General features: G+C 43.3%; 3 protein-coding genes across 6 annotated transcripts; 2 read left to right on the top strand and 1 right to left on the bottom strand.

Annotated features, from left to right (window-relative positions):
* Window positions 1–17,435: 17,435 nt before the first annotated feature.
* On the bottom strand, window positions 17,436–34,638 carry slc35a5 (solute carrier family 35 member A5). Of its 3 annotated transcripts, XM_033033047.1 has the most exons (8): window positions 34,366–34,638; window positions 31,445–31,551; window positions 30,048–30,194; window positions 27,320–27,418; window positions 25,642–25,775; window positions 24,624–24,691; window positions 22,466–23,240; window positions 17,436–20,511 (listed from the first exon to the last, which is right to left on the bottom strand). In XM_033033047.1, exons 3-8 carry the CDS (start codon window positions 30,169–30,171, stop codon window positions 20,443–20,445), a joined length of 1,269 nt encoding a protein of 422 aa, XP_032888938.1. In that variant the 5' UTR covers window positions 30,172–30,194; window positions 31,445–31,551; window positions 34,366–34,638; the 3' UTR covers window positions 17,436–20,442. The 3 variants fall into 3 exon arrangements, with proteins under 3 accessions (XP_032888938.1, XP_032888939.1, XP_032888940.1); XM_033033048.1 differs by lacking the exon at window positions 31,445–31,551 and having other exon boundaries at window positions 34,366–34,615; XM_033033049.1 differs by lacking the exons at window positions 30,048–30,194; window positions 31,445–31,551; window positions 34,366–34,638 and adding an exon at window positions 29,322–29,423.
* Window positions 34,639–34,999: 361 nt separating this feature from the next.
* On the top strand, window positions 35,000–60,683 carry atg3 (autophagy related 3). The gene is made up of 11 exons (XM_033033050.1): window positions 35,000–35,218; window positions 39,052–39,093; window positions 41,238–41,287; window positions 44,833–44,903; window positions 45,344–45,451; window positions 47,933–48,070; window positions 48,575–48,612; window positions 54,698–54,853; window positions 55,135–55,262; window positions 55,586–55,654; window positions 60,232–60,683. The coding sequence occupies exons 1-11, from the start codon at window positions 35,147–35,149 to the stop codon at window positions 60,311–60,313; spliced, it is 954 nt and encodes a 317-aa protein (XP_032888941.1). The 5' UTR covers window positions 35,000–35,146; the 3' UTR covers window positions 60,314–60,683.
* Window positions 60,684–63,243: 2,560 nt separating this feature from the next.
* Window positions 63,244–122,233, top strand: f5 (coagulation factor V). Of its 2 annotated transcripts, none has more exons than XM_033033046.1 (25): window positions 63,244–63,627; window positions 64,211–64,305; window positions 66,053–66,175; window positions 75,246–75,455; window positions 76,661–76,816; window positions 79,980–80,201; window positions 82,574–82,733; window positions 83,494–83,677; window positions 84,974–85,076; window positions 89,104–89,306; window positions 90,597–90,744; window positions 91,436–91,648; window positions 93,142–95,173; window positions 98,751–98,919; window positions 100,761–100,997; window positions 101,440–101,668; window positions 104,736–104,921; window positions 106,251–106,367; window positions 107,663–107,734; window positions 108,178–108,272; window positions 111,710–111,865; window positions 113,331–113,475; window positions 115,869–116,017; window positions 118,775–118,957; window positions 121,447–122,233. In XM_033033046.1, the coding sequence occupies exons 1-25, from the start codon at window positions 63,497–63,499 to the stop codon at window positions 121,591–121,593; spliced, it is 5,865 nt and encodes a 1,954-aa protein (XP_032888937.1). In that variant the 5' UTR covers window positions 63,244–63,496; the 3' UTR covers window positions 121,594–122,233. The 2 variants fall into 2 exon arrangements, with proteins under 2 accessions (XP_032888937.1, XP_032888935.1); XM_033033044.1 differs by having other exon boundaries at window positions 63,245–63,627; window positions 83,485–83,677.
* The last annotated feature ends 1,798 nt before the right edge of the window (window positions 122,234–124,031 follow it).

The following is a 124,031-nucleotide window of genomic DNA, read 5'->3' as shown; positions in this document are numbered from 1 at the left end:
ACCGTAGCGCTAACGGCAGGTCATCGTGTAACTTGGTCACTCGGGAGAAAATTCAAGAAAATTGGAATTTCTCCAAGAGTGACTTGTACACTTGTGGTTGAGTATTGCAACATTATATGAACGTAGTGGCCAGTGCGATATCCGTGCGATATCCGTAATAACTCTTGCGGGTACCGTGGGAACTCCTGCGAACGGTGAACCCGGAAGCTGGACAGAGGGGACAGAAGGTGATTAAAAAAGGTGGTCTCAAAAGGACACATGGGAACATGTGTCCTTCGAGGACGTCCCACCTAATTGTCATTGTTGGATAATCTTTTTAACAGGAACACTTGCAGAGATGGCTCCCAGAAAATCTCAAAGGAAGGGGGAAAAGCGGGTCAGAGATGTTTTTGCCATGCAGGAGAATGAGGAGGAGACGCAGCAAGAGAGACAGGTGGAGAGGCAACAGGAGATGCCACAGATAACACTGCCTGTGGGCTCCTTGGAGCAGGGAGAGGGTGAGCAAGGTGCAATTCAGATTGCCTCCCCAGTAGCCGTTGTAGGAATAGCCTCTACAGACGCTTATGTAAAGGGAAGATGGCAGAAGGTAAAGCCATATAACTTCACCAGGGAACAAGAGGGGGAACTTGTAGAATGGTTCCAATTTAACGAGATTCTGTACGATAAATCCAGAGAGGATTATAGAAACAGGGAGAGGAAAAGGAACCTGCTGGAGACGAAGGCTGCCGAGTTTCCCGAGTGCTCATGTGAGTTTATATAACGATATATAAGTTCATCAAGAGGAGAACCATTTAATGTTATCCAAGATTTTAAAACATACATTGCTATTGATGTAAAAGTTCTGTGTTTGCAGTAAACTTAAACTTCTCTTATAAGTCTGTCTGTCTGCCCTGCAGCTGCAAAGTAAAAAAGTCGCAGACAGCTTTTACACCCTCTGTGTTTGAAGTTTAAAGAGCCATAAAAAGAATTATGCATGAGGGCAGGAATGAGCCGATTCAACCAAGGGAGGATATATATAGTGTGTGAAAAAAAAAGTTACATCATTTGTGTCACGTGTAGTTCACGATGTTCATTCAAGATTTAACGCGACTGCTCGGGAAACGGCCAAGTAACTCGCACGAATAACATAAATGCCGAGTACCGTGGGAACTCTTTATCTACTGCCGTTATATCGTGCGAGACTCGTGCTGGACCACGACCTCTCCACTCTGGTGACATCTTGCGTCAACTCGCCCCGTGAAAAGGGGGTTTAAGTTAGTTAGTTTCGCTTATTGTCATATGTGCCGAGGTACAATGAAAAGCTTTTCTTGGGAGCTAACCAGTCAGCGGAAAGACTATACATGATTACAATTGAGCCATATATAAATGCAAGTCTTTTTAGTTGTCCGAATCATTCCCAGGTTGAGGAGATAAGAAGTACTAACATTTATACAATATCCACCTGGGATATTGTAAATTAAAATACATCCACCTGGGATAGCAACATTTGCAACAATTATACTTTTCCTTTTAAGTGACCAACAAAATTTAATCATATTAACTTGGGGAAGCAATTGTAACATGAGGAATTTTCTGACCAGGTGGTTTAATTGATAGGGCGGCACAGTAGAGGTGTAAGAACTTTCTTAATATTTAAATAAGCAGATTATTTCATAAAAAAGGGAAAATGTTTGAATTGACGGGAAGTCATTTGGATGAAAGAATGTTCATTTGATGGTGATGATGAAGTGTGGTTATTCAAGGCGGTAACCTCTCATTTCCATTCCAACGCTGCACATTTCTCCTACTGTAGAGATACAGCATGGAAATAGGCCCTTCGGCCCACCGACTCGAAGCCGACCAGCGATCACCCTGTACACTAGCACTATCTTACACACTAGCAACAGTTTACAATGATCCAAAGCCAATTCACCTAGAAACCTGTGCGTATTCTAATGTTACTATATGCAACTTCCGTCCCATCTAATCCTCAAAATCAGAATATTGTGTTCTCAGCTTCTCTTTCAGAGCATGCCACAGTTTCTACTGGCAACCTTCATATTATTTATGATTATAAGCACTGATCTTTGCACCTTTTGTCATTTAACTTATTAAAAGTATTCCAAGGGAAACACTAAAAAAATGTTGGTCAGAGTATAATCCCAAGCTTATTGGGGCAGCACAGCTGCTGCCTTACAGCGCAAGAGACCCAGGTTCAATCCTGACCTTGGGTGCTGTCTGTGCAGAGTTTGTATGTTTTCCCTGTGTTCCATGTTGTCCATCAGTTTTCTCCGGGTGCTCCGGTTTCCTCCCACACTCCAATACGTACAGGTTTGTAGGTTAATTCGCTTCGGTAAAATTGAAAATTGTCCCTAGTGTGTACGATAGTGCTAGTGTACGGGATGATCGCTGGTCGGCACGGACTCAGTTGGCCAAAGGGCCTATTTCCATGGTATATCTCTAAAGTCTAAAATCTAAAGGAAAGCTACCCTTTCAGATTATACCACAGATTCTATTAGCAACTATTATACTATTTCTGTATATAAGCGCTTTATCTCCTAGGCACTTTACATCATTTAACATGTTAAAAGTATGCCCAGGAACACACTAAAAAAATGTTGGACTAACTATAAACCCAAGATATTTTTGGAATTTATGTTGTTATACTGTACCACCTTTCTCGTGGTATAAAATTGTTCCACTGCTGGTGAACCAGTCCAAGAGCATCCAAACACAAAGTCATGGTGCAGCTTGGAAGACCTTGGCTAGGGTCCATTTGGAGTATTGTGTTCTGGTCACCCCATTGCAGGAAGGATGTGGAGGCTTTGGAGGATGCAGAAGACGTTTACCAGAATGATGCCTGGATTAGAGAGTATTAGGTGCAGCGAAAGGTTGAACAAACTTGTATTGGTTTCTCTCGAACACATGAGACTGAGAGGAGATCTAATAGTGGTATATAAAATTATGGGAGGCATAGAGAAAGTAGAGTCAGAACCTTTATCCCAGGTTGTAAATGTCATAAACTAGAGGGTTTAGCTTTGGGGTAAGAGAGGCAAAGTTTAAAAGAGATGTGCGGGGCAAGTTTTTTTACATGGAGAGTGGTGGGTGCCTGGAACAGGTGGAGGCAGATACAATAGTGGAGTTTAAGATGGGCACATGGATATGCATGGAATGGAAGGATATGTATTCCATGCAGACAGAAGAGATTAGTTTGTCTTAGCATCATGTTTGGCTTGGATATTGTGGGTTGAAGGGCCTGTTCCTGTGCTGAGTCTGAGGAAGGGTCTCGACCCAAAACATCACCTATTCTTTTTCTCCAGAGAAGCTGCCTGACCCGCTGAGTTACTCCAGCTTTTTGTGTCCATCTGTGTTTCACTAAGTTCAATGTGCTATGTTCAGTCTGATCACTGGTCTGATTTGGCTGTAGTCAGAGCATGAGATGGAGCCCAGACTGCAGCAATAAGCAATAGCAAGATTAATCTCCAACCAGAAATCCTTCCCCCCCCCCCCCCCCCCCCCCTTCCCCTCCCCGTGGCCACCGCATGTGCCATGTATGTAATCATGTCTGGGCCTGGAATAAGCCATCTCTTGCAGCAAACTGGCTCCTGCCCCTCAGTCCCAACGACACTCATGAATTAAAATCACTTGGGCAACTTGCACAGTGGAGCTTTACAACAACGCCATAAACAAGTGGGCACATTTGTTACTAAGAGAGGAAGGGAAAATAACATTGGGAGCAAACGTCTGCACTGAAATTCAATCTTTCAACTGTGCCACTCTGCAGCAATAACATAAAAACATAAAAATGCTGAATTTTCAATGGCATTCTTTACATTTTGCGGAGTATCTTCAGCGGGAGATTCACCGAGGCACAGGTTTGACGCATGAATTTTGCTAATCCTTCAAAGGCTCCTTTATTATTGTCTGTCTCCCAAAACCCTGCCACTCTTACTTTAATGAAGAGCACTAATGTATTAATACCTTCTGAAACCTTTGAGGGATGTGTTCCATTGTTATGGCATTCTATTATGTGATTGTGGAGTGGCACAGTGGCACAGCGGTAGAGTTGCTCCCATACAGCGGCAGAGACCCGGGTTCGATCCTGACTATGGGTGCTGTTTGTACGGAGTTTGTACTTGATTGACCGAGTTTCCCCAGGGTGCTCCAGTTTCCTCCCAGAGTCCAAAGACGTACAGATTTGTAGGTTAATTGGCTTCAGTAAAAAATAAATTGTAAATTCTCATTGTCCCTCGTGTGTAGGATAGTGCTCGTGTAAGGGAATCGCTGGTTGGCGCGGATTGGGTGGGCCGCAGGGCCATTTCTGCGCCGTATCTCTAAACTAAACTAATTAATTTCAATTCTCAAAAAGATGACACGTACAATTTTCAACCCAACCTTCACTTGCGTTTCAATTAACTGAATCTCCCAGTGATACTCTGCTCATGGTCTAAGCAACAAAACTGGAAAGAAAATGGTATTCAGTGAAATCCATCCGATAATGCAGATGTTAAAATATATACGCTTCGTTATCCTTATTGCTGAAATCCTGGGAAACAATGAAATTCTATTTTCTTAAACATTAGGTAAAATTTTATTTGTGGTAACATAGAAACATAGAAAATAGGTACAGATTAGGCCATTCGGCCCTTTGTGCCAGCATCGCCAGTCAATATGATCATGGCTGCTCATCCAAAATCAGTACCCCATTCCTGCTTTCTCCCCATATCCCTTGATTCGATTAGCCCTAAGAGCTAGATCTAACTCTCTCTTGAAAACATCCAGTGAATTGGCCTCCACTACCTTCTGTGGCAGAGAATTCCACAGATTCACAACTCTGGGTGAAAAAGGTTTTCCTCATCTCGGTCCTAAATGGCCTACCCCTTATTCTTAAACTGTGACCCCTGCTTGTGGTTACTTGAGTATCCTGTTGTAGAAACTTCAACTTTATCATCATTGAAATCCAAGAGTATGATAATCACAAGGCTGCTGAATTGGGCAAATCTAGACACCAAATTAAAAACCTGTCTCATTGCATGCTACTGTAATTGGATATTCAAAATGAAACATGGTATCAAATGCAGTAGAAATTCTCAACAATTTTTCTCAAATATTATTTTGTGTTTTGCAGATTTAATGCTCATTTATTTTAAAGTTTTCTCAAATTAGATTTTCTGCTGCAAATGAGACTAACCTGAAAATCCTCAGAGTGACTAAAGTACATTTCAGACCATCAGTCTGAAGAAGGGTTCCAACCCAAAACATCACCTAGCCATGTTCGCCAGGGAAGCTGCCTGGCCTGCTGACTTACTCTAACATTTTGTGTCTTTTTTTGTAAACCAGTACCTGCAGTTCCTTGTTTCTACATTTCAAATATAGCTTTGGTGATGTCAAGAAAATCAAGATGTATTTTGACAATGGGTTGATGAAACATAAAATCACAGGTGTATGGATAGGAAAGGTTTAGAGGGATTTAGGCCAAATGTGGGCGGGTGGGACGGGTTAATGGGGCATCTTGGTCAGCATGGGCAAGTTGGGCTGAAGGGCCTGTTTCCGTGCTCTGTCACTATAGACTCTATAGGTCATTCAATATTTACCTTTCAATCGCACTTTTATACAATTTGAAAAAGAAATGTGAAAGCATTAAGAAAGTCACAGTGGAATCAATTCAGCATAGCTCACCATTACATCATGTTAAATTATCTGGAAACAAGATGTTGTACAGGCTCCTGCCAAACAGGAACTCTGCCAAGGCATAATCACCTTACTTACTGGAAAATTACAGTACCTTCATAAACAGTCCACTCCGAGTACAAGGTGATTTAAGATTTCCTTTCAAGTTTTGTAATTCACATAGGAGCTGATCGAGTCACTTGCCTAAAATTCTGCAGAACCACACAGATACAATAGCTTTGACAGTAGAGGGTCATGGAGAGAGTCATAGAGTCATAAAGCGTGGAAACAGGCCCTTCGGCCCAACTTGCCCACACCAGTCAACATGCCACATTTACAGTAGTCCCACCTGCCCATGTTCGGCCCATATCCCTGTAAACCTACAATAAACACAGAGAGCTGGAGTAACTCAGCAGGTCAGGCAACATCTCTGAAGATAAAGGACGGGTGACATTTCGGGTCGGAACACTTGTTCAGAAACTTTGCCCATTCTTTTTCTCCAGAGATGCTGCCTGATCCGGTGAGTTACTCCAGTGTGTCTATCTTTGGTATAAACCAGCATTTGCAGTTCCTTTCTACACAATCCCTCTAAAACTATCATGTCCATATACATAGAAACATAGAAAATAGGTGCAGGAGGAGGCCATCCGGCCCTTCGAGCCAGCACCGCCATTCATTGTGATCATGGCTGATCGTACCTGTCTAAATATTTTAGGATACACTCAGGATACAAATCAAATGACCTTCCTTTAACGTCGGATTTCTGAAATACAAAAGCAGAATGTTTACATGTTGTGAGAGAGAATGGATGGGACAGACCGCTCGATCCTTTTTATGGAAATATTAAAGATAAGATGGCATAGCTTTAATGCGCGAGGGACAAAGTTTAAAGGTGATGTGTAGGGCACTTTTATTTTAAACACAGAGTGGAGCATGCCTGGGTCGCGCTGCCAGGATGGTGGTGGAGGCAGATACAATAGTGGCATTTAAAATACATTTGTAGAGCCACATGAATGTGCAGGGAATGGAGGAATAGGGATCATGTGCAGGCTGAGATTAGTTTGACATGGCATTATGTTCGGCATGGACATTGGGCGCAGAGGGCCCTGTCCTGTACTGTTCTATATAACATACTAGACCAAGTGCAGAACCCGTTGGGTCTGTTCCCCCAACGTGCGGTTGTGGGGGGAGGGGGGGGGGGGGGGAGGTGGCATGCAGCGTCACACACACTAACTATCCCCCCCCCTCCTCGCACACACGCCAATTACTCCCCTTGATATTATATTAATATTATTAATTTGATCCTTTTACCCCATAACCACCCTATCTACTGACGCATAGCCCCCAACTTGCAGTCACATCTAGAGAGGGGGGCGGGGGTAGAGAGTGAGGGCAGAGAGAGAAGGGGCAGAGACAGAGAGAGAGGCAGAGACAGAGAGAGAGGGGTAACAGGGAGAGGGGGTGGAGAGAGGGGAGGAGAAGAGGGAGGGCGGGTGAGGGGGGAAAGGTGGGGGAGGAGGGGAGAGGGGGAGGGGAGGAGAGAGATAGGGGAAGGGAGGAGAGAGGGGGTGAGAGTGAGGGGGAGAGAGAGGGGGTGCTGGGAGGGGAGGTGGGGAGCAGGGAGGGGGAGGGAGGGTGGAGGGAAAAGGGTAGGGGGTGTGGAGGGGAGGGGGGTTTAGGGGAGGGAGGGGATGGAGGGGGAGAGAAAGATGGGAGATAGAGAGAGAGGGGTGGGGAGAGGGGGGGGAGAGTAGGGAATTGGGGGAGACAGGGGAGAGAGGGGGGGGAGGAGAGGGGGAGGAGCGAGGGGGGGAGAAGGGGGGAGGGGGAGGGGGGTGCTGTGAGTGGGAAGGAGAGGGGGGTGCTGAGAGGGGGGTGAGGTGAGGGGAGGGAGGAGAGGTGGGGAGCAGGGAGGGCGGTGGAGGGAAGGGGGTAGGGGGGTGTGGAGGGGAGGGGGGTTTAGGGGAGGGAGGGTGGGGGGATGGAGGGGGAGAAAAAGAGGGGAGAGAGAGGGGGGGAGAGGAGGGGGAGGAGGAGGGGAGGGAGAGAGTGGAAGAGAGGGGGACAGAGGGAGGAGAGAGAGAGGAGGGGAGAGAGGGAGAGTGCCTTTTTACTTCAAACCAACCATATTTTCATTTTCAAACCACATTAAGGGCACTCACAGTTGAGTAGACATGTGTTCAGTGTTATTCAGAGCTCAGAGAGACCTGACCTCCATCTTGCAGAGACTGAGTGAGGTACACCACTTCCTGGTTTTATAGTCCCCCCCCCTCTCTCCAGCAGGGGCAGCAGAGAGTGTGGTGAAATTTTTAAAAACATTAATATCTCTCTGATTTTTCATCAATGGGAAAAATCCTCTGGTCCAGGAAGGCAGACGTGGGCTCTGAGCGAGGTGGCCAAAAATGATGGGTGTAGGTGGCGGCGTTCTCTCGGAAATCGCAGCACAGTGGGCCAAAAGCGGTCACGATCAGACTTTTAGTAATATAGATGGGAGGGAGGCTGCTATCAAAACAGAAAAAATTGAAAATATTGGGCATGCCATCCAGAATCTGTGGAGAGAGGAAAGTAGATTTATTCTTTCAGGTTGCTGACCTGTGCTGACGTAAAGTCAGCAACCTGAAATGTTAGCTTTACTCTCTCTATACATGTGTCCTTACATGTTGAGTATTTCCCACAATTACTGTAATTATTTGATTCTACTAGTATTATAGTTGAACAATAATTTTTAATTATCAGTCCAGATTGGGTCTGGTTTATTTCTGAGGGATCATGAAGCACTTTGAAATTATTTCTGTTTTTTATATCTATATAGAAATTAATTGTGGATACTATCCATGGACTGGAGATTTAGCAGCTGAGGTAATCTTAAATCTTTTGCTGTCATGTTTCTGGCATACAGACCAAAGGTTCTATTTTTGAGTTTCTATTTACGCTAAATTTTTCGGATAATGTATAATTTAAACCACTTCATATTGATGCAAATGTAACATATCTATACAACCATCTGCAGTGAATGCCGGTCATTTTACGGGTAATTAAAATCTTTCCAAACAGTGCATCAAATGTAGGCAAAAAATATATAGTTGTTCCTACAACTTAAGTGGAGGAAGGAACTGCAGATGCTGGTTTATACAAAACAATCTCCTGGTTGCCAAACATTCCAACTCCCGTTCCCATTCCCATACTGACCTTTCTGTCCTAGGCCTCCTCCACTGTCAAAGTGAGGCCACAGCATCTCATATTTCGCTTGGGCAGTTTTGAAACCCAGCAGTATGAACGTTGATTTCTCTACTTTCAAGTAACCCTTGCATTCCCTCTCTCCTCCCTTCCCCACCCTAGTCATCCTACTAGTTCCACTGTTCACATCCTTGTATCCCTTCGTTATCACCTCTTCGCCAGCCAACAATGGGCCATTATATGCTCGACCCTTCCTTGGTCATCTGTTGCCGGCCTTGATTTATTCTGGTCTTTTCCTACCTCCAGTCCCCCTACCACCCCCCCCCCCCACCCCCCCAAACTTTACTTTCAGTCTGAAGAAGTGTTCCGACCCAAAAGCATCACTCATCCTTTTTCTCCAGGGATGTTGCCTGAACCGCTGAGTTACTCCAGCACTTGTGTCTACCTTCCCTAGAATTTAAGTGTTGTGAGGTGATTTAGTGTTTCATATTAGCTGAAAATGCTGGAAACAATTAGCAGGTCAGGTAGCCTTTGTAAAAAAAAAATATATTTCTATGTGTGTATCAATGTATAAACTGTTTATTCTAGCTTTCCGGCATCTGCGACTTGCTGATTTTCATGTGGGCAACTGTTGCTCTCTGCATATGTGTCCATGTGGAATGAAAACACTAATTCAACCACTTCTCCATTATGATGTGGAATCTGGCTATGTGGGGTCTAAGGGGACTATATTTATCAAGTCACAGTCAAAATTCAACATGATATCAGCAGTGACACTAGAATCTAATTAGATCTCAAATGATGGGTCAAGTATAACAAATTAAATTGTTTGTAGAAGGGTCCCGACCCAAAACATCACCTGTCCATATTCTTCAGAGATGTTTCCTGACCCGCTGACTTACTCCAGAACTTTGTGTCTTTAAAAAAAATTAAATTGTTTCATTGTTTAAGACATTCTGTATGAATGAATCTCTTCTATCAGGTAGAGACAATTTCAAAGGTGAAATGTCACCTATCCATGTTCTCCGGTGATGCTGCCTGACCCTATGAGTTACTCTAGCACTTTGTATCTTTGCTTTGTACTTTAAAAGAAAATTGTCTCATTGTTTATTACATTCTGAGTGAGTGAGGCATTGAATCCTTTTTTATCAGGACAGCCCATTTCAAAAGAAAAACGTCGCCTATACCTGTTCTCCAGATATTGCCTGAACTGCTGGGTGAAAACAACACTTTGTGTCCTTAAAAAACCCCGTTTTTTAACACATTCTGAGTGAATGAGGCATTGAATCTTTTATCAGGAAGAGAACATTTCAAAAGAAGAAACATAAAAATAACTTTAAAGATGATAAATCTACGCATTCTTTGACTTTTTGGATTCATTCATTATATCAGCAAAGCCACTTCAGAAATGCAGCAATATGCCATCTACTGGATTTTTGTAGTCTTACAACATATTAAATGAACACATCCTCCGTTCTGTTCCCCAGTGATCCCAAACGTCCTGTAACCTGTCACATTGATTCTCCATCCATCTCTCCGTCATCAGCTACCCATATTGTTCCAATGATGCCCAACATAAGCTTAGAGAACAGCACTTCATCTTCTGAGTAGGAAGGGATTGCATACCTTGAGGGGATTTCGGTCTGCAGAAGGGTCTTGACACAAAACGTCACACATTCCTTTTCTCCAGAGATGCTGCCTGACCCGCTGAGTTACTCCAGCATTTTATGTCTAACCTCATCTTCTGACTTGACACATTATATTTGAATTGTACAATTTCGGGTGAACCTTGATTTTTCACAGATTTGTTTCAATTTTGTATGATTGAAAGATGCAGGCCCTTCAACCCATTGAATCCACACTAACCATCGTTTACCCATTTGCACTGGTTCTATGTTATCCCACTTTCACATCCGCTCCCCACACACTAATAGTTTACAGAGGCCAATTCACTTACAAACCTGCTCGCCTTTGGGATGTGGGAATAAACCCACGTGGTCACAGGGGGAACATGGAATCTATCAGCTGTGCCACGATTTGTTCCATTTCAATTTGTCTGTATCATTTTGATCCACCCATCTGCTAATCATTCCCACCTCCCCCCACCTAACACTTGCCAGTCTTTGTCCCAACCCCACCCCTCTTTTCCAGCTCTCTCCCCCTTGCTCCAATCAGTCTGAAGGGTCCTGACCCTTTAGGGCAGCACAGTTGCACAGCGGTAGAGTTGCTGCCTTACAGCGCCAGAGACCGGGGTTCAATTGGCTTCCGTAAATTGTCCCTAGTGTGTAGGATAGTGCTACAGGGTGTACAGGGTGATCGCTTGTCAGCGTGGACTTAGTAGGCCGAAGAGCCCGTTTCCACACTGTATCTCTAAAATCTAAAGTAGACCTGAAACATCATACAATACAATACAATACAATTCAATTTATTGTCATTTGGACCCCTTGAGTAGGTATGTTGCAAAGCCTACCTGAAGCGTCGTTGAATATCTGCCGCTGAGGTTGTGCGCGATTTTGGCGCCGTTTAGAGGGGGCGGGTTTAAAACGCGATTTTCTCTAGGCTGTTCAAATCGAAGATGTTCAGCCTAGTTAATTATTAACGAAAAATCGCTGAAAGACCCCGTCGCAAAAGCTATTATTAGTTTTAAAGGCCTCGTAAAATAGTTATAGTAGTTTAAAAATCAATCTCTGAACCCGCGACCGCCAGCAACCGCAGGGTCTCATAAAGCAGACAGCTGAAGGTATGCTGTATATTTTTACATTAAAAAGGGCTTCTAAAGATCCCTTTATACAAAGTTTAATATTGCGAGTAGCTCAATTTGGCCCCATTATATCCCGCAGTATTTTTCTGGACATTTGGGGCACAAAACTACCGCAATGTGAACGTTCTAAACCAGCGCGTTCCACGGGGACCCACTGGAAAGCTGATTTAAAATGGACTTTAATTTACAGCAATTGAACACTAAATTCCTTCCATTTGGTCTATAAATTAATGTAAATGAGATTTAAAAATCATGTTTTATTGTGAATTATTTGTGAATATTATTTGGACATTTAGGCTATTTAAAAATGTTAATCATTTATTAAGAAATGGATAGATGTTTAGATCTAGTAATTGAAGTCTGAAATTAGCTACAATTAGGTAACTAACTAATTATATGCTTTAATTTCAGGTCATCCAAGTAAGATTATTTTATATTTGTTTCAGAATGCTTCAATCTATGATAACTGAAAATTTCATTCAGTTCTCTTAATTTTTAAGAAAGTTATGGGCTTTTGACTGTTCACATCACAGCTTTTTTGTTATGTCCATAGAAAATCAATAGGGAACAAGATGCTCATTTCCCAGTATGAAAATGGCCATAACTTTTTTAATACTTGAGATATGAAAGTGAATTAGGTGTCAAATTAAACTTATTTTTATGCTTTATCTGATGGGATAAATTGCAGACTTGATTTTTAAAATCTCAAAATTTTGTAACATTGCTACCTTGAGGTCCAAACGAAATGCCGTTTCTGCAGCCATACATTACAAACAAATAGACCCAAGACACAACATAATTTACATAAACATCCATCACATTGCTGTGATGGAAGGCCAAAAAAACTTATCTCTCCACTGCACTCTCCCCCCGATGTCAGAGTCAAAGTCAAAGCCCCCGGCGGGCGATGGCGATTGTCCCGTGGCCATTAAAGCCACACCGGGTGATGCAAGGTCGCACACCGGGTCTTGGTGTTAGAGCCCCCGGCGTGCGCTCGCAGAGACCCGCCGCCATTCCAAGCCGCGCGGGGCGGTGCTGTAAGGCCCCGCTCAGGTGCTCTTCAACCCCGCAACTCGGGCGGGAGAAGTCGCCGTTGCGGGAGCCCTGAAAAGCGGTCTCCCTCCAGGGACCCGCGGGCTCCCGGTGCCGCCGCCCGCCAGACCCGCAGTTGCAGCCTCCGGATCTCCAGAGGTCGGGCCGCAGCAGCGTCCACCACAGCTCCACCCGCTCTGGACTCGGCCAGCTCCGCGACGGTGAGGTGAGTAGTCGGCACCACAGCTCCCGGTCTTCCTGTTGGAGGCCGCTCCTCGTTGCAGCCCCAACGACAACGGAGACCCGACAAAGAAAAGGTCGGGTCTCCCGTGCAGGGAGAGATTTAAAAGTTACCCCCAACCCCCCCCCCCCCCCCCACACATACCCCAACAAAATTAACAAAAACTACATAAAAACATAGACATAAAATAATAAAAACGCAGACGGACTGCAGAGGCCGCTACTGACGAGAGTCGCGCCGCCTACCATCTGGGTCTCCACTGATGCTGCCTGACCTGCTGAGCTCCTACAGCACTTAATTTTTGCACTTGATTCCAGCATCTAGTTTCTCCCTCTTAACTTAAAACATTTTTTTTTCACTTTTCCAATGGATCTGAAATGTAGACTGATTTTCTCCCCGCTGTTGTTGCCAGGCCTGTTCAGATTTCCAGTTTTAGCATTTTATATTCTGAAATGTGGTGTTTTGCGGAACTGCCTTCGATCTGGAGATTATTTACAAAGTTTCTTGATGTTCCTGGGTTTCCAAGAACTCATGATTAGAAGGAACTTACTAAAACCTAATATTTTATTCCTTGCCAATCTTACATATGGTTTAGTTGACAATTAAGAAAACAAAGTTCCCTCCCCCCCCCCCCCCCCCAACAGGAAGGAACCGCAGATGCAGCCGTCCCCGCAAAACAGCAAATGATTCCGGGAATGCCAAGGCAAGAGGGTGAGAGAGAGTGAGAAAGCGAGAGAGATCCAAAGGACGGATTCGGATCCCAACTATGCCCCGTTGAGACTGCACCAGAAGTTTCAAACCTATGGCCCCCCTCCAGTTTGTGCTACGTGGACCAAGACACCACGTTGTAAACAACCACATTCGCTACTTTTTCTGGGAGTTCGTGTTCTGCCACAGTCCCGCCAGCGGTTTACAGCTGTTTAATAACCGCTTCAGGAAGGAGCGGGTGGCCTACGAGTTGAGCGTCCAGGAGGTGAACTCCGTTTACGGTGGAGGGACGCCAGGTATGATGAGGGCCAAGTTTTTAGACAGTCATTATGGAATTGGGAAAAGTTCCAATGAGCTGGTGAAAGACGTGGACTGCCCTTACAGCGCCACTTTCCTCCAAACTCTCCATCTCATGGAGACTGGAATCTGAAAAGTAGGGAACCCCGTCCCCCTCCATTTCCATCGCTGCTTCCATCACAATAAGGAATGTGGGGAATCTGCTGTGGAGGATGGTTATGTCAACTTTTATGTAGTTGTGTGTCTTAGTGCTTTTTTTAGTAAGGCTGTATGGTAAATCGAATATCACTGTACCTTAATTGGTACACGTGACAATAAGACAATAAATTGAACCTTGAACATGGCTTAGTAGTAAAATATTTGTGTGCGTTCAAAATAATAATATCAAGTTCAAGTTCACATTTATTGTCACATGCACCAATTAAGGTACAGTGATATTTGAGTTACCATATAGGGAAGCGCCGATTCGGGACTTACCGTCCCAACAAGAGGGCCTGCACATCTGGCCACCTGCAGCGGCGACTACGGAGGCTTATGGCCCTGAGGACTGATTGTACTCTGTGCCTTCCACCACAATGAAGAATGCTGTGGTGGATGTTTGTGTTAAATTTTATTGTGTATTGTGTGTTCTTTTTTGATTGTACCGCTGTTGGCAAATTCATTTCACTGCACTTTATTGTGTTTGTGATGAATAAAACTGGTTGATTGATTGATACAAGTAAAAAAGAACACAATAAATTTAACATAAACATCCACCACAATGGAATCAACATTCCTCACTGTGATAGAAGGTAATAAAATGTAGTCATCTTCCTCCTTTGTTCACCCGCGGTGGTCGGGGCTTTTGAACCCTCAGTACTGCCTCTGCCGAAGGTCCGCTGTTCAAGCCCTCTCGTGGGGATGATGGAAACTCTGGCGTCGGGACGGATCGGAACCTTCCGCGGAATGGAGCTCCCGAGTCGACCCTTTCTTACCAGAGACCGCTGCTTTACGGTGTTAAAGCCCACAGGCCCCGCAGTTGGAGCACTTCCACAGCGATCCTCGGCAAAGGATCGCCCGCTCCGCGATGGTATGTCTTGCAGCTTGAAGCTCTGGTCCGGTCTCCAGGAAAGGCCGCACCATAAAAGTTGTTAAGCTGCAGGGGGTGAGGGGGGAGGGACGGAGAAAGATCACATCTCCGTCAAGGTAAGTGTCTGAAAAAGGTTTCCCCCCTATTCCCCCCTATTCCCCCCCACATAAAACATACCGAGAAACATTAAAACATACATTTTAGACACACTAAAAATAACAAAAAAAGTCAAAATGACACACAGGCCGCTGGCAAGGCTGCCATCACAATAAATATACCAAGACATGCAAGGAGTTTTAAGGGGTGTTGACCAAAGGATTAGTCGTAGCTCTCATGAATGGTTCAGGAGTAAGGAAGTAAGGCAATGGAAGTAGAAAGGTGTAACACCACACACACATTATTTTGAGAGAGGGAGTGAGAAAGAGGGCATGAGAGCAAAAGAGGGAGGTGGGAGAGGAGGGAAAGAGAGGGCTGGGGAAGAGTTTACAAATGGGGCAGGGAAGGGGGAAACCCCTCATCCTCCAGCACTCCAAGCAATAGAGTTCTAGCCTAGTCAACCTCTCATAGAAACATAGACATAGAAAATAGGTGCTGGAGTAGGCCATTCAATATGAACATGGCTGATCATCAGCCATGATCCCTATAGCTCAGGCCCTCGAGTCCAGGCAACGTCCTCAAAAATCTTCTCTGCACTCTTTCCAGCTTGGCAACATCTTTCCTATAACATGGTGACCAAAACTGAACACAATACTCTAAACGTGGCCTCACCAACATCTTATATAACTGCAACATAACTCATATAACTCCCAACTTCTATACTCACACTTCTATACTATACACACTACCAATGCAAGGGACTGCATTAGCTCTCTTGTACTCACACCAGGGGTTCTGACTGATCCTATGCCAAGTTAAGAGAAACTGTGAATCCATTCAGTGGAGTCGAGAGAGCCTGCCACAAAGAAGCAAGGCACATTAAATAATTTACATTCCATTGCATATAGATATGTTAAACGTCCAGTGTGCTCTTGGGTGGTTCAGCTTATTTGTTTAAAAGATTTTTGCTTGATTCATTATTAAAAGCTTGAATTCTTTGTTTCCGGGAGCCAAAATCAGAGACAATGTTTGGATAGGTTTGACAGCCGCCTACTGCAGAGAGCATGGCCTGGAATTGTCAACACCTTTTACCATGTGCTTCTCAGATATATCTCAATCCATACCATCCGCTGCATATTAAAGTATTTTAGGTCGTGCTATTGCATACTAGCTCAGATCGGCCTGGCACAGGGCAGCAAGTTGAAACAGAGGTCGTTGACCTTGTTGAAGCTTAGCATGAGTGCAGGCTGTTCACTGCCAGCAGAATCTGCGCCCATCTTTTTCTCTATCTAAGAAAGAGATTTGTATTAATACCATGTCGAGGGCAATACAGTGGCAGAGTTGCTGCCTTACAGCCCCAGAGACCCAGGTTCGATCCCAACTACGGGTGCTGTCTGTACGGAGTTTGTACGTTCTGTGACCACATGGGTTTTCTCCGGGTGCGCCAGTTTCCTCCCACACTACAAAGACGTGCGGGTTTGTAGGTTAATTGGCTTCAGTAAAAAAAATTGTAAATTGTCCCGAGTGTGCAGGATAGTGTTAGCGCACGGGTGATCGCTGGTCGGCGTGGACTTGGTGGGTCGAAGGGCCTGTTTCTGCGCTGTATCTCTAAAATATAAAGTCTAAACCATTTGTATTAATCTCTACATCTGGTATCAACCAGTCAGCAGCAATATAACCTCAGATGGTAATGGGATCAATGTATCAAGGCTGATAATGCACTATACCATGACAGGGTGACGATTTTCTGATGCCATTTCCCATGAACTATTATAAATCATTGACAGATATAGCATGGAAACAGACCCTTTGGTCCACCGAGACCATGCTGACCATTGATCACCAGTTCACAGTAGTTCTATGTTATCCCACTCACTGCACACCAGTAAAATAATTACAGAGGCCAATTAACCTACAAACCCACACACATTTGGGATGAGAGAGGAAACCGGAGCACCTGGAGGAAAACCTATGGTCATAGGGAGAAGACGCACACTCCAGTCAGAACCCAAGGTCAGGATTGAACCCGGGTCTCTGCCGTTTTTTTACAGCAGCCTCAGCAGCTGCGACACTGTCCAAATAGGGTAAGGAAGTTATTACCCTTGGCCTATTCAATGTTTGTGCCTCAGTGAATATCACAAAATTAGATACTTTGCTCATTCGAACATTGCAAGAGTAACTGAAATTGAAAAAAACGTAATTGGTTGTTAAATCTCTTGTGACATCCTGCAGTAGTGACGGGCAGTGTACAAGTTATTATACTGAAAGGACATGGGCTTATCAGGTTCCTATTCAGAAGCTCACATAACTGCTGTTTATATCACGATTTTGTTAGACTGAGGCTGGAAGTAAATGCCCATGTTTATTAAATATCCAATCTCCAATATGAAGTATTGACTAAGGCATACATATTAGCATTTAATTAAAATTGTGTTACTTAAAAGCTTCTACAGCAATATTCAAAGCACTGTATGTTTTCAAGCTCAATCATTTTAAATTATACACAACACATTTTGAATCTTATTTGCATGTATTTTTCAGTGCAAGTACTTTTACTTTTCCATGCTCAGTTTAATTCCCCGAAGTTAATTTTTAACACAAGGGCCAGAAAAGGTATTTATTTTCAGTACGTAGTTCAATTATTATTGCTCATGATTTGTTTGCAAATTAACGTTGCATTGCAATAACAATTTTCCTTTACAGGATGGTTCAATTATAGTGCAAAGGGGATATATGTTGAAGCCTGGATTTTGTATTAAAAATACAAGATGTTTCGATTAGACAGTATCATCTTGTAAGCCCATCTGTGCAGTATGTAATGGCAACAGCAAGTTTCTTTCCAAAATGACCTGATCCAGTACATTGTTAAGAAAAATAGCATCACTTTACATGAAGGATACAAAATCACAGCAGCATCTGCCAGAAAACAGATGTCGGGTTTATGGGGAGAAGGCAGGAGAATGCAGTTGAGAGAAAAAGATAGATCAGCCATGATTGAATGGCTGAAGAGACTTGATGGGCCAAATGGCCTAATTCTGTTCCTAGAACCTATGAAAACCATCAACTCAACATTTTCAATTACAGAAATGTATACCTGAAACGGTTAGGTGTGAGCTTGTGTGTGTGAATATTTAAGAGTAATGAATTGTAATTACCACAAGAACAATTTTTCAGCAATGGTTTTTTCTTCACATTTTATTTTTTATTGGAAATCATTTCAAAATTGACAATTAATTATTAGAAAATTTGATATTGAACATTCCAGCAATCCTACTTATTTACAATACTAGATAGTGCAATGGAGGTAGGAGATGGACCTACGGATTGGGGCTTCTGTGTGCTTTATGGTTCAGTCAGATTCATTACCAAATTCACTTAGTGATTAGCCTGGCTTCATGGAAAACAGGATGAAGCTTAATCCCAGAGTACAGCATGGGACTCTTTAGTCAGAAGGTGGTGAACTTTCTTTAGTCAGAAGATGGTGAATCTGTGAGATTCATTGCCACAGATGGCTGTGGAGGCCATGTCGATGGATATTTTTAAGGCAGAGATTGCAGGTTCTTGATTAGTATGAGTGTCAAGGGTTATTGGGGAGAAGGCAGGAGAATGGGGTTGAAAGGGAAACTAAGATTAGCCATGAATGAATGGCAGAGTAGACTTGAAGAGCCTAATGGCCTAATTCTGCTCCTATAACTTATGACTGGCAGACCAAGGCTCCTCTCTACCCGCAACTAATAGTGTCAAGGCACATATAGTCTCTGCAAAGATGCCCTTGCCATGCAAATCTGCCTTTCAAGTAAAACTTGAAAAGTAATTTAAAGGACACAACACACAAAGTGCTGGGGTAACTCAGCAGGTCATGCAGCATCCCTGGAGAACATGGAAAGTGACGTTGCGGGTCGAGACCCTTCTTCACACTGATTGTGGGGTGAGAATAAAGCTGGTAAAGGGGAGCGGCTAGACATGCGTGGCAGGTAATAGGTCGACAAGGGCAAGGGAGGGGGGAGGTTTGATAGGCAACTGCTTGGAATAAGGCCAAAGATAAGAAAGGAAGGGAGGAAAGAGTGAGACAGGTTTGAAGAGTTGCGGATTGTAAAGCCAGGAGGCAACTGGCAGGAGGGAGTATGGGTGAGTGGAGGGGAGAAATAGGTGGGAGTCCAGTTGGGGCAAAGGAGAGGGAAGGGGGCAGAGAGGGGGAAGGGGGCTGGGATGAGCGGAAAATATTTTTGATTGAATGAAGGATACAGAATGTAAACAGACCCTTCCGCCAACCGAGTTCACACTGATCATCGATCACCCATTCACACTATTTGTATGTTATCCCTCTTTCACATGCACTCCCTATCCACCAGGGGGAATTTAGAGGCGACAATTAATCTACAAACTTGCACATCTTAGGGATGTGGGAGGAAACTGGAGCACCTGGTGGAAACCCACACGGTCACAGGGAGAACGTGCAAACTCCACATACCGACAGCTCCTAAGATCAGGATCAAACTCAGGTTACTGGCGCTTCTGAGGCGGCAACTCTACCAGCTGCGCCACTGTGCTGTCCTTTCTTAACACATCATTAATTTCCCCAGCTTTTACTAACTCCCATTTGTCCACAAGTCCAATAATCAGTCTGAAGAAGGGCCTCGAGCTGAAAAGTGACCTATCATTTATCTCCAGAGATGCTGCCTGACCCGCTGAATTACTCCAGCACTTTGTGTCGATCAATAACCCCCACTGTGCATTGTGGCAAGGATTTTAATTCAGTTTAATTTAGTTTAGAAATACAGCATGGCCCATTGTGTCTGCGCCGACAGGAATCACCCCGTCCTACACTATTTACAATTTACAGAAGCCAATTAACCTACAAACCTGTACGTCTTTGGAGTGTGGGGGGGAAACCGGAACACCCGGAGAAAACCCACGAGTACAAACTGCACCTGTCGTCAGGATAGAACCCGAGTCTCTGGCGCTGTCAGGCAGTAACCCTCCGGCTGTGCCACCATGCCGCTGCCGGCTCAGATTCTTCAGTCTGATTTAATAAGGAGACACACACTTGCTTTTCCTGTCCTCACACGACACAGACTGCTGGTAGAGGATACTTTACACTAACCCAGAAAATCAAAGGACAGTTACAAGCATAATGAGCAGGGAGTATTTCCCTTTTACAAAATCCAGGTCAACATAAGTTCATCAGATAGTTTTACTTTAGTTCAACCAGCAAACTGGAAATTAGTCATTCCTACGTTATTTCATAACCAGGCTAGGAATGTTGATGTGAAATCCATCTGACTTGATGCGTTACAAAAATTCCAGTGTAAATGAGGTCTGTTCCATATTGATGTATCAAAGAAGTTTAGTACTTAGCTCACATCCTGTGAGGAACACTCCTTTATAAATACATTGTTTTAATTTACTATTCTAAAAGGAATCTTCTTCTGGATCAGAATCCATGTTTGGTTTGGTCAATCTCTCCAATTCTTCACCATCCTGAAAATTAAAACAAGAAGGGGGTAAGGAATTACAGACTACAGATGAGATAAGATCATTAATATTTTTGTAAAAATCTCACATGAACAAATTGTCACATTTACTTCATGCAACCCTTCTATTAAAAGTGCCAATGAGAACAGATCAACTGGCAAAGTCTAGCTGGGTGGGGAAAGCACACAATTTAGTTTAAATTGCAGTATTTACCATGGCACATGGAACCACTAACTGCACTGACAAAATGTTGTTGCACTGCATGTTCATGCTACCTCTGCTGGAACCTAGATGGATTATACTAAAAGTACAAATACAATGTGTATTCTCACCCACAGATAGCAGATCATGTACACCACTGCTCACTATTAAGCCATGGCACTTTCATTCTATATAGATAATTTCAGATCATTTTACCATGGTTTATGGGCAATCCTTGGCAGATCACCCAGTTACATGGGGCCATTCAATACAAATCCCAAGGCAGAAGGGCAGCACGGTGGTGCAGAGGTGGAGTTGATGACTTACAGCGCCAGTGACCGGGTTCGATCCTGACTATGGGTGCTTATCCCCGTGACCTGCGTGGGTTTTCTCCAGGATCTCCGGTTTCCTCCCACACTCCAAAGACGTACAGGTTTGTAGGTTAATTGGCTTGGTATAATTGTAAATGGTCACTAGTGTGTGTAGGATAGAATTAGTGTGCAGGGATCTCTGGTCGGTGGGCTCAAGGACGTGTGTCCGCGCTGTATCGCTAAACTAAACTCATTCGTTAAGTTTAGTTAATTTTATTATTGTCACATGTACCAAGGTACAGTGAAAAATCTTTTTGGTGTTAGAAAAGACTATACATGAATTACAATCAAGCCATCCGCAGTGTACACAGGATAAAGACACAAAATGTTGGAGTAACTTAGTGAGACAGGCTGCATCTCTGGAGAAAAGGAATAGGTGACACAAGTCTGAAGAAGGGTCTCGTCCAAAAACGTCACTTATTCCTTTTCTTCAGAGATACTGCCTGACACGTTGAGTTACTCCGGCACTTTGTGTCTATCTTCGGTGTAAACCAGCATCTGCAGTACCTCCCTACACAGTGTACAGATATAGGATTAAGGGTATAACGTTTAGTGGAAGGTTTAGTGTAAGAATTAACTTCTGATATGTTCAAGCATTAGTTCTGCTACAACTCTGCAGGATCCCCACCATGCTGTGAAGGTTCATGGTGACGTGTTGCAATCTCCCACCATGAGAATGCAGGCACCAACTCCCACATGCAGAAAAATAGGAACAGGAGGGACAGGATGATGGTGTTTTCACAGTGCTGAATCCTGCATTCCGATCCCTTTGTCTGCTTTTGGGTAGATCAAATTTAATAACCTTTGATTCTATAAACAGGGATTAACAGGCTGGTCTCCTTCCCAGAAAAAACCCAGTTATTTCAACTCTGACAGAGAACAGATATTTCTTTGTCTTGATAAATTATTTGCAAATTTTCCACGGAATTTCAAGTAGTAATAGCTCAAGTAGTAATAGCTCCTGAATGTCTTCCAAATACCACACACGACTATCATCTTAAAATCATTCTTTGTACATGGTAATCTTCAGTTAAGTCAAAATGGAAAATACACTTGCATAAACAATACTGTGACTACCATGTGTAATTATTTAGTCGACATTTATTAAATGCAATAATGAGTGAACTATTTCTGTACTCACAGGTGACGCTCAATTGCGTGTACAAGAAAAATTGAGGTAGAAACCCTTTAGTCCAAATGACTGCACGCATGTAAATATGTTACAATTTTAACTAGGCAATATGAATAATTAATTGTGAATATACTAAGTATTTACAAGTTGTTGTAAGCTACAAGTCTGTGCATGGAAACATTCTACACATGATGACTTCGCTAATTTTGGAGGTTGCATGAAAACTTTTTTTTTTTTGAACTCAGTAACTACCTACCCCACTGGAACGCTCTAGAAGTTCACCGTTTATAACCTTTAGCCTCTCTTGCTGGAGGATATGCATTGGATCCTTTATGCTGCTGGAATTGTAAATAAATATCGCCAGGAATACCACTGGAATTTCTAATAAAAAAGTCAGTGAAGGTTTAAAATCAAATTCAAAGACAGATACCGTGGTAATAATGACGGTTATTATTTGGGAAGTGAGAACATGAAACATATTGTCTCTGAACTTTAGGATAAAAGCCACAGACAGTCCAAAGGCAGCGGTAATAAAGATTAAAGCCACAGAAAATACATTGTGCCCATAGAAAAATCCACAGTTTTGGATGTGGGTGCGAGATTCAGATTGAAGTAGTAATATTAGTCCATTGAATATAACTCCAAAAATATACAGTTTACTGTTCTGAATGAAAATACTTTCGGTCAGTTGATCTCCTTCTTTCAGCATTTTTTCATTATAAATATTAGCCATGGAAGAGATAAAGCACTGTATAATTATAAAGAGGTGGCCAATGCCAAGGTTAAGCTTTTTGAACGTAGTATACCACTTTGATGCTGCCGATACGGGATTTATCTGCAGCGGATGGTGTGTGTTTTTATCCTGAGGGGTTACAAACGGAATGCAGCTGTTTGATGCATTGAAGTGCACGTGGTGAGTCGATATATGCCTGGATACAGTGTCTTGGGCTGGTCCAGTCCCCGATACAAGAGCCACAATGGATAGGAACAAAATCACAAGCGATGCCCATTGCACTGTGGACAGGCGCCGCCTGTTGGAAAGGAGTAACAGTGCATTATTTGTGTGCTTGCAGTTTCCAGTATGGACAAAAAAGTATTTTTCAGTATATCTTGAGTAACAAAATACACATAACACAAAAAAATCATCTTTTGACAACTTTTTTCTCATATCCAAGCTACGCATCTTTTAAAATCCACACACTGTAAGATTGGCATTTAATAAACATATTTTTCTAACAAATGGAGCCACTGCCTTTCAGAGCCAGAGATCCGGGTTCGATCATCCTGACTACGGGTATTGTCCGTCTGGAGTTTGCACGTTCTCCCTGTGATCACGTGGGTTTCCTCCGGGTGCTCCGGTTTTGTCCCACATTCCAAAGGCGTGTGGGTTTTTAGGTCAAGTGGCCTCTGTAAATTGCACTGAGTGTGTAGGACGTAAAAGTGGGAATAACATAAAACTACAAATACTAATAGTACACTACTACAACATAGTAGTACAGAACTGGTCAAGAACTAATAGTACACCAGGAGCGCAGGAGGATGAGGGAAGATCATATAGAGATGTATAAAATCATGAGCGGACTAGATCGGGTAGATGCCGAGGGTCTTGCCCAGAGTTGGTGAATCGAGGACTAGAGAACATGGGTTTAAGGTGAAGGGGAAAAGTTTTAATAAGAATCTGAGGGGTAACTTTTTCACACGAAGGGTGGTGGGTGTATGGAACAAGCTGCCAGAAGAGGTAGTTGAGGCTGGGACTATCCCAACGTTTAAGAAACAATTAGACAGGTAGGACAGGTTTGGAGGGATAGGGACCAAACGCAGGCAGGTGACACTAGCGTAATTGGGACATGTTGGAATCTCAGTGGGCCTGTTTCCAGGCTGTATCTCTAAACTAATCTTTGGAAATATTTCACAGCAATAAGAACAGTCTTACAACACTACGTATTCTTATGAAATTTCCTTTGAGAACAGAACAAAACAAGCATGCCTTAGATTCTGAGCTCATCTTCACAAGCATGTTGTAATCAGTAGGAACTGTAGCAGCAAGCCATCTGCACACTTCTTGTATGCACTTTATACTCTGTTATCAATTCATCTAAAAAAAGGTTATTGAAGATTATTGAACTAATCTTTCATTCAATGACTTTCATGTCAACTCCATCAATGGCTTTACAAGTTAATTACCCGTGCCAATCAATTCACTTAAGAATCAATTCTAATTAACATGAATAAATAATTCTGCCATTTAGTTACATTAATAATAGAATAAAAGCAGCTCTAATCGCGCCATATAGATGTGTGAACTGAATATTTGGTCAGAATTTTTGCTGTATAAACAGGATATTGAATGAGTTGGTTTCTTCAGCCTTATCTTTAATTATAGAATTACTACAGGAATTATTTAAGTAACTTACTTCAGAACAATCCTGAACAACACAGCCGTTGTGATAATAACAAAATTGGAGAACAAAACTGCCAATGCCTAAACAGGGAATACCAGAAAAAAAATTAATTAGCCTTAAAACCAAAAGTCATAGTGTCAACGTTATGAAAAGTGATTGTATTTTAGTCTGATCTGCTACTTGCAAGATGATGCCGGAGTGCGAGTACTCTGTGTGCACTGGTCACAGAAGAGGAGCTACAACCATCCAATACAATCATCCTCCTCTTTAACATCTCTTCCCAATTGTGAATCTAAGACCAATTCTAGCTGTAAACTATATTCTGCACTCTGATATCTTTCTCTTCGCTCAACGTTTGGCACTAGTATTTGGCTCAATTGTGCAAAAAGTGATTTTGATCATCCGGTTTCAACATTAGATCACTTTTAAGCTATAAATAACAAGACTGCATGGCCAAATCCTCTTCGCTCGGCCCCAACTTTATCCCCAAACTATTTTGCATTTCTTAACTAGCCAAGTTTTTGTTTCTGACCACTCTTTCGAATTTCACATTGAATCTTCAACAGATCAAGCATGGTTTACATTTTGAACAAGTTTAAACTTTGACATTTTTAACTTGACCAGACCAAAAGCATCTTTTGCAAATGAAGATGTTTCAAATCACTTCAAAAATTGTGCTAATGTTGTCAAATAGGCGAACAAGGTGCATATGGCTAGGTCCTACAAAACAGATAAAATAATGAATAGAAACAAGGAACTGTAGATGCTGGTTTACACAAAAGGACACAAAATGCTGGAGTCACTCACTGGCAGCATCTCTGAAATAACATGGATAGGAAACGTTTCGGGTCAGGATCCTTTTTCATAAAATAAGGATACTGTTTTATTGATAATTGAAGAGGAATGCACTTACCAGACATGAGAAAAGCATTCCCACCCGCCTTCACAAAATAACTTGGGTCTCCAATAAATGAACACAAATTCTTATAGGCTTCAATAATATGAAGCAAATATATATTTGTCAACTTACCGGTTGGAGGTAGACCAACACATAGAAAGCAATCAAGTTATCCACGAAGTAGAGAAGGGCTGGAACAGACCATTTCATAAATCGGAAAACACTGCGCCAAGAGGAACATTTTAAACTCTTGCACAATTGTCCCTCTGTAAAGAAAAAGCATATTATGTTATATTTTCATGAATTGTATAGCATTATTTCTTCAATATTAATCAAGATACAAAGTGACAAACATAATTTAACAGAAGTAGACTTTAATCTTTATTTAGAGTCACACAGCACAAAAACAGGCCCTTCGGTCCAACTTCCCCATGCCGACCAAGATGCCCCATTTATGCTAGATCCACCTGCCTATGTTTGACCCATATAATTCTAAACCTTTTCTATCCATGTACCTGTCTTTTAAACATTGTGATAGCAACTCCATATACTGTCATATAGCCACTGCTCTGTGTGTGTAAAAGTTACCCCTCAGGTTCCTATTAAATCTTTCTCATCCCTCGTTAGACCTATGTCCCCTGGTTCTTCATTCCCTTTCTCTGGGTATCATACTACATTTACCCAATCTATTCCCCGCATGATCACACCTCCATAAAATCACATCCCCCCCTCCCCCATTCCTGTTACGCTCCAAAGAATAAAGTCCTAGCCTGCCCAACCTTTCCTTATTGCTCAGACCCTCAAGTCCTGGCAACATCCTCAAAATTCTTATCTGCGCTCTTCACAATTAACAACATTTTTCTTATAACAGGGTGACCAAAACTAAACACAATACTACAAAAGCAACCTTGTACTGATCAGACTGACAGGAAAGTATTTTTGAGAATGAGTACGGGATGCATGCAAGATAGCTTCCTGGAATAACACAGCAATCATGATTTATTTGCACAAGAAACACAAGATATTAGCAAACAGGTACAGAAAGTAATTAAGTAGAGTGTTTCTGTGCTGCCGAATAAGGGATAAATATTTACCAGCTACCCAATACATCCTGTCTCCTCTAGAAAACAGTCTCCATAGGAATTTTCACCTTTCCCGTTCGATATCACATCAAGGTTCATTTTCACATCTAATCCAATGGACATCTCTTCTCTAACAATTATCAAATTTCAGTACAGTGTTTTAAAACGTCACAACATAATGAAGCAATCACAGTGACTGCTAGAGTAGATTTGCTCTGAAATTGTGGACCTCCAGATTAAAATATGAACACAGTGCTTTCAAATCAAGCAAAACCATTGGTCATAAAAATTCTAGAGCAATTCCAGGCTGATAGCTGATAGAGCTGCTGTCTCACAGCACCAGAGACCTGGGTTTGATCCTGAGCTTGGGTGCTGTTTGTGTGGAGTTTGCACGTTGTCCCTGTGATCACATGGGTTTCCTCTGGGTGCTCTGGTTTCCTCCCACATCCCAAAGACATGCTGGCTTGTAGTTTAATGGGCCTCTGTAAATTGCCCCTAGTGTGCAGGGAGTAGATGGGAAAGTAGAAAAACATTGAACTAGTGTGAACAGGTGAACAATGGTTGGCGTGGACTTAGCCTGTTCCCATTCTGTATCTCTAAACAAAACTAAACAGTCTACTCAATATACAAAGGTGTCAAACAAATAACATATTTAGTTAAGTAAATTCCCTGTACAAATCTTCTAATCATTCATAAATACTGGAAGAAAGATTGACATTTAAACGCACCTTGTATTAGAATCTTGAGTGCTAGAATGCCACAAAATACCAATTTCATAGCCTCTGCGCATACATTCACAGTGGCTGGTAAATAGTTGTATCTATTCTCTAAGAAATATGAAAAGGAATTTTGTTAGTTATCAATAATTATGCCATTGGTAAGAACTTTCAACAGCCTACTGAACAAGAATCCGCGATGTGCCTAGATCTGCTGTAGTACATCTTTCTCTAGTTACACCCCTGTTCTCTTCACGCAATGCAAATTCTGTTCGGATTATGGCACACAGGCTGTAGGTCTTGCAAAGTTTCGGTTTAACCTGCTTGTGAGCAAACAAACATACATTATCCATAATATTTCTAGAGACTGGGGTAATATATGAAACCTGCCCTCCCTCCTTCCCATGCCAAAAAGGTGTGTTTGGAAAGTTAAAATGCGAGTGGGGTGTGGTATGTGTTCAAATAAACAAAACCCCCTGAAAAAAACAGTTCATTTGCCTTAAAATTAGCAATTGTGCCAAAAATATTTTTAAAATGACCAAGTTAACTACTTGTTACACTACTCCATATAATAGCTTCACCACACACCATAGTAGGTTCATTCAATTGCTTACATCTGACAAAAACATTTTTCACTACTTAGAACATTTCAGTAAAGGCTCATATATGTTTGCAGGTGGCCCTAGAAATGGCTGCCTTGCCAACAGTCTGTTTGTCCTTTCCTTCTTTGTGTTTTAATAGAAAGCGTTAAAGTATGTTTTTAGTGTTCTTTAGCTTGTTTTATGTGGGGGGTTGGGGGGGGGGGAAGAGGGGAGCTTTTTCTAATCCCCTATCTCGACGGAGATGCGATTTTTTTCCATATCGTATCTCCGTCCGCACTGCAGCCTAACATCGAGGAGTTGGCGGCCTTTGTTGGAGACCGATTTCGAGAGCTCCACTGCGGGTGCCTACGGGACTTTAACATCGCGGAGCCTGCGATCCCTTTGCCAGGGATTGACCTCTGAGTTCCAACTTGTGGACTTTAACATCACGGAGCCCGCAGTCTCTAATCATGGACTGACATTGGGAACTCCATGCCGTGGGAGGTTCGACCCCCCCGATGCGAGAGCTTCGACCGCCGGTTGCGGGAGCTTTGATCGCCCCGACGGATGGTTCGACTGCCCCGACCGCGGGAGAATAAAGGAGAAGTTTGGACTTTTTTTCCTTCCATCACAGTGAGGAATGTGGGGAATCCACTGTCGTGGATGGTTATGTTGACTTTTATGTAGTTGTGTGTCTTGTTGCTTTTTTTTTCGTATGGCTGTATGGTAATTCGTATATCACTGCACCTTAATTGGTACATGTGACAATAAAAAACCCTTGAGACCTTTGAGGTATTACTGTCTCAGAAAACGCCGCAAAGTGCTAGGGTAACTAAGCGGATCAGGGAGCATCTATAGAGAACATGATAGGTGATGTTTTTGGTCGGGACCCTTCTTCAGACTGATGGTAGGAGGGGGAAGAGATAGCTGGAAGAGAGGAGGGGCAGGACAAAGCTCAGTGGGTAATATGTAATATCTACTCTTACTATCCAGGCACGTTGGTTTCACAAATTCAGGCATGAAGGGACATGTTTGTTGCTTGTTGGCCATTTCTGCTCACGAGACATCCTTAGAAATATGGTGCCAAGTTCAACTGGACCTTCAAAAATAAGTATGGTTCATAGAAAGTACAGATTCATGAAATGGCCCTTATTTCCTGTCTGATTTGTCAGGGCAATTCTAGATTTGAACAGTGGGTGGCAGCAATTGGATTTTTTGGAGATTTTTGTGAAACAATGCAACTTCAAATGTACTTTTGCAAAACAAAGTTTATCAGTTTAAACCTGCACATTGCTTCCAATCAGTCTTGATATCTCCCCCTCCCAATAATCCTCAACCCTATACCAAATCTGTTGCAACAAACAAATACCCCATGGCTCCCATTCCAGAGTTGTTGATCCAAAGCCATAATCTCTCCACATAAATCCTTTTACCTCAAGATAATTTGAACCTGTGACACAGGGTGCAGTAGGTAGTTCTGCTGCCTCACAGCACCGGAGACCTGGGTTTGATCCTGAACTCAGGTGCTGCCTGTGTGGAGTTTGCAATCTGTGACTGCGTAGGTTTCCTCTAGGTACTCCGATTTCCTTCCACATCCCAAAGACATGTGGGTTTGCAGGTTAATCAGTCTCTATAAAATTGCATAGTGTGCAGGCAGTGGGTGAGGAAGTGGGATAACAGAGCACTAATGTGAATGGGTGATCGATAGTCAGCACAGACCAAAAGTCCTGCTTTCATGCTTTATGTCTAAACCTAAACTAAACATATACTACACCACTCTTCCATGCACCCGCTATCCCTTCCTACCACCACCACCCCCCTCCAACCAAATTCCATCTCACTGTACACAGGTCTTTTCTTTCTTCCTTCCTACACCTAATTACATCTCAAACTTTCCTGATGTAGGGTTGTCTCAGGTCTTCAGCTGTGTACTTCCAGAGCAAGTTTTCTCACTGATTTGACGGATGGGTGGTAAAGAATTTTAAAAAATTCTGTAGACCCCTTGTTTCTCCTCCTGCACCGTGCAAATATGCAGCCCTAATCCTCCATTTGAAGTGGTAATCAAAAGAACAGGTTACAGGACTACAAATAAAACTTATAAGGTCAAATCTGACACTAAACTTTTAGGATTAAAACAAATATACAATAATTTCTGGCACCGTCGTTGGATGAAAACTTCATGAAGAGAATCCGACTGCAGCCGAGAACGACGTATACTGCACTCAGCATCACCGTATACACCAATGTGCGGGAGCAGAAGGAAGCACGAGATTTGATTACCATTTCCACCTGCAGCTTTTGGTTACCTGTAAAGGACAAAACACGAAAAGCACATAAGCAGCTGCGAATGAAAAGATTTCATAAAATGAACAGCAGATGTTGGTTTATACCAAAGATAGACACAAAATGCTGGAGTAATTCAGCCGGTCAGGCAGCATCATTGGAAAACATAGAGATATGGACCCTTCTTCAGTCGGAAAAAGGGTCCCGACGCAAAATCTCACCTATCCATGTTCTCCAGAGATATTGCCTGACTCGCTGACTTATTCCAGCACTTTGTGTTGATCTTTGACAATGAAAACCACAACTGTACAATTTAACCTAAAAGTTCAGAATATCACAACATACAAGCTGTTTGATATGTAGCAATTTATTAAGTAACTAAATTATACAAACCAAATAATGTTTTATCCTTATTCCTCAGCAAATACTGAACAAGATGTTAGCCTGACTGAACACAGGAACCTTACAATATATTGTTTTTCCTTAGTCATAGTTATACCACATGGAAACAGGTCATTTGGCCCAACTTGCCCTTGCCAACCAAAATGTCCCATCTAAACTAGCCCCACCTGCTCACGTTTGGCTCAAATCCATTTCCTATCCATGTACCTGTCCAAATGTCTTTTGAATGTTGTTATCGTACCTGCCTCAACTCCCCCCTCTAGCAGTTTGTTCAATATACCCACCACCCTGTGTGAAAGAGTTGCCACTCAGGTTCCTATTAAATCATTCCCCTCTCATCTTCAACCTATGTCCCCTACTCTGGGTAAAAGGCTCTGTGCATTCACCCTATCAAATCTCCTCATGATCTTATGTACCTCTCTAAGATCACTCCTCATCCTCCTGTGCTCCTAGGAATAAAGTCCTAGCCCGCCCAGCTTCTCCCTATAGCTCAGGAGCTCAAATCCTCACAACATGCTTGTAAATCTTCTCTGCACTCACAGCTTGACCACATCTTTCTTACAGCAGGATGGCAAGAAGTTCTTGCCAAAGAAATGGGTATTTTAAAAAGTCAGTTACTAATTCAGCCCTGCATTTTTATTGTTTTACGTATTATATATCTATAAAATTTATATATAATTTATGTTTTTGTGTATGGTCAAGCTATCAAATTCGTTATAACTATTGTAGAAAATCGATAGAACTGCAGATGCTGGTTTACCAAAAGCAACACTGGAAATATCCAGTTTCTTTGACCATGTCTTATTGACCAAGCAATCTCCCCTTAATTAAAGTTTCTTGCATTAAGAATTGAATATTTACACATACTTACTGTATAAGTAAGAAAATATTATATTAGATAATATTTCAGATAGCTGCCACTCTTCCACATATCAAACTTCACTCCTTAATTTTCTTGCTCAAAAAAACAGAAGTTCCCTGAGTAATCAAATCAAATAAACAGATTAGGTTTATTGGGCAATGCATTAATGATAATATCTTACATAATACCAAGATTTTACTAAAGTTCATGACAGAAACTGGAAAAGTGAAATGTATGTATACACATGGAACAGAAGAAGCTGGAATCTTGCATAAATCTTGCTGGAGTAACTCAGCAGGTCAGGCAGCATCTGTGGAAGGAATGGGCAAGCAATCTTTCAGGTCAGCACCCTTCCCAAAACGTTGCTTGTCCATTCCTTCCACCGATGTTGATTGACCCGCTGAGTTACTCCAGCACTTTGTGTTTTACATAGAAAAATAGTTGCAGGAGTAGTTCATTTGGCCCTTCGAGCCAGCACCGCCATTCAATATGATCATGGCTGATCATCTAAAATCAGTACCCCGTTCCTGCTATTTCCCCATATCCCTTGATTCCTTTAGTCCTAAGAGCTAAATCTAACTCTCTCTTGAAAACATGCAGTGAATTGGCCTCCACTGCCTTCTGAGGCAGAGAATTCCACAGTTTCACAACTTCCTGGGTGAAAACGTTTTTCCTCATCTCAGTCCTAAATGGCCTACCCCTTATTCATAAACTGCGACCCCTGGCTCTGGACTCCCACAACATCGTGAACATTTTTCCTGCAAAGAGCCTGTCCAATCCTTTAGAATTTTATATGTTTCTATATGATCCCCTCATCCTTCTAAATTCCAGTGAATACACGCCCTGTCGACCCATTCTTTCACATGTCAGTCCCGCCATCACTGGTGAACCGATGCCGCATTCCCTCGATAGCAATAATGTCCTTCCTCAAATTAGGAGACCAAAATTGCACACAATACTCCACGTGTGGTCTCACCAGGGCCCGGTGATGCTGCCTGTCCAGCTGAGTTGCTGCAGCACTTTGAGTGTATACCCGTTGATGGCTGGTGCTCAGCTATCGCCGGCGCGGGGGGGGGGGGGGGGGGGTGGTCGGCCGGCGATAGCTGAGCACCAGCCATCAACGGTATACACTCAAAGTGCTGCAGCAACTCAGCTGGACAGGCAGCATCCCCGGAGAAAAGGAATGGGTGACGTTTCGGGTCAAAACCCTTCTCCAGGGATGTTGCCTGATTCTGCGAGCCACTGCAGCACCACGTGTGCATCCCCGCTGGCGGGCGGGAACGGGACACTCCAGGGGTGGGGGGGTGAGGATTGGCAGTGGCAGTTCGGCAGCACTTGCGCCGCCGGGGACCTGGGTTTAATCCTGGCATGCTCTTCCTTCTCCCACTCGCATCTGCCCCCTCTCTCTCACTGCTACACCCTGCCCTCCCGCTACCTGGCACCCCCGTTCCATAGATTAAATATATTTTTACACATACATTATGAATAAAGTTAAGAATTTATAGAGTTTATGCTGCCAGCACTTTGTTCGCTTTTTCTTTATGGCGAATGACCTTTGACAAATCCCATGATTCCTTGCGTTTTTCTGAATAATCGAGTTCGGTATTCCGACTGCGCTTGCGCAGGTAAAGGTCACTATGCATAACCTTGCTGGAAAGCAGTGGAGCAGTGGACATTCATTTCATCCGTTTTTTCCAGCTTTGATTCTTCTTGGTAAGAAAATACTGCTTTCAAACTATGAAATAGTTGTATTTATTGTTCCTTTGTTAAAATCTAAGATTATTTTGTTATTTTTATAGTTTTATGCTTTGGTGAGTGAGCGAGATCGTGCTCTTGCGTGGCCAGTGTCGGGTCCAGGTCTGTTGAGTTGCTACTGGGCCGTCCCCTCCCGGATGTCTTGTCCTTGACTGGGGGCGGCTGGAGGTGTCGGGCCGGGCTTGCAGCCGGCGCAGGGAAGTGGCTGAGATGCTGCAGCACTTTGTGTGTATGGCTGGTGCTCGGCTTTCGCCGGCGCTTGGCCGCTGGCGGTCCCCGGCCCGTCGGGGAGTGGGGTTGGGCTGGAGTTGGCGCTTCTTCTCCACGCTGGCTGTGGGCCTGGGGCCACTGGTGTCGTTGGTCTGGGGTTGTCGGTTGGCCCGGCGGTAGTTGAGCTGGGGTTGGCGTTTCTTCTCGGCGCTGGCTGTGACCGACGAAACCTGCTGCCCCAGGGCCTTGGTGAGACCGCACTTGGAGTATTATGTACAATTTTGGTCTTCAAATTGGAGGAAGGACATTATTGCTATTGTGGGAGTGCAGCATAGGTTCATCGGGTTAATTCCCGGGATGGCGGGACTGACATATGATGAAAGAATGGGTCGACTGGGCTTGTATGAGTGATAAGTGATGCTCTACCTAGAGCTTTTCAGCGTACTACATCCAGATCCAGAGTATTCACTGGAATTTAGGATGAGAGGGCATCTTATAGAACCATATAAAATTCTTAAAGGGTTGGACAGGCTAGATGCAGGAAAAATGTTCCCGACGTTGGGGGAGTCCAGACCAGGGGGTCACAAATTAAGAATAAGGGGTAGGCCATTTAAGACCGAGATGAGGAAAAACTTCTTCACCCAGAGTTGCGAATCTGTGGAATTCTCTGCCACAGAAGGCAGTGGAGGCCAATTCACTGGATGTTTTCAAAGGACAGGTAGATTTAACTCTTAGGGCTAAAGGAAACAATGGATATGTGGAAAAAGCAGAAACGGGGTACTGATTTTAGATGATCAGCCATGATCATATTGAATGGCGGTGCTGGCTCTAAGGGCCGAATGGCCTACTCCTGCACCTATCATTCTGTTTCTAAGATCGAACCCGGGTGTCTGAGGCAGCGGCTCTACCAGCCTTCATCAGAGGGCCGAACACACAGTCACTCGTCTCCGGAAACGCAAGCCTACCTCTCTGTCATCCCACAGTTAAGTGCCCCTTGTTAACGGAATTTAAACACGGGTCACGCTGAGCGGAGCCGCTCCCGTCATCGGCAGACCGCCGCTCCCTTCCATGGCGACCACTCGCCTTCGACACCACGGCCAGCGTTGGCAGCACGCATGCGCCCACTCGATCTGACCCTCAACTCCAAAGACCTTTGATCCGCTCGATGATCTTCGCTCCACGCTCGGCTGGGATCACACGCACGCAGAGCCTGCGTCCCTCCCCGGCCACGCGCACGCAGAGTCTGCGTCCCGGCCACGCGCACGCAGCGCCTGCGTCCCTTCCCGGCCACGCGCACGCCGAGCCTACGTCCCTCCCCGCACGCGCACGCCGAGCCTGCGTCCCTCCCCGGCCACGCGCACGCAGAGCATGCGTCCCTCCCCGGCCTCGCGCACGCAGCGCCTGCGTCCCTCCCCGGACTCGCGCACGCAGCGCCTGCGTCCCTCCCCGGCCTCGCGCACGCTGCGCCTGCGTCCCTCCCCGGCCACGCGCACGCAGAGCCTGCGTCCCTCCCCGGCCACGCGCACGCCGAGCCTGCGTCCCTCCCCGGCCACGCGCGCCGGGCCGAGGAGAGGGTGCGCGCATGCGCGAGTGAGTGCGGTTGCGGAACTTGTTGGGGAGCGGGAGCGCGGCGGCGGGGATAGCAGTGAGTGAGGGAGTGAGTGAGGGAGGAGGAGGAGGAGGAGGGGACGGGGCGCACGGAACCGCGGGCAGGGCAGTGACCGCCGCACGCTCGGCCCCGGAGACATGCAGAACGTCATTAACACTGTCAAAGGCACTGCACTCGGCGTGGCAGAGTTCCTCACACCCGTCCTTAAGGTGAGTGAGAGAGAGAGAGAGCTGTGAGGGCCTGTAGTGCCAGTGACAGCACTGACCCTCCCCTCAGTCCGGCTAACCGAGCATTTACCCGCTGTCAACAAACAAGGACCCAGCAACCACTACAATTTCGAGGAGCAAAACACAATGAACAGCAGATGCTGGTTTACAAATAAATAACAGTGCTGAAGTAACTCAGCGACCAGGAATAAACCTAACTGCAATGTATTAGGAACAAGGCACTAGGAACTACAGATGCTAGTTTACAAATAAATAACTCACCAAAGTGCTGAAGTAACTCGGGCAGCGTGTCTGGAGCACATGGATCAGCAATTTATTAGCCGGTTCCTGACTTTCCTGGCAGTGTCAGGCCAGCAAACAGGAGCCAAAAGTGTTTAATTGTCATGTGTATCGACCCGGAACGATGACATTCTCAATAACAGCAGAATAAAAGGCCTGTAAACACAGTATTCATAGACAATTTATATTAGACAAAAAAATTATGAAGTAATAACTCCCAATACTAGTTCACAATGAAATCTGAAGATCTCGGTGTAACCAAAGAAAGTTCATAGTTGAGGTTTGTGTTATGCTAGTGCTCATGAGCCTAATGGTCTTTTCAATACTTAATTGTATTTTGAACACGATGGTGGGTGTCTGGAGCATGCTGGAGCATGGTGGTGGTGGAGGCAGATGTGACAGTGGCATTAATGAGGCTTTGGATGGGAATAAGGACATGCTGAGAATGGATCAAGTTAGGGAGGGGAGATTCGTTTATTTTAACATCGTGTTCACCATGGACATTGTGGACCAAAGGACCTGTTCCTTTGCTACACTGTTCTGTATTGCATTATAGAGACTAACAGAATGAATCTTGACTTATTTTGGCTGGGATTATGATTGCTTGGGTGCCGGGTGTTCAATAAATCACGACTCATGATTTTTGATTTGATAAACATTGCAGTTTGAAGCTCAATTATGATTTTTTCACTTTTAAGATTCTTACAAAATTCACAGCATTAGATGCACTGAGGGATGATCTTACAGAGGTGAATGCACAGTCTTTTATCCAGAGTAGGGAATCAAGAATGGGAGGACATAGGTTTAAGGTAAGAGGGGAAAGATGTAATAGGAATCTGAGGGGAAACATTTTCACACGCAGATTATGGGGATATGGAACGAGCTGCCAGAGGCGGTAGTTGAAGCAGGTACTATAACAACATTTTATCGATGGTGGAGAAATAACAATGGTGAAGCATTGGCAGAGGAGGTAAATGTTCACTTCGTTCGACAATGGACCACAACTTTACTGCACTCTGCAACGGACCCCAACTTTACTTAATTCTACGCCAGATTCACACCCTCAATAAATTGTTCCTCGACCGACTGGACTCTACCAAGGATCACAAGCTTGCCCGCCTCCAGACTGGTCCCTCCACATATACTCCTTGACTCGACCGCTCGCAGGCCTGGGGCTGCACTGTGAGACTGCGCCGCCTGCCCGATCACCACGGGGACAAGACCCGGGACACTCTCACGGCCACGAGACTAGCACCAACATCCATCGCCTCTCCGACCGTCACAGCCTTCCCGGCCGACCCTAGGCCCTGACCCCCACATCTGCTGCCTCCCCCGTCAGTCTGAAGAAGGATCTTGACCCGAAACGTCACCCATTCCTTCTCTCCAGAGATGTTGCCTGTTCTGCTGAGTTACTCCAGCATATTGTGTGTATTTTGCATGTTTAAATTGTTGGATGATTTGCAAGTCAGGCAGGATAAGGAGCTTAAGAGTTTTTTGAGTTCTCATCCAAATAAGGGGTGAGAATTCCATTGTTGCTCTTGACATGCCTCTTAGATGGTGGAAAGACCTTGGTGTATAAGGAGGTGAGTCACTCATTGTAGGATACACAGAACCCGACCTGATCTTGTAAGCATGAGATTTATGGCTGCTCCGGTTGATGTTTACAGGTATTACTGTCTCAGGAAACGATGCAAAGTGCTGTAGTAAATCAGCGGATCAGGCAACAGGTAATGTTTTCGGGTCGGGAACCCTTCTTCAGACGTTAGAGCTTGTATCATAAATACAGTTTCTAAAATTAGTGTCTGGAAAAGGATCTCAACCTGAAACATCACCTCAAAAGATGCTGCCTGTCCTACTGAGTTACTCCATCAATTTGTCTTTTTTTGTACACCAGCATCTGCAGTTCCTTGTAACCCAAGATAATGAACCTGGGTTGCTCAGTAGTGATAATAGTGCTCAAGTCTACATCAAGGCTTGGTGTTTGACTTTCTGTTGAATATGGTCATTACTTTGCACTGTGATGTAAATGCTAATCGTAAGTTATCTGGCCCAGCCTGAATGATGCCCATGTCTCCCCTCTCCCCTGCCGCTTGCTACTTTCTCTGGATTCATAATCTGCAACTATTCAATCCTGTCTCACACCTCTGTTTTTATCTCTGGTCTTTGTCCCAACCATCTTACTACCATCTCCCTCGCTTGTGTCCACCTATTCCCGCCACATTTAGTCCTGCCTCTCCCCTCTTCCAGCTTTCTTTCCCCCCCCATCCCCCACACAATCAATCTGAAGAAGGGCTCAACCTGAAACATCACCTGTCCATGTTCTCCAGAGATGCTGCCTGGGTCGCTGAGCTACTCGAGCACTTGGTCCTTTTACAGTTGTGTAATGGGCAATTAGATGCCAGTGTTGTAACTGTATTGAAACAGCTTGATTTAAAGCACAGCTTGGCAGCAGAGACTTCTTGCTCCAACTATAATAGGACCTTGATGAGACTACACCTGGAATAATATGTATTGATCTAGTTTCCTCCCCAAGAAGATTAGAGACAGTATCGCCAAAAAATAATCAGATTGTTTCCTTGGATGGTGACTTTGTTGTACGTGGAGAGATTAAGCAGAGTGGGCCTTCGCTGTCGTGAATTTGAAATAGGTAGTGATATTGAAATAAAGACTATTCTTGCAGGTTTTTAAAGAATTGATATTTACCTCAGCTGACCCAGAGGTTGTGGCCTTAAAGTAAGGATTGGCTATTCAGCTGAGTGATCATAGACTTCTGCATCAGAGGTTAATGTACCTTTGCCCAAGACTTTGGAGGCTCAAGTACTAGTAATATTCAAGATTGAAGTCAATAGGGTTTTGGATAAAAGGAGCATCCTTTAACCTCTCTGCGTGTAATTCTGACTCAAGCCATTATTCTATCTTTGTTTACACGACCAGTCAATCCTTGTGTTAGCCACCATGGCTAAAGGGGCTGTCCCACTTGGGCGACCTAATCTGCGAGTTCTGGCGAGTTTGCCCTCGACTCGTACTCGCAGCATGGTCGACACAAGGTCGTAGGAGGTCTTTGTAACTCTCCTTCATGCTCGAGAGTAGTCCCCGTGTACTCGAGACCTCAGCTAGGTCGCGGCGTATTTTTCAACATGTTGAAAAATGCCCGCGAGTAAAAAATGTTTGCCATGGAAAAAAATCTATACTTTTTTTACTCGTAGGTTTAGTCATAGTAGGTCGGCATGTTAGTCGTAGGTAGTCGAAGGTAGTCGTAGATAGTCTTCATCATAGTCAAAGGGAGGTCGAAGGAGATCGAAGGAGGTCGTCTTCACTCTCCACTATTCGGTACAATTTTCCCGAAGTTAGTCGTAGCTAGTTGAAGCTGGTCGTCAACATAGTCGAAGAGGGTCTTCTACATAGTCGTTTTTTCAAACTCTCCTAAACTCTTCTAAACTCGCCAATTAGGTCGCCCAAGTGGGACAGCCCTTTAAATTAATAATATCTTTCTTTTCTTGTCATTAATGTGCATTCTCATTCCTTTCTCAATGCAGGAGTCAAAATTTAAAGAAACTGGAGTAATTACCCCCGAAGAGGTGAGTTGTTTTGATGCTAATCCATGCATTTAAGTTTGCCCAAAATAGAAGTACAAATGCAGAATAATGTGTCTTGGGCGTCCTGTAAGAAGGTGCAGTGAATATAAATTGTTATTTGATGTAAATTCACCGCATAAATGTCATATTTGGTGTCCAAAATGTTGCAAAATTAGGAAAGATATTAAGACCACACGACATGGGAGCAGAATTAGACCATTGGAGTCTGCTTCGCCATTTGATTATGTCTGATCTATTCTTCCCCCCCAGCCCCATTCTCCTGCCTTCTTTGACACTCTTTTTAATCAAGAACCTAAAAATATCCTAAACCGTTAAAGGAACGTCTTTTTATTCTGAGACAGTGCCTCTGGCACAAGCCTCTGCCATTACTGGAAACATACCAGTCTGCTATGTTTTAAGCCATCTCAGTCCAAACCAATTTCAGGTATTCTCTGACCAAGTCTTGCATTTAAACTCTTTTTTAGATTGGTGTGATAAATATAATGAAAACATTAGAAAGGGGAATAAATCCAAAGAACAGCAATAGCCATAATTCCAGGCAACTTTCAACTAACTTCACATCAGTGGTAGAAAAGATGATAAACTTTATTCAGCAATGTAGTAGAGAGCTTATGTTGATATTTACAAGGGTAAGATGGATAACCACTTTAGTGAGAAATGATTAGAAGGGAATAAAGAGCTAGTTGACGGCAGGTGGAAGAAAACTCCAGAATATTTAATATGTGGGTAATTTACCAAAATATTACAATTATCTCCCTTTGTATGTAATATTTCCTCATGCTGTTAATAGGATGGTATGGTTTGATTAAATTAATCTTCCTTTAGTAATCTCCCTTTCATTTTAATGATCGTTGATTACGTTTAGTATATCAACACAATTTATTTAAAATAATTATAGTTCAAAAGCACCTGGGTTATATTTTGAATTATTCTTAAAGAAAATTGTCTATAAATTAGATTGAATATATTGTTGTTCTGCAAAAACATTGGTTGCACGCAGTGCTTACACCAATATTTGTCCTTTGTACAAGATTTCTCAAAAGAGCCTAAATCAAATGTGAACCAGCTTTAGGAAGGTTTATGCACAAAGGCGAGTACTAAAACGGGACATGTGCAGCTGTTAAAGGGGTCACTGTCGATTTAGCCCAGTTCCTAACACTTTTGTTAACAGCAATTAGAGAAGGCCTTAGAAGCATAATTCACACAGAAGCAACATGTGATATGGATGCCATGGGGGGTGAGGGGGGCGGAGGCAGGAAGAGAGAAACAAATCCCACATTTACTAAAGTAACGTGCAAGGTCTAGTCACTATAACAACTTACTCGAGAGAGAGAGAGAGAGAGAGGTCAGTGTGCTGTGGACCCTGAAGGTGCTCCTGGTATTGCTTAGTTTAGTTTAATGTCTGGTGCAATTTCATCCAGAAATTATTGTGAACAAAAGTAAATTAATTTTGATTGGGATCTTAGAAAATTGATCTTGGCAGTCTGGAATACTAGGGAAAATGACTTATTTGCTGAATGTTTTCATAGAGTCATACAGCATGGAAACAGGTCCAACCACCCACACCAATCAACATGTCCCATCTACTCTAGTCCCACCTGCCAGCATTAGGCCCATATCCCTCTAAACCTGTGCTATCCATTTTCTTTCTCACTCTTACATTTGTTTGCAGAAAATGTTTAAAGAAGTTTAATATGTACATAGCTCACACTGATGCAGGCAACAATTTACATATTTATAGTCAATACATTTGTATGTGACTGATCTCACTTTTGTTATGAAAACATCGCATAGGTTTGTGTGCTGTTGTACAGCATTCAAAAGTGGCTGTGTATGTAATACAGGCAGTTTTTGCCAATATGTCCTTGTGTATTTTTTTTATTAAAAGGGTGATGTATCCTATGCTAAATTCACATCTCTGAAGACCAATAATTCTGGTTTAAGATCACAAATTTCATATCGTTAAAACACATGTTCACATCATTCATAGAACTCTTGCAAATCAAAATATAACTTGTGGCAGTGAAGCAAACAAGATAAAGTTTGCTTTAGACGTCGCTACCATGTTTGCTGAGTATCTCCAGCATCAATTTACAATTTAGCAAGTATCCTCTTTGTTTTTGCAGTTTGTGGTGGCAGGAGATCATCTGGTCCATCACTGTCCCACTTGGCAATGGTAAGTGAATAATAGATTGTGAAAAATTACATTAATAATTGAGAACTGAAATCTAGATCGAAACATACAATTATTTTAGATTATCAGCATGACAGCACAGAAACCAGACAGACAGTGCAGCGCCCGACAGTTTCATTCCCGTGTTTGTGCTTAATCTCTTCCCCCCCCTCACCCAGTTAATCAACCCATCATCATTTCACCCTGCTTTTTAATCAAACTTCCTTTTAAATGCATTGGTACTTACCGACTCAATTATCCTTTGTAAATGAAAAACACACAATGCTGGAGTAAATTGGTGGGTCTTTCAGAATCCCTGGAGAACATGGATAGGTGACATTTTGGGTTGGGCCCCTTCCTCAGACCCTTCTTCTGAAGTAGGATCCCAACCCAAAACGTCACCTGTCCATATTCTCCAAGGATGCTGCTTGACCTTCTGAGTTACACCAGCACTTTGTGTCTTTCCTTGGTAAACCTGCATCTGCAGTTCCTTGTGTCTATCCTTTGTAGAGATTGTTCATAACTCTTAATTTAAATAAAATAAATCCTTTAAATTTATTGATTAGGGATCATTTATTTGATAGAAAGGAGCCCCAGACTGTTTAATCTTTTCCTATTGGATGTAGCTTCATTGTTCTCATCATTTTGCACCTCCATTGCTTCCACAGCCTTAATTTTCTATATTTTGTGTACCAATGTGCTCAGATTCCTTAATACCAATATTTATGGGTTTCTCATTATTGAGAGTCATTGAATCATATAGCACAGCAACAGGCCATTCAGCTAACTCATCCACGCCGACCAAGTTGCCCAACTGAGTTAGTCCTCCTTGCCTGCACCTGGCTCATATCCCTCAACTTTTCTGATCCATGTACCCATCTGTCCTCGAAATTTCATTATTTTGTACTCTATTGGGTATTTTAAGCTATTCCGTTTACCTATAAACCTCATAATTATATACTCAGTATAAGATCTCCTCTCAGCCTTCTCTTCAGGGAAAAATATATCAGCTTGTCCTTCTAACTTAAACTTTCCATACACGTTAACATCCTTAAATCATTTTTGCATCCTTTCCAGTTCAATTACATCCTCCCTATAGCAGGGCAAACATAATTCTACACAGTACTTCAGATGTGGCTTTACCAATGTCTTGCATAACTGTAACGTGACATTCTGACCCTTATACTCAATACCCTTATGAAGGCAAACATGCCAATTGCCGCCTTCGTCACCCTATCTACTTGTGTCGCCACGTTCGTGGAATCATATACCCGCAGGTGTCTTTGTTGTACAAGCACTCTTCCATTTACCTTCCTAGCTGGCTGTACTAAATTGCAACACCTATATATCTGAATTAAACGCCATCTGCCATTCTTTTGCCCATTGGCCAAGTTAATCAAGATCCATTTAAATTGTATATATCCTCCTTCACTCTCCACTATTCCACCAATTTTGGTGTTATCCCTAAACCTACTAATCGTAACATCTACATTCACGTCCAAATTGTTAATATAAATAATGAATAACGGTGGAACCAGCACCAATCCGTGTGGCACACCACTTATTACAGGACTCCCATCTGAAAAGCAGCCCAATAAAATAACAAATTTAGCTATTACTCGTACATATACTGAATGATTGAATGGTGGAGTAGACCTGATGGGCTGCTTGGCATAATTCTGTTCCAAGAACCTATATGGAATGGCTTCTTCATTTTCCCTTTATGCTCTATTGCCTATTTACTAAGCTGTCTATATCACTTTGCAGACTCTTTACATCCTCCTCACAGCTAACGTATCTACCTTACTTTGTATTGTCAGCAAAACTGGAAATTTTACATTCCTGATTTTTCATACATTAATATAGATTGCACTTAGCTAAGAGGTTAGATCAAATTCATGTGGAATCTCCTTTGTGACAACATGCCGATCTGCAAATGACTTTTTTCCGATCTGATTTTGTCCTTTATCCATTACTATATTTTCTCCAACTATGAGTTTGTAATGACCTATGTAATACATAGAGTAAGGTCATTGTGGCAGCTTTTCTGGATTTTCAAAAAGCAGCAGTACACAATTGCTCTTCAAACATTTCAAACAAATGGATTAATTTTTCATTTTTTAAAATCATAAATCTACACACAATATGCCATTATAAAAAAGTGAAAATCGGTGTTTGTCTTTGAATGTCCTTGAGTAGCCCAGCCAGAGCCCGTATTTGAACCCGATCGAACATCTCTGGATGGACCTGAAAATAGCTGTGCATCGACACTCCCCATCCAACCTGACAGCTTGAGAGGATCTGCAGAGAAGAATGGGAGACATTACCCAAATACAGGTGTGCCAAGCTTCTAGCATCATACCCAAGAAGACTTAAGACGCTGCCAAAGGTGCTTGGCCTCTCTACCATGAAGGCCTGATTGGTGGAGTGCTGCAGATATAGTTGTCCTTCTGGAAGGTTCTCCCATCTCCACAGAGGAACTCTGCAGCTCTGTCAGAATGACCATCGGGTTCTTGGTCACCTCCCTGACCAAGGCCCTTCTCCCCGATTGCTCAGATTGGCCAGGCGGCCAGCTCTATGAAGAGTTCTGGTGGTTCCAAAGTTCTTCCATTTAAGAATGACGGAGGCCACTGTGCTCTTCGGGACCTGCAACGCTGCAGAAATTGTTTTATACCCTTCCCCAGATCTGTATCTCGACACAATCCTGACTCGGAGGTCTACGGACAATTCCTTCGTCTTAATGGCTTGTTTTTTGCTCTAACTTGCACTGTCAACTGTGGGACCTTATATAGACAGGTATGTGCCTTTCCAAATCATGTCCAATCAATTTAATTTACCATTGATGGACTCCAATCAACTTGTAGAAACATCTCAAGGATAATCAATGGAAACAGAATGAACCTAAGCTCAATTTTGAGTGTCATGGTAAAGGGTCTGAATACTTATGTAAATGTGATATTTCAGTTATTTATTTTTTTAAATGACTTTGCAAAAATTTCTAAACACCCGTTTTCGCTTCATCATTCAGGGGTATTATGTGTTGATGAATGATTTAAAAAAAATGCATTTAATCAATTTAAAAATAAGGCTGTAACGCAACAAAATGTGGAAAAAGTGAAGGGGTCTGAATATTTCTGAATGCACTGTATTATTATTACTGCCAAAATGTAACGCGTTGCATTTCTCACTATTGTTTCATCTTCCACCACTTGTCCAAGGAAGGCAGAGATTATATATTAATTTTTCAGGTGTAGGAAGGTACTGCAGATGCTGGATTACACGAAGATAAAGTCAAAATGCTGGAGTAACTCAGCGGGTCAGGCAGCTAGAGGAAAGGAATAGGTGATGTTTCGGGTCGACACCCTTCTTCAGACTGAAAGATGCAAAGTGCTGGATTAAGAAATGTCATCTATCCGTGTCCTCAGAGATGCTGACTGACCGACCAACTGAGTTATTCCAGCACTTTGTGTCGTTTTTTTCTTATGCTGTTAATGTACACTGGCATTTTAAATGACAAAAGTACACATCAATTTATCTTGCATTTTTAGGGGAACAGGCGAGGACACCAAAGTCAAACCCTACTTGCCCAAGGAAAAGCAATTTCTGCTGACGAGAAATGGTAGGATCATTTCTAACTGAATTAGTTATGTTTTCTTTAGCCAAAATACATAATTTTGAATTATTGTTTCCATGTAATTTAAAATTTTGTGTGACATCATATTTGGTTTCTGTAAATCCAGATTTCAGTTGTACACTTATCAAACAATTTTCAAATACTGATATTGGTGAACAATTAACTTTTAAAAACAAGTGTCATTTTTACTAAATAATAATGCCTGCTGTCGTCACAAGAGACTGCAGATGCTGGAATCGTGAGCAAAAAAACAGTGCTGGAGGATCTCAGCAGGTCACTGAGTCTGAAGAAGGGTGCTGACACAAAACATCGTCTTTCCATTCCCTCCACAGATGCTGGGTGACCTGCTGAATTCTTCCAGCACTTTGAGTTATTTTCTGCATATTGTACTAATTTGGTAATAGTTTCTCTCTGATTTCCTTCAGTTCCCTGCTATAAGCGCTGCAAACAGATGGAATACTCCGATGAATTTGAGGCAGTCATTGAAGAAGATGATGGGGATGGCGGATGGGTAGACACATACCACAATTCAGGTATCGCGAGAGAGCATGACAACATAGGGAGGAATTACTATCATGCCACTATTTATTTGTGCACTTAAATCCTGACTCATTCACAGTTGGAATGATTTATTTTGGAACATAAAGATGATTGGAGGTACAGAAGTATGAAAGCGCATACCTCCAGATTCAGGGACAGTTTCTTCCCAGCTGTTATCAGAAACTGAGCCATCCCAATCGCAGTCCTGAGCTACCCTCTGACATTGGAGACCACGGACTATCTTTAATCGAACTTTACTGGACTTTCAAGATTCAGTATATTGTCATGTGTCCCAGATAGGACAATGAAATTCTTGCTTTGCTTCAGCACAACAGAATATAGTAGGCATGAATACAGAACAGATCAGTGTGTCCATAAACCATTATATAAATATATGCACACATGAATGAATAAACAGATAAGGTGCAAATAAACAGATAATGGTCTATTAATGTTCAGAGATTTGTTTGAGTTGAGTTTAATAGCCTGATGGCTGTGGGGAAGCAGCTATTTCTGAACCTGGATGTTGCAGTCTTCAGGCTCCTGTACCTTCTACCTGAAGGTAGCGGGGAGATGAGTGTGTGGCCAGGATGGTGTGGGTCCTTGATGATGCTGCCAGCCTTTTTGAGGCAACGACTCCCTCGATGGTAGGGAGGTCAGAACCGATGATGGACTGGGCAGTGTTTACTACTTTTTGTAGTGTATTCCGCTCCCGGGCTCTCAGGTTGTCGAACCAAGCCACGATGTAACCGTTCAGCATGCTCTCTACTGTGCATCTGTAGAAGTTAGAGTCCTCCTTGACATACCCACTCTCCGTAATCTTCTCAGGAAGTAGAGGCGCTGATATGCTTTCTTTATAATTGCATCAGTGTTCTCGGACCAGGAGAGATCTTCAGAGATGTGCACGCCCAGGAATTTGAAGCTCTTGACCCTTTCCACCATCGACCCGTTGATATAAACGGGTCTGAGGGTCCCCATCCTACCCCTTCCAAAGTCCACAATCAGTTCCTTGGTTTTGCTGGTGTTGAGGACCAGGTTATTATGCTGGTACCATTTGGTCAGTCGGTCGATCTCTCTTCTATACTCTGACTCGTCCCCATCAGTGATACGTCCCACAACAGTGGTGTCGTCAGCGAACTTGATGATGGAGTTCGCACTATGACCGGCTACGCAGTCATGAGTATAGAGTGAGTACAGCAGGGGGCTGAGCACGCAGCCTTGAGGTGCTCCCGTGCTGATTGTTATCGAGGCTGACACATTTCCACCAATACGAACAGTCTGTGGTCTGTGAATGAGGAAGTCGAGGATCCAATTGCAGAGGGATGCGCAGAGACCCAGTTCTGCGAGTTTGGCAACCAGCTTGGAGGGGATGATTGTATTAAATGCCGAGCTGTAATCAATGAAGTACTTAAAAGAGCAACCACAGTTCAGGAAAAAGGTCTTGTGGACAGATGAGACAAAGATTAACTTATATCAGAGTGATGGCAAGAACAAAGTATGGAGAAGAGAAGGAACTGCCCAAGATCAAAGCATACCACCTCATCTGTGAAACACGGTCATGGCCTGGGCATGTATGGCTGTCTGATCAATTTCAAACAAATGCCTCAAATTTCATTGGCTGTCGTTTATTCTACAGCAAGACAATGATCCCAAACATACTGCTAAAGCACCAAAGGAGTTTTTCATAGCTAAGAAATGGTAAATTCTTGAGTGGCCAAGTCAATCACCGATCTGAACCCAATTGAGCATGCCTTTTATATGCTGAAGAAAAAACTGAAGGGGACTAGCCCCCATAACAAGCATAAGCTAAAGATGGCTGCAATACAGGCCTGGCAGAGCATCACCAGAGAAGACACCCAGCAACTGGCGATGTCCATGAATCACAAATGTCAAGCAGTCATTGCATGCAAAGGATATGCAACAAAATACTAAACATGACTACTTTCATTTACATGACTTTGCTGTGACCCAAACATTATGGTGCCCTGAAATGGGGGGACTATGTATAAATACTGCTGTAATTTCCACATGGTGAAACCAAAATTTAAAAAAATGGCCTTTATTAAAATCTGCCAATATGCACTTTAACCACATGTGATTTTTTCTATTTCAAATCTCAAATTGTGGAGCACAGAGGCAAATAAATAAATGATGGGTCTTTGTCCCAAATATTATGGAGGGCACCGCATGTAGGAAGCATTATGGCAATCTCTTCTTCACCCTCTCCAATGCCTCACATATTCCCTTTTTCTAAATTAGTTGCATCCTCAAACAACGTAAATAAAATAGTCAAATTCTATATTTTGCTTTTATTAAATCATGGAAAAATGGAAATATTCTCCCTAGTGTGTAGCATATGGGGTGAGCGCTGGTCGGGATGGACCAAAGTGCCTGGTTCCGCGCTGTATCTCTAAAGCCTAAAGAGAACTACGATTGTCTGTCTTTCTTCACTACGTTTTCTTTCCATTTGGCAGGTGTAGCTGACGCGACAGAATCTGTAACAGAGATCACTTTAGAAAGCAAGGACAACTCCAAGTGTATAGGAAGCAGCGCTGCTTGTGCGGATGATAACGATGAAGATGAAGATGAAGGGGAAGCGGCTGACATGGAAGGTTGACCATTACTCCGCTCAAATTCCCGCCATATTTTTGCCCACTATCAGTTTTTTTTCCTTATTTATTGGCCACCAGTATTGGGTTCATTAGCTAAACGCAATTAGCTTAATTTCATGTTTGAATACACATTGATTTTATCCATCGATTGTGTGGGTGGTACTTGGTTGGACTACTTATTATCATCATTGAATTCTATTCTTGGTCCCTCTATGGCCACTTCTGCTTTGCTTCCTGTTGCTTTGGTTGACCTATGTGCAAAAAAAAAACAAAAAACACTGGCCTCCTGCAGTTGTGCAATGTCATTAAAGAGTCCATTTTATTCGGTACATAAAGTTTCCGATTTTAATGAATTCGGAATTGCAGCAGGTGGCTGAATAGTGAAAGTAGATCAAGATGTACTTCTCATTACTATATTAGAAAATCTAACAGCTTTTTATTCTGTGAACTCTGCTATACACAATGGCAATATATTGATATGATTATATATTTCCTTTCTTGCAGCCTATGAAGAGAGTGGGATGTTGGAAGATGCAGATGATGTAAGTTGCAAACTGCGGAAATATAGAAAAGATGTATTTTTAATTTGTTCTCATCGATAATTTTCCGCCTACTGTGTGATATTTGAGTTTACATTGAGTGTTTAAGGAAAAAAAGTCTTAAAACAGTTGTAAAAATCAGATCTTCTAAACAGTACCAGAATATGTGGTATCATAATCCATGGCATCAAAGAAAATGAGGCAGGGAAGAAGCAGATGACAGAGGAAGCAAATTGGATGTAGAAACAAGGAACTGCAGATGCTGGCTTGCAAAAAAAGTCAGTGCTGGTGTAACTCAGTGTGTCACGCAGCATCTCTAATAATAATAATAATAATAATAAATTTTATTTGCGGGCGCCTTTCAAAGTCTCAAGGACACCTTACAGAAATTAACAAGAGTAAAAAAAACATATAGTCGGAGTAAAATAAATAATAAAGACATCACCAATACACAAATTAAAGACAGAATTCGATCCAAAGACAAAAAATCAAAAACACAATGTGAAGAGAGAGCAGCGGCAGCTAAACCGCGCCAGCGTCCACTCTCCATTCCGACAGAAGAACACAGATAGATTACATGTTTTGGGTCCCGATCCCTCTTCACACAGGAGAGCAGCAGGAATCACAGAGGGGGAACAGTGAGAGAGGGTCTCACAAAACTCCCGTCAGAGAGTAGGCATAGCTTGAGGGCTATTTCACACTGGAGCAGTAAAATGTAGAAACAAAGAACTATAGATGCTGGTGTTCAAAAAAGACACCAGGTCCTGGAGTAACTCAGCGGTTCAGGCAGCAGATTAGATGGATTGACTTTGGAGTGTCCCTGCCTCCTGTCCACCTACAAGTTAGAATTTCATTGTTCTGTTTTGGGACATATGACAATAAAACACTCTTGACCATTACACAGTACCCAATACGGCAAGCACAAGGACAAATATGTTCTGCACTGTTACTTTATCCCCAATGTTACCTGAATTAAGCATCCACAGTATACCCTGTGTTAAATGAAAACCTTGGCTTTTTTTACCTTAAAGATGTGCACAAGTTAAATGTTTGTTCACAAATACTGATTATGGTATCGTTAATTATTCTGAATTATGCGTTTGCAGCTATATTTCATTGGTATTCTTTGATATTTTGTCGAGTATATATTTTTAAAGTTACTTGTTTAGTTTAGACAGCGTGGAAACTGGCCCTTCAGCCCACTGAGCCCACGCTGACCAACATTCACCCATACACTAGCTTTAACCTACACACTTGGGACAGTTTACAGAAGCCAATTAAACTACAAACCCGCACATCTTTGGAGTGTTGAAGGAAACCAGAGCACCTAGAGAAAACCACACGCGGTCACAGGGAGAACGTACAAACTCCATACACTCAACACCCGTAGTTGGGATCGAATTTGGGTCTCTGGTGCTGTAAGGTGGGCAAATCTGCCACTGTGCCGTTAATAATCACAATATTAACATTAGCAATAGTTAATAGTCAGCAACATCCAGAAAGTGTCAGCAAACAGACACTTTTCTCTTGCGGCCAGTGACTTTTTCTACATACAGAAAGGTGCACATCACATGGCCTGAAAGCACAATCATGATTTAATTTTTAGAGATGCCAGTACACCCAATCATCACGTACCATCACCAGGAAAGCACTGCTCACTGCAATTCACACTCAGCCAAATGAATGAGTTTGCTCTTCATCCACGTTGAGTATAAGCAATTGAATATTAAAAAAAAGTAAACGGCCAGCTCGGTCTGAAGAAGGGTTTCGGCTTGAAACGTTGCCTATTTCCTTCGCTCTATAGATGCTGCTGCACCCGCTGAGTTTCTCCAGCTTTTTGGTGTACCTTCGATTTTCCAGCATCTGCAGTTCCTTCTTAAACAGCTCGGTGGGTCAGCTGGTAGTGCTGCCGCCTCATGGCACCAGAGAGCCGGGTTCCATCTCACTTCCGAGTGGAGTTTGCACATTTCCTCTGACACCGTGGGTTTCCTCCGGGTGATCTGCTTTCCCCCAATGTCGCAAATAGGTTAATTGGCTTCTAAATTGCCCCCAATGTATAGGTGAGTGGTAGAATCTGTGAGGAATTAATGAATAGATTAGTGTAAAGCTGGACACAAAGTGCTGGAGTAACTCAGCGGGTCAGGCAGCATCTCTGGAGAAAAAGGACGGGTGACCTTTTGGGGTCGGGACCCTTCTTCAGATCCTGAGCTTTCAATTCCTGACCTGAAATGTCACCCATCCTTTTTCTCCTGACATGCTGCCTGTCCTGCTGAGTTACTCCAGCACTTTGTGTCTACCTTTGATATAAACCTGCATCTGCAGTTCTTTGTTTCTACAATAGATTAGTGTAAATCAGTGACCAAAGACATGTTTCCATGCTGTACTTCTCTTTAAAAAAAACTGATAGGCTTTGAGTTTGTGCTCTGTCTCTGGACTCGGTGATGAGTCCCAAACTACCTGATGTTAGTGGCCTGGAATTGTTGCTGTTTGCCACCATATTACAACCTAAAATACTTCTCTCCTTAAAATCATTGTGGATTACAACATGAAGATTTAGTTCAACTATTGCTCTTAACTTCCTCCTCTTGCTCAAGTATTGCATAATGAACGCAGCTGGCAGCACAGGAAAGATAGGTCAATGAGGCAATCATTTTACAGGAAAGCTGAGATTTTTATTTTCTCTCTGACCCACAAACTAAGGATTGTGAAGGCTATTACCTACCACGCTTTGGCCTGCCCTTCCTCTCATCCAGCTTTCTTTCCTCCTCGCTCCCCCCTCACCACAATCAGTCTGAAGAACTGAAGAATAGTCTCGACCCTAGGTAACCTATCGTGTTCTTCAGAGAAGTTGCCTGACCTGCTGAGTTACTCCAGCCCTTTTATTGATGGGCAACCTGAAACAACACCTACCCATGTTCTCCAGAAACGCTACCTGACCCACTGAGTTACTCCAGCACTTGTGTCCTTTTGTGGAGGTTCATATCACCAGTCTGTTAAATTTTCCTTCCTCTAATACCTATATCGGTAGCTTAAAATTGATAGACCACCAAATAAATCATAACTGTTTGCTTATCTCGGACAAACCTTACTGTCCCACTCTCTCTTGATATCAGTCTCATCCATACTTTTATTTATGGCTCTAATAAACAATCTGACAGGTTTTAACGCCTCTGTCATTTTAAAGATGACTTAAAGGTCAGGTTTGCTGGTGTTGGAAGAATGTTTCTTGCCATGTTATCGGCTCCTGATGACCAGTGCCCAGTAAGCTGAGATTGTCGGAGCATGCTTTCAGGAGTGTACTGTTTCTCAGCGTGCTTGCGATCATGTTTACGGCAAGGACGTGCTTGCTGATCACGTGGACGGCCTTTTCTGCTGTCAAGTCCCCGCCCGCGGGTTTGCTGCTGATGATGAGTCCTGGCTGTTCCGTTGGCACTGCGCCAACACTTCAACAATGCTGTTCCTTTTTGCCTTTTTCCACCTACACACGTGGGGTTGACTCCATGTACACTTTACTCTTCCTCTGAAAAGCAGCCAACTTAATCAAAGACCTGTCTCAGCCAGGCCATTCCTCCTTCTCCTCGCTCCCATCTGGCAGAAGGTACAGAAGCTTGAAAGAGCACACCAGCAGACTCAGGAACAGCTTCTTCCCTTCCGTTATCAGGCTTCTGAACGGTCCTTCCTTTAGCTAGAGTAGTAGCTCGGATTCACCTCTACCCCATTGCGGACAGTGGACTTCGGAACTGATGCGCCACAATGCCAAGAACTATATCTGCACTCTATATCTTCCCCTTTGCTCCACCTATTGTACTTGAAATTAACTTGATTGTATTTACAGTGCCCTCCATAATGTTTGGGACAAACACTATTTATTTGCCTCTGTACTCCACAATTTGAGATTTCTAATAGAAAAAAATCACATGAGGTTAAAGTACACATCGTCAGATTTTAACAAAGGCCATTTTTATACATTTTGGTTTCACCATGTAGAAATTACAACAGTATTTATACATAGTCCCCCCATTTCAGGGCACCATAATGTTTGGGACACAGCAATGTCATGTAAATGAAAGTAGTCATGTTTAGTATTTTGTTGCATATCCTTTGCATGCAATGACTGCTTGAAGTCTGCGATTCATGGACATCACCAGTTGCTGGGTGTCTTCTCTGGTGATGCTCTGCCAGGCCTATATTGCAGCCATCTTTAACTTATGCTTGTTTTAGGGGCTAGTTCCCTTCAGTTTTTTCTTCAGCATATAAAAGTCATGCTCAATTGAGTTCAGATTGGGTGATTGACTTGGCCACTCAAGAATTGACCATTTTTTAGCTTTGAAAAACTCCTTTGTTGCTTTATGTTTGGGATCATTGTCTTGCTGTTGAATGAACCGCCAGCCAATGAGTTTTGAGGCATTTGTTCGAACTTGAGCAGATAGGATGTGTCTATACACTTCAGAATTCATTATGCTACCACCATCAGCAGTTAATAGACAATAGGTGCAGGAGTAGGCCATTCGAGCCTGCACCGCCATTCAATGTGATCATCCCCAATCAGTACCCCGTTGTATCATCAATGAAGATAAGTGAGCCAGTACCTTCAGCAGCCATACATGCCCAGGCCATTACACCCCCACCACCGTGTTTCACAGATGAGGTGGTATGCTTTGGATCTTGGGCAGTTCCTTCTCTCCTCCATACTTCGCTCTTGCCATCACTGATATAAGTTAATCTTCGTCTCATCTGTCCACAAGACCTTTTTCCAGAACTGTGGTTGCTCTTTTAAGTACTTCTTCGCAAACTGTAACCTGGCCATCCTATTTTTTGCGGCTAACCAGTGGTTTGCATCTTGCAGTGTAGCCTCTGTAATTCTGTTCATGAAGTATTCTGAAGACAGTGGTCATTGACAAATCCACACCTGATTCCTGAAGAGTGTTTCTGATCTGTCGGACAGGTGTTTAGGGATTTTTCTTTATTATAGAGAGAATTCTTCTGTCATCAGCTGTTGAGGTCTTGGTGATTAGTAAGCTCACCGGTGCTCTCTTTCTCCTTATTGATTTTGGTAAGCATAACGTTTGGCTGATGCCTCTAACGGTTTTATTCTTGTTTCTCAGTCTCATAATGGCTTCTCTGACTTTCATTGGCACAACTTTGGCCCTCACGTTGATAAACAGCAATAAAAGTTTCCAAAGGTGATGGAAAGACTGGAGGAAAGACGAGGTGCTGAGAACTCTCTTATACCTGCATTAAGGGGGCATTTAAACACACCTGAGCAATTAAAAACACCTGTGAAGCCATGTGTCCAAAGCATTATGGTGCCCTGAAATTTGGGGACTATGTATAAACACAGCTGTAATTTCTTCATGGTGAAACCAAAATGTATAAAAATACCCTTTAATAAAATCTGACAATGTGCACTTTAACCACATGTGATTTTTACTGTTACAAATCTGAAATTGTGGAGTACAGAGGCAAATAAATAAATGATGGGTCAGAAGCTTGAAAGAGCCATCTTCACTCATCCCCCTGCCTGTGTTTCACCCATATCCCTCTAAACCTGTCTAAACCATGTATCTGTCTAAATATTCCTTAAACGCTACAATAGTACCTGCCTCAACTAACTCCTCTGGCAGCTCGTTCCATACACCCACCACTCTTTGTGTGAAAAGGTTCATTCATTCATGTTCATTAATTATGTTATTTAAAAACCTATTGTCATATTTGCCAAGCTGCATATTGAGGCATTGTATGCAGTTTAAATTGTCTGAAAAAAACAACAAGAAACCAACATTTTTAAAAACCTATCTGGAATGTAGAAACACAGGACATGTAGGTCAGTGTGGGCAAGTTGGGCCTGTTTCTACACTGTACAAATCTATGACTCTGAGTGGTCAGTTATCCATTATTTCTGTCAACTAGTTCCTTGAGTATCTTTAGATGAGCTTTTTATTTTATAGATTTCTGGTTGTGGAGGTTATTCATGATTGTAAAGATTAAGAAAATGGAAATTGGGCGAGAGAAAGCTAGATTTTACTTAAATGTTGCAGTTGAGCTTATTATGATGAATGATTGAAACGTCATTTATTTTTTACACCAGGCAACCCTGGATACCAGTAAGATTGTAGAGGTGACCAAGCCGAAAGCAGATTCTGCTGGCGAAGATGGAATTCTTCAAACTAGAACATATGATTTATACATAACATACGACAAGTATTACCAGACACCAAGACTTTGGTTATTCGGCTATGATGAGGTAAATAAATTAGTACGAATTGATTTTGCTTTCTGTAAAAGATGTGCGTGGCAAGATTTTTTACAGAGGGACGTATGCCTGGAACATGCTGCCAGGGTTGGTGGTGAAGGCACATTCAACAGTGTTTAGTTTAGAGATACATTGCAGAAATAGGCCCTTCTGCCCACTGAGTCCGCACTGTTGTTGTTTTCAATATCATCCTCTATAAAGAAAGATTATGCATTTAAAGCTACATATGATAATGTTAGTACTTCCTTTACTTGGGCATCTTTTACTTCCAGCAACGACTCCCACTGACAGTTGAAGCAATGTATGAGGACATTAGTCAGGACCATGTCAAAAAGACAGTGACAATTGAAAATCATCCCCACTTACCTCCACCTTCAATGTGCTCTGTTCATCCCTGCAGGTACGTGCTTTGTTTTCAAATTAAGGATTAATTGTTCAGATTAAGTACAAATGGACAATTGAAGAAGTATTTACGCGAATGAGAGGGTATGAAATTAGCATTTTCCGTCTACCTTCAGTGTAAATCAGCAACTGCAGTTCTGTATTTCTTCTTCCTGTTCAGTTTGCAACAAGGTTTCTGTTCATAGTAGTATTATAGATTTTTCCGTCACTCACAAATGAATGTAAAAACTTAAAATTAGTTCTGAGATATTTCTTGCATGTACTCTATGGTCTGCACGGTCTACAATGCAGTTTAAAGGCAACCTGTTTCTTGCATTGCAGACACGCAGAGGTCATGAAAAAAATAATTGAAACAGTTGCAGAAGGCGGAGGTGAACTTGGTGTACACATGTATCCTTGAATTGATCATGATTTTGATTACTTGCATGGATCTAATGTTTTTGAAAGTTTCCCATCAACAACCGTTTGAAGGCCTTGAAAGTCTGATTTGAGCTTGCTGAATTAATGCCTAACGCCTTCACACGTGCAGAAGGCAGCAGCTACGGAGCTACGGCGGCCCGGACACGGATAGCGGGGGGAGATGGAGAGAGAGAGAGAGGGATAGAGGGGGGCCCACCCAGAGTTGAACGGTGGGTGTCCTGCCTTGGCCGGAGGCCCCCCTAGACCTCGAGGCCTTAAGCTTAAACTTGTCTAGCTTATAGGTAAATCCGATCCTGCACAGACACTTCTACTGTTAGTTGGCCACTTGTAGTAATGGTGGCACAGCCAGCTGTTATAAAAAATTGAAAATGTTGGAGGTATTTAGCAGGTCAGGCTGCATCTGTGGAGAGAGAAACTGAAATATTTCAAGTTGATAACTTTTCATCAGAACGAGAAAGTGAAAAAAGAAGCGTATTTTAAAGTTGTCGAGAAAGGAGGTGGGTGGAAAGATGATAGGAATGTCTTATTGCATGGAAATCTAGGCAATCGATGTGACAAAAATACTGTTGGTGCTTTTCAAAGCAGGTGGGAAAAGAGTGAGGTGAATGAGAACAGAAGGGGGAGTTAAATCAGTACTGCAACTGAGATGCTGTTCATAGCAGTTGCTGGAAATATGAAATGGAATGTCGAAAATAGCAACACACAAAGTGCTGGGGGAACCCAGCGCGTCAGGTAGCATTTGGGGAGGGAATGTACAGGCGATGTTTCGGGTTGGGACACTTCAAACCAATTGGAGGGGGGAGAGAAAGCTGGAAAGGAGAGGTGGGGGTGGGACAAAGCTCGGCAAGTGAATAGACAATAGGAGTTGGCCATTCGGCCCTTTGAGCCAACACCGCCATTCAATGTGATCATGGCTGATCATCCCCAATCAGTACCCCGTTCCCGCCTTCTCCCCATATCCCCTGACTCCGCTATCTTTAAGAGCCCTACCTAGCTGTCTTGAAAGTATCCAGAGAACCGGCCTCCACCGCCCTCTGAGACAGATGATCAAGGACCCCCAGATACCGTTGTACTTCCTCTTTTCCCAACTTGACTCACAACTCTTTGTGTCAAAAGGTATTTCCTCATCTCTGTTCTAAATGGCTTAAACTGTGGCCCCTGGTTCTGGACTTCCCCCAACATCGGGAACATGTTTCCTGCCTCTAGAGTGTCCAAACCCTTAATAATCTTATATGTTTCAATAAGATCCCCCTCATCCTTCTATTCCAGAGTTTACAAGCCCAGCCGCTCCATTCTCTCAGCATATGACAGTCCCGCCATCCCAGGAATTAACCTTGTAAACCTACGCTGCACTCCCTCAATAGCAAGAATGTCCTTCCTCAAATTAGAGGACCAAAGCTGCACACAATACTCCAGGCGTGGTCTCACTAGGGCCCTGTACAACTGCAGAAGGACCTCTTTGCTCCTATACTCAACTCCTCTTGTTATGAAGGCCAACATGCCATTCGCTGTCTTCACTGCCTGCTGTACCTGCATGCTTACTTTCATTGACTGATGATCAAGGACCCCCAGATACCGTTGTACTTCCTCTTTTCCCAACTTGACACCATTTAGATAATAATCTGCCTTCCTGTTTTTGCGACCAAAGTGGATAACCTCACATTTATTGACATTAAACTGCATCTGCCATGCATCTGCCCATTCACCCAACTTGTCCAAGTCACCCTGCATTCTCATAGCATCCTCCTTACAGTTCACATTGCCACCCAGCTTTGTGTCTTCTGCAAATTTGCTAATGTTACTTTGAATCCCTTCATCTAAATCATTGATGTATATTGTAAATAGCTGCGGTCCCAGCACTGAGCCTTGCGATACCCCCACTAGTCACTGCCTGCCATTCTGAAAGGGACCTGTTAATCCCTACTCTTTGTTTCCTGCCTGCCAACCAATTTTCTATCCATGTCAGCACTCTACCCCCAATACCATGTGCCCTAATTTTGCCCACTAATCTTCTATGTGGGACCTTATCAAATGCTTTCTGAAAGTACAGGTACATTATATCCACTGGCTCTCCCTTGTCCATTTTCCTAGTTACATCCTCAAAAAATTCCAGAAGATTAGTCAAGCATCTTTTCCCCTTCGTAAATCCATGCTGACTCGGACCGATCCTGTTACTGCTATCCAAATGTGCCACTATTTCATCTTTTATGATTGACTCCAGCATTTTGCCCACCACCGATGTCAGGTTAACTGACCTATAATTCCCTGTTTTCTCCCTACCGCCTTTCTTAAAAAGTGGGATTACATTAGCTACCCTCCAATCCACAGGAACTGATCCTGAATCTGTAGAACATTGGAAAATGATCCACGATTTCTAGAGCCACTTCCTTAAGTACCCTGGGATGCAGACCATCAGGCCCTGGGGATTTATCAGCCTTCAGTCCCATCAGTCTACCCAACACCATTTCCTGCCTAATGTAGATTTCCTTCAGTTCCTCACCCCAGATCCTCTGGCCACTACTATATCAGGAAGATTGTTTGTGTCCTCCATAGTGAAGGGATCCAAAGTACTTGTTCAACTCGTCTGCCATTTCCTTGTTCCCCATAATAAATTCACCTTTTTCAGTCTTCAAGGGTCCAACTTTGGTCTTAACTAATTTTTTCCTCTTCACATACCTAAAGAAGCTTTTACTATCCTCCTTTATATTCTTGGCTAGCTTACCTTCGTACCTCATCTTTTCTCCCCGTATTGCCTTTTTAGTTATCTTCTGTTGCTCTTTAAACATTACCCAATCCTCTTGCTTCCCGCTCATCTTTGCTACGTTGTACTTCTCTTTTATTTTTATACTGCCCCTGACTTGTCAGCCACGGTCCCCCCCCCTTACTCCCCTTGGAACATTTCTTCCTCTTTGGAAGGAACTGATCCTGCACCTTCTGCATTATTCCCAGAAATACCTGACATTATTGTTCCACTGTCATCCCTGCTAGGCTATCTTTCCAATCAACTTTGGCCAGCTCCCCCCTCATGGCTTCATAGTCTCCTTTGTTCAACTGTAACACTAACACCTCCGATTTACCCATATCCCTCTCCAATTGTAGATTAAAACTTACCATGTTATGGTCACTACCTCCTAATGGCTCCTTAACCTCAAGTTCCCTTATCAAATCCGGTTCATTACACAACACTAAATCCAGAATTGCCTTTACCCTGGTAGGCTCCAATACAAGTTGCTCTAAAATACAGGTGAAGGGTGGGATAATTGGCCAATAGGTGGAGTAAATGTACACAGATAGGTACATAGATAGGATAGGTTTAGAGGGATATGGGCCAAATGCAGGGGGGGTAGATGGGACATATTGGTCGGTATGTGCAAGTTGGGCCAAAGGGCCTGTTTCCACCCTGTATGACTCTATGGCTATGGTGAAGGCTAGAGGTGAAAAGGAAATTGTAGGAACTACATGTTGAGATTGCAATACTGAATTCAGCAATTGAGATAACCAGCCTTTCCTGCATGTGTTAGAACCAGGCAGTTTTAATGTGTCAATCTTTTTTTTCTCAGTTAGTAGACTTGCTTGAGCATTGTTTTGTTTTGGGGCTTCTGGCGATTGTGGTGAATGTACCTTATATTCCAGCTTGAGTTTTCCCTTCTCTTTGTTCGTATCATCTCTCTCCATCTACACCATCAGTCAGATCGACTGATCAACAGGCTGTCACCACCCTCTCTATGATGGCACCGAGTGTTTCATCTGCATTATCCCAATCTCCCTATCATAGACATTCCTTTACACCACTCTTCTCCTTTCTCTGCAACTTAAAACATACTTGTCTTCTCCCTTTACTAGTCTTGGTAATAAATTAACTCATTCACTGTCTCCACTGACTGTCTCACCATTTTCTAATTTTATTTCACACCCAGTTTGTTTTTCCTATTTGACATTTCCACTGGATGTGGTTGCATAGTCGGCCCTCCCAACTCCACCAGTGATATAACTCATAATGTGTCCAATCAACGTGCCCTAACTCTCACACTGGCCACTGAGGGCCTGTGTTTAAACTATGCAGAACTGCAATCAGTATGCTATTCATTGTAACTGCTGGAGCAATGCTTACTGAGTCAAAGTCACAGCATGGATACAGGCCCTACAGCCCACTGAGACCATGCCGACCATCGATCACCCATTCACACTAGTTCTATGTTATTCCACTTTCTCATCCACTCTCTGCACATTATGGGCAATTTACCAAGGCCAATTCTGTCTACAAACCCACACGCCTTTGGGATGTGGGAGGAAACCAGAGCATTCGAAAGAAACCAACCGGGGAGAACGTACAAATTCCACACAGACAGCACTGAAGGTCAGGATCGAACCCAGGTCTCTGTCGCTGGGAGGCAGCAACACCAGCACCATGTTGCCCTGTTTAGTTTCACGATCTGAGTGGATCAAATGTACACAGTGATAGATAGATATATAACTAAAACAAAATAAACGGTGCAATTATTCATTGTATTGGTTGTCAATGATGTTTCCTTAACATTGTTTTTCAGGTACCTTCTTATTTTTTTGAAGTTTGTTCAGGCAGTCATTCCAACCATTGAATATGATTACACAAGGCACTTCACCATGTAACTCTAAAGGTTCACCTAATCAAAACATTCTCCGAATGTCTGCTGGGTTGGCAAAATTGTGTAGCCTTTCAATCTTAGCTAGCAGTTTAGTCAACCTCATTCTGACCATTTGCTTGTTCAAATTCAGTTCCCTTTTTACAGAAGTTCCGTAATGCAGTTCTGTAATGAGATTGCTGAGAAGTGGTGTGTATAAAGACATTTTTGTTCCATGAAACCTACATTCTGTGCTTCCCGTTCTACTCTTGAGTGAACTACTTAAATCAAATACACACTCTGTAATTCATGTTTCCATTGCATTTTGAAAATAGAATGTTTATCTCAATTAAACTTGTTTATATTTACAGAATACAAATAAAAAATATGACAACGTTTTTAATGTTTTATCTTTTGCGAAAAAGAAACTTGCGTCATTCGAGTAAAAGACGGTTGACACAGTTGGGGGAAAAAAAAAGAATGAATATAATTAGCGTTGCACAAGTAAGCAAGGTGGGCTAGATTTAAAATATGAAACTGGAGGATAACAATAAATATTCAGAGATATACAGCACAGAAACGGGCCCTTCAGCCCAACTCATCCATACCAACCAAGATGTCTACCTGAGCTGGTTCCATTTGCCTTTGTTTGTCCCAAATGCCTCTTTTTTTCCAAATATCGAAAGTTTTGAATTATTACTGCCTCTGCAGCTTCCCCTTACAACACTTTTCACACATCCGGCGCCCTCAGTGTGGAAAATATTGCCCCACAGTTCCCTTTTTAAATCTTTTCCCTAGCTCCTTAACTCTATGTCCTCTTGTTTTACATTCTCCGACCCTGGAAAGAAGACTGTCACCATTCAACGTTTCTGCGGTGATTGTCATGGTTGTTGTATACCTTTATAAGATCATCTCTCACTCTCATACACTCAGGGGAAAAATACATCCTAGCCTTTCCAGTCTCCTTGTAGCTCAAGCCCTCCTGTCCCGGATAACATCCTCAAATCTTTTCTGCACCCTTTTCAGTTTAATGCCATCCATCCTATAGTTGGGTGACCACAACTGCACATATGATTTTAAAATGATGTCCCAATTCCTGTAGTCAATGTCCTGATCAATGAAGGCAAGCATTGCTAAACACCACCTTCACCACCCTGCCACTTTAACTGTATCGCTTGGTGTCATACAGTACAGGAACAGGCCCTTCAGCCCAACTTGTCCATGCTGTCCAAGATGCCCCATCTACACCAGAACCACCTGCCTGCACTTGGCCATGTCCTGCATAAGCCTTTTCTACCACATACCTGTTCAAATGTCTTTTAAATCTGCTTTGCAATGCTCTTGGGGTCCTATCATTTACTATGCAAGTCCTGCCCTGGTTTAAATATTTTGTGCTTGCCATACTTAAATTCCATTGTCCATTCCATATAAATAATTAACTTCAACGTTCTGCTCATATTTGCTTCCTTTGTAATCTTCAACAGGGCTACTTCACCACCCACTTCCCCAGTTTATCTAGATCCTGTTGTAATCTTAGATAACCTCCTCCACTGTCCACAATGCCACCAATGTTGGTATCTCTGCTAACTTATGAACCATGCCAATTACATTCTTCAAATCATTAATATAGATGACAAATCTTAGCAATAATTCCTCTGGTACTCCCCTTGTTACAGGGTTCCAATCTGAAAAGTAACCCTCCACTAGCACCCTCCCTTCCTACCTTCAAGCTAATTTGTTCCCAGGACTAGCTCGCCCTCAAACTCGTGATTTAATCTTCCAGAGGAGGTCATTAGCATGTGGGACTTTGCCAAATGACTTGCTAAGGTCCATGTTGACAACACTTCCTCCCCTGCCTTGGCCAATCCTCTGTCACCTCTTTAAATAACCAGATTGAATTTATGCGATGAGATTTCCTATGAAAAAACTAGTCTGTTTATCTCCAATGGTGGTAGAACCTGTCCCTCAATCCTCTCCAGTAACTTTCCCATCACTAATGTTAGGCTCACTGGCCTGTCGTTCCTTGCTTGGCTTTGCAGCCCTTCTTAAATAACGACACCACATTAGACAAGTTCCAGTCTTCCAGAATTTCTTCCTGAACTTCCCACAATGTCCTAGGATACACTTAGTCATAGAATCATACAGCATGAAAACAGGCCATTCAGCCCAACTCTTCCTTGCTGACCAACATGCCCCATCTACACTAGTCCCATTTGACCACATTTGGTCCACATCCCTCCAAACATGTACTTGTCCAAATGTTTTTGATGTTGCCTCAACCACCTCCTCTGGAAGTTCATTCTATATTCCCACCACCCTCTGGTTTCCCCTCAGGTTCCCATTAAATCATTCCCCTCACAACCCCATGTCCTCTGGTTCTTGATTCCCCTACCCTGGGTAAAAGACTGCATTCATCTTGTCAATTCCCCGTCATTATTTTAAACCCTTTAGCTTCCTGAGCTCCAGGGAGCTAACACCTTTATACGTTTCAAACCTACCAGTAGCATAACTTATCCCGAATTCCCTTATCCCTAACCAGTCTGAAGAAGGAGTTCGACCCAAAACGTCGCCCATTCCTTCTCTCCAGAGATGCTGCCTGTCCCGCTGAGTTACTCCAGCTTTTTGTCTATCTTTTGTTCCCAGACATCATTATTAATTGTCCTCAATTCCTTTGCTTCCATGACTTTCTCCACGGTAAACGTGTTACTCTGCTGACACAACCTGACACTTGCCCTGCTTTCGTATGAAATCACCCCCATTCATTGTCAATATATTGTAATATCTACAACATTTCATGAGCAATACTTCCAATCGTTTCAGCAGAACACAAAAGCGCTGGAAGAACCCTCAGCGGCTCAGGCAGACAACATATGTAGAGAGTATGGGCAGAGATATGGTTTCAAGGTTTCGGATTGAAGGTACCTTGTCACTGCATACTGTATTTGAAGCATATCAGCGCTGGTTCTCCCGGTCGATGTTCGGTGCTATTTCACAGGGCTGCGTAGCTGATGTTGCCACATAGTTGCCGCTAAAGCTTCAGGAGAGAACCGCAGCGGTATCTGACTGCACCTGTGTTTACCCAGAAGCTTGCGACAGCCCTGTGATCCTGCCGTTGACACGCTCGTTGTCCCCGCGTCAGACTCCAAATAAAACCTGGGGGCAGGTTGGTGGACATTGGCAACGAGAAGTCTGCAAGACACGGGCTAGGATCATGAAGACCCGCTCCTCATTCCTGTTGCTGCTGTTTTCATGTCTCATACGCGGCTGCTTGGCGGCAGTAAGGCTGCACTATATAGCTGCTGTTGGAATAGAGTGGGTCTACTCCAAACGTGGAGGACACAGGTTAGAATCGTACCTTTCTCTTCCCTCGTTAATTGCATATATTTAAAAGCAATAAATATTTAACTAATTACAGTCAGAATTTCTTGTGTCTCGTGTAAACCTGAATACCACCCTCCCCTTTTTGTCTCCCCCTCCCCGTTTCTTCCTCTCCCTCACTACAATCAGTCTGAAGAAAGTAGTTAAATCTTGTTCACAGATGCTGCCTGATCTGAGTTACTCCAGCACTTTGTGTCCTTTTGTATATTAGCCAGCATCAGCAGTTCTTTGCTTCTGTGTTTCCACTTATTACCTGCCAGGCTCTGACTGCCTCTCCCCTCTTCCAGCTTTCTTCTCTCCCCCACATTCCCTTACAATCAGTCTGGAGAAGGATCTCGACCCGAAACATCACCTATCCATATTCTCCTGACCTGCTGAGTTACTCCGGCTCTTTGTGTCCTTTTGTGTATTAACCAGCATCTTCAGTTCCTTGTTCCTACTCTGTAGATCAACTAGTCCTTCAGTTGGGAATCAGGGTCTGTCTTTGAGGTGGTGATGGCCTTTGGAAAGGTGAGCTAACACCTTCTCTGTAACGGTGTATTTTCAGTTTGTCAGCAGAAACCAAGACTTTTCAAAAAATTGTTTACAAGGAGTACCATGACTCTGGTTTCAGCAGAGAAAAAGTTGGCCCCGAGTGGAGAGGTAACTACTGCTCTGACATAAAATCAAATGTGTTGAAAATTGAGTTGGCATTAATGGTCAAAGTGTACGGGTGGTATATCTGATCTGCTTGGAGAGTGTGCAAGACTGCCCACCCTCCCTCCATCCACAATCTTTCCACATCCCCAATCCTTTCCACTCGTCACTTTAATTTCATGTTTCATGTATCTTGTTTTTTATGACTGTTGACAGATCAATTTCCTTCCTGGGATATATAAAGTTCTATCGTATCGTATCGTAAGACAAAGCTTTTCACTGTACCTCGGCATATGTGACAATGATAAACCTAAACCTAAAAGGGTATGAAATGCAAGAGTCAAGACTGTTTGATTGGCATATGTACCAACAATGGAATAATGAAATTCTTATATATAGCAGCTTAACAGGCCTGTAAACGCAATACACACAGATACATTTAATCATCAAAAATTCATTAATTTAGGCTTTCGACTTTAGAGATACAGAGCTGAAACAGGCCAATCGGCCAATCACCGAGTCCACGCCAACCAACGATCAACCACACAATTTAGTAACTAGAATATTGGGGGGGAAATGTAATAAAAGACACAGTCCGTAGTTGTTTTGTGGTTGAGGTGAATGTTTAGTGTTCAAGTGCCTGATGGTTGTTGGGAAGAAGCTGTTCTTGGATGTGGTGGTCACAGTTTTCAGGCTCCTATACCTTCTTCCCAATGGTAGGAGCAAAATGAGAGCATGGCCAGGGTGGTGTGGGTAGTTGATTATATTGGCTGCCTCTTTGAGGTAGAGCCTCCTATAGATTCCTTCTCTGGTGGGGAGGTCAGTATCCGTGATGGCCAGGGCAGTGCCTTGCACTCTCCTTCATTCCTGGGCAGTTGGGTTGATGAAGAAGGCTGTGATGCAACAAGTCAATATGCTCTCTACTGCACCTGTTGAAGTTCAATGTAGTATTTCGTCAACATGCCAAATCTCCTCAAACTTGTAAGGAAGTAGGGGCATTGGATGAGCTTTCTTCATAATTGCATCAATGTGCTGGGTCCAGGACAGATCTTCAGTGATATGTTCACCCAGGCTCCTAAAGCGGTTGATACCACCGCCAACCCGTCGATAAAGACAGGTTCGTAGATCCTCAGCTTTCCCTCCACTGAAGTTAGCAATCCGTTCCTTGGTCTTGTTGACATTGAGACCAAGCGTGTTGTTCTGGCACCATTCCGTCAGATGTTCAATTTACCTCCTGTATTCTGCCTCATCATTACCTGTATATTCAATGGTCACCGCTGCTTTAATTGTCACATATGCAACTGCACAGTGAAACTCTTTTTGCGTAAATGACAAATGCAGGCGCCACCATGTTTTAGCACCATTTCCAAAATCCGGTCCGCCCGCGTACTCCGTCTATTGGAGTGGCTCCCGAGAGCCACTCCAATAGACGGAGTGCACGGGCCTTCCTCCATCGGGGCCTTTGCAGGGCCTTCTTCCATCGGCCTGCGAACTGACGCCACTCTCCTCGCCCGGCAATCTTTGTGTCCCGGGGGCTCCTTCTGCAACTGGCCTTGAAGGCGCTGGAGGCATTATCTCGGTTCACCCTCCTACCGGCCTTTGGTTCTCGCGTTCCACGTCTCCAGTGGCTCCCTCCCGATACCGTGGGCAACCGAGCATTCCGGTCTTCCTCGTTCGTCCAACAACTGTGGATTAATAGATACATTTAATATTTCCATGATTTATCGTTTCCTTTGTGCGGGGATTATTACAGGACTGCTGGGACCAACGTTACGAGCTGAAGTTGGGGATACGTTAAAAATCCATTTCAAGAATAAGGCCGCCTACTCTTTCAACTTTCGCCCGCAGGGAATCTCAGACGACAAATCCGCTGAAGGTACAGTTCAACGGTTCACTGGTGCTTTTACTGTCACGTGCAAGCGCACAGTGGAATTGGTTTCTTTCTTACAGTCCAGTACAGTATGCCTCGTCTTGGTGCCCCGAGGGCCATCTAGTTGAGATGGATAACTAGATCTCCCTCTGAGATATAATTAACGACAAAACAGCTATTTATTTTGAATTGTCAAAGCCTTACTTGTAGATTACACTGGGGAGAATTTCCTATCATGGGTAGGCAAACTTTTTAAGGAAGCGCAAGATTTTGCACCTCATGAGGGCATCTTCATCAGTACTGAACCTGGTGTGGGAGGCAGAGGTTTGAACCATCAACAGTGCTGTGCACCAGTATTGGGGTCACACCCTCCAACCTGACCAGTTGGATGTCATGTACTGACGGGCCAAATCAGTGAGTGCAGCTCACTGTCTTTAGACGTTGGAGACACAGCACAGAAACAGGCCCTTCGGCCCACCGAGTCCACGCCGACCAGCGATCCCCATACAATAGCATTATTCTATACACATGGGATAATTGTACCAAAGCCAATTAACCTACAAACCTGCACGTATTGGAGTGTGGGAGAAAACACCGTATAGACAACACCCATAGTCAGGATCGAACCCGGGTCTCTGGTGCTGTAAGGCATCAACTCAACCACTGTGCCATCGTACCGCCCTGTTTTGGGCCATCTTTCTGATATTTTGCAGAATCTACCACTTAATCATGTTTGAGTTTATTTTCTTTATTTTCAACACCTGTTTCTCAAGGCCTAAATGTCAAAGACTAGAAGGCATAGCTTTAAGATGAGAGAAGTTGAAAGAAGATGTGCAGGGCAAGTTTTTTTGACACAGAATGAGTGTCTGGGATGCGCTGCCAGGGGCAGTGGTGGAGGCAGATACAATAGTATTGGCAAATGGGACTAGCATGGGGGAAAATGGGACAATTTTAGACGGTCATCTTAGTTGGCATGGGACCCTGGTGTAGATGGGGCATGTTGGTGGGCATGGGCAACTTGGGACGAAGGGCCTGTTTCCATTTTGTATGATGCTAACCATCTCTTGTCTTATTAAGATACAGCAACAATCACAATATGGTCTCAGCCCTCAAGGGAATATTGTCCTTGTGATATGTAATCCAAGCACAACAAAGCTAGCATAAAGACATTGTAAAGAGAAAAGAGAGGATAAGAGACTGGAATCTGGAACAAAAAAACAAACTGCTTGAAAAACTCTGCATTAATCAACATCTCTGGAGGCAAAAGTGATGGGTCGATATTTTGGGTTAAGAGCCTGCATTTCTTCATCATTAGAAATTGACTTTCCACAGGCATCTCGAAAAAGTGTGACTCTCGAAACAATTTTAATCAATGTTTTTGATTGCTATATATTTTTTTAAATAGCAGTGTATAAAACCATGAAGGAAATTGATAGAGTGAATGCACAGAGTCTTTTACGCTGTGGAGGGGAATCAAGAACCTGAAGACATAGGTTTAAGATGAGGGGGGAAGATTTAATGGGAACCTGAGGGGTAACTTTTTCCACACAGATAAAGTGGTGGGTATATAGAACGAGCTGTACCGAGGTATTGAAAAGCTGTTGTTGCATGCTAAGCAGTCAGCGGAAAGACTATAACACATGATTATAATTGAGCCATCCACAATGTACAGATGCATGATAAAGAGAATAACGTACGGGGCAAGATAGAGACCAGTTAAGTCCGATTAAAGATAGTCCGAGGGTGTCTAATGAGGAAGATGAAAGCTCAAGGCTACTTTCTAGAAGGGTCTCGTGCTGAAACGTCACCTCTCCGGGTTTTCCAGAGATGCTGCCTGACCGGCTGAGTTATTCCAGCACTTTGTTCTTTTTGTGTATTAACCAACATCTGCAGTTCTTTGTTTCTATGGTTCAATTATCATTTGAGAAATCTTTCCCTGGGTTAACGTGACTAATTGTCTCTTGAATGAGAAGTCAAATATCATATGGCATCGGTTACACATCATTAATTAAAAATATATATATATTTGTAAGAAGGTAGAAATCACTGTTTTTATTTCATCCTCTTATCATTTCTTATTCCACCTTGGCTAGAATCTTACAATGACATATTCTCAGTTAAAACATGTCAGACTGCTGAAACATTTCAGTTTAACTTTACAGTTAATTAATAGGACTGACAGTTAATTAATAAAAAATGTATTCAGAGGCCCACGCACAAGGTTACCCGAAAAGGGTGTTGAACCATGACCCAGTAAACATTGCCTGCAGAGTTGTGTAATCATGCATTTCTACCCTTATTTAATGTAAACACAAAATCAAAAAGCAGCTTTACAGGACTTTGGTTAGGCAGCCTTTGAAGTATTGTGTGCAGTTCCGGTCACCCCATTACACAAAGGATGTGGAGGCTTTGGAGAAAGTGCAGACAAGGTTCACCAGAGTACTGCTGGGATTAGAGGATATTAACTGTAAGGAGAGGTTGGATTGCTTTCTCTGGAGAATCGCAGGCTGAGGGGAGACCTGATGGAAGTATATAAAATTACTAGACTAAGTGGGACCCGTTGGGTCCCATGTTCACACGGGAGGGCGATATTGGTGGCGAGTGGGGGGGCTTTCGGGAATGCTGGTATGGGTTCTTGGGGTGGCAGCTCAGTCCCTCAAGCCTGATCTGCTGGCAGCTCACTCACGGCTGGTGGGCTGGCAGTTGACTCATGACTATTCCTTGAAATTCCATTTCAAGCAGGGTGCAAGGCCACCAAATTCAAATCCATGTTCCTACGATTTCAAGCAGGTGAAAGGCCACCAAATTCAAGTGCAGTTTCTTACCACTATGAGCAGGGTGCAAGGCCACCGAATTCAAGTGCAGTTTCCAACCACTTCAAGCAGGGTGCAAGGCCACCGAATTCAAGTGCAGTTTCAAACCACTTCAAACTGGATCCAAGGCCACCAAATTCAAGTGCAGTTTCATTCCACTTCAAGCAGGGTCCAAGGCCACCAAATTCAAATGCAGCTTCATACCATTTCATGCAGGGTGAAACCAACATAAAACCACACAAAACACCAAACTCACAGTTCAGTAGACATTCAGTGTGTTCAGTTGATTCACAGCTCAGACAGAGTCATGACCTCTCCCTCCCCCATCATGCAGAGACTGAGCCACACCCACACTTCCGGGTTTTATAACCCCTCTCCCTCCCACCGGAAAAGGTGTGGCTTTCAGAGCGTGATTGACAGGAGAGGGATTCTCAACATTTTTTAAACACTAATAACACTTTTATTTTTCATTGATGGGAAGAATTCTCTGCACCTGCTCAGCAGAGGGGGGACTGAGTAAGATGGCCAAAAATCACAGCTGTACGTGGTAGCGTTTTATCTAAAATCAATATACAGTGCAAACAGGAAGTAAGTGCATTTGCAGTAGTGCCATTTAACTTCAAGCCAAAGCACCCAAGCCGCCATTTGAAGTAAGTAGTGCCTTTTAACTTCAAGCCAAAGCACCCAAGCCTGCATTTGCAGTAGGTAGTGCCTTTCAACTTCAAGCCAAAGCTCCCAAGCCACCATTTGCAGTAAGTAGTGCCTTTCAACTTCATGCCACCATTTGCAGTAAGTAGTGCCTTTCAACTTCAAACCAAAGCACCTAAGACACCATTTGCAGTAAGTAGTGCTTTTCATCTTCAAGCCAAATCACCCAAGCCACCATTTGCAGTAAGTAGTGCCTTTCAACTTCAAGCCAAAGCACCCAAGCCTCCATTTGCAGTAGGTAGTGCCTTTCAACTTCAAGCCAAAGCACCCAAGACACCATTTGCAGTAAGTAGTGCCTTTCATCTTCAAGCCAAAGCACCCAAGCCACCATTTGCAGTAAGTAGTGCCTTTCAACTTCAAGCCAAAGCACCCAAGCCTCCATTTGCAGTAGGTAGTGCCTTTCAACTTCAAGCCAAAGCTCCCAAGCCACCATTTGCAGTAAGTAGTGCCTTTCAACTTCAAGCCAAAGCACCCAAACATCCATTTGCAGGCAGTGCCTTTTTACTTCAAACAAACCATATTTTCATTTTCAAACCACATTAAGGGTACTCACAGTTGCGTAGACATTTGTTCAGTGTTATTCAGAGCTCAGAGAGACGTGACCCTTGGCTTCATCCATCTTGCAGAGACTGAGTGATGCACACCACTTCCTGGTTTTATAGTCCCTCCCCAGCAGGGGCAGCAGAATGGTGATTAAAAAAAAAACCATTAATATCTCTCTGATTTGTCATCGATGGGAAAAATCTTCCGCACCCGTAAGGCGGAGGGAGGCTCTGAGCGAGGTGGCCAAAAATGACGGCCGTAGGTGGTGGCGTTCTGTCGAACATCGAAGCACAGTGGGCCAAAAGCGGTCAAGATCAGAGATTTAGTAATATAGATAGATGAGAGGCATAGACAGAAATAGACAGCCTGGTTAAGAAATAGACATTTATTAGGGCATCTCTTAGGGCTAATGAAATCAAGGGATATGGGGGAAAACAAGGAGTGGGGCACTGTTTGTGGATAATCAGCCATGATCATATTGAATGGCGGTGCTGGCCTCCTCCTGCACCTATTTTCTATGATTCTATGTTTCATGCTGGGGGAGTTAAACTATTAGTTTATCTTGGCAATATGTGTGACATAGACATTGGGGGCCGAAGGGGTTGTTTCTGAGCTGTGCTGTGCTGTTCTATGACGACAGGTGGCACAATGGGCTAAGTGTTCGGCTGGCAACCGGAAGGTAGCTGGTTCGAATCCCGCTTGGAGTGCATACTGTCGTTGTGTCCTTGGGCAAGACACTTCACCCACCTTTGCCTGTGTGTGTGGATGTAATTATGTGAAGCACTTTGGGGTCAATGCAAGTTGACTAAAAATGTGCTATATAAATAAAGACATTATTATTATGCTCTCTAACATTTTGATCAAAGTAGAATTTCTCATTCCTAAGAGCTTAAGTATTTAAATATAATTCATTCATCAAAAAGAAAATAACTTTGGCGAGTAAAATAATTCCTAAAGATTCTAATGACTTTTTACAGTTTCTTAAAAAGTTTTATTTAGAATGCTATGGAACGGGATGTCTTGCCTAATGAAAAGCACAAATAGAACAAAAATTGGAATGATAGGCCAGAAGAAGCCAATTCAATCAGATCTTGGCTGATGTAAACCCCAGATCCATTTGGATAGGGAAGTAGTAATTGGATATTTAGGATGACACATCTGCCCCTCATAGCGCCAGGCACCCGGGTTCGATCCTGACCTCAGGTTCTGTCTGTGTGTGGAGTTTGCACATTCTCCCTGTGACTGCGTTGGTTTCCTCCGGGTGCTCTGGTTTCCCCATCCCAAAGAAACGATTCAGGTTGGGACAGTTCTTTAGACTCAATGTGTCCGAAGACCTATCCATGTTCTCCTGAGATGTTGCCTAACCCACTGAGTCACCCCAGCACTCTGTCCTCTTTTGTAAAGATGTAAGCATCTGCAATTCCTTCCTTCAATAATTGGACCAGTATTATTTTACTCTGGGAAGAGACGTGAGACATAGAGGTGTGCTGTGTTTCCCTGCATTGGTCTTTGGGTAATGAATGAAGAATACAAAGACAATGAAATAGATCACATTCAGTAGAATGACTGAGGACATAAAAACACCAATTGATCCTGTTACTTCCTGCTTCACGCCTAGAAAACTGCATTATTACTTCAAATACGGCAGGTGCTGGAAAATTGGATTAAAGGAAGAAAACGCGATCTAATAAGTTGTGCCCAAATTAAATTGTCGAATGGTTCTTTTGAAGTTTAATGAGAACCACATGTTGTTCATCAAATGTAAAAGGCTGAACGTGTCGCAGGTTTAAGCTATCAAATTAAGTTAGCCGGAAAGCATTCCTCAACCATTCCAAAGGTTAGTTATTTGGCAAACAACTTCTAAAGAAATTCCACGCATCAAAATTGTCGGTTAAACTAACAGCCTTCAACAATCGAAAAGGTGGCTTCAAGAAGTTGGTGAAAAAGAGAGGACCTCAGTTCTCCACCCAGATCCGTTGGCTTCACAATTCGTAGCTCTTCAATCCATTTGTCTCAACAACTATTTTCATCTCTGGCCTTTATCCAACCATCTTCCTTTCAACACCCCCCCCCCCCCCCTCCCCTCCCCTGTCTGTGACCACCTATTACCTGCCACACTTTCTCCTGCCCCTCCTCTAGTTTTTATTCCCCCTCCCCACAATCAGTCTGAAGAAGGATCCCAACCCAAAATATCACCTATCCATGTTCTCAAGGGATGCGGCCTGAGATGCTGTTATTCCTGCATTTTGTGTCTTTTTTTTTGTAAACCAGCATCTGCAGTTCCTTGTTTCTAAATTGGTGAAAAAGATCCTTTCTGAAGGATCCTTTCTGACTTGTGCTCCAGTCTATATTTAAATCCCAGAACTTGACATAAGTTGTCACATCAGATTAAAAATTTGAAAATGCCTGAAAATACACAAAGCATGAGGAACAATCTGCTCATGCATGGTGATAGTTTTCTAATTTTCTTTAATTTGATCCACCACTATTTTCAATTATAGCTGTGTAGCTGCCTGTTGGAGGAGGGGACTTCCACAGCCTTGTTACACTGGATTAATCTGATTGCTGCACTATGATGCCCAGTGTTTTTTGTAAATGTAAATACTTGGAAGGACAAGCTGATTTTCCCTTGAAAACCTGCTTAATGTTTAACGTAACTGTATGTGTTGGAAAAGGGGGCAAGCCAGAAACAGCCAAAACCCAAACCAAAAGTAATTATTTTATAACGTGCTAGATTAGTTTTTAATTTGTTTTGCATTCGAGTCATAGAGATGTCCAGCATGGAAACAGGCCCTTTAGCCCATCTTGTCCATGCCGACTAAGTTGGCATACAGGGCTAGTCTGCTTTTGCCTGCTTTTGGCCCATATTCTTCTAACCCCTCTATTCATATACAGTATCTGTCCAAATGACTTTTAAAAGTCGTAATTGTATCCGCTTCTATAGTTTCCTCTGGCAGAGCAATCCAGATACGGACTTCCCTCTCAGTGGAAGGGTTGCCCCCGAGGTCCCTCTTATATTGCTCCCCTATCACCTTAAGCCTATGCCCACAGAGTCGTCCACCCTGGGGAAAAAGACAATGAACGTTCACTTCATCCATGTCACTCATGAGCTTTTGCACCTCTATAAGGTCAGTACTCAAACTCCAACCCTCCGAAGTAAATAATCCCAGCCTATCCCACCTCTCTCTAAACTGTAAACCCAGGCAACATCCTGGTGAATGTCATCTGCACCCTATCCAATTTAATAACCTGCTGAGCTACTCCAGCAATCTGCATATTCTCTAGTCCAATTGTTGTTGCAGAAGTATTTTAACAGCCAATTAAGAACACAAAGTAACAGTCAAATAGTCAAGAACCAGAGGATGTAGTTTGAAGGTGAGAGGGGAAAGATTTAATAGGAACCTGAGCAGGCAATATTTTTACTCAAAGTGTGGTGGGTATCTGGAACGAGCTGCCAGATAAGGTAGTTGAGGAAGGTACTATTTTAACAATGTTTAAAACCATTTAGACAGGTACCCAGATAGGAAAGATTTAGAGCGATATGGGCCAATTCGGGCAGGTGGGACTAGTGTAGATGGGGCGTGTTGGTCAGCATGGGCAAGACGGGCTGAAGGGCCTGTTTCACACTGTAAGATTATGACTTTAAAATAGTGAAATTTAAGGCAGCACTGAACTAATAGCTCATCTCCAAACTCCGAGGTGTTCCCAGTGTCCAAGAGACCGCACACTAGAGCTGGGGGAATAAGTCAGCAACCACACCACAAGAGTACTGGCAAGTGGAGTACAATCGAGCCATTCACAGAGTGCAGATACGTAATAAAGGGAATAACGTTTACTGGACTTTATCGTGCACTATTACTTTTATCACATATCTGTACACTGTGGATGGCTTGATTGTAATCAGCCATGATCATATTGAATGGCGGTGCAGGCTCGAAGGGCCGAATGGCCTACTCCTGCACCTATTTTCTATGTTTCTATGTAATCATGTATAGTCTTTCCGCTGACTGATTAGCAGGCAACAAAAGCTTTTCACTGTACCTCGGTACACGTGACACTAAACTAAACTAAACTAAAGAGTGTCACTTGGAGGTCTATGAAATCTTCCAAATAGGGTAACTGGCACAGATACCAGAAGGAAATGCAACCCGAAAATTAGTCATAGTGCAAAATCAACAAGTAGTTATCAGAGTAGTCTGAAGAACAAGTAGTCTGAACGTCGCCCATTCCTTCTCTCCATAGATGCTGCCTCACCCACTGAGTTTCTCCAGCATTTTTGTCTACCTTTGATTTTTCCAGCATCTGCAGTTCTTTCTTAAACAAATAGATATCATGATAATTTTTCCAGTATGTATTTAAAAGCATGAGAGGCATGGAAACGGTAGACAATCAGAACCTTTCTCCCATAGTGGATATATCAAATACCAGAGGGTGTAGCTTTCAAATGAGAGGCACAAAGTTTACAGCAGATGTACAGAGCAAGTTATTTTTACACAGAGGGTGGTGGGTGCCTGGAACGTGCTGTCGGGAGGTGAAGTTAGAGGCCGATACGATGGTGGCATTAAAGAGGCTTTTAGATAGACACATGGATATGCAGGGAATAGAGGGAAATGGATAACATGCAGGCAGATTAGTTGATCATGGCATCGTGTTTGGCATGGACATTGTGGGCCTAAGGACTTGTTCCTGTGCTGTATGCTCTATGTTTTTTATGTTCATAAGTCATAGGAGCAGAATTAGGCCATTTGGACCATCGAGCCAATTCCTACATTGCAGATCTATCTTTCCCTCTCAACCCCATTCTCCTGCCTTCTCCCCATAACCTTTGAGACCCTTACTAATCAAGAACCTGTCAATCTCTGCTTTTAAAATACCCAAGGACTTGGCCTCCACTGCAATCTGTTTATGGTAAAAATAAGTGGAAAATCAAGAAATTAAAAATGCATGTGAAATAATTTTGTATTTTGAAATTTAGGAAACATTAACATTGTTATTTTTTGTGTGTGGCTTAGGATTCATTCATGGAAGCAAATTATACTTCGAAAGCAATGACGAACATATTAAGCCAATGCAAGAACATACTTATGAATGGAAGATCACGAAAGAAGTAGGACCAACAACATTTGATCCTCAGTGCTTAACGTATATTTATTCTTCTGATGTTGATGTTGTAAAAGATAGGCAGTCAGGATTGATTGGAGCCCTACTCATCTGCAAGCCAGGTAATTCAGTTTTTGGTCTACTACCACTTAGTATTACTTTACTGTCATTACATACAATACAATACAATACAATTTATTGTCATTTGGACCCCTTGAGGTCCAAACGAAATGTCGTTTCTGCAGCCATACATTACAAAACAAAAAGACCCGAGACACAACACAGTTTACACAAACATCCATCACATCATTGTGATGGAAGGCAAAAAAAAAACTTATCTCTCCACTGCACTCTCCCCCCCGATGTCAGAGTCAGAGTCAAAGTCAAAGCCCCCGGCTGGCGATGGTGATTGTCCCGCAGCCATTAAAGCCACGCCGGGTGATGCAAGGTCGTGCACCGGGTCTAGATGTTAGAGCCCCCGGCGTGCGCTCGCAGAGTCCCGCAGCCATTCCAAGCCGCGCGGGGCGATGGTGTAAGGCCCCGCTCAGGTAATCTTCAACCCCGCAACTCGGGCGGGAGAAGTCGCCGTTGCGGAAGCCCCGAAAAGCGGTCTCCCAGCAGGGACCCGCGGGCTCCCGGTGCCGCCGTCCGCCAAACCCGCAGTTGCAGCCTCCAAATCTCCGGAGGTCGGGTGGCAGCGACCTTTGTAGCTATTTCTTCCTTTGATGCCCAATCCTGGAACCAATCTATCCCGTTCAGTCTGATGGGAAATGGGGACTAATCAAGAATCTGTCAATCTCCACTTTAAAAATATCCATCGACTTGCCTTCCACAGTCGTCTGTGGCAAAGAATTCCACTGATTCACCAACCTCTGGCTAAAAATATTCCTCATCTCCTTTCTAAAGGTACGTCCTTTTATACTGAGGTTCTGGCCTCTGGTCCTAGACTCTCCCACTAGTGGAAACATTCACTCTATCCTGGTCTTTCACTATTTGGTAAGTTTCAATGAGCTGTTCCCCATCATCCCTCTAAACTCCAGGATTTTACGCATTAATATTAATGCCTGATATCTCAAGAGATCCTGGTTCAATCTTGACCTCAGGTACCCGTCTGTGTGGCACTTGCATGCTCTCCCTGCTAAAGTGTATTTTTTCCTCCAATTTTTTCTCATCCCCGAAAGATGTGCTGGAAAGTTAATTGACAGCATTGTTTGGCCAGGACAACCCCTATAACTCCCACCCTGTCAGACCCCTGCAACTCTGAGCCACAACAACTTTATGGCCAAGAATCTTCCAGTAATGCTCATTTCTTCTTCATTCTGCGCAGGTAGTTTAGATGAAAACGGGGAACAAAATGAATTCCAATCAGAGTTTGTTTTACTGTTCTCTGTATTCGATGAAAGTAGGAGCTGGTATTATGAGGATGAAAAGACTCCTATCAAGATGTACTCTATCAATGGATTTACGAATGGCACTTTACCAGGTACAAGGAGATTATTTATAGACTTACCTTGATGCGTTTGCTTCAGATCTCAGTCCTACTTGAAATGACTATAAGCTTGTTAGTTTTGCTCCAGTATTAATGCAGGTGGAGCAGGCCAGTCTGATGTTAAGGAAGATAAATTTTGAAGCAAAACAGGACATCATTGCTAGTTCACTCGGTTGAGACCATATAAGTGTAGGGATGAGTAGGAAGGAACTGCAAATGCTGGTTTATACTGAAGATAGACACAAAATGCTGTAGTCACTCAGTGGATCAGGAGAAAAGGAATAGATGATGTTTCGGGGCAGAACCCGAATGTGTAGCGATTAAAGTTTTGTTCAATTTGTCCCTGGGATATTGATATGTATAAGAATTAAATCTGAAGAAGGGTCTCGACTCAAAAGGTCACCTATCCACGTTTTCCAGAGATGCTGCCTGACCCACTGAGTTACTCCAGATAGACTTTTCAGGTAGCAAAGATAGACTTTGTATCAATCTCAGGATTAGTACACATTTCTTCTGATCTCCCTTTTTCAATTTCTGCAGATTGGTGCACATCTCATGGACCCAATCAAAATAAAAAATTATGCTGTTCTTTCATGGTTCTGTAGGCTCTGCACTGAAACTCCAAGAAATGAAGGGAGCTGTATGCTGAGATTGTGATGTTGTGTACACCAGAAAGCTCCAAGCTCCATTTCAGAGCAAGGCGATAAATTCCTGTATAAAATCATGGGAGGAATACATTGGATAAACCCACTGAGTTTCTTGCCTAGGGTAGGGGAATGGAGAACTAGACATAGGTTTAAGGTGAAGGGGGAAAGAGTTAATAGAAATTTGAGGGGTACCATTTTCGCACAAAGAGTGGTGGATGTATGGAACAAGCTTCCATATGAGGTAGTTGAGGTAGAGACTATCGCAATGTTCAAGAAACAATTAGAAAGGTACATGGAAAGGTTAGGTTTGGAGGGATATGGGCCAAACATAGGCAGGTGTAGATGAGACATTTTGGTTAGTGTGGGCAAGGTGGGCCTGTTTCCACGCTGTATGGACTCTATGACTAATTTAGATAAACTGGGCTGAAACAGAAACCTAGAATGAAAGATCAGCCAAAGTTTACTTGCCCAATGTATAAAATGCACGATATCTCCTGTATTAAGTGCATCACCATGCTATGTACACCTGTATTAACTTACAGCCCAGATAACCATCTAAAGACCAGTTAGAGGGACTGAGTTATCAGCTCCACAAGGACAAGCAAATATATTTTCTACCAGAAAGAAATTATTGCAATTATTTTTAAGTTTGCTACATATCATTGTAATTTATTTCATAAATAAATAAATCTCAACATTTCCAAAGTGCATTTTCAATGATGTAGAATTGGAATTGTAGGTTGGAAGCAATTCTAAAACAAGAAACATTTTCCCAATTTCCTGAAGCACGGTGTCCCCAATGTTTCCGCAATGTCCAAACGTGATCCTTGATATCAATGGATATGGAGATGATTGGAACCCTTGTTGCTGGCTCCTGTCCTCCCAGTGACCTGGCCTCTGGAGGTTACTGTTTGGGTTACTCGTGTGGCCCATTGGTACTGCTACCTGGAGTCATGCAACCTAAGTTTTTTGCCTGTTACATTGGGTATCAGAATTCGAGAGGTCATTCTTTCACTACCCTATCTCACTCATGAATGGTCCTCCAATATGTTAGGGGGTGGTCCCGATCTTCCAACCTACCTCATTGCGGACTTTGGACTTTTTCTCTGCAACCGTCAAGAGAATCAAGAGTGTTTTATTGTCACATGAACCGAAACGGAACAATGAACTACATGATGGGCAAAGTAGCACTTGTGGAAGAAAAATGCCATGTTTGGCATGGGCATCCTTGGTGAGAAGACCAGTTGCACTTTAATCCCAACTGGTGCGATCAGGTGTTCTTGCAAAGAATTCCCCTCAATGTTACTGATGCTCTTTGGTGCCTCTGCTGCAAACATGAAACGCCTTGCCTTGCGAGATGTTTTGGTCTGAGATCATGATCAACAACCTAGGTTTACATTTAAGTTTATTATTGTCACGAATGCCAAGGTGCAGTGAAAAGCTTTGTTTTGCCTGCGATCCAATCAGATCAGATAATACCATACATAAATACAATCGTCAAACTCAAGTACAACAGATTGAGCAAATAGAAAGATACAGAGTGCGGAACATCGCTCTCAGCAATGTAGCGCATCAGTTGCAGTATCCGCAATTGGGTAGAGGTGAATTGGACAGTACTCTAGCTTGTGGAAGGACTGTTCAGAAGCCTGATAACAGAGGGGAAGAAGCTATTCCTGAGTCTGGTGATGCTTTCTTTCAAGTTTTTGTATCTTCTGTCCGATGCGGGTGGAGAGAAGAAAGAATGGCTGGGGTGGGAGAGGTCTTTGATTATGATGGCTGCAAGGAATTAGGGAAGAGGAATTTGGGGCCCCAGATCCATTAAGACCACATCTCGGAGGATCTACTGATAAAGCATTTGGAAAGGAAATGCCAATGAGGCAGGGATCATCGTTTATATAAACATTAATCGTAGCAGAAATCTGTGCAACTCTTTGGTTGAAGAAAGGCACATGGGCACAACACCTGATGGAACTGTGTTTCAACACTGATCTAAGTGGCACTGTGAAAGGAAAACAAATTTCACAGGGTAATTCAAGTCATATTTTTTAGTTTTAGTTTTAGAGATACAGCACGGAAACAGGCCCTTCGGCCCACTGGGTCTGCACCGACCCGCGATCATCGCACAATTACACTATCCTACACACACTAGGGACAATTCAGTTATACCAAGCCAATTTACCTACAAACCTGTAATTCTTCGGAGTGTGGGAGGAAACCAAAGATCTCGGAGAAAACCCACATAGTTACGGGGAGAAGGTACCAACTCGGTACAGACAGCACCCGTAGTCAGGATCGAACCTGGGTCTCCAGTGCTGCAAGCACTGTAAGGCAGCAACTCAACCGCTGCACCACCATGCTGTCCCTAAATCTATGGATCCCATATCTATGGATTTTCTGCACTTTTTTGAAAATGTAATACCAGACAAATATTTTAAAACTTTAATGATTTGGCAGATACCGTGATATTTTGATGGTGTTGCTAAATTAATGTTTTTTTCTCTCTGTTATAGAACTCAATGTCAGTGTTTATGGCAAGATTAGTTGGCATCTGATTGGTATGAGCTATGGTCCGGAAATCTTCTCAGTCCACTTTAATGGCCAAGTCCTGTTGCAAAATAACCACAGAGTGTCGTCCATTGGCCTGACTCCAGGCTCCTCCATCACTGCTGAGATGCTTCCCACCGAAGTTGGAAAATGGCTGCTCTCTTCTCAAGTGCAGCATCATCGCCAGGGTAAGGGCAAGGACATGCTTATTGATTCCAGGTATATCTTTTATTGATGTTAGTACAATTTGGTGGACTGCAGTTAATGGTCTTCAGGTTGAGAAGGAACATGAACTAAGAGCCATTAACATAGAAACATAGAAAATAGGTGCAGGAGTAGGCCATTCGGCCCTTCGAGCCTGCACCGCCATTCAATATGATCATGGCTGATCATCCAACTCAGTATCCTGTACCTGCCTTCTCTCCATACCCCCTGATCCCTTTAGCCACAAGGACCACACCTAACTCCCTCTTAAATATAGCCAATGAACTGGCCTCAACTACCTTCTGTGGCAGAGAATTCCAGAGATTCACCACTCTCTGTGTGAAAAATGTTTTTCTCATCTCGATCCTAAAAGATTTCCCCCTTATCCTTAAACTGTGACCCCTTGTTCTGGAGATCCCCAACATCGGGAACAATCTTCCTGCATCTAGCCTGTCCAACCCCTTAAGAATTTTGTAAGTTTCTATAAGATCCCCCCTCAATCTTCTAAATTCTAGTGAGTACTAGCCGAGTCTATCCAGTCTTTCTTCATATGAAAGTCCTGACATCCCAGGAATCAGTCTGGTGAACCTTCTCTGTACTCCCTCTATGACAAGAATGTCTTTCCTCAGATTAGGTTCCTCAGTTTAGTTTCCTCAGAACACCAAATAGAAACCCCTAAACCCACCATAATTGCCCATTTCTGGACCATATGTTTATATATATTTTCTCCCAACATAAAAGGAGATGAGAAAGGACACAAATGCTGGAGTAACTCAGCGGGTCAGGCAGCTGCATCCCTGGAGACCATGGTTCGATGACGTTTTGGTCGGGACTCTTCTTCAGACTGATATCTTCAGATTAGTCTAAAGGGCGGCATGGTGCCGCAGTTGCTGCCTACAGCGCTGGAGACCCGGGTTTGATCCTGACTACAGAGTTTGTATGTTCTCTCTGTGACGGTGTGGGTTTTCTGGTTTCCTCCCACATTTCAAAGACGTACAGGTTTGTAGATTAATTGGCTGTGGTAAAGATTGTAAATTGTCCCTAGTTTGTAGGATAGTGCTAGTGTACGGGATCGCAAAGTTGATGCGGACTCAATGGGCCAAAGGGCCTGTTTCAGCGCTGTATCTCTAAACTAAACTAAAGGATCCCGATCTGAAACATCATCTATCCATGTTCTCAAGGGATGCTGCCTGACCTTCGGAGTTACTCCAGCACTTTGTGTCCTTTTTGTAAACCGGCATCTGCAATTCCTTGCTTCCACATAAAAGGAGGTGATTCAGCCCATCAAGTCAATGCTGGCCATCAGAGCAAACCTATCAATTCCATTCCATTGCTTATTTCCCTGTGTCTGGTCTATTTTCACCATCAGAAACTGCGGTTCTCTCTCTGGCAACTGCACTCCCATAAAGCATTAGGTAGCAAATTCTAGGAATTTTCCCTACCTATGATACTTTATCGTTCCATGTACCTAGGTACAATGAAATGCTTTGTTTTGCATACAACCCCGGTAAACCTCACCGAGGCAGTACACATGTCACCAGGATTTGTCGCTGACAAAGTTACAAAAGTTAACTGAACGGTCCCATCTATGTGGCAGCACCACCCCCCCACCCCCCCCACCACCAGGTCCCCTCTTTGATCTCGTCCCCACCCACTGAGTCCTTCATTCTCAATATGAAAAGATCAGTGACATACATTGAAGTCAGAGTAATTAGAAGGGCATTACAAGAACACATAGTTCTCAGGATAATGTTGATCGGCTCAATAAGAAGTTGCAAAGCTGGGAGGGATTGTGGCAGTAATCTGAACCAATTGCTGCCACTAATTTAATTAATAGAATAGTACAGTACAGGAACAGGCCCTTTGGCCCACTATGTCTGTGCCCAACATGATTCCACGATAAGCTAATCAGCTCTGCCCCTGCACATGTTCCATTCCCTGCAAATCCATAAGGGTGGAACACCCGGAGGAAACCCACAGGGAGAACGTGCACACTCCACACACAGGCAGCACCTGAGGACCTGGCAATGCAGAGGTTGACAGATTCTTGATTAGTAAGCGTGTCAGGTTATGGAGCAAAGGCAGGAGAATGGGGATGAGAGGGAAAGATAGATCAGCCATGATTCAATGGCGGAATAGACTTGATGGGCCGAATGGTCTAATTCTGCTCCTAGAACTTATGGACTAAGATTGGGATTGAACTTGGGTTTCTGGTGCTGTGAGGCAGCAGCTCTACCAGCTGGTCACTGCGCTACCTATTGACGTCCATCCCTCCTGTTCCAGTGTGAAAGGTGAGCTGCAGGCATTTAGGATTTGCATAAAAATACTTACTTTCTTGTGATGTTTTCTCAAATAGCTGAACTCTATGGATTTCTCAACATTGAAGAAGGTGACCTTGAGCAACCTTCCATAGGATATCATTCAACCAGCTCATCAGGAAAGATTCGACAGTACTTCATTGCAGCCGAAGAAATGAATTGGAATTATGCTTCTGATATCCCCAGCTATATTGACAGGTAGCTCAGTTTGGTCTCAAAGTGAATGGGCTGAAGCAATGAAATGGATAATGTGCTTCAGCCTCTGAAACAAGTTAATGGTGAAGTATATCCATTATTTGATGTGTTTTCATGTGGAAACAAAGAGGAGGCAAGGCTGTTGAAATGTTACTCTTATGTTTTTGAGCATTTCTGCCTCATAAGCTATATGGACAGGAACTTGAATAGGAAAGATTTAGAGGGATATGGGCCAAATGTGGGCAGGTGGGACTATGTGGATGGGGCATGTTGGGCGGTGTAGGCAAGTTGGGCCAAACAGCCTGTTTCCATGCCATGTGATTCCATTGAAAAAAAAGAATAAAAGCACCTCTCTTTCCAATCCCAGTGTGGTTTTCATCCCTCCCTCTATCAAAACTGCATTACTGCAGGAGCTTCAACTGTACCGCAGTCTGAAGTAGTGTCCCCACCCAAAACGTCACCTGTCCATTCCCTCCACAGATGCTGCCTGACCCTCTGAGTTCCTCCAGTGCTTTTTGTCGTGCTCATGCCTTAGTCATTTCTAGACTTGGGAGAATAGGAAGCAGGGGTTGGAAGAGACTGGCTTGTTGGGCTTGAGACAATGGGAGGAGCTCATGGGCGTGGGTGAGTGGTGCCTGCTTTACCTTTTTAGAAGGGGTTCCCAGCATGATCAATTCAATAATGGGCTGGTGAAACGTTAATGTCATAAGCACTATTCTCCCCATGAATTAACTTTGTGTTTAACACTCCATAGTGATTACAGATCTAAGTATTTGGAGAAACGACCAAACCGGATCGGCAAAATATATAAAAAGGCAAAATATGTGGAATACACAGATGAAACTTTCACTAAATGTAAACCATTGGAAGAAGACAAAGGTGTATCGATGCTACAAGATGGAATTGGGGCACCAATCATTCGAGGTGAAGTCGGAGATATAATTAAGGTACACTTATGCAGGAACATTTAACTGTGGCCTTGGTTATTAACAGATTAGCATTATAGTATATTTTTTTATTATTTATGAAAATACTACCTGTAAAAAGGAAGCTAAAAGATATAACCATATATGTGCCGATGAAAGGTTTTAGTGCAGAATATCTAATTTCTAAATCACTCTCTATGTGAAGCGATAACTTACTGAAATGTAAAGTGCAAAAAAATATATAATTTCACTGTACATGTGATAATAAAGAACCATTGAATATATCCAAAGAGACAAAGTGTTGGAGTAGCTCAATGGGTCAGGCAGCATCTCTGGACAACATGGATAGGTGACGTTTCAGCTCTGAAGAAGGGTCCCGACCCAAACGTCACCCATCTGTGATCAAAAATCCACACTAAACAACACTCCATAGTACTTCTAAGTTGAGGTAAGTGTGGTCATATAGCGTGGAAACTGGCCCTTCAGCCCATCTTGCCCTCGCTGAACAACATGTCCCATCTATACTGTTGTGTAGTATTCACGAGCCTGATGGTTGTTGGGGAAAAGCTGCTCTTGAGCCTAGTGGTCCCGGTTTTCATATTTTTGTACCTGTTTCCAATGGTAGGAGTGAAATGAGAGCGTGGCCAAAATAGTGTGGGTTCATGATGATGTTGGCTGCCAACATTTTGAGGCAGTGTCTCCTGTAGATCTTTTCGATGGTGGGGAATTCAGTACCCATGGGACAGTGTACATCACTGTCTGTAATCACCTTTGTTCATGGGTGTTCAAGTTGCAGAACTGGTCATGATGTCCCTAATCAGCATGGTCTCTACATATACCTGTAGAATGTCGATAGAGTGTATATTGACTTACTGACTTTCCTCAGTCGTCTAAGGAAGCGGAGGAGAAATAGACATCTTTCAAACTTTCGGCGCATTACGTAACCTTTATAAAGTGAGGACAAACATAATAAGTAGAACAAAGATTTCCGCTTTATGCAAATGTTTGGCTTAGGACATTTAGTTTTAGTTTAGTTTCGTTTAGATTAGATTAGAGATACAGCGTGGAAACAGGCCCTTCGGCCCACCAGTCCATGCTGACCATCGATCACCCTAGTTCTAGTCCTGCACACTAAGGAAAATTCACTGAAGCCAATTGGAGAATGGACAAACTCCATACAGACAGCACCTTTATCAAGGATTGAACCCGGGTCCCTGGTGCTATAAAGCAGCAATGTGTAGCCTTACTGTACAAATGTAGCAAGGTATCTTGAAAGAGATTACTTTCACAATTTATTTTAACTACTGTCTTTTGCAGATTTATTTTAAGAATAAGGCTAGTCGACCGTACAGCATCTACCCAAATGGTATTACAATCAGTAAAATAAATGAAGGAGTTAAATACCCCGGGAATTCCTCAGGTAAATAGAAACTTTAATGTTTTCATAACATCATTGGATCTGATCTTCTCAAACAGGTCGATGTATGTTCTACGTAAGGCCTGCTAACTAAAGCCAGCTCTAAAGTACCTTTTACTCCATCTATTGTTCTTGAGGTTGATTTCAAAAGTTCATAAGTCATAGGAGCAGCAGTAGGCCATTCGGCCCATCGAATCTACTACGCTATTCAATCATGGTTAATCTATCTTTCCTGCTCAACCTCATTCTCCTGCCTTCCTCACATCACTCTTGATACCCTTACCAATCAAGAATCTCTCAAAAATACCCAACGATTTGGCCTCCACTGCCGTCGTGGCAGTGAATTCCACAAGTTCACCACGCTCTGACTAAAGAGATTCCTCCTCATCTCCTTTCAAAAGGTGCCTTTTTTAAAAAATTCTTGATTGTATTTATGTATAGTATTATCTAACCTGGTTGGAAAGCATGCAAAACAAAGCTTTTCACTGTACATATCACAATAATTAACATAAACCTTTAAAGTTGTTTTCTTACCACTTAAAAAAAAAACTGTTTTCAACCTTTGAGTTTTATATTTAGTATAGAAATATAGAGAAGATTTGGGATACGATCCAACAGAATCTGGGTAAATTCTGAAAAATCTCCCTTGTATTCCATTCCATAAGGTAAAAAAAGCTGCTTTTTAAATCATAAGCCAAACACAAAAGTGCAGGTGGAACTCAGCGGGTCAGGCAACATCTGTGGAGGACATGGACATAAATCCCCTGGGCCTGATGGATTACATCCAAGGGTCTTGAGGGAGATAGCGGTGGGGATTGTGGATGCATTGGTGATAATTTTCCAAAACTCCCTGGAGGCAGGAACGGTCCCAGTGGATTGGAAAATGGCCAATGTAACACCTATATTTAAAAAAGGAAGTAAACAGAAGGCGGGTAACTATAGTCTAACTATAGTCTAACATCGGTGGTGGGTAAAATGTTAGAGACAATTATTAAAGAAACACTAACGGGGCACTTGGATAAACATGACTTCATCGGACAGAACCAGCATGGTTTTGTGAAGGGGAAGTCCTGTTTAACGAATCTGCTCGAATTCTTTGAGGAAGTAACAACCCGGGTGGATAAAGGGGAACCGGTGGATGTGGTATACTTGGACTTCCAAAAGGCTTTTGACAAGGTGCCACATAAGAGACTATTGCTAAAAATAAAAAATTATGGGATTGGGGGTAATATATTAGCATGGGTAGAGGATTGGCTAACAAATAGGAAGCAGAGAGTGGGGATAAATGGTTCATACTCGGGATGGCAACCGGTAACTAGCGGGGTTCCGCAAGGGTCGGTGCTGGGACCCCAGTTGTTCACAATTTATATAAATGATTTGGAGGAGGGAACCAAGTGTAATATATCAAAATTTGCGGACGATACAAAAATGGGAGGAAAAGTAGGGGATGAGGAGGATAGGAAGAGTCTGCAAAAGGATATAGATAAGCTAGGTGAGTGGGCAACAACTTGGCAGATGAAATTTAATACTAATAAATGTGAAGTCATTCACTTTGGGAAAAAAAATGATAGGGCAAGTTATTTTCTAAATGAGGAGGAGCTGCGTTGTAATGCAACGCAAAGGGATCTAGGGGTATTAGTACATGAATCACTAAAAGTTAGTATGCAGGTGCAGCAAGCAATCAGGAAGGCCAATGGAGTTTTGGCCTTTATTGCTAGGGGGATTGAGTATAAAAACACGGAGGTCTTGCTGCAGCTGTACACAGTATTAGTGAGACCACATTGGGAATACTGTGTACAGTTCTGGGGTCCATACTTAAGAAAGGATGTACTAGCCCTGGAGGCAGTGCAGCGAAGGTTTACAAGATTAATTCCTGCAATGAGGGGATTGACATATGAGGAAAGGTTAAGTAGGCTGGAACTCTACTCTTTGGAGTTTAGAAGAATGAGAGGCGATCTCATTGAAACATATAAGATCGTGAGGGGCCTTGATCAGGTGGATGCACCGAGGATGTTCCCAATGATCGGGGAAACTAGAACTAGGGGACATAGTTGCAGAATAAGGGGGGGCTCTTTTAAAACTGAGATGAGGAAGAACTTCTTCACCCAGAGGGTGGTTAATTTATGGAATTCACTGCCCCAGGGAGCAGTGGAAGCAGAAACGTTAAATATATTTAAGTCTAAAATAGATGGTTTTTTAGCTGCCAAGGGGATAAGGGGCTACGGGGAGAGGGCAGGGATATGGACCTAGGTATGGTTAGTATAGTAAGACCTGAGTGATCTCCTGGACAAGTGTCGATCGCCTGGATTGGGGTCGGAGAGGAATTTCCCGGATTTTTTTTCCCGAATTGGACCTGGGTTTTTATCCGTTTTTTTGCCTCCCCCAGGAGATCACGCGGTTCTTGGGGTGGAGAGGGGTGATAGCGGTATAAAGGGGAGGGTAGTGTCTTGTGTTCTGTGTCTTGTGTCTACTGTTTGTGGGTAAGTGTGTCTGTTTAGTGTTCAGCCATGAGCGAATGGCGGTGCGGGCTCGACGGACCTGGTGGTCTACTCTCGCACCTACTTTCTATGTTTCTATGTTTCTATGGACAGGTGACATTTTGGGTCGGGACCCTTCTTCGGACATTTGCGGGGGGGAGCTGGAAAAGAGATGAGGTTGGGACAAAGCCTGACAAGTGATAGGTGGATAGACGCAACATGCTGGAGTAACTCAGTGGGTCAGGTCAGGCAGCATCTCTGGTGAAAAGGAATAGGTGACGGTTCGGGTCGACCCGAAACATCACCTATTCCTTATCTCCAGAGATGCTGCCTGACCTGCTAAATTACTCCAGCATTTGGTGTCTATCTTTGGGGTAAACCAGCTTCTGCAGTCCTTCCTATACAAGTGATAGGTGGAAACAGGTGAGGGGGAGGTTTGATTGGAGAGATGAGTGAATTAGGTGGCAAAGACTGGAGGTGAAAAGAACATAACAGGTGTCAGATAAGGAGAGAAGAGGAGTAAAATGGAGATGCAAGGAAGTGCAGGTGCTGGAATCTCGAGTGACACACAAAGTGCGAGAGTAATTCAGAAGGTCAGGCAGCATGTGTGTGAAATACTTCTTTAAATCTCCTACACTCCTCCCCTTTACAGCTTCTCATCCCCTACTTGGGAGTGACAATCAGGGCAGACAATGTGGTCGTCCTGCCGAAGAAAGAATGCCATTAAACGGGAAAGAGAGCACAAAAAACAACAATGATCTTACAGGATCTGGAGGGTTTGAGTTACAGGGAGAGGCTGGGACACAAAGTGCTGGAGTAACTCAGCAGGTCAGGCAGCATCCCCGGAGAACATGGATAGGTGACATTTCGGGCTGGGACCCTTCTTCAGACTCGTGTTGCGAGGACTCCTGCCCATAGAATAAGGCCCTGAGCTGGAGGCAATGGAAGAAATCCCAGATATAAAGGCTCTGAAATAGGGTCTAGACCAGAAGCATCACCTATCCATGTTGTCCAGGGATGCTGCCTGACCTGCTGAGTTACTCCAGCACTTTGTGTATTTACCAGCATCTGAAATTCTTTGTTTCTATATTCTGGATAAAGATTTGCCTGGTTAGCTGGGCTGTTTGATAGGTTAGGTTATTGTTTATTGTTAGTTTATTGTCACGTGTACTGAGCAACAGTGGAAAGCTTTTTGTTTGCATGCTATCCAGTCAACAGAAAGACTACACATGATTACAATCAAGCCGGCCACAGTGTACTGATACAGGATGAAGGGAATAAGGTTTAGTGCAAGGTAAAATCCGATTAAAGATACTCCGAAGGTCTCCAAAGAGGCAGGTGATAGGTCAGGACCACTTTTTCGTTGGTGATGGCGTGGTTCATTGTGTCCATGTGTACAGTGCTATGAGTCTGTGACTGAGTATGCGGGCTTCACCGAAGAGTAGTTGCAACCAAGAGAACATCCCACTCTGTTTATTGAGATAGCTGCCTTAAAATAACAGTTGCATTATTTTGCTGCTAATACTAAATGCGTTGCAATATTAACCCTGCAGATTCCAAGAGTCAGGTTGAACCTGATCAAATCCAGATATATCTTTGGGTCATCTCTGAAAACGATGGGCCAACATCTTTGGATCCTAGATGTCTAACGAGAGTGTATCACAGTGCTGTGGACACCACTCGAGACATTGCTTCCGGACTTTTTGGACCGCTTCTAATCTGCAAGGGACGCTCTTTGGATGCCCGGAATTTACAGGTGAAGTAGCATTAATCTGTCACCTTTTACTGTATAAACTGGTGGCGGCATGGTGGCACAGCAGGTAGAGTCGCTGCATCACAGCACCAGAGACCCGGGTTCGATTCCGACTACGGGTGCTGTCTGTACGGAGTTTGTACATTCTCCCTGTGACCATATGTGTTTTTAGAGAAGGCAGGTACAGGATACTGAGTTGGAAGGAAAGCCATGATCATATTGAATGGCGGAGCAGGCTTGAAGGGCCGAATGGCCTACTCCTGCACCTATTTTCTATGCTTCTAAACACTAACTTACTTGGTGTAAAGAACACAAAGTGCTGGAGTAATGGCAGCCCAGTGGCGCAGCGGTATAGTTGCTGCATTACAGCACCAGAGACCTGGGTTTGATCCTGACTACGGGTGCTGTCTGTATGGAGGTGGTACGTTCTCCCTGTCACCACGTGTGTTTTCTCCGGGTACTCCGGTTTCTTCTGGAATTTTCTCCATAATGGACTTCTGTAATTTGAACCTTGTGTTAGGATAGAACTCGTGTACAGGTTTCCGTGATCGGCACAGACTGGGTTGGCCGAATGGCTTGTTTCCAGCCTGGATCTCTAAAAAAAAATAAAAATCAAATAAGCTCAGCAGGTCAGGCATCCCCCCTGGAGAAAATGAATAGGCACCATTTCATGCTGGGATTCTTCTTTGGACTGATGGACACAAACCTACTTGCTGACTTGTTGTTGCTCATGCTAATGTTTGTCATTTTATAATTAGAGAGAACAGTTTGGTGTGTTCTAGTGACACAAGAGGACTTTTCCCAATTAAGGTCAGTCCGCCAGCCAACTAAAAACGCTGTTTGACAAATTAATTGAGAAATAGTGTATCTTAAGAGTCAAAGTCTATACAACTCCAAGTTCAATAAATGAACAGGAAGAAATAGATGCATACGTTGAATTTGTAATCACTACGTTTCCTAAAGTTCATAAACATTTGACATATTCTGTTTCCACACACTGCAACAAGTAGAGCTGCTGCCTCACAGCGTCAGAGACCCGGGTTCGATGCTGACCTCAGGTCTGTCTGTGTGGATTTTCCACGTTCTCCCCGTGACCGCGTGCGTTTCCTCCAGGTGCGCCGGTTTCCTCCCACATCCCGAAAACACGCAGGTTTGCAGGTTAATTGGTGAATTAAGTTTCTGGTGTTGTAAGGCAGCAATTCTACTGCTCCACCACTGTGCCTTGGTCAAGTTGCTGTAGAGCTGTCTTTTTGTAACCTTTGAAGATCTGATGTTTCTCTCTGTTCTGTTTAGATAAGAGTGGATCAAGAGCAACGCATCATATTTGCAGCAATTGATGAAAACCAAAGCTGGTACATTGATGAGAACATTCAGTCGTGCTTGCAACCATCCAGTGTTGACACCACAGACCCTGAGTTTTATGAATCAAACATCATGTACAGTGAGTACAGGTGCATGGGAAGCTATTTCCATCTTTCGTTGGTAGTGCATCTTGACTTGGAGTGTGCTCTCGTGATTTTGTCCAGGTTAAAGGAAGCGCTGGTCCACCAGTTACTGCAAAATTGGTGGTGGACCTGTATTACTATACGTAAGCACATCTTAGATACAGTACAAGTGTATAGAAAAGTACACTGAAACAGTATACAAGAGTCGCCAGGTTTTCAACATTTTCAAGTCCCAGTTGTTAGTGCAGAGTTTCCTAACCTGACCATGAAGGCCTGTTGTCCTGGCGCCATTATCATTACATTTTAAGGCAAGCATTTATATTTTGATGCATGCCATTGTGTTTCCTCCATATAAGCTCTGAACTACATAGACTTGGGGGCATTGGTTTTGTCTTTTTGCACTATTATTGTTTGTATTTGTGTGTGTGTACATGCACGCGTGCACACACATACACACACGCACGCACACACACACACACACATGCACACATGCGCGCACATGCACACACACGCACACCCACACACACACACACACATGTATACACAATGAACTTTTTTTTCTCGTTTATTATATTGCTTACAGAGTACTATGTTTACATATTCTGTTGTGCTGCTGCAAATAAGAGTTTCATTGTTCTATCTGGGACACATGACAATTAAACACTCTTGACTCTTGTGTGTTTACAGCAATAAATGGTTTTGTGTATGAAAGCAAAGAGGCGTTGCCGTTCTGTGAAGGGGATATCACCTACTGGCACGTGTTCAGCATCGGTTCTCAGGACCGCATGCTGTCAATTAATTTTCACGGACACACCTTCAACCACAGAAAGATGAATGAAGACGTGATTCATCTCTTCCCTTTATCTGGCGAAACTGTGAGCATGCTGATGGACAATTCGGGTGAGCTCATCTTTTATTGTGCTGTTGACCATACCAAGTGCATATTCGTATCAGTCCTCTTTGGCATATAGCACGGAAACAGGCCCTTTGGCCCAACATGCCCATTCTGACCAAGATGATCCATTTATACTAGTCCCATCTGTCTGCGTTTAGCCCATATTCCTCTAAACCTTTACTATGCATGTACCTGTCCAAATCTATTTTAAATGTTGTTATAGTATTTGCCTCAACTAATTGCTCTGGCAGCTCGTTCCATTTACCCACCACCCTCTGCATAAAAAAAGTTGCTCCTCGGGTTCCTATTAAATCTTGCCCCTCTCATCTTAAACCTCTGTCCTCTGGTTATTGATTCCCCTACTCTGGGTAAAAGACTGTGCATTCACCCTATCTATTCCTCTCATGATCTTATGCACCTCTATAAGATCACCCCTTATCCTGCTGTGCTCCAAGGAATAAAGTCCTAGCGTAGACAACCTCTCTCTATAGCACAGCCACTCGAGGTCTGGCAACATCCTCGTAAATCTCCAGCTAAACAACATCTTTCCCATGACATGGTGACCAAAACTGAACACACTCTTGACTCCTGAAGTTGGGAGTTCATGTACAGTTGTAAATGTCATTGATGGGGCCACATTTAGAGTATGGCCACATTTACAACTGTACATGAACTCCTAACTTCAGGAGTCAAGAGTGTGTTCAGTTTTGGTCACCATGTCATAGGAAAGATGTTGTTAAACTGGAGGAGATTTACGAGGAAGTTGCCAGTTCTCGAGTGCCTGTGCTATAGAGAGTCAAGAGTGTTTTATTGTCATATGTCCCAGACAGAACAATTACATTCTTATTTGCAGCAGCACAACAGAATATGTAAACATAATAATACTCTGTAATCAACACACATGTATGCATGCACACACACGCACACACACGCGCACACACACGCACACGCACACACACGCGCACACACACACACACACACGCGCACACACACACACACGCGCACACACACACACACACAGGCGAACTGGCCAGGGTGTCAGCTTGCCCGATGGCAAGTGGGCCCGTGATGAAGTGGGCCCCCTATATCAAGTGGGCCCCTTTGTCTCCTGGCAATCAATATTTTTAGACCCAGTCCGCCACTGCACACACACACACACACACACACACACACACACACACACACACACACACACACACACACACACACACACACACACACACACACACACACACACACACACACACACACGCACCTCGATACTGACTGATGAAGACCAATGTGCCAAAAGCTCTCTTGACCACTCTATCCACCTGTGCCACCACTTTCAAGGAACTATGTCCCTACACACCTAATCACTCTGCTCTACAACACCCCGAGGGCCTTGTCGTTCACTGTGAAGGTTCTGCTTTAGTTTGACTTCCCATGTTTCATCCCTGTGCAGCACTGAGTGTTCTGGTTTACTGCCGGTCTTGAGATGCAGTGTTGGGTTTTGCAGGTGAGTGGCTTCTCAGGCCGCTGAGCACACAGCCGAGGACCTACGGTATGAGGATGAGAATTAAAGTCTACCAATGCGATGACGATGTAGTCTTACACCCACTGGTCTTTTTCAAGATTGAATACGAGGGAGACAAATTCCTGGTAGATGTCAGTGAGGATGAGGACGACCAGGAATTAGATGCAGAGACTCTGGAATTACTGAAAGAACTCGGTATGCGGTCGTTCAAAAATTTGCAGGAAAACACTGAAGGAGAAGATATTCTCCAATTTATTGAAGGGGATTCAACAGAGCACAACACTGTTGCATTCAAGGAAGAAGCTATGCCATATCCAAATGGAACTCAGAGTAGAACATCCATCAATGCAAGTAAACCAATCAATTTGACAAATGAAGGTGTAGGGGATGACTTGGATTATTCTGAAGAGGACAACATTGAAGAATCTGTTAAACTAAATGAAAGTTCAACTGTGGAACCAACAACAACAGAAGCACTCAGTGAAGTGACACCATTAGCTGAATCATATGGATCCGATTCACGACCTCTGAATTCCACCTCAACAAATACTCTTTTAAGCCACAATATGCAGAGCATGGTGGAAGAAACAACCAGCTTGGAGACTCCTACCAAAGACAATGATACAAGGGATGACACTAAAGGACCTGAAGATACTGAATCAATGGCAGCCATCGACAGTACCACTTTCTTACTGAACATGAACGACACAGACATCCTGCTTAGTCTCCCAGAGCAGATTCCTGAATGGACATTAAGGCACAGTAATAATTCTCAGCTAAGTGCAGAGAGTGCAAGTTACGCCAACACTGCTGATGGCGAGGGAGAAGAAGTGTCTGCTTCAGTTCCGCAAGGAAATAGCTCAGGAAGAAATCGTCAAAAAGGCAACGTTGAAAATGTGATTGTACGAGGCAATGAGGATGCTGTAGAAGTAAATCCTGACGGTGGAATCGGGGGCCAACAGGAAGTCATCAAAGGGGTTGCAGTCAAAACGGGTGGAGGTGCTGAGTTAGGATTGGTTCATGAATCAATGTCAGTCGAAGACAATCAGGCAATTGAGGAGGCACTCATCCAGCGTGCTGTGAATAAGACAGAGAACATCACAAATAATGGAAGCACAAGTGAAGCAACGACTAATGGTGAGAAGAAGGTTTCACTAAGTCAAGTATCCAGCGAGACTCTACAACGTTTCACAGATACCTCAGAAGACTCAAGTACAGAGACCAGTGGAGATTCTGAGAAGAATAATTTGTTCAGTCAAGTGTCCAGTGAGGTTCCAAACCATTTTACTAATACCTCGGAAGAGTCAAGTCTGGAGAGCAGTGAAATTCGTGAAAAGGTGTTTATTTTCTTAAAGAAAAATGTAGAAGACAAGCACAGGGTTCGATTTCAGGGAACACCTTTAAAACCCAAAGGGAATCATCTGACCTACCAAGTGGAAGAAAGAGGCGTTCGTGTGTCCAAGGTAAAAAGTTTGAAAAGGTACATAAAAGACTCAGTAAAAGATAACTCTAGACAAATGCTCAAAACAGTGGAAAACACGAGAAGGAAAGCTGCAGCTGAAATGATGCTGAAACGCAGAAATATAATGAAGAAGCAGCTGTCACCAAGAGGATTCAAGCCTGGGATGAAACAACAAATTCATATTCCCATGGGCAAAAAACAGTTTTCACCAAGGGGGTTTAAACTCATGCAAAAACACTCTGTAATCTATCAAGATGACACTTCCAGGAGTATCATCATTGGAGTTCCCAAGCTCAACCACCGAGGCACTCTTGATTACGACGAATACATTGCAAACGTAGAGGTAAACCCTCTTGGAGCTGTGTTGGAAAATGAGGAGAAGACCGATTTAGATTCTGTAAGCCCTTATACCCACGACAAACGCGCTCATTCAGAATTGTCCCGGGATCCAGAGATGATTGTGGAACATTACTTACGTAGCCACAGTGGGAATGTGAGGCGGTATTTTATAGCTGCAGAGGAAGTTTATTGGGATTATTCCAGGAATGCAATGTAAGTTTGGAATCTTATCACCATTTCTAATTGTTTTTGCTTTTTTTGTCCCATTTTGTCATGTTGTAAATTAGTTTAGTTTAATTTATTGTCACACGAACCGAGGTACAGTGGAAAGCTTTTGTTGTGTGCTAACCAGTCAGAGGCAAGGCAATACATGATTACAATCGAGCCATCCACAGTGTGCAGATACATGATAAAAGGAATAACGTGAATAATGTTTAGTGCAAGATAAAGTCAGTAAAGTTTGATCAAACATTCGATCAAACATAGAGTCAGAAGAAGGTTTTCGGCCCGAAACGTTGCCTATTTCCTTCGCTCCATAGATGCTGCTGCACCCGCTGAGTTTCTCCAGCATTTTTGTGTACCTTCGATCAAACATAGTTCAGGACTGCTCTCTAGTTGTGGTAGGATGGTTCATTTGCCTGATATCAGCTGGGAAGAAGCTGTCCCTGAATCTGGAGGTGCGCATTTTCACACAAGTCTCAACGCTTGATTATGCTGCTGGCCTTGCCGAGGCAGCGTGAGATATAAATGGAGTCAATAGAAGGGAGGCTGGTTTGTGTGATGTGTCTGGGCTGAGTCCACAATCCTCTGCAATTTCTTGCGGTCTTGGATGGAGCTGTTCCCAAACCAGAATTCCCCAAATTAGATCAGATCGACATCCTACACAAAGACCATTTAAACATTTGCTAACATTCTGATGTTGTCTCTTTCATTGTCATTTGCTACATTAAAGGTGCTCAAAAACAGGTTGATCAGACAGTTAGCAACTTGGTGTCAAGACAGATTAACATTCTGCATTGCTAATTAATTTTCAGAATTAATTGCAGTGTTGCTGCTCAGCTAAGGAATTATTCTAAAAGAAATAGCTTTACTATTATCTGATGTTAATGTACATCTACACTCATCAAGGTATTGGAAACAAAAAACATGAAACAAAATCTTAGCTCCTGACAGAATGTGTTGCAAGGAACTGCAGATGCTGGTTTATACCAAAGATAGACACAAAGTGCTGGAGTAACTCAGCGGAGTTCCGACCCAAAACGTCACCCATCCTTTTTCTCCCAAGATGCTGCCTGACCCGCTGAGTTTCTCCAGCACTTTTCGTCTATCTTCAGCTTAATTCCTGAATTTAATCTCTAAGCTAAATATTTCATAGTTTTTAAAACTTAAACGGAAAGGCTTTACAGGTTTAAAGACTTATGAAACGTTAAAGTTTTAAACTTTAAAAGTTTAAAGCGCCATCAAACATAAAGAGGAGGAATCAGACTTCTCATGACCATAATTGTAGCAGTCAAGTTGTGCAACTTATATACAACATAAAGACCAAAATGAAGAAGGTAAACTTAAACGGTGTTAATTGATCCTATATCAGTGTATTTGCAAACTGCTTTGTTTATTGCAGTTTTTTCTCTTTTGATCACTAAACTCCTTGTAATTGAAGATGTAAATAGTTGGAAAGACCATGTCATAGGAGCAGAAGGGGCAGGAGATTGCAACCTTCACGTGGTCCGCCCTGTTTCGACGAATGCAATCAACCTGATGTGCACATTCAAATAAGATCAAATAGAACAAGTTGTCCTACAACTTTAGGATATGCACGCACGCCATACGCAAGAAGAAGATAGGAGCAGAATTAGGCCATTTGGCTCATTGAATCTACTCTGCCATTCAATCATGGCCGATCTATTTTTCCCTCTCAACCCCATTCTCCTGCGTTCTCCCTATAACCAGGCCCGGAAATAGCTATCAAAACATGGGGAGGGGCCGGGCCGGGGGGGGGACACAATTTCTTGGCGGCCGCGCGCGCATGCGCACACACTCACACACACACACGAGGCTTCGGAGGCTTCAGCCATGGGCCCTGTGGACGATAATTACAGGAATGATGGCCCAGGCTTACGGCCAGCGCGGAGAAGCAGCGCTAAATGCAGCTCAACTCTGCCTGTCTTGTCGGTTAACCTACAGCCCTGCCTGGACTGACGGGACACCAGTCCGGAGCTGTGGAGCTAGCGCTGCTTCTCCGCGCTGGCTGTAAACCTGGGCCGTCGTTCCCACCAGGACGTCTCCCTCCTCCAATCACCGCGTTCTATCCTCAGTCCCACCTCCCTACTTTCGCCTCTGACCGACACCTCCCTCCTAGAATCATTGCGCTGATCAACATATCCCGCCCCCATTGCCTGCTGAACGACGTCTCTCTCGTCCAATCGGCGCCCTCGATCATCAGTCCCACCTCCACTCTCGCGGAAAGCGGAGATTTCACCGGGTTTTTAAATCCGGAATACAAAAAATGGGGGGGATCGACCCCCACCTCTCAAAACGGGGGGGGGGGAGGGGGGTTGTCCCTCCTGGCCCCCCCGTGATTTCCGCCCCTGCCTATAACCATTGACGTCTTCACTTGTCAAGAACCTATCAATCTCTGCTCTTTGGCAATGAATTCCACAGATTCACCATCCTGGGACAGCAGTGGTGCAGCGGTAGAGTTGCTGCCTCACAGCGCCAGAGACCCGGGTTCAATCCTGATTATGGGTGTTGTCTGTATGGAGTTTGTACGTTCTCCATGTGACTGCGTGGGTTTTACCCGGGTGCTCCAGGGTGTTTCCACGCTGTATCTTTACACTAAACAAAACTAAACTCTGGCTCAAGAAATTTCTCTTCATCTCCATTATGAAGATACGTCCTTTGATTCAGAGACTGTGCGTCAGGTTCTAGACCCTCTCATTAGTGGAAACATCCTTTCCATGTCCACTCTCTGTAGTCCTTTCATCATCCGTTAGGTTTCAATTCAGTGAAACTGCATTCTAAATCTCAAAGTCATTTCCATGCCCAGAGCAGGGAGATTATATTTGCAGGTGTGTTTCATTCATACTAAGCTTCTAGCCCAAATCGTGTTAATTTATAACCCATCAGATAATAAAGAACTAAGATGGGTTAATCTTAAAGTGCCAAATTCTGCAAGATGTCAGCAGCTAGCAAGTCTTTGTGATTAAAAGAGTTAAATCGTATTTTAAAAGACATGCACAAAATTTACATGATATCGAATATTGAAGAAAATTAATGTGCTATTATATGTGCAGAAATGGGGCTGCACAGTGGCGCTGTGGTAGAGTTGCAGCACCAGAGACCCGGGTTCGATCCTGACTATGGGCGCTGTCTGCACGGAGTTTGTACTTTCTCTCCGTGACCTCGTGGGTTTTCTCGGGTGCTCCGGTTTCTTCCCACACTCCAAAGACGTACAAGTTTGTAGGTTAATTGGCTTTGGTTAGAATTGTAAATTATCACTAGTGTGTAGGATAGTTCTTGTGTTTGGGGTGATCGCTGGTCGGCACGGACAAAGTGGGTTGAATGGGCCTGTTTCTGCGCTGTATCTCTAAAGTATATTATATATTATCTCTAACTGTATAGTATAGTATATAGAATAGTATAACTATATAGTATAACTACATAATATCTCTAAAATATGTCTTTAAACTGTATCTCTAAACCTATGTTATATTTGCTGACCCAATTTACATTTTGCATGACATATTGAATGATAGTCTATTCTTTGTGTTCTGTCATTCTAATATGCTAGGAGAGATTTTGTGGGTTCCACACAGCAAAGGAATACTCGGTACAAAAAGGTCATATTTCAAAGATATACAGACGCCTTCTTTGAGACTCGTTACACACACGGAGAACGGGAGGACCACTTGGGAATTCTTGGACCAGTCATCAGAGCAGAAATCAACGATGTCATCAAGGTGTGCAATAATATTTTAATCATAATTTACATTGGTAATACTTTAGCCGGAGGGAAGGACCTCGTGATCCACTGATCTATCTCTCCCTCTCAACCCCACACTCCTGCTTTCTCTCCATAACCCCTGACACCCTTACTAATCAAGAATCTGTAAATTTCCAGAAAAATATCCATTGACTTGGGCTCCACAACCATCTGTGGCAATGAATTCCACAAATTCACCACCCTCTGACTAAAGAAATTTATCCTCATGTCCTTTCGAAAGGTACATATTTTTTATTCTGAGGCTATGGCCTCTGGTCCTAGACTCTCCCACTAATGGGAATATCCTCTCCACATTCATTCTATCCAGGCCTTTCATTATTTGGTAAGTTTCAATGAAGTTTCCCCTCATCCTTCTAAATCCTTCCAAAAGATAGGGTGTTCCGAACAGTGAAATTGCATTGCAGTGATTTATTGTAATTACTAATTTGACTGTATTGAGCAATGTGAATTATTATTTATAACATAAATTAATGCCAGAAATACTCAATAGTTCAGGCAGAATCTGTGGTGAGAACCAGAGAGAATACTGCAACCGCAAGAAATGCAACACCTGTCCCTTTACCTCCCCCCTCGACTCCATTCAAGGACCCAAGCAGTCGTTCCAGGTGCGACAGAGGTTCACCTGTATCTCCTCCAACCTCATCTACTGCATCCGCTGCTCTAGATGTCAGCTGATCTACATCGGTGAGACTAAGCGGAGGTTGGGCGATCGTTTCGCCGAACACCTCCGCTCGGTCCGCAAGAACCTACCTGACCTCCCGGTGGCTCAGCACTTCAACTCCCCTCCCCCCCCATTCCCAATCCGACCTCTCTGTCCTGGGTCTCCTCCATTGCCAGAGTGAGCAACACCAGAAATTGGAGGAACAGCACCTCATTGGGGAGCCTGCATCCGGAGGGCATGAACATTGAATTCTCACAATTTTGTTAGCCCTTGCTGTCTCCTCCCCTTCCTTAGCCCTCGAGCTGTCTCCTGCCATCCCCCATCCCTCGGGCTCCTCCTCCTCCTTTTTCCTTCCTTCTGCCCGCCACCCCCCTATCAGTCTGAAGAAGGGTTTCGGCCTGAAACGTTACCTATTTCCTTCGCTCCATAGATGCTGCTGCACCCGCTGAGTTTCTCCAGCATTTTTGTGTACCAGAGAGATTACTTGTAAGTTGCTGGAAAGAACTATCTTTAGTGCATCCTACTCACTGAGTACTTTAGGCCATTTCACTAGCTTTAACTAGCTTCAATAAAAATTACACTAAATGCTGGAGTAACTCAGCAGGTCAGGCAGCATCTCTGGAGAACATGGGTAGGTGAAGTTTTGGATTGGGACACTTTTTCAGAAATTAACAATTTAGTTTTAGAGATACAGCGTGGAAGCAGACCCTTCGGCCCATCAAGTCCACACCGACCATTGATCACCCATTCATGCTAGTTATCCCACTACACACTAGGTGCAATTTACAGAGGCTAATTAACCTATATACCTGCATGTCTTTGGGATGTGGGAGGAAACCCACGTGGTCACAGGAAGAACGTGCAAACTCCACATACCAGACAGCACCCGAGGTCAGGATCAAACCCAGGTTTCTAGCATTGTGAGGTAACGGCTCTACCAGCTGCGCCACTGTGCCCCCATTCATTACTTTTTATGAAACAATCCAGCTTGATCATCAGGCATTCCCTTCCCATTACAATCGAACCTAGGACTCTGGCCCTGTGAGGCAGTGGCTCTACCACTGCGCCACTATGGTGCCCTTTACAACACCTAGTATCATCTCGATTGATAACCCATACGTGTGCTTATTCATCAGGTTATGTTCAAAAATTTAGCTTCAAGGCCCTACTCCATTCACGCACACGGAGTGTCGTATGAAAAATCCTCGGAAGGGATGACGTACGAAGACTTCTCTACAGATTGGTTTAAATCAGACGATGCTGTTCCTCCAAATGCCACGTATACCTACGTATGGAATGTGCCACCTCGGTCTGGCCCTGAAGATACGGATTCCGTTTGCAAGCCCTGGGTCTATTATTCTAGCGTAGACTTTGTGAGTGTTCTCCAATGGAAACAACTTCAATGATTCTTGGCAATTTGAATTTAGTTAAGTTTGGAGATACACCACGGAAACAGGCCCTTCGACCCACACTGACCATCCGCACCGAGTCCGCACCGACCATCGATTCCCACTCACTAACACTATTCTACACACACTGGATACAATTTACAATTATACCAAGCCAATGAACCCACAAACCTGGATGTCTTTTGAGTGTGGGAGTAAACCTGGTGAAAACCCACGCAGGTCATAGGGAGAACGTACAAACCCCGTACAGACAGTACCCGTAGTCAGGGTAGAACCTGGGTCTCTCGTGCTGTAAGGCAGCAACTCTACCGCTGTGCAGCCCCCACCCTGCCGCCCTGAATTGCAGAAGGAAAAATACATTTATTTAATTTTACAAACGCTTAAAGTATTGTTTCTTTCCTTACAGGGGAAGGATATTAATTCAGGTTTGATTGGACCTCTTCTGATCTGCCGGAATGGGACATTGTCACCCGTTGATGACATCCCCAAAGATGCTCCTGAATTTATTTTTCTGTTTAATACTTTCGATGAAACCAAAAGCTGGTACCTTAACGACAGCACAAGACAAAGATGTAATGGCGACTGTGAGATGAGTGATGAAGATTCGGATTTTATACAACGCAATACATTTCATGGTACTCATTCCTTTCTTCTGTATTCAGATACCTTTTAAGTTTAACACACTTTCTGTGGCCACAGTGTCACCATTGCTAATGTTAGGAGAAAATCACCATTGGACTCATAGTCATAGAATCTTACACTGTGGAAATAGGACTTTTGGCCCAACTTGTCCACACATGTCCCAACTACACTTGGCAGCATGGTTATGCAGCAGTAGAGTTGCTGCCTTACAGCGCCAGAGACCCAGGTTCGATCCTGACCAAGGGTGCTGTCTGTATGGAGTTTGTAACCATAGTGGGATACAGCAGGGATTGCTGGTTGGCGTGGACCTGGTGGGCTGCAGGGCCTGTTTCCGCGCTGTATCTCTAAAGTAAACTAAGTTAAACTAAACACCAGTCCCATCTGCCTGCATTTGGCCCATTTCCCTCTAAAGCTGATCTATCCATGTATCTGTCTAAATGTCTCTTAAACTTTGTGATTCTACCTGCCTCAACTACCTCCTCGATCTATTCCTCTCATGGAATAATAATCAACAATTAGCTCAGTGATTTAATGCTGATGAGTATTTTTTTGGTGACCACTTATCTTCTGCATTAGGGGATATCAGCTACAGGGAGAGGTTGTACAGACTTGGATTGTTTTCTCTTGAACCCTGGAGGTTGAGAAGGGACCTGATGGAAATATATACAATTATGAGAAGCATAGACACGGTAGACAGTTAGAACCTTGGAAATATCAAATGCTGGACGGCGTACAGTAGCTTTAAGATGAGAGGAACAACGTTTAAAGGAGATGTGCAGGGCACGTTTTTACATAGAGGGTGGTGAATGCCTGGAATGTGCTGCCAAAGATGGCGGTGGAGGCAGATATGACAGTGGTGTTAACTTTTGAATAGGCACATGGATATGGAGGGATATGGATTATGTGCAGACAGATAAAAGTTGGCATTATGGTTGGCGCAGACAATGTGGACCGTAGGGCCTGTTCCTGTGCTGCAATGTTCTCTGTATGTTCTATATGTTAGCCTTCTGGATTATCTTCCCATCAAACTCTCCCTGCACCCAGATGCACAAACATCTGTTATGCCCCATATCTGAGGATGGGCGTGCTGGCATTGGAGAGGGTCCAGATGAGATTTACGAGAATTATCCCAGGAATTCATCGGTTAACATAGAATGAACATTTGACGGCACTAGGCCTATACTCGCGGAATTTATAAGGATGAGGGGAACCCTCATGGAAACTTAACACATTGTGAAAGGCCTGTATAGAATGGATGTGGAGAGGATGTTTCCTCCAGTGGGAGAGTCTAGGACCTGAGGCCATAGTCTCAGAATAAAAGGACTTCCTTTTAGAAAGGAGATGAGGAGGAATTTCTTTAGTCAGAGGGTGGTGAATCTGTGGGATTCATTGAACCAACACCTTGATTAGCAAATTTGCAGATGACACAAAGCAGGGTGGCAGTGTGAACTGTGAGGAGGATGCTATGAGAATGCAGGGTGACTTGAACAGGTTGGGGGAGTGAGCAGATGCATGGCAGATGAAGTTTAATGTGGATAAATGTGAGGTTATCCACTTTGGTATCAAAAACAGGAAGGCAGATTACTATCTAAATGGCGTCAAGTTGGGAAAGGGGGAAGTACAATGGGATCTGGGGGTCCTTGTTCATCAGTCTATGAAAGTAAGCATGCAGGTACAGCAGGCAGTGAAGAAAGTGAATGGCATGTTGGCCTTCATAACAAGAGGAGTCGAGTATAGAAGCAAAGAGGTCCTTCTGCAGTTGTACAGGGCCCTAGTGAGACCACACCTGGAGCATTGTGTGCAGGTTTGGTCCCCTAATTTGAGGAAGGACATTCTTGCTATTGAAGGAGTGCAGCGTAGGTTTACAAGGTTAATTCCCAGGATGGTGGGACTATCATATGCTGAGAGAATGGAGTGGCTGGGCTTGTACACTCTGGAATTTAGAAGGATGAGAGGATATCTTATTGAAATATATAAGATTGTTAAAGGTTTGGACACGCTAGAGGCAGGAAACATGGTCCCGATGTTGGGGGAGTCCAGAACCAGGGGCCACAGTTTAAGAATAAGGGGTAAGCCATTTAGAAAGGAGACGAGGAAACACTTTTTCTCACAGAGAGTTGTGAGTCTGTGGAATTCTCTGCCTCAGAGGGCGGTGGAGGCTGGTTCTCTGGATACTTTCAAGAGAGAGCTAGAGAGGGCTCTTAAAGATAGCGGGTAAGGGGATATGGGGAGAAGGCTGGAACGGGGTACTGATTGGGCTTGATCAGCCATGATCACACTGAATGGCGGTGCTGGCTCGAAGGGCCGAATGGCCTCATCCTACACCTATTGGCTATTGTCTATTGACAGGATTTCCAGTTCATAATAGTGTTGCAAATTGGTTAGATGTTACATTTCGATGAATTTCCTGTCTTCTCTCACCTCCAACTGCCTCACACTGTTAGAAAGGGCTTTTAGAATGGCATAACGATTCTTTTTTTTACAATTAAATGAAAACCCACGCAATATACTTTGAGCGCTATTTATCTCTCCTGTAATTTACTGGGGAGATTACTCCTGCAGATTTTCCTATCTTTACTAACAACCCGCAACTTATTTCAAGTAACGTGCCACTAAAATCGATGATTGTCCATTTAGATTGTAAACACATTTCATTCAGTATTTTGAAAGTTTTGGGCAGCACGGTGGCACAGCGGTAGAGTAGCTGCATGACAGCGCAGAGACTCAGGTTCGATCCTGACTACAGGTGCTGTCTGTACGTAGTTTGTACGTTCTCCCTGTAAACGCGTGGGTTTTCTCCTGGAGTTACAGTTTCCTCCCACACTCCAAAGACGTGCAGATTTGTAGGCTAATTGACTTCAGTAAAATTGTAAACTGTCCTTTGTATGTGTAGGATAGTGTTAGTGTGCAGGGATCGGTGGTCGGTGCGAACTAGGTGGGCCGAAGGGCCTGCTTCCGCGCTGTATCTCTAAACTAATAAACTATACTAAAGATCACAACTTTCAGCCAACCAATGAATAATTTCATGATTTCTTACGAATAACATCTTTGCATTTCTAGCCATAAATGGGTTTACCAATGGCTCGTTAAGAGGCCTGGTGATGTTTGAGAAGGAACTGGTTCGTTTTTATTTGATTAACATGGGAAGCTCAGAAGAAGTGCATGCTATAAGTCTGGATGGTCACACGTTCATTGAAAAGATTGAGAACACACGCCATCGTCTGGGAGTTTACAACTTGTATCCAGGTAAGGCCCATCACTGCCATGTGGCATGACGTTTATGGACCTCCCCTCCTTCTGGACCTCCGCACCGTCGAATGGATCTATAAGAGGTGACACAAAGTGCTGGAGTAACACAGAGGGTCAGGCAGCAACTCTGGATAACATGGATAGGTGACGTTCTCCTGTGATGCTGCCGAGAGAACATATGGCCGTCTGAGCCTGAGATAGACTTGGGGGAGGGGGGTTAAAAAATGCGAAGGCTTCTTCATGCCTGAAAATCTTAGACGTGTGGTGTAAAGTTTGACACAGATAATGAGCACTGCACTCCCAACCCACCCCAGACCCCAGACTGAGCCAGCAACCCTGCTCCTCTCTGAGGTTCTCGATCTGCCTGAGAGTCCCATCACTAGACACCCTGAGTCATCATTTTATATACAATCATAAGATCTAGAACTTTAGGAGCAGAATTAGGACATTCGGCCCATCAAGTCTACTCCGTGTTTTAATCATGGCTGATCTATCTTTCCCTCTCAACCCCATTCTCTTTCCTTCTCCCCTTAACCTTTAACGCCATTACGAATCAAGAATCTGTCAATCTCCACCTTAAAAATACCCAATGATTTGGCCTCCACATCCATCTGCGGCAATGAATTCCACAGACTCACCACCTTCTGACTAAACAAATTCCTCCCCATCTCCTTTCTAAAGGTTCATAATTTTATTCTGCTATTCTCTCCCACTGGTGGAAACGTCCTCTCCATATCCACTCTATCCAAGCCTTTCACTGCCAGCCCCCTCTAAATTATTTCTAAATTCCAGCAAGTACAGGCCCATGTATGTGTGTGTGTGTGTGTGTGTGTGTGTGTGTGTGTGTGTGTGTGTGTGTGTGTGTGTGTGTGTGTGTGTGTGTGTGTGTGTGTGTGTGTGTGTGTGTGTGTGTGTGTAACATACAAACACATACACACACATATAACTGTTACAATTATATCTGTGTTACACAGATATAATTGTATATATATACATTATACTGTACATATATGCATGCATATACAATATATGCACCCATTTTATTTATTTATATATACACACACACACACACACACACACTCTTTTTTGTTTATTTATTTGTTTATTATCTGCTTTGATTGGATAGAATGCAAAACAAAGCTTTTCATAGTACCTTGGTACACATGCAATAATAAACGTAATGCTAAATTATTCCCTCCACAGATGCTGTCTAACTTGCTGAGATCCTCCAGCACGTTGTGTTTTACTCAAGTTTCCAACATCTGCAGTCTCACTGGGAGTCATCCCATGTTTTTACTAATCAAGCGTTTGTCCTAAAACCTACAGGTGCTTTTAGAACTGTGGAGCTGTATTCATCCAAGCCGGGCATATGGCTGTTACAGTGTGAGAATGGAGAGGATTACAAAGGAGGCATGCAGGCACATATGCTGATTCTATCTAAAGGTAATATAATATTGAAATAGTATATTTCATGATTTATGTTGTGTAATGCACACAATGTGCAGAGAAATATGTGAAATAAAGCTTAATATACAACTAAACTAAAGTAACACTAAATTCTGGGCACACAGTGACACAGCTGCAGAGCTGCTGCCTCCCGGATTCGATCGGGTGCTGTCTGTGTGGAGTTTGCACATTCTCCCTGTGACCATGTGGGTTTCCTCCGGGTGCTCCGGTTTCCTCCCATTTCCCAAAGACGTGCGGGTTTGTAGGTTAATTGGCTTCTGTAAATTGTCCCTAGTGTGCAGGGAGTGGATGAGAAAGTGAGTGAGAACGAGTGTGAACGGGTGATCCATTGGTCGGCATGGACTCGATGGACCAAAAGGCCTGTTTCCATGCTGTATCCCTAAACTAAAAATTCAAAATTGTATGTCAATCAGACTTCTGGCTGTGTGACCACTGCCAAATGCAAATTAAACAAAGGCGGGCAGAAAACTAAATACAGGTCCACTACCGATTTTCCGGCACCCTTGTTTCCAGAGCCTTGTTATACATTCCATAACCCACAGAGGTCATGGCCTTGGGGAGCTGAGACACCAGCTGCAAAGTTGGCCTTAGAAGTCTGGTATGGGGACGGATCTGCCTCGTCCGGCCGGGCCAGAGTTCCAGAGCCCTGGCAGCAAGGGGCAAATTTGACCCGCCGATCGCCCACGGAGTTTCCGATGAGGTAGAGATCGGCCGCCTCACCCAGCCTACTCACCACATTTTCGGGACAACTTCCAGATGGGGATTTCCAGTCCCATGTCCTGGTTCACCTACACCTGGACCTCTGGTCCCAGGTCCTGGCCCATCTACACATGGGCCTTTGGTGCCAGGTCCTGGCCACAGTGCCACAGTGCCGCTCCAAATGATTTTTGAAAGTTTGGACATTTTACACAGTACTGATAGGGCCAGTAGGAGGGTGAACCAGGGCAATTCCTCCAGCGCCTTCAGGTTCGGCTGCAGGGGCATCCCTGGGACACAACGATGGCCGGGCGAGGAGAGGGGCTTCAGTTCACGGGTACTGCTCCAGTCCATCAAGCACGCGGGCCAACCGGACTTTGGACTATGAATAATGGCGCCAAAAATGGCGGCATCTGCATGTGTAATATCTGCAAACACAGATGCATATGTGACTAAATAAAGCACTATTGAACGAGTTACGGGAGGGATTAATCAGGTACAAACCAATAGGGACTAAATACAAGGGTACAGCAGATAAAATTATTTTAACTCAATGCACGCTGCTTCCTTCCCAGGTTGTGATCGCCCACTGGGTTTGGTATCTGGAAGTATAACTGACTCACAGATCACGGCATCAGACCACGAGGGTAAGTGCATTGCCTCTGTTGCTTTCAGCAGTGCCACTTGAAAGGTAATAAACCGATATAAAAGGGTGGCACAGTGGTGCAGCTGGTAGAGCCACTACCTCACAGAACCAGCAACCCAGGTTAGATCCTGACCTTGGGTGCTGCCTATGCGGAGTTTGAATGTTCTCCTTGTGACTGCATGGGTTTCCTCTGGGTGCTCCGGTTTCATTCCATATCACAAAGACGTGTGGGTTTGTAGGTTAAGTCTCCCTCTGTAAATTGCCCCTAGGGAGTGGATGGGAAAGTGGGAAAACCTGGAACTAGTGTGAGCTGGTGATCGATGGTCAGCGTGGACTTGGCGGGCTGAAGGGTTTGTTTCCATGCTCCTGACTGCTCTCTTGTGTATTGTACCTATTCTACTGGCATTTGCGAGTTTTTACTTGGAATTTGTTATCCTTTATTAGATAAATGGGAGCCAAAGTTGGCTCGACTGCACAACAGTGGCATGGTCAATGCCTGGAGTGCGATGATGAACAACAAAAACTTACCTTGGATCCAAGTACGACCTCATTCTTACAAAGGAATACAATCTTTTCCTAAATCGCTAGTGGCCAATATTTATGCTTATAATCATTAATGAACATTTAGAAGTGATTGGTCATTGTATGAAGCACGTCTAAGAATGAATGTTTTCAAAAGCTATGTACACATACTTTTACACATAGAAGCAAGGAACTGTAGATGCTGGTTTACAAAAAAAGACACTAAGTGCTGGAGTAACTCAAGGGGCTGGACCACATCCGTGGAGGACGTGGATTGGCGCTTTTTCGGATTGGAGCCCTTCTTCAGCCTCGAATCAGGGCCTTAAGGTCATAAGGAATAGGAGTAGAATTAGGGCCATAGAATTGGGTTTCCCCCGTGTGCTCCATTTTCCTCCAACATCCCAAAGATGCGCGGGTTTGTAAGTCTATTGGCCCTCTGTAAATTGCCCTGAGTGTGTAGGAAGTGGATGAGAAAGTGGGATAACAGAAATAATGTGAATGGGTGATCGATGTTCGGCGTGGACTCGACGGGCCGAAGGGTCTGTTTCCACTTTGTATCTCTAAAGAAAACTTGGAAAATACTTATTCCTATAGAACCAATCACATAAATTAACGCCAAGTCTGCCACCAACAAGCAAATGCACCATCTAGGGCTTCTACCCGTTATCATTCAGTGACTGTATTTGTCTAATTCAACTTCAATAGATGTTTGCTTCTAAATAGATTCTACAAGCCTTCTAATAGACTGACTTCTGAAGAAGGGTATCAACTCAAAACGACATGTTCTCCAGGGGTGTTGCCAGACCCTCCGAGTTACTCCAACATTTTGTGTCTTTCCTTGGTGAACCAGCACCTGCAATTCCTTGTTTCTGCATCTCAAGAGAACATGGAGAGGAGACGTTTTGGGTCGGGATCCTTCTCTGGTCTTGGCGTCATGTTCAGCACAGACATTGTGGGCCGAAGGGCCGATTCTTGTCCTGTACTGTTTTAGGCAGCTGCATATGTGGTTTGACTCATAAAATTGCTATAAAAGGTTTCTCAACAGTTTTTGTAGTATCAGGTGTGCTTAATAACACAGCAAAAGTCTACCACAGTCAGACCACTGGAAAGGTCACATTTTCAAATCCTTAAAATATCCATTATTCCTTCATTATTCATCATAGACAAATAATTTTGGTGCCTAACCCCATGTTTTGGGGGTCTAGGAATTCAATTAGCATATTTAAATTATAGTAATGTGAGTACATAATTGTGAAATCCAAGATTGCGGACCAATATAGCGGCCAAGCTATGAAAATGCCCATTACTACTTCATCATTCATCATAGACAAGATGTCTGGCCCCATGTTTTGGGGACATAGGAATCCAATTAGCAGATTTAAAATATAGTGAAGTGATTACATTACAAAGTGATATCAAATCCCATAATACTTATTTCTGAAAAATAACTTTGATCCGCATCAGATTTACAAATAGTAATTGTCACACTCTTCCTCCTGTAAAGGCTGATTATGTGGATTCTCACATGACATGGTCCGCAAGTGGGCGTGCATGGTAGTCTGTGATTTCTGCAACTACACCGTCTTGTTCGTCAGGCAGTTGTGCAATTACAGTGGACCATCTGCAGGAGGCAGCACTTTTGTTGGTCATAACTGGCACAAACCGATTGTCCTCCAGTTTCCATCCTCAGTCCACCGCATTCATGTCACTCTCGTTGCCAATCCACGCCATGATCTGGTAATACACTCTAAGGCAATGATATTTAGTCGAGGGCTCGATAGGAGGGAGACATTCTGGATTAACAAATGAGTTGGCGCAAACGATTTGCTTGCTAAGAAGGTCGTGGCATCGTGACGCGTAAATGATGTCGCGCAAATGATGCCCAAGTGGGACAGGCCCTTAAATCTGTATCCTCCCCTATCAAGGTCGTGGGCTGATGTTGTGATGCCGTAATTGCAGCCTTGACAATGTCCACGTCTGCATCCCCTGATGCATTGATAATAGTGCAGCCCTGCTTCTGCAGTTTCTCAGTTACAAGTTCAATAAGTCCTAGTTTGTTACAAGGTCTGGAAAGGAAATCATCCTTTCTTCCCACAAACTCAGTATATGAATTGAAGTTGACGGTTGGGTGGGTGTTTTTCCAGCATCACTGATGCGTATTGTCTTTGATGGAAGGACCTTCGCTATAACCAACAAAAACTACGGTTGCTTTACCATAAGGTCGTATGGTAAAGTCGGCGTACGAGTTTGCAATGTCACCATTACTGTCACCCCTTTTCCATGGCAAGCGATGAAGCAGGGAGCCAGCGTCAAGGACATAATGTTCAGTTGGTGGAATAGAATCAATGACAGCTTTGTTTCATTCCATGCTTGAAAACTCAGCGACTACATGTGCTAGTTGGGGCTTGTCGGCTTTACAAAAGATTTCTTTGTCTTCAAATAGGTGGTGTAGGAAATGGGCTTAGCTCATAGCTCATTACATCTTCCAGTGAAAGGTCTCCGGTTTTGGACACAAATAAGAATCGTTGGAACAGCAGAGCAGGATCAATGGTTCGGCCTTGGGCAACTTTGATGTTGGACTCGAATGCAAGGGTTTTTGCGCGGTCTTTCTGTTTGAACGAGATCCCAAAAACTGTTTTTCCAACCATTTTTTCAACTATCTCGGGCTTCCAACATTCTCGAACCCATGCACATTCACATCCTCTTTGGCGACTACACCAGTAACAATGTTTCTCAGAGATGGGTCTGAAGAGAATGGCGTGCAAGTGGAAAGTTTTTCCTTGATCTTTTCCAAGTCAAAGTGATCTTGTTTCATCCTTTCTTCTGTTGATTCTCGGTGTTGCTCGCTGGTCGTGTAGGTGAGATCATTGAATTCATGCAGGTGTCATGTTTGTTTTTATGAGGCAGACCTATACTTGCACTGGAAAATATTCCTTTTTATGCTAATATTACACATAAAATGAATCTTGGATGCCAGCTTGAAAACTAGACCTATCCAGTGGTCTGACTGTGGTAGACTTTTGGTATGTAATTAAGCACATCTGATACTACAAAAAACCGTTGAGAAACCTTTTGTAGCAATTTTTTTAGGGTAAGGTGTTTTTTTGTCATAAATGCAGCCGCCTATTTTGTGTTCTATGCATAAACCTTTGGTGGACAATGCAATGAGGTTAGCATACAATCTGCGAAAGAACAGTAGATTAGCGTTCAAGAAGGAACTGCAGATGCTGGAAGATCGAAGGTACACAAAAATGCTGGAGAAACTCAGCGGGTGCAGCAGCATCTATGGAGCGAAGGAAATAGGCGACGTTTCGGGCCGAAACCCTTCTTCAGACTAGCCATAGTGCATATTTGCAATATATTTGGCACAACTGGGTTCAGCAACGTATTGATATCTGATGTCATTATTCCTGTCTGGTTCAGTCAATGTGTGTTCAATGTTGTGGTACCACAGGTGGACCTGGAGAGGCCAATTGTTGTCACTGAGATCTCCACCCAAGGAGCAAGTGCTTTTTTTGTACAGCAGTACATCAGGGCCTTTTACATCAAATACAGCGTGGATGGGAACAATTGGAAGTATTACAATGGAAACAGCAGGAGCTACAAACAAGTGAGTGTAAATTATAAAGTGTGAACGAGGGGAGGCGCGTGTGAAATTCTACTTCGAGTGACATCAGTTAGTGAGTGTGAATTAAAGTGAGTAAATTAAAGTAGCAAGCAACAAAGCTTTTCACTGTACCTTGGGAAACTAAACTCATAAGCAAAATGAAAGTAAATTATATATGTGAGTGTAAATTAAAATTATGATTATATAAGTAAAATGTATATATTGATATTAGTGGACAAAATTGTAGAGTGCTGACATGGATAGAGGAGTGGTTGGCAGACAGGAAACAAAGAGTAGGGATTAACAGGTCCCTTTCAGAATGGCAGGCAGTGGCTAGTGGGGTACCGCAAGGCTCGGTGCTGGGACTGCAGCTATTTACAATATACATCAATGATTTGGATGAACGGATTCAAAGTAACATTAGCAAACTTGCAGATGACACAAAGCTGGGTGGCAGTGTGAACTGTGAGGAGGATGCTATGAGAATGCAGGGTGACTTGGACAGGTTGGGGGAGTGGGCAGATGCATGGCAGATGAAGTTTAATGCGGATAAATATGAGGTTATCCACTTTGGTAGCAAAAACAGGAAGGCAGATTACTATCTAAATGGCGTCAAGTTGGGAAAAGGGGAAGGACAACAGGATCTGGGGGTCCTTGTACATCAGTCTATGAAAGTAAGCATGCAGGTACAGCAGGCAGTGAAGAAAGCGAATGGCATGTTGGCCTTTATAACAAGAGGAATCGAATATCGGAGCAAAGAGGTCCTTCTGCAGTTGTACAGAGCCCTAGTGAGACCACACCTGGAGTATTGTGTGCAGTTTTGGTCCCCTAATTTGAGGAAGGACATTCTTGCTATTGGGAGTGCAGCGTAGGTTTACAAGGTTAATTCCCGGGATGGCGGGGCTGTCATATGCTGAGAGAATGGCGCAGCTGGGCTTGTACACTCTGGAGTTTAGTAGGATGAGAGGGGATCTCATTGAAACATATAAGATTGTTAAGGGTTTGAACACACTAGAGGCGGGAAACATATTCCCGATGTTGGGGGAGTCCAGAACCAGGGCCCACAGTTTAAGAATAAGGAGTAAGCCATTTAGAACGTAGACGAGGAAACACTTTTTCTCACAGAGAGTGGTGAGTCTGTGGAATTCTCTGCCTCAGAGGGCGGTGGAGGCAGGTTCTCTGGATGCTTTCAAGAGAGAGCTAGGTAGGGCCCTTAAAAATAGCGGAGTCAGGGGATATGGGGAGAAGGCAGGAACGGGGTACTGATTGGGGATGATCAGCCATGATCACATTGAATGGCGGTGCTGGCTCGAAGGGCCGAATGGCCTACTCCTGCACCTATTGTCTATATTAATATATTAATATGATTAATATCTATATAAATACAATTTACTTTCTTCTTTACTTTCTGAATTGGTTTGTGTTCTCAATCCATATATATTGTTTCTTTTCTGTGATCCCCTTGAAGATTTTTGACGGAAATTCTGATAATTCAGATGTAAAGTTTAACAAGTTCAACCCTCCTGTTATCGCAAGATATCTGAAATTATATCCAACATCCTTCAAAGTCAGACCAACTCTTCGCATGGAATTGTATGGATGTGAAATAGACCGTGAGTATAATTCAAGTAAACTTTTCCTGTTGTTCCACATTTTCCCTCTTCCGTACCAAGTCACAAGTGGGTTGTGTCAGAGAAGTATGCAGTCCCTTGGCAGCACATCGGCACAGCAGGTAGAGCTGCTGCCTCAGAGTGCCAGAGATGCTGGTTCGATTCTGACCTCGGGTGCTCTCTGTCACAGGGAGAACGTGCAATCTTCACACAGACAGCACCTGAGGTCTGGATCGAATGTGAGGCAGCAGCTCCAACAATTTTGCCAAGTCTAAAACTTAAAACTATTTAAGTTTAGCAAGTCCTTATCTACATGAAGATATTTTTTAAAGCACTCAATAAAGAACTCAGATAAGCTTTAGTTTATCTATTCCATAGTGTCCTGGGTCTCCTCCATTGCCAGAGTGAGCAACAGCGGAAATTGGAGGAACAGCACCTCATATTCCGTCTGGGGACCTTGCGTCCTTATGGCATTAACATTGAATTCTCCCAATTTTGCTAGCCCCTGCTGTCTCCTCCCCTTCCTTAACCCTCTAGCTGTCTCCTCCCACCCTCCCATCCGCCCGCCCTCGGGCTCCTCCCCCTCCTCCCCTTTCCCTCTTTCTCCCACCCCCCATCAGTCTGAAGAAGGGGTTCGGCCCGAAACGTCGCCCATTTCCTTCGCTCCATAGATGCTGCTGCACCCGCTGAGTTTCCCCAGCAATTTTGTGTACCTTTAAGCTTTAGTTTAGTTTAGTTTGGATATTCAGCGAGGAAACAGGCCTTTAGGCTCACCAGGTCTGCATCAACCAATGACCCCCATACAATAGCACTATTCCACACTCTAGGGATAATTTACAACTTTTACCAAAGCCAATTAACCTATAAACCTCTATGCCTTTGGAGTGTGAGAGGAAACTGGAGAAAACCCATGCGGTCACGGGGAGAACGTACACACTCTGTACAGACAGCACCAGAGTCAGGATTGAACTGGCGTCTCTGGCGCTGTGAGGTAGCAACTGTACCACTGTGCCACCAGCAAGTTAGTCAAACATAATTTGAGTTCAACAAACCCAGGATCATGTGTAAGTAAAGTAAGTAAACTTTATTTATATAGCACGTTTAAATCAACTCGCGTTGAGACCAAAGTGCTTTACATAGAAAAAAAAATAAAAAATAATAATTAAGCTTCCATACATCCATAGAAAAATTAAAATTAAGAAAAATGACACAACATATTGTATAATTCAACACAAACGTCCCCCAACAACAGAATAAAAAATTTCCACTGTGGGGAAAGGCATCAGAAAGTTCAGTCCTCTCCCTCTGTGATCACCCGAGGTCGGGGCCTATTTGTGGCCTCCGCAGCCAGTCCGATGTTTTCAGGCCCTCTTTCCAGAAAGCTGGAATGCCGGCATCGGGTGAACACTCCTCGGCGGCTTGGAAATGTCTGTAGCGGCCGCTTCCAGCGACCATTATCTGTCAGTCTAGATCATAGAAGAGAATATACAACAGTAGATTCATTTCTTCACTATTTCATTTAGATAACACGTATCATGTAGTTCAATATAATCTTCTCATCAGCGAAACGTAGATTCTGAACGGTTTTAATGAATTATTTAGCAGGGCGCATGGTGGTGCAACTGGTAGAGCCGCTGCCTCATAGCGCCAGACACCTGGGTTTGATCCTGACCTCGGGTGTTGTCTGTACGGAGTTTGTCCGTTCTCCCTGTGACTGTGTAGGTTTCTTCTGGGTGCTCCGGTGCCCTCCCACATCCCAAAGACGTACGGGTTTGTAGGTTAATTGTCCTCTGTAAAAATTGCCCCTACTGTGTAGGTAGTGGACGAGAAAGTAGGATAACATAGAACTAATTCAAGCGGGTGTTCGATGGTTGGCATGGATTCAGTGGTCCGAAGGGCTTGCTTCATAAGTCATAAATCATAGGAGCCAAATTACGTCATTTAGCCTTTCGAGTCTACTCATGGCTGATCTAACATTCCCTTCCAACCCCATTCTCCTAACTTTCATTCATGCTGAGATCAAGGCATGGTGTGCAGCGGTAGAGTTGCTGCCTTTACAGAGCCAGAGAACCTGGTTCAATCCTGACTACGGGTGCTTGTCTGTACGGAGTTTTAACATTCTCCTCGTGATCTGTGTGGGTTTTCCCCGGGAGCTCCTATTTCCTCCCACACTCTGAAGATGCACAGGTTTGTAGGTTAATTGGCTTGGTAAAATTGTAATTTGTCCCGAGTGTGTGTAGGATAGTTCTAGTGTGCGGGGATCGCTGGTCGGCACGGATTCGGTGGGCCGAAGAGCCTGTTTCTGCGCTGTATCTCTACACTAAAGTGAAACAATCATGCTGTATCTGTAAACTAAAATAAATATTGATTATTCACACACGTGTGTTGTTTTACAGACTGCTCTCATCCCTTGGGAATGAAGGGAGGAAATATTTCAAATGGTCAGATAATGGCTTCATCGGTCCGGGCCAACTGGCGGGGTTCCTGGTCGCCATGCCTGGCACGCTTGGACATGCAGGGCAGTTTCAACGCATGGCGATCGTATGTAAGTGGGAAATCCATCACAGTGAGGAATGTGGAGGAGTCACTGTTTGGATGTTTATGTTAAAATGTTAACATAAAATATTAAAATGTATTTTGTGTGCTCTGTTGCTTTTTATTTGTATGACTGACTTAGCAAATGAAATTCCTTGTATGTTGCAAAACTTACTTGGCGAATAAAGTATTGTATTGAACCTTGCTTCCCTTGCTGCCTCCTATCGAAATGCACAATTTAATTAAAAAATGGCTTTTATTTATTTATGTTCATAAGTTATAGAAGCAAGTCTACTCTGCCATTCAATCATGGCTGATTGATCTTTCCGTCTCAACCCCATTCTCCTGCCTTCTCCCCATAATCCCTGACACCAGTACTAATCAAGAATCTGTCAATCTCCGCCTTAAAAATACCCAATACTTGGCTACCACAGTCATCTGTGGCAACAAATTCCACAGATTCACCACCCTCTGACTACAAATTCCTCCTCATCTCCTTTTCAAAGGTGTGCCCTTTAATTCTGAGACTATGGCCCCTGGTCCTAGACTCTCCCACTTGTGGAAACATCTTCTCTGCATCCACTGTATCTAGGCCTTTCACAATTTGGTAAATTTCAATGAGGTCGGCCCCTCATCCTTCAAAACTCCAGAGAGTACAGGCCCAGTGCCGTCAAACACTCATCATATATTTATAACCCATGCTGCCTCGGCAAGGCCAGCAGCATAATCAAGGACGAGTCACACCCTGGCTACTCCCTTGTCTCCCCTCTCCCATCAGGCACAAGGTATAGAAGTGTGAAAACGCACACCACCAGATTCAGGGACAGTTTCTTCCCAGCTGTTATCAGGCAACTGAATCATCCTACCACAACCAGAGAGCAGTGCTGAACTACTATCTACCTCTTTGATGACCCTGGGACTATCCTTTATCGGACTTTTCTGGCTTTATCTTGCACTAAATGTTATTCCCTTATCATGTATTTATACACAGTAAATGGATCGATTGTAATAATGTATTGTCGTTCTGCTGACTGGTTAGCACGTACCATACCTCGGTAAACGTGATAATAAACTAAACTGAACACTGAACTGAACCCAATCAACCCTGGGATCATACTCGTAAACCTCCTCTGGACCCTCTCCAGCGTCATTGCATCCTTCCTCAGATATGGGGCCAAAAACTGTAAATATTTAATCATTTAGCACATTTTGGTAATATTCGTCTTTGGTTATATAGATTTGACGAATGAAAATTTAATTTAATTTCAGATAACTAACCATTAGCCTTCACCCCCCTCTTTTTTTTCTCCTTTCACTTCTCTGTGCCCCACATGGTTTCACTTCAATGTCTTCCACAATTATGTCCCCCCCTTTTCCCTTTTCCCTTCCCCCTCATCCCCTTCCACCGACATCCCTTCCTCTGGCCTCACAATTTGCGGCTTTTCTCTCGTTATCTCATGGTCTTTTGTCTCCTACTCATCTCTGGCATTTGTCCACCCATCTGCCATTCCACTCCCCCCCCCCCCCCCCATCTCTATCCATCGATCACTTGCCAGGTTTTGTCTCATCCCCAGCTTTCTCTCCCCTACTACAGTCTGAAGAAGCGTCCCGACCCAGAACATCACCTGTCTATGTTCTCCAGCTGAGTTACTCCAGCACTTTGTGCCTTTTGTTCAAGATTCCAGCATCTGCAGTTCCTTGTGATATTTAGATATACAAGCACCTCACGTTTTATGCGTGTTTGATTGATGCATTTTTGAAATAATATGTTCCTTTAATACCAAACCTTGATTTACGTGCTGGTATTTTTGGAATAATGCACTCAAATTTACTGCTGTCAGAGTAGTTGCATATATGAATTACTTGCTGCTGTTCAAGCACTTAACACAAGGTGCCTCTGTTTGTTAAATAAAATTGTTACATCTAATTACTCAAATGCTTTGGAAAGGAAACTTGGACAAGTTTCACATGTCGTTGGCGAAGTTGGTTGGTTGTTTTATTACATACAATGAATAAGGACAATTAGCATGGTAAGTGGTCAAACAGATGAAAGTTAGCCTGTGGTCATGGCAAGAGGCACAAGACATTTGTCCACAACTATAAAGGCTGTAGAGTAAGTTGGAGAGATATTGGCAAGATGAAAGTTAATACTTGTGAGCTTCAATCTCACCCAATGTTCATCTATCTGGTGAAAAAAAACACTTTATTCTGCCCAAAACCTGTTGACCTCCCAGCAGAGTGAGATGTCGGTCAGGGAATGTTGCCAACTGGCCCGCTCCAGACTGCAGGAGTATGTGCTGAGGGACGCACTGAAGCTCAGTGCAGCCAACGCCAAGGCTCTGTGGGGAAGGACCACAGTCTAGGGTCCTCCCGCTGCTGGACATTGAGGGGCAGAGACCGGTAGAGATACTCCTTAAATAAGGGAAGGGATATCACCTCAGGGGGTCACATGGGTGGCAAGGGTGGTTTGTTTAAAGATAGGTGCGAACACTACTGAGTATGACATTATTGAATGTATAGACACTAAGAATGTATGAAGATGCACAGTTTTTATTTTGTAAATATATTTTATCATTCTGAATAAAGTTTATTTTTGAAATTAAAAGAAATTCCACCCAAAGTCAGAACGTTCTAATTCCTTCTGAAACTGATGAATGATACAAAGTGAGGTGTTATTGTAAATGTTGACATTGCTGCATTATATGACAAAAAGGTATTAATAATTAAAAAGCACTGTCTAATTTCAATATTTTATTTATTAATCCAGAAACAGGACGAAAACCAATGGCTTCAGGTTGATTTTCAGAAGAAAATGAAGATCAATGGCATTATTACACAAGGCGCCAAGTCCTTTACAACCGCATTGTTTGTTCAAAGTTACACTGTCCATTTTAGCAACGATGGAGATATATGGATGCCATATACAGATCGGTCAAGTGGAGATGCAAAGGTAGGTTTGTACCTTGAACATGGTTTTTCAGTAAGTGTACATAAGCAGCACTTATGTGTGCAAAATATTTATATATTTAAAGGTAAATTGGATGCAGCCTGCAAGTAGATTGCAAATAACAATACAAGGTCACACATACCGAAGTATAGTGAAATCTATTTTTGCATACAGGGCGGCGCGGTGGCGCAGCAGTAGAGTTGCAGCCTTACAGCAAATGCAGCACCGGGTTCGATCCTGACTACGGGTCTGTACGGAGTTTGTACGTTCTCCCCGTGACCTGCGTGGATTTTCTCTGAGATCTTCGGTTTCCTCCCACACTCCAAAGACGTACAGGTTTGTTGGTTAATTGGCTTGGTAAATGTAAAAATTGTCCCTAGTGGGTATAGGATAGTGTTAATGTGCAGGGACCGCTGGTCGGCGTTGGCTGAAAGGTCCTGTTTCCGCACTGTATCTCTAAACTAAACATAAACTAAAGTTCAGTGCAAGTATCGCTATACTTAAGCACTCAGACACAGCTTGGATAAGCATCTCGGATACAGTACAAGTGTATAGTAGTAGTACACTGAGACAGTATACAGAGTCATCAGTTTTTGGTGCCATTTTCAAGTTTGGTTTAGTTTAGAGATACAGCGCGGAAACAGGCCCTTTGGCCCACCATCGACCAGCGATTCCCGCACATTAACACTATTCTACACATACGAGGGACAATTTATAATTTTACCAAGCCAAATAGCCTACAAACATGCATGTCTTTGGAGTGTGGGATGAAACCGGACCACCTGGAGAAAATCCACGCAGGTCAGGGGTAGAATGTACAAACTCCATACCGACAGCACCCGTAGTCAGGATCAAACCCGGGTCTCTGGCGCTGTGAGGCAGCAACTCTATCACTGCGTCGCTGTGCCGCCCGTTGTTGTAAGTACAGGGTTCTTGACCTGACCATGAAGGCCCGCTGTCCCGGCGGCATTGCAGGGTTGGCCTGGCCAAGCAGAGTGGTCATTGGTGTTCTCCGCCGCTCCTCCACTGCCATAGCTGGCATCCGGTTCATGCCCTCGGCCTCTTGGAGCAACGCTTGGTCCAGCCAAGCCCCAGGCCGTTGCAGGGCCTCCACCATCAAGACCATGCACCCACCTACAGCCAGTCTGCTTACCAGACCTCTCTATCAGATACAGCTGTAAATATATTTACATTTAAGTAGTCTGCTCAGACTCAAAGATGAAGAATGAAGTCATAAAAAGGTACACTAGTTTAGTCTGAATAAGGGACTCGACCCGAAACGTCGCCTATTTCCTTCGCTCCATAGATGCTGCCTCACCCACTGAGTTTCTCCAGCATTTTTGTCTACCTTCGATTTTCCAGCATCTGCAGTTCCTTCTTAAACTAGTTTAATTTAGCTTAGTTTAGCATGGAAATAGGCCCTTTGGCCACACCGACCATCAATCACCCATTCACACTATTTCTACATTATCCCACGTTCTCATACACCTTCTACACACCAGGGGTAATTTACAGGCCAATTAACCCACAAACCTGCAAGTCTTCTTGATAAACACACTAAGTGCTGGAGGAACTCAACGGGTCAGGTAATATCTCTGGAGAACATGGATAGATGGCGTATTGGGTTGGGACCCTTCCTTAGCCTGATGTGCTGCCTGACCCGCTGAGTTACTCCAGCACTTTGTGTCTCTTTTTGTAAACCAGCAACTGCAATTCCTTGCATCTGCATCTCTGGAGAACTCGGATAGGCAATGTTTTGGATCCTTCATCAGACCGATTGTAATGTGGGGGAGAAAGCTGAAAGATAGGTGGGATCAGGACAAAGACCCGAAGCATCACCTATCTATGTTCTCCAGAAATACTAGCTGACTCGCTGAGATACTCCAGCACTTTGTTTCTTTATATTTCTAAGTATCAGCTTAGTTCATGGTTAATGGCATTGAAGAACATCTTACTGTCTCACTTGACCCTCATCCAAGGAGAAAGGAATCACCCAGTTCAGTATATCCCCAAAATATAGACACAAAATGCTGGAGTAATTCAGCAGGCCAGGCAGCATCTCTGGTGAAAAGGAATACAGCTTGAGATCCTTCTTCAGACTAGGGGAGAGGAAAACTAGAGGTATGGAAAGGTACAGTACAAATCAGATCTGGCATTGATGGCCAAGGAGCCCACAATAGTCCATTGATGGCTGTAGAATAGGGATACCAACAGTGAAACTAGCAGAATAACTAGGATAAGGGGAGGGACTGAGAGAGAGAAGGGTCTCGACTCGAAACGTCACTAATTCCTTTTCTCCAGAGATGCTGCCTGACCCGTTATGTTACTCCAGCATTTTGTGTCTATCTTTGGTGTAAACCAGCAACTGCAGTTCCTTCATACATACTGTATCTTTAAAAGAGTTGGGTTTGAAAATTTATGAAAGTATCTTTTCTGCTCAAAGATTCCAATAAAAATTATTATTTTTAATAGATATTGTCTTTATTTTACAGATATTCATTGGAAACTCTGATTATTATGGACACAAGAAAAACTACATTAGTCCATCTATTTCTGCCCAATACATCCGCATTGTTCCAAAAACCTGGTACAATGGTATTGCACTTCGAGTAGAATTCATTGGATGTGCCTTCAAATGAATATTTTTCAAGGCCCCTCCTGCAAGAACCATTTGTGAAACTAAAGACTGTTCCAATTAAAACCATTGATGTATTTTACGGTGAACTCTGCACAAATTCACTCTGCACAGATTAATTTTTATATGACAAAATCAGAGTGAATTTTCATTTATTTTGAATTAACCTATACGAATTGTAAACAATACCAGAAAGAACAAAAGGAGTGGTTTTGGATGGGAAGAATGAAATAAGAGGGAGATTGTGGGGCAATGATTGATAATATCAAATCAGAGGAAGTGTACTCTATTTGATTATTTTTAAATAGTTAAATTATATTAGTGGAATAATGTGATGCTTATATATATTGTAAGTACGCTTGCTGTGAATGAAATAGGCCTTAAAGGTAAATATTAGATTAATTGTTATGCAGAATATAAGGAAGACATTACAATCTATTAGTGATCAGAGGATAATATTACTGTAATGTTGCAAGTTCTTTGTTTTGTAAGCATGGATATGAACTTAACATGTTTTAGTGGAGCAACACACATCATAAAACCTTGGGTAATATCTGAATCAAAACCCTAAACCTGTAAAACCTACATTAATACCTCAAATTCTTTAATAAAATAACCCAAAATATATATGTGGGAACACGCTACTGTTAATGACTACTTTCAGTTTTTAAAGTGTCAATGTATCCCATTTTATCATTCTCTTGGGTAAATGCTTGGTATATTGTCCTTTGTGATAATACATTAGCAAAATCTTTCAAAAATCTAAGTGTATAAAGTCCAACGTATTCCTTAATCTACTAATTGTGATCTCCTCAATAAACCTGATTATGAATGTTAGAAATGATCTTGAAACCATATTGTATGATAATTGAACATAGAACAGTGCAGCACAAGAACAGGCCATTCGGCACACAATGTCTGTGTTGTACATGATGCCAAAACCATCACTTATCTACCTGCACATTGCCCATATCCCTCTATTCCCTGCATATCTGTGTGCCGGTCCAAAGGTCTTTTGAATACCACTAATGTATCTGCTTCAACCACCACCCCGGCAGCGCATTCCAGGCACTCACCTCCCTCTGTGCAAAAAACTTGCCCTGCAAATCTCCTTTAAACTTTGCCCCCCCCCACCTTAAAGCTATGCCCTCCAGCACTTTATTTTTCCATCCTGGGAAAAAAAGATTCTGACTGTCTACCCTATCTATGCCAATAAAAAGTATACAGTGGCTTGCAAAAGTATTCATACCCCTTGAACTTTTCCACATTTTGTCACGTTACAACCACAAACGTAAATGTATTTTATTGGAATTTTATGTGATAGACCAACACAAAGTGGCGCATAATTGTGAAGTGGAAGGAAATTGATACATGATTTTCAATTTTTTTTACAAATAAAAAACTGAAAGTGTGGCGGCAAAAGTATTCAGCCCCCTTTACTCTGATACCCCTAAATAAAATCCAGTGCAACCAATTGCCTTCAGAGGTCACCTAATTAGTAAATAGAGTCCACTTGTGTGTAATCTAATCTCAGTATAAATGCAGCTGTTCTGTGAAGGCCTCAGAGGTTTGTTAGAGAACATTAGTGAACAAACAGCATCATGAAGCCCAAGGAACACACCAGACAGGTCAGGGATAAAGTTGTGGAGAAGTTTAAAGCAGGGTTAGGTTATAAAAAAATATCCCAAGCTTTGAACATCTCACGGAGCACTGTTCAATCCATCATCCGAAAATGGAAAGAGTATGGCACAACTGCAAACCTACCAAGACATGGCCGTCTACCTAAACTGACAGGCCGGGCAAGGAGAGCAGAGAAGCAGCCATGGTAACTCTGGAGGAGCTGCAGAGATCCACAGCTCAGGTGGGAGAATCTGTCCACATGACAACTATTAGTCGTGCACTCCACAAATCGGGCCTTTATGGAAGAGTGGCAAGAAGAAAGCCATTGTTGAAAAAAGCCATAAGAAGTCCCGTTTGCCACAAGCCATGTGGGGGACACAGCAAACATGTGGAGGAAGGTGCTCTGGTCAGATGAGACCAAAATTGAAGTTTTTGGCCTTATTTGTAAAAAAATTTGAAAACCATGTATCATTTTCCTTCCACTTCACAATTATGCACCACTTTGTGTTGGTCTATCACATAAAATCCCAATAAAATACATTTACGTTTGTGGTTGTAACGTGACAAAATGTGGAAAAGTTCAAGGGGTATGAAAACTTTTGCAAGCCACTGTATATGCATACCACCAATAAAGCCCACACTCTCTGTGATCATTCTTAGCATTGTTTTACAAAAACCTGACTAATATTGACCAGTTTGTAGCTTTTTATTTTATTGCTCAGCAAGTATATGTGAAGTTATTTTTAATGAAAAGGGTGTCTCACAATGTCAATGAATCTGTCTCAATAACATCAGCGATGAATTTTAATACAATCCAACATA

This window comes from Amblyraja radiata, chromosome 14 (genome assembly GCF_010909765.2).
Source record: "Amblyraja radiata isolate CabotCenter1 chromosome 14, sAmbRad1.1.pri, whole genome shotgun sequence".
In the NCBI taxonomy this organism is placed as follows: Eukaryota; Metazoa; Chordata; class Chondrichthyes; order Rajiformes; family Rajidae; genus Amblyraja; species Amblyraja radiata.
This window is presented reverse-complemented; position numbering and strand designations above follow the sequence as displayed.

Bases quoted from the DNA above. Each gene is read 5' to 3' on its own strand.
- slc35a5 (XM_033033047.1), bottom strand. From the start codon at position 30,171: ATGGTAATCAAATCTCGTGCTTCCTTCTGCTCCCGCACATTGGTGTAT. The intron at 25,776-27,319 runs GTGCGTTTAAAT...TTTTCTTTACAG, and splicing joins ACTCAAGATTCTAATACAAG to AGGGACAATTGTGCAAGAGT. The intron at 20,512-22,465 runs GTAGGTAGTTAC...TTTAATTTTCAG, and splicing joins TTCTAGAGCGTTCCAGTGGG to GATGGTGAAGAATTGGAGAG.
- atg3 (XM_033033050.1), top strand. From the start codon at position 35,147: ATGCAGAACGTCATTAACACTGTCAAAGGCACTGCACTCGGCGTGGCA. The intron at 39,094-41,237 runs GTGAGTTGTTTT...TTGTTTTTGCAG, and splicing joins GAGTAATTACCCCCGAAGAG to TTTGTGGTGGCAGGAGATCA. The intron at 41,288-44,832 runs GTAAGTGAATAA...TTGCATTTTTAG, and splicing joins CACTGTCCCACTTGGCAATG to GGGAACAGGCGAGGACACCA.
- f5 (XM_033033044.1), top strand. From the start codon at position 63,497: ATGAAGACCCGCTCCTCATTCCTGTTGCTGCTGTTTTCATGTCTCATA. The intron at 63,628-64,210 runs GTTAGAATCGTA...GTGTATTTTCAG, and splicing joins TCCAAACGTGGAGGACACAG to TTTGTCAGCAGAAACCAAGA. The intron at 104,922-106,250 runs GTAAGGCCCATC...TAAAACCTACAG, and splicing joins AGTTTACAACTTGTATCCAG to GTGCTTTTAGAACTGTGGAG.